Raw genomic sequence first — 144179 nt, forward strand, 5'->3', positions numbered from 1 at the left:
TTTCAGGAACGTCGCAAAGAAGGAGAGAAAGGTGGAGAGGTTTAGGGAGGGAATTCCAGAGCTTAGGGCCCAGAGAGCTGAAGGCACGACCACCAGTGGTGCAGTGATTCAACTCAGGGATATGCAAAAGGCCAGAACGGGACATCAGGGACACTAAGAGCAATTTGAGTCAAGCACAGTTAGAATGAGCGAGCAGCCTGCGTTGTGCTGTTTGTTGTACCAGGTATTTCCTGACCTGTGGAACAAGAGGTCAGTAACACCAACTCCCAGTCACCCTGCAGCCTTTCCAGAGCAGTCTCCCACACCAAGGTCCATTCATTTCTAGAACAGAATTAAAACAGCAACAGCTTGAATTTATATGCTGCCTCTGAAATGATGAAACATTTCAAGACACTTGAGGGGAATATTACAGCATAACAAGCTGGCTTCAAGCCACATTGTGATACATCAGGGCAGATGTCCAATGAATTTAGTCAACGGGGTAGGTTTTAAGCAGGGTCTTCATGGGATCCAGAGAGGTGGAGAGGTTCAGGGAGGGAATTCGGGGCCCAGGCAGCTGCCTGTGGTGGAGTGGTTAAATTCGGGAGGAGCTCAGAGGCCTACAAAAGTTATAGGGTCATAAGAGATTTGTGGGGGTTGGCCAAGTCTATTGGAAACTTGGAAATAAGAAACCGACGTATATATATTTTTTTGTTTAAGTTGTGGAACCTTCACAATACCACACGATGGATAAGGAGGAAAGGGCATCTTGTTAACTTTGGGAATTAAGTCAGGTCGCTGTGTCCGACATACCAGTACATTGTATTGCAAACAGCGTGACAGATTGTTGGAAGTGTTATTGAAAATTCCCAATTGTTTCCAGGCCCGACAGCATGCAAATTCTCTGCAGATTTCACAGAGAGCTAAAATGTTCCATGCCTAGGGCACGCTGCACCAGAAAAAAAAACCTGCTAATGATTATTTTCGCCCTCTTCTCCTATCAACGCTGGCCCGTATCAGGATTGCTGTTTGGTGCTAGCATGGCCGAGCCATGATTCTGCCTTCCTGTGAGCTGCGACCAACCATTTGGCTGCAGGAATTGACGCCCTCGTCCTCCCCACTAACAGCGCTGGTCACTGTATAATGAGCAAAAAATGCTGGCTGGCTGTTCTACCCCTGAACTTACCTCTCAAGTCAGGGCAGGCAAGTGTTGGGATCCTGCCGTGCGTGGCTCAACTCTGCAGCTGAATGAAGCGTCAAGTGAGCACAAACCAGGGACAGAATTCGGGCTGTTGGTGGGATGGGGGGGGTGATGTTCATTGCCAGACGTGATCAAAGCGAGGGCGCAATGCCCCCAGTAACCAACAAGCACTTGAAGGAGACACGGGAGACTGCAGACGCTGGAATCTGGAGCAACACATAAACCGCCAGAGGGACTCAACGGGTCAGGCAGCATCTGTGGAGGGAAATGGACAGTCGACGTTTCAGGTCGAGACCCTTCATCTGCCCTTTAAGGATACCTACGTACACACGTATGTGCATAACGTGTGTCTGACGCGCCTCTTGTTCTGTAGATGCTGTCTGACCTGCTGAGCACTTTCCCTTCAAATGCCAGTCATTGAATCACCTGGGAAAGACAGCAAATAAATCAGGTAGAAGAGGAGATCTGGGCCAAATCCAGGCAAGATTTTTGGGGAATTCCCCGCCGAGCATCTCCCGTCCCCTCGCCGACCTTCTCCCATCCCCTCGCTGACCATCTCCCGTCCCCTCGCCGACCTTCTCCCATCCCCTCGCTGACCATCTCCCATCCCCTCGCCGACCTTCTCCCATCCCCTCGCCGACCTTCTCCCATCCCCTCGCCGACCTTCTCCCATCCCCTCGCCGAGCATCTCCCATCCCCTCGCCGAGCATCTCCCGTCCCCTCGCTGACCATCTCCCATCCCCTCGCCGACCTTCTCCCATCCCCTCGCCGACCTTCTCCCATCCCCTCGCCGAGCATCTCCCATCCCCTCGCCGAGCATCTCCCGTCCCCTCGCCGACCTTCTCCCATCCCCTCGCCTTAATCATCCACTTCAAATGTGATCTGAAGAGTTCTGGAGACGGCAGCAACCAAGAGGAGCCAAACCCAACATTTCACCCACTTGATTACCCTCAGCCAGGAACTCAGACCTTTCCCTCTTGAACACTGAGGGGAACTTGCCCATTCAGGGCCTGAGAGAATTTGACCCTCCTGACTACGTTCTCTGAGCAGGCAGTGAGTGGAGTCAAGGAAGGGAGAGGAATCATCCTCCCTGTTTGAGAGATAAAATATTACAAATGGGATAATGGAAGCACACAGTTTTGATGCATGTGTAAGAGGAACGAGAAGGCAGGCGTAAGTTTCTTTATCGCTTTTCACAGCCCCAGGTCGTTCCAGAGCAGCCTGTAGCCAGTGAAAAGCTTCCAAAAATGTCCTCACTGTTATAATGTAGCAAGCCAATTGTCACAACTGCCAGAAACAGCAAAGTGTTAACAATCAGATAATCTGCAGAAAAGTTGGAGACCTCTTCTCTCATTCAAATAGTGAGATCTTTCCCACTCACCTGAGAGGTCTGATGCTCCCTCAGTTTAATGTCTCATCTGAATCACTGCTGACCATACAGTTCTCCACTGGAGTCAGCTTATACTTGGAGAGGGTACAGGAGAGGTTTGCCAGGATGCTGCCTGGATTTGAGGCTATGAGCTGTAAAGAGAGGTTGGGCAAATTTGGATTGTTTTCTCTGGAGTGTCGGAGATTGAGGGGGAGACCTGATAGAAGTTTATGAAATTATGAGAGACATAGATAGGATCGACAGTCAGAGTCATTTTCTCAGGGTAGAAATGTCAAATACTGGAGGACATGCATTTAAGGTGAGAGGGGGAAAGTTTAAAGGAGATGTGTGGGGCAGGTTTTTTACACGGAGAGTGGTGGGTCCCTGGAATGTGCTGCCAGGGGTGGTGGTGGAGGCAGATACGATCGAGGGGTTTAAGAAGCTGTGCAGGCAGAAGGGATTTAGTTTAATTTGGCATCGTGCTCGGCACAGACATAGTGGGCTGAAGGGCCTGTTCCTGTGCTGCACTGTTCTATGTTCTATACTATCGCACTCCGGTGTCTGAAGTGGGTCTTGAACCCACAATCCTCTGAGTCAGAGGCATGAGTCCCACCGAGGCCCAGCCGACACATTAATCAAGCCCCGTGATTTCCCGGACAAGTTTTGATTGCAAAGGGCGTTGGGGGTTACTGGAGAAGAGGGGGCTGGCAGTGGTGGGGAAGGACCGGTGATAAGACAACTGAACGGTTCCCTGAAACGATGAGATGGACTCTTGACCTCACGATCTGCCTCATTGTGACCTTGCACCTTATTGCACTGCACTTTCTCTGTAGCTGTGACACTTTACTCTGTACTGTTACTGTTTTTACCTGTACTACATCAATGCACTCTGTACTAACTCAATGTAACTGCACTGTGTAATGAATTGACCTGTACGATCGGTTTGCAAGACAAGTTTTTCACTGTACCTCGGTACAAGTGACAATAATAAACCAATACCAATACCAATCTTTCAGATTAATTTCCCGAATTGACCTGGGCTTCTCCCAGAAGATTCCACATTTCCGGGTAGGGTTGGACACTTGGGAAAGATCCCAGCAAGCTCTCAGTTCCCCCTGGAGCTGTACCCCAGCTGAAGTCAGTGTGTTGAAAAGGGAAAAGAAAAGCAGGCTCAAGAAAAAGCTGCCAACGCTGTTTCACAATTCTAAGCTCGTGCTTTCAAACCGCAGATCATCTCCATTACTCACCAAAAATGCTTAGAAAGAAACATTTGCTGTGTTTTCTAACATGCCGTTACTGACTGTTTGGGGAGTTGCTGCCAGTGTTACATAGTGATACAATGTCACTTGCTAGTTTCTGAATCGCTGTATTGTGTTCGAACCACTTGCACTGTTGCAGTGTACTGAACAGTCTGTGTTCGTGGTCTTGACCTCTCTTCATTTGTCAGAGCTCAGAGTATGAAACCAGAGTTTAAAATAGGGGTGGCCCTTTAAACTCTTGATCATTCCAAGTGCCTTTGTACTTTGTATGGTCAAATGTCACAGTCTCTGTAGATTGGGGTTAACCAGAACTCTCCTGCCCGTGTCCAAGTTTGTACTGTTTACCATCATTGGCTCCTGGCTGAACCATACATAACATCATAGAATTGTTGCAGCCATTTGGCCCATTGAGTCTGTGCTAGCTTCTTACAGAACAATTAACTCAGTCCTGTCTCTCTATTTCCTCGGCCCAGCTCTGCTGATTATTTTCGCTCTAGGGCTTATCCCATTCCCATTTGAAAGCCTCTGAGTCCAGATCATCACCACCTTCTTCATAAAAACAGAAAATCCTTAACACCTCCCCTATATCTACCGCTCTTCACTTTAAATCTATCTCTGGTCCTTGAATCGTATGCTAATGGGAAAAGCTGTCCTCTATTTCCCCAATTAACAACCTTCTCCCCGCCGCTATCAAGTCTCCCCTCAAAAGCAAAAAACTGCAGCTGGAAATCTGTAGTACAAACTGAAAATCTTCAGCAAGTCAGGTAGCTTTTGTGGAGGTAGAATGATCAACCTGAGACGTTACCTCTGTTTCTCTGTCTACAGATGCTGTCTAAAGTGCAGTGACCAGAACTGGAAGCAAAATTCCAGTGGTAACCCAGCCAGTGTTGTGCACAGGTTCAACGCAACATCCCTGCTTTTGTGCTCTATACCCCTTGTTACAAATCCCAGGATCTCATCTGCTTTACGAACCCCTCTCTCAACATGTCCCATCACTTTCAATGATTTTAACTTCAGTTTTAAGTCTTCATTTTCAAAGCCGTCCATGGCCCTACCCTTACCTACCTCTGCAACCTCTCCCGGTGCCACAATCTTTTGCGATTTCTGCCCTCCTCCATTTCTGGCCTTAGCTCATCCTGAATTCATTCATGAGACCATGAGATATAGGAGCAGAATTAGGCCATTTTGCCCATCGAGTCTGCTCCACCATTCAGTCATGGCTGATTTTTTTCAAACCTATTCTCCCACTTTCTCCCCGTAACCCTTAACCCCCCCCTACCAATCAAGAACCCATCAATCGCTGCCTTAAATACACCCAATGACTTGGCCTCCACAGCCGTCGACGAATTCCATAGATTCACCACCCTCTGGCTGAAGAAATTCCTCCTCATCTCAATTCTAAAGGGATGTCCCTTTATTCTGAGGCTGTGCCCCCAGATCCTGGCCTCTCCCACTGATGGAAACAGCCTCTCCACGTCCACTCTATCCAGGCCTTTCAGTATGCAGCAGGTTTCAATGAGATCCCCCCTCATCCTTCTAAACTCCATCGAGTACAGGCCCAGAAACATCAAACGTTCCTCATACATTAACCCTTTCATTCCTGGGATCATTCTTGTGAACCTCCTCTGGACCCTCTCCAGGGCCAGCACATCTTTCCTCAGATATGGGGCCCAAAATTGCTCACAATATTCCAAATTGACTCTATGGCATCTATAACCTAAGCCCTGGAAATCTCTCCCTAAACCTCTCTTCCCCACGTTATGACATTTCTTAAAACCTCCCTCACTGACTGATCTAATATGGGGCCCTGAGTCAAATTTAGTTTGATAATGTCCTGTGAAGCATCTGGGGACATTTTGCTTTATTAAAGGTGCAATGCGAATAACAAGCCGTTACTTTCAAAAACAGGGCACCCCTCATATTGTGACTCAAAGCTGAGAAACCCAGTGGAGACACAAAACACTGCAGATGCTGGAATCTGAGGCAGGGTCTCGACCCGAGACGTCGACAATTCCTTTCCCCCCCACAGATGCTGCTCGACCCACTGAGTTTGTAGCTGAGAAACTTGTGCCTTTCCCACAGTTGTCATCACAGAAGCTTGTGAGGATTCCTCTGGCATCTGCAAACCTCGGGACAGAATGGGCAAATGCAGAGAAAACAGGAGAGTGGGAATAAGCTGGTCATTTTTAGGTTGGGGGACTATGATTAGTGGGCTGGAGCAGGGACAGATGGCTGGGGCCCCAGCCGTTCACAATCTAACAACCATGACATGAACGAGGAACTAAGTGTGAGATATCCAAGTTTTCTGGTGATACAAAGCTGGGCGGCAGGGTGGGCTGTGAGGAGGATGCAGGGAGACTTTAGTGTGATATGGACAGGCTAAGTGAATGGGCAAGGCCCTGGCAGATGGAATATAACATGGAAAAATGTGAGGTCATCCACTTTGCTGGAAAAAAAGGCAAAATTTTGAATGTTTTGAACGGTGTTGATTGATTGGTGGACTGCAAGATCCCACACTGAGATAAAGTGAGAGTAGTCTGTAAAGAGTTTGTACGTTCTCCCCGTGTCTGCATGGGTTTCCTCCGGGTGCTCCGGTTTCCTCCTACATTCCAAAGACGTACGGGTTAGGAAGTTGTGGGCGTGCTATGTTGGCGCCGGAAGCGTGGCGACGCTTGCGGGCTGTCTCCAGAACACTCTACGCAAAAGAATGCATTTCACTGTGTGTTTTGTTGTACACGTGACTAATAAAGATATCTTATCTTAGTTGAGGCAGGTCCAATGACAACATTTAAAAGGAACTTGGACAGGGACACGGATAGGAGAGGTTTAGAGGGATATGGGCCAAACGCGGGCAAATGGGACTGGTTTAGATGGGAATCTTGGTTGGCATGGACCAGTTGGGCCGAAGGGCCTGTTTCCATGCTGTGTGACTTGATGACTCTTTCCTTAACCTTATTTCACTATTGGAATCTTCTTCTAATTAGCCTAATTGTTTGCTCCATTCTAGCCTTCTACATTATCATCCAGACATTTGTTTCTTGGTTTATTTTTCGGAATTGGGGGCATGGTTGGGTTTAGCCAGCATTTATTGCCCATCCTTAATTGCCCCTTGAGAAGGTGGGGGTGAGCTGCCTTCTTGAACCCCTGCAGCCCTTCTGGTGAAGGTGCTCCCACAGTGCTGTCGGGGAGGGAGTTCCAGGGTTTCGACCCAGTGATGGTGAAGGAACAGAGATATATTTCCAAGTCAGGATAGTGTGTGAGTGGGTGGGGAACCTGCAGGTGGCGGTGATCCCTTGTGCCTGCTGCCTTTATCCTTCTTGGTGGTAGAGGTTGTAGGTTTGGGAGGAGCTGTCGGAGTAGCCTGGGTGAGTAACTGCAGTGCACGTTGTAGACGGTGCACACTGCAGCCACTGTGCGCCAGTGGTGGAGGGAGGGAGTGTTTGGGGTGGTGGATGGGGTGTCACGTAAGCAGGCTGCTTTGTCCTGGATGGTGTTGGAGCTGCACACACCCAGGCACGTGGAGGGTGCCCCATCACACTCCTGACTTGTGCCTTATGGATTTTGGGGTGTCAGGAGGTGAGTCACTCACTGCAGTATTGCCAGCTTCTGACCTGCTCTTGTAGCCGCTGTGTTTCTGTAGTTGATCCAGTTAAGTTTCTGGTCAATGGGTCAATGGTGACCCCCCCCTCCCCAGAATATTAATGGTGGAGAACTTGCCATTAAATGTCAGTGGTGGGCAGTCAGACTCTCTCCTGCTGGAGGTGGTCATTGCTTGAAACTTTTGTGGAACAAATGTTACTTGTTATTCCTCTGCCCATGTCTGAACGTTGTACAACTTCTACTGCACGCAGGTGTGGGCAATTCATTTGCTGAGGAGGCGTGAATGGAATTGGACATTGTGCAGCCGTTAATGAACAACCCCGCTTCTGAACTTCTGACGGAATGAAGGTCACTGATGTGTGTGTGTGAGTGTGTGTGTGTGTGTGTGTGTGTGTGTGAGTGAGTGTGTTGTGTGTGTGAGTGTGGGTGTGTGTGAGTGTGTGTGACTGTGCCGTGTGTGTAAGCATGCAGTGTGTGTGTGTGTATGAGTGTGCCGTGTGTGTGTGTGTGCATGCTGTGTGTGTGTGTGTGTGTATGCCGTGTGTGTGTGTGCATGCTGTGTGTGTGTGTGCCGTGTGTGTGTGCATGCCGTGTGTGTGTGTGTGCGCGTGCTGTGTGTGTGCTCTGTGTGTGTGTGTGCGTGTGTGTGTGCTGTGTGCACACATGCCGTGTGTGTGTGCGCACAAGCCGTGTGTGTGTGTGCGTGTGTGTGCTGTGTGTGTGTGTATGTGTGCTGTGTGCGCACATGCCGTGTGTGTGTGTGTGTGTGCGTGCGTGCTGTGTGTGTGTATGTGCTGTGTGTGTGCGTGCGTGCGTGCTGTGTATGTGTGTGCGTGCGTGCTGTGTGTGTGTGTGCGCATGCCATGTGTGTGAGCACATCTGGCCTTTCAAAAATATGTTGCAAAAAACATGAGGGATCTTTGAAACGAGCCCACTGTGGGGCTGTGCCAGACACAAGATGTGCCACTATCGTGTGGTGTTTTATTTCAACAGACTCTGAAACCCACAGAATGATTGGATTTGTGACCTCATTCTGCTGCACAACTGGTTCCGGCAGAAGTGGTGACTTCAACAAAAGTATCCGTAAACTGTCTGACATTCTGGCGCAGTACTTAGATTTCTGTAGCACCTTCAACATAGCAGAAACCTCTGCAGGTACGAAGCGGAGTGATCATCACACAGAGACAATTGACGCTGAGCCACATGAAGAGTTATTAGGACAGGTTGAATGAACGAGGTTTTAAGGTGCATTTTAAAGGAGGAGGGAGAGGTGGAGAGGTTTAGGGAGGGAACTGCAGAGCCCACAGTGCAGGCAGCTTATGGTATGGACAGCAATGGTGGAACGATGGAAAATGGGATGTGCAAGAGGCCAGAGCGGGAGGAATGCAGGGAACTGAAGGGATCGGGAGGTAAGAGGCTAGAGAGGGATTTGAAAACCAGGAGGGCCGCACTTCTCAACTGTGAGCCAGCTAGCACAGAGGTGGTGGGTGAAGGAGTCTCAGTCTGAGATAGGCCACGAACAGATGACGTCAAGTTTACAGAGAGTAGAACAATGAAGGGGTTTGTTCGGACAGTTGTGTCTAGAAGCGTGGATCAGGGGTTCAGCACCAGATGGACAAAGGTAATGTTACGGAGGTGGAAATGGGACTTATCCCTAAACCAGCATCACTGAAACAAATTCATCCCAGCCTCAGGACATCACTGCAGGAGTGCCTCAGCTCAGTGCCCTGGGCCCAACCACCTTCAGCTGCTCCATCAGTGACTCTCCTTCCATCAGTGGGGATGTTCGCTGATGATTCAATTCCATTCATAACTCCTCGACGTGAAGCAAGACCGAGGCAACGTTCAGGTGTGGGTTGATAAGTGGTAAATAACATTCGGGTCATGAAAGTGCCCGGCCAACTAAGAGAGAGTCTAACCACTGATCCTACATATTCAATAGAATTACCATCGCTGAGTCCCCCACCATCTATATCCTGGGAGGTCACCATTGACCAGAAACTCAGCTGTGGTCACTCCACATAAACACCAGGGCTACGAGAGCAGGTCAGAGGCTGGGTATCCTGTGGCGAGTGACTCACCTCAATACACCCCAAAGCGATTCCGCTCTCTACAGGACAGAAGTCAGGGGTGCGGTGGAACACTCTCCACGTGCCTGGATGAGCGCAGCTTCAACAACTCTCAAGAAGCTCGACGCCATTCAGGACAAAGCAGCCCACTTGATCGACACTCCCTCCACCACTGGCACACGGTGCACTATAGTTACTCGCTCGGGCTACTCCGACAGCTCCTCCCAAACGTGAGACCTCTACCTCCAAGAAGGACAAGGGCGGCAGGTGCAGGTGAACGCCACCACTTGCTGGTTCCCCTCCAAGTCGTACACCATACAGACTTGGAAATATATCACCTCCCCTCCACTGTTGCTGGGTCCAAACCCTGGAACTCCCTCCCCAACAGCACCGTGGGAGCACCTTCACCAGAAGGACTGCAGTGATTCAAGAGGGTGGCTCACCCCCACCTTCTCAAGGGCAGTTAGGGACAGGCAATAAATGCTGGCCTCGCCAGTGATGCCCAGATCCCGAACAATGAATAAATAAAGCAAAATGATCTATTCAGTTATTTGTGGGAGCTTGCTGTGCAGACACTGGCCATCATATTTCCTACCTTCCAGTGACTATAGAAGTTGTGAGGCACTTTGGGACACCCTGTGGTTGGAAAGCCATTCTTGCTCTCATGTGGATCTGATTAACCAGCAACTAACCTCGGCTATGTTTTGAGTGGATAAAGTCTGGTTTTCCAAAGAAATGGTCCAAGAACAAATGGCTAGGGAGAGCTGCAGATTACTTTGAACACCAAAGCACAAGCTTTTCCGTCAAACTGACCTCCATGTGTCAGGACCACCACTTCTGATTAAGGGATTTGCCTTCTTTTGGGATAGGGAAGAACTGACTTTCAGCTCCGCAGTATCATTCAATCTGTTTCTTTAAACTCAGTTGGATTTACCTCAGTGACCATCCTCTACAGCTGGAGATAGGTGGGGGAAGTGTTGGATTTGGCTGGTTTGAGATCTTCATTTCTGACCACTCACCTACGCTCTGCAACATGCAAACTCTTATTATTTTAACCTGAGTGAATGAAAGGTTTGTTATGTAGATTTACATCTAAGCTACAGCACAGAAACAGGCCATTCAGCCCATCTGATCAGTGCATGTGTGTATGTACCACTGGAGGTCCCATCCACCTCTCCCTATCCTTCCATTCCTTTCTTCTCATGGTCATTGACTGAAATGAGTCTCTGTTATTTGAGTCAACTACTCCCTGTGGGAGTGTGTTCCACATTCTTACCACTCGCTGGGGGAGTTTCTCCCAAATTCCTCAATGGATTTATCAGTCGCAGTCGTACACTGATGCCTAATAGTTCCAATCTCCCTGACGTCATCCCCATGTCTACTCTGCTGAACCTCTTCATTATTTTAAAGACCTCAGTCAGGTCATACCTCAGCCTTGATACTCATTCTCTCTTCTGCATGAGATCCCATCTATTCTCCCAGTTGGAAGTACGAAATTCCATGGCACTTCCCGTTGTCCTTGTTAATATTTCTTCTTCAATCGCCAAAGCAGATTATCTGGCCTTTGACACATTGCGCTTTGTGGGATCTTGCTGTGTGCAAATTGACTGCTGATTTTCCTACATTACATCAGTGAGCACACTTCAAAATTAGATACAGAGGGTGTAGGGACATCCTGAGAGGGACGTAAAAGGTGCTCTAAAAATGCAAGTCTGTCTTCCTTTTGGAGAAGATTTTTGCCGCAGCTTAAAGCTTCTGCAGAACCGAATCGCTGGTAAATTTGTCTTACGCCTCCCTTGCCCTGGAAGCACTGGAGTTCATAGAATCTGATGGGATTTGGGGGGAGGGGATCAAACGAGTTGGTCCAACAGTAGGCGGACGGGGAAAGGAGAGATATTAAGGAGCTGTGTGGGCAGTTAGGGTGGGAGGGAGGAGGGGTTGAAATGTGAACAAGTATTTAACCTAATGCGGGTGAATGGACAGAAAAAGGTATCATGGATGTGACGGGCTGAAGGCCCTGTTTCTGTGCTGTGCTCAGGCGAAGGGCTCAGCCATCTAGGAGGAGGTGAAATGTCATTAGACGGCTGTGGGTGCTTGGATAAAAGGGGAATCAGAGGATACAGGAAAGTGCTCTCTCAAACTATATCATGTTTAAACTTGGAAAAAATTAGGAGTGGTACTGTTGATCCTTCGCTTAAATTAGAAGATATTTGGAGTCCATTTATCCAATATTTTCACATGATATAGATCCCCTTTCAATAACTTTCCAACTTAGAGGAACGGAGTTGATGACATAATATTGCTCTGTTTCTACTGAGAAATTTCAGTCCGGTCTTTTTTTTCTTTTTTTTTGGAAGTTTTCTGTTTAGTTTAGTCTGGTTTGATATATTGTTTATAATTTTTCTTATTGATTTGGGGATTTTTTTCTTTTCTTTTATATATATAATAAATCTTTTTCTTTCCTTTCTTTTATATTATATTCATTTACTAAGAGATCATGGGATCTACAGATTTTTTTTTATATTTTATTGTTCTTTAAGATTACCTATGCCATGATTTTTCTCTTGGTCTCTTTGTATTACATGTACAATCATTGATGTTATATATTAATCTGTATTAATTTGAAAACTAATAAAAAGATTGGAAAAAAAGAGGATACAGGAAAGTGAATCTTTTCACTTGAGAAAAGAAGGTTGAGGGGAGACCTTACAGAGATCCTTAAAACTGGAATTGGTTTATTATTGTCACATGTACCGAGGTACAGTGAAAAACTTGTCCTGCATAACATTCATACAGATCAATTCACTACATCAGTGCATTAAGGTAGTACAGGGTAAAACAATAACAGAATGCAGAATAAAGTGTTACAGTTACAGAGAAAGTGCAGTGCAGGCAGGCAATAAGGTGCAAGGCCATAACGAGGTAGATTGTGAGGTCAAGAGTCCATTTTATCGTACTAGGGGACCGTTCAATAGTCTTATAACAGTGGGATAGAAGCTGTCCGTGAGCCTGGTGGTTCGTGCTTTCAGGCTTTTGTATCTTCTGCCCGATGGGAGGGGGGAGAAGAGAGAATGTCTGGGTTGGGTGGGGTCTTTGATTATGAGGCAGCAAGAAGTGTAGACAGAGTCCATGGAGGGGAGGCTGGTGTCTGTGATGTGCTGAGCTGTGTCCACTAAAGGATGAAAGGTTTTGATGGAGTGGATATGGGGAGAATGTGTCCACTTGTGGGGAAGAGCAGAACCAGAGGTCGCCAATATCCGACAGTCACCAAGAAATCCAACGGGGAATTCAGGACAATTCCCTCATTACCCAAATCATGGTGGGAATGTGGAACTTGTGGTTGAAGTGAACTGTACAGAGGTATTGAAGGAGACGCTGGACAAGCATGAGGGAGAAGGGAATAGAGGGGAATGCTGATGGATTTAGATGAGGAAAGACAGGAGGACGCTCCAGTGGAGTATAAACGCAGTGAACAGTTGGGCCGAATTGCTGTACAACCCATTTATGGGATCAGCTCCAAAACCCCCTTTGAAAATAAAAACCAAAAATGCTGGAAACACTCAGCAGGCCAGGCAGCATCTGAGGCTGGAGAAATAGAATTAACATTTCAGGTCGAAGGAGCTTTGTCAGAACTGGGAAAGAGAAAGACTACTGAAGGGTTTCAGATCTGAAATGTCAACTCTGCTTCTCTCTCCATGGATGCTGCCTGACCTGCTGAGTGTTTCCAGCATTTCCACCTTTATTACCCCGTCAGACTTCCAGCGTCTGCAGTTTTTTGATGCCTATTCCCCTTTTAAAATTGTTTAACTCTTCCATTACACTAGCCAATGCGATAAGCACTCTCCTGTAATTACTGGTGAGCAAGGGTGTGCACCGAACTGCTTTTGGAGGGACACTTCAAATACTGCTATAACATACATATACACAGACACAGACACAGACACAGACACACACACACAGAGATATACACACGTAGATACACACACACAGATATACACACACACAGATACAGACAGACACATACACACACACACAAACACACACATAAACACAGAAACACACACAGATACACACACACATGCGCACACACACACTCACAGACACACACACACAGACACAGACACACACACTCACAGACACACACACACACACACACACAGATATACACACGTAGATACACACACACAGATATACACACACACAGATACAGACAGACACATACACACACACACACAAACACACACACAAACACAGACACACACACAGATACACACACACATGCACACACACACTCACAGACACACAGACACAGACACACACACACACACACACACACACACGTACACAAAACGTGCTTTAGGACGTGGGGCTCCTGCCAGCCCTGCTCTGTGTTGGCTCCTGTTGCTCTGTTGGCAGGTTGGTTCTGGGCTGAGTTGGGGTCTGTCTGTGATGTCCTCCCCCACGGCCCTTGAAAATGATCAAACATCACCTGGTGAGGCAGCGCCACAAAAATGTCGCAGGTGACAGCGGGCAAGGGGAGTAATCATACAGATCATAGAGTTGTACAGCACGGAAACAGGCCCTTCAGCCCACTGGGTCCGTGCCGACCATCAGCCACCCATTTACACCAATCCTACACTCCTCCCATTTTATTCTCCCCACATTCCCATCAACTCCCCCCAGATTCTACCCCTCAGCTACACACTGGGGGCAATTTACAGCGGCCAATTAATCTCCCCACCCCATCTGTCGTTGGAATGTGGGAGGAAAGCCATACGGCCACAGGGAGAACGTGCAAACTCCACACAGACAGCGCTGGAGTCTGTGATTCGAATATCGAACATAGAACAGCACAGGAACAGGCCCTTCAGCCCACAACATCTGTGCCGAACATGATGCCAAATTAAACTAAATGTCTGCACGTGATCCACATCCCTCCGTTCCCTGCACATTCATGCTCCTGTCTAACAGCCTCTTAAACCCCTCTATCGTATCTGCCTCCACCGCCACCCCTGGCAGCGCATTCCAGGCACCCACCGCTCTCTGTGTGTAAAAAGAACTTGCCCCGCGTATCTCCTTTAAACTCTCCCCCTCTCACCTTAAATGAATGTCTTCTAGTCCTTGACTGGTGACGGAGGATCAAACCCGGGTCACTGGAGCTGTGAGGCAGCGGATCTACTAGCTGCACCCCAGTGCCACCTAGGGAAGGACATGAGGAAAGATAGCTTTAAATAAAATAGGAATCAATTAGTGGGACAGATGAGCACGTTGATCATATCGCTATAATGGATCATGTTGTCTGGGAGCAATATGAATACGAGACAGGGAAGTGTGGAGCCACAGCAGTTGATAAAAGTACTCAGTACGTGAATAAATTGACATATTGCCTCAGGAAAAGTGCTCTGCGAGTGAAAGTGTAACCAACATGAAATCCAAGTGACATCGACGTCATATCAGAGGCCCCCTGCTCTTCAATATATTAGCAAACCAACTGAAGTCGTCCACTAAACAGGCAGCGTTATTCTCCCAGTCCCACTGGAGGGCAGGGAGAAGGGCTTAAACCCAACACTGAAACCCAGCAACCCAATAACCGGCAGAATAACTCCAACTTTCTTTTTCCCAGGGAAACTAGAGGGCACAGGTATAAGGTGAGAGGGGAAAGATTTAAAAGGCAACTTCTTCACACAGAGGGTGATTCGTATAGAGAACGAGCTGCTAGAGGAAGTGGTTGAGGCTGATACAATAACAACATCTAAAAGGCACTTGGACAGGTACATGGATAGGAAAGGTTTGGAGGGATATGGGCCAAACGCAGGCAAATGGGATTAACTTAGATCAGCATTGTGGCCAGCATGGATGAGTTGGGCCGAAGGGCCTTGTTTCCATGCTGTATTACTATGGGTCTGACAGCAGAGCGGTGGCCCAGAGGCCTGACCCTGAGTCTCCAGTAGTAGGTGGTGGCTGTGTGTGGGTGAGAGAGAGGGCAGGTAAAAGATCCAGTGCCTCTGTGTATTGACCCCAGGCCAGCCCCATCAGCGTCAGTCAGAGAGCATGAGAAACAGAAGCCAGACTCTGCAGTGCCCTCTGAACACCTTCGACCCATCCATCGCCTTCCCTTAACCCCTCGCCTTCTCTCCCTTCCTTTGAGACCCTCCTTAAACCCTACATTGAAGAGAAGACGGGGAGAATAAAATGGGATAGTGTGGTGTTAGTGCAAATGGGTGCTGGATGGTTGGCACAGACTTAGTGGGCCAAAGGCCTGTTGCCTTGCCATGAGAGGAACTTGAGAGAAATAATTTGCAGGGCTTTGGAAAAAGTGTTGGGAGCAGTGGGCTGCGATTGACTGGATTGCTCTCTGGGAGCTGGGGGTGACTCGATGGGCTGAATAGCCCTCTTCCGTGCCATAACAATTCAACAATTCAATGAATCACAGCTGTGATGCACATTGGGATATTTTATTGCATTAAAAATCTGCTCCTGAGTTTGAAAATTCAATTCAAAACTTGTGTCTTAAATCTTAACAAAGCGAATGTACGAGAGGAAGTCGGCTGTGTTGATTGGGAGAACACAATGAAAGTTACCGCAGTGGATGGGGAATGGATAGCATTTAAAGAAATAAGGCATAGTTTGCCTTTAAGGCACAAAACCCCAACAGGAAAAGTGGTCCATCCATGGCTGACAGGGGAAATTAAAGATAGTATTAAATCCAAGGAAGCTTGTAAAGACGCCAGAATTACCAGCAGACCTGAGGATTGGGAGCATTTTAGAACTCAGCAGAGGAGGACTAGGAAATTGATAAAGAAAGGCAAGAAAGGATATGAGACTAAATTGGCAAGAAACATAAAACAGGGCAAATGTGGTTCCCCTGCAGACGGAGACAGGAAAATTTATAATGGGAATAAGGAAATGGAAATAGCAGAGGAATTAAGCAAATACTTTGAGTCTGTCTTCATGGAAGAAGACACAAAAAAACCCACCAGAAATACAAGAGTTCCAAGAGTCTAGCAAGAATGATTAACTGAGGAAAGAAATATTAGTTTATAAAAAAAGTATTCGAGAAGTTGTTGGAGTGCAGTATACTGAGGGGTGACCTTATAGAGGTGTATAACATCATGAGGGGCATTGATAGGGTGAATGCGCACACTCTTTTCCCCAGGGTTGGGGAATCAAGAACTAGAGGGTAGAGGTTTAGGGTGAGGGGGGGGAGAGATCTAATAGGAACCTGAGGGGCAACTTTTTCCACCCAGAGGGCGGTCAGTATACGGGACGAGCTGCCAGAGGAAGTGGGTGAGGCAGGTAGAATAACAACATTTAAAAGACACTTGGACAGGTACATGGATAGGAAAGGTTTAGAGGGATGTGGGCCAATGGGACCAGCTTAGTTGGGAATCTCGGTCGGCATGGGCCAGATAGGCTGAAGGCCCTGTTTCCATGCTGTGCGACACTATGACTATGACTATAAGTTGGTGAGACCGTAAGCTGATATATCCCTGCTACCCTATGATCTACATCCTAGGGTTCTGAAAGGCTATAGAGGTAGGGAGCACTCTGTTTGTTATCTTCCAAAGTGCGATAGATTCTGGAATTTTTCCTTGGCACTGGAGGGGAGCAAATGTGATCCCACAATTTAACAAAGGAGAGAGAGAGATAATGAGGAACTAGCAAGCTGTTAGTCTAACGTCAGTGCTGCAGTCTGCAATGAAGGATACAAAGACAGAACACCTTGAGAAGTAGAACAGGATTGAACAGAGTCAGCATGGACTTATGAAAGGAAAATCACATTTGACTGATCTATTAACAGTTCCTTGTGTTGTGACCAGTCGAATAGACAAGAGGGAACCAATGGATGTGGCGTATTTAGATTTTCTTTCGATAAGGTCCTTTGGTAAACAAGGACAGTGTACATGGAGTGGGGGATAATAGACTGACGTGGACTGAGAATTGGTGACTGGACAGGAAACAAAGAGAGGAAATAAGCAGGTCTCGGTGAGGTTGGCAGGTTGTGATGAGTGGGGTACAGCAGGGATCAGCGCCTGGGGTCCCAGCCCTCCACGAACTACGGCTGAGGGAACCAAGTGTCCTATTTCCAAGTTTGCTGATGATTCAAAACTAGGTGGTATTCTGAGTAGGGAGGAGGATGTAAAGAGGCTTCAGGGGGATACAGTCTAGCCGAGAGTGGGCAAGATCTTGGCAGATGCCATATAATGTGGAAAGATGTGAAGTGATTAACATTGGTGCACAAAACAGAAAAGCAGAGTATTTTATTTTAAATGGTGAGCGATTGGAAAATGATGACGATTCCGCGCTCTTGTGCACAAGTCACTTAAGGCCAACTTGCAGGTGCAACAAACATTCAGGAAGGCAGATTATTGGCCTTTATTACAAGAGGATTTGAGGACCAGAGTAAAGCTGTCTTACTGCTACTATACAGAGCCTTGGTGAGACTGCAGCAGGAGCGTTGTGTACAGTTCTGGTCTCCTTGTCTAAAAAAGATGTACTTGCCATAGAGGGAGTGCAGTGAAGATTCATGAGGTTTGTTCCAGGGATGGTGGGTTTGCCATATGAGGAGACACTGAGTGCACTCATCCTGTATTCTCTGGAGCTTAGAAGAATGAGAGGAAACATTAAATTCGTACAGGACTCGACAGGCTGGATGTTTCCCCAGGCTTAGGAGTCTAGAACCAGGGGTCACAGTTGTATTCAGGACTGGAATGACGAAGAAAATCCTTTACCCAAGAGACCTGTGGAGGATCAGCTACTGAGTGTTTTCAAGATAAGAGACCAGCAGGTTCTTGGATATTAAGGGGATCGAGGGAGATGAAGGGCCACCAACCCTAATCACTGTACTTTGCACTACAATGGACTTTGTTTTTTTTGTTCTAATTGTGTTCTTTCTTGTAAAAATTGTGTATAATTTATGATTAATTTATATTTTTCTTGTGAATGCTGCTTATCTCATGCTCTGTGCCTGTGATGCTGCTGCAAGGAAGTTTTTCATTTCACCTGTGCACACATGGACTTGTGCAGATGACAATAAACTTGACTTTGACTTTATGCTTTAAATGCAAGTCAGAGTCATTACGTGGGGATTGTGGTGGCAGAGGGAATACTCTTGCACAACTTATATGGTTTGAAAATTGATGGACACTACTCAAGCTTTTTATTCCCCTGATGTGTTTAAGTAAATCAGCATGGGAACAGGGGGAGTTCATTCAGTCCCCGTTCTGCCGAATCAGTAAACCCTGACAGCTTTGTCAGTGGGAAAGCACAGGATCCAAGTGCAACTCCCATTCCCAGCAAGTGCTGACTCCCGGCTCAGGAGGGAGTCTGAGATGTTGCGGGCTGCCGATCCAGGTCCCGGAGGGGATGAGGAAGGGTTGATAGCAGATGGATCTGTCTGAATTCCATCAAACTTACAACATGGAAACAGGCCATTCAGCCCTGTTAGTGTGTACTTACTCCAGGCTCGTCCCCTTCCTCCTGTCTCCATCTGATCCTATCACCATGTCTTTCACGTCAAGTCAAGTTTATTGCCATGTGCACAAGTGCGGTGAGGTACAGGTACAGTGAAAAACTTGCTTGCAGCAGCGTCAAAAAAAAATTAGTGCAAAAAAAACACAATCAGAGACCAGTCCAGGGCAGTGCAAGAGGTGGTCCGTAGTGCTCCGTTGCTGAGGTAGGGTTAGGGTTGTGCAGGTCGGTTCAAGAACCTGATGGTTGAAGGGAAGTAGCTGTTCCTGAACCTGGCGGTGTGGGACTTCAGGCTTCTGTACCTCCTGCCCGACGGTAGCAGCGAGAAGATGGCACGGCCCGGATGGTGGGGATCCTTGATGATAGATGCCGCCTTCTTGAGGCAGCACCTCCTGTAGATGCTGTCGGTGGTGGGGAGGGCTGTGCCTGTGATGGACCGGGCTGTGTCCACTACTCTCTGCAGCCAGAGAGCTGGGACCAGGACAGGTCATCCGAGATGTTAACGCCCAGGAATTTGAAGCTGCTGACTCTCTCCACCGCTGACCCACCAATGAGAACTGGGTTTATACTGGTTCCTCTTCAATGCAATAACTGGTGCTTGTCTCAACCGTTCCCTGCCAATGGTGGGTTCTACATTTCCAGAGCCAACGTGACAATTGGAGATGGATTGCATCTTATCTGAGGTGACACATCAGCTAGTGTTTTTTGTTTAAAATTAAATGAGCCAGTCTCTGGGCAAAGGTTCAAGTCCCACACAAGAGATGTGTACACATAGAACCAAACCCGACTGTTCAGTGCAGTGCCCAGGGAGTGCCGCACTGTGGGAGATGCCATTTTCCCAGTGGGACGTTACACTGGGGGGAAAATTAAAAAAAAACTGCAGATGCTGGAAATCTGAAATCAAGCAGAAGATGCTGGAAACACTCAGCAGGTGAGGCAGCGTCTGTGGATGGAGAAGCAGTTAACATTTTAGGTCTGGGACCCTTCATCAGTACTGGGGCTCCGTCTACTCTCTCAAAGGGACGTAAAAGGTGCAAATGACACTGTTTTAAAGTGCACGGCTTTCTCACCGGGACTTGGACACAACATAGATCCCCTAACCGAATATCCGCTCATTATCATATTTGTTTGTGGGATCTTGCTGTGCACAAATGGGCTGCCGCGTCTCCTACATTGCAACAACGCTTCCCCTTCAAAACGACTTCATTGACTGTAAAAACACTTGGAAGGCGTTATACAAATGGATGTCCGATATCCCATCCAGAGCGTTTTGATTAAAGTGTTTGTGCAGTGGGAGAACTTTTTACCGACGAACCATTAACTTCTTCTGGAGTTTTGGTACATCAAACCACTGCCGCAAAACACAGGATTGCCTCTGTAAAACCGCTTAACCCGAAGTCTTTAAACGTATCAGACACAGAGGAACGGCGACACATATTAGTGCAATAATGCTTTGCAATTAGAATGCAGCCCAGTTTATCAGCGTTAAACGGGACCTCGAAAAGCAGTTGATGCATAAACAATGTTATCTGATCAGTGTAAAAATATTCAGACTTGCAAGATTGTGTTGCAGAAATTTCCCATTGCAATGTTAATGTTAAAACGGACAGTATTTGCATTGAGAATTGAACATAAATTAAACTCGTCGTTACTTCCCTTCACTGGGGCGTTGCATTGGTAGAGTCTGGGAGTGAGGTCATTCTGAGCTGGGGTTGGAGAAGGAGAGAAAAAAATTAAATTCAATTTGAAGGAACAGTTAGTGAGGGGCAGGTAGTTGGTGAAAGTGTGACAGGCAGGCAGTGTGTGGTGAAGCTGGCGGTAGGACGTTTATAAGGTAGTAAAACTGAGGGAGTGCAGACGTCCAGGGGGAGAGGAGAGCAGTGGTGCTGACGTTCAGATTTTATGGGAGAGGGAATGATTAATGGAGTTTATTTCCTTGCCCATCTCCCCGCGTGTGTGTAGAAGTTTCAGTGACCTCCCATAGTACTGGTGTCTGCTTCACGGGAACAGTGTGCGAGTCGTCTGCTGTTGCTCAACGGACGGCTGGACTTTGCTGTAACCCTCGCACTCCAAAACGAAACGGGCTTCAACACACGAGTGGCCCGGAGGCTGCCGGATTCGAGGGGTGAGTAGCGTGCGGTGTCTGGTATCCTGGCTTTTGTTTGCAGAGATGACAAATGGATCTGTTCAGCGTTTGCTGTTTCCCTTCCGTAGCCCCAAGCTCTTGGCTTCGTTCGGGGTCCACTCGCTGCGTTTGACGGGGCCCTGCTTCAGGCGAGGGGGAGCTTCTGGAAGCGACCCGCTGCTCGGTAAGTGTGGCCAATGCGAGGTAAGACTATTATCTTTTATGCACAGTGACTTTGGTGATTGAGTCGATCATTCGCCAGAGGATAAAAAGATCCGGAATTCCTAATCTGTCCCGCCAATGAAGTTTATCTGGATCTGGTATTTAGTCCTTGGATTGTTGTTTTCCAGGAAATAGCGTGCACTTTTTTTTTAAAAAAAAAGCGGTTGCTGTAAACGTTGAATTTGCCTGGCGAGCTATATGCTGTTGAAAGGCTCGCCTTTGAGTAGATAAACGAAAGGGTTAATTCTGGTGGGGTTTGAGATCAAGTTCACAAGGGGAGGGACAGGTGGGAGGGGGGCGTTTGGGTCACCAGTTCCATTTTTTTTTGTAACCTCCTCAGTGATAGTTAACTGGTTTGTTTTACCTCCATCGTCCCCTGGGATTCTGTCCCGTCGCCCAGGGTTACTGATGGGCCTGGTCCTGTCCACTGGCATCTCAAGTCAGGGCGAGTTTCTTGTCCTGTGCACAAGTGCGGTGAGGTACAGGTACGGTGAAAAACTTGCTTGCAGCAGCATCACGCACATGTAGGTACAGACAACACAGAATATAAGTTTTGTACAAGAAGAAAAGACTTTTTGCAGTGTGGGACTTCAGGCTTCTGTACCTCCTGCCCAACAGTAGCAGTGAGAAGAGGGCATGACCTGGATGGTGGGGATCTTTGGTGATAGGTGCCACTGCCTTGACGCAGCACCCCCCCCCCCCCCCCCCCCCCCGTCGTTTCAATTTCTCTCTCTTGACGTGTGTGAGTGGCTAAACCTGAAATGGTATTCAGGATTAATCTCTGGTGATGAGGGCAGGATCAGTGTTGGCATCGGTCGTGTTGGTGGTTCTGATTGGTCATGATGGTGGCAGCCATGTTGGTAGTCGTGATGGTATTGGTGGTCACGTTGGCAGTAATGGCAGTGTTGCTTGTGTTGGCATTGCCTTTGGTGATGGTGGTGATATTGCCCCAGTAGTGGTTATATTGGCACAGTAGTTCTGGTGGCTGTGTTGGTCATGTTGATATTAATGGCTCCAGTCTGTGGTGTTATCAGTAGTGGTGATGACTGGCAATGGTGCATTTGGAGAAGGAGCTGTTGGCAATGCAATTGAGCTTGGCCTGTGAAGAGAGGTGTCTTTTTTTTAAATGGTCTCGTAGCCAAGGACGCAATTGAAATTGCAGTTTGCAGATGGTCCCAATGAACAGTTTGTTCTGTCAATTTCACGTGAAGGTTTTGTTTGGTCAGTGAGCTCTGTCTGATATTGACTGTTGGGGAACTGAACTAACATTAACAGCTGTTCAGTCAGGGACCAGAATCCGATAGACACAGTGACTCTTGCTTGCTGTGTCAATGTACGTGTTCATTGCCTAAAGCAAGTTTTGCAAGCATAATTGGATGGAAAGCAAAAAGATGTTAACTGGAATTCATTGCTGCTTTGATTTCTCAAAGTCTTTAAGACGTCAAGTACTTTTCTAAGACAAAGGAACAGCATTAACCACAACTTGGTTGGATACTGAAGTAACTCAAAAGCCTCTCTGAAGCGGTCGTAATCATGGTGACTGCTGATTGGTTTACACGGAAACTCTATCCCTGGAAGGTGTTCACTGCATTTGGGCAACGTGGCCAGATTAGAAGCAGTTCATGGTTGATGAACGTTTTCAATCATTCTTTATTAAGTGGTGACTGCTGAGGACTCTTTAAACTGTCTGCCTCTTTCCTCCTTTTAAGACACTCCTTAACATCTACCTCTGACTGAACACCTGTCATAATATGTGGCTCTGTTGAATTCCATTTGATAATGCTCCTGTGAAGCAACTTGGGATCTTTTGCACTGTTAAAGGAGCTGTGTTAATACACACTTTTGCTGTACGAAAGCAGAGGCAAAGTAATTGATGGAGAAAAACTAATTATCCAAGATATTGAGAAACGAAGAACAGTGGTCCAGATGAGGAAATCGTGATAAAGTAAAGAGAACGAGTGTATTCAGCTTGCTGGGTAAGGTGGTGTGAAGACAAGTTTACAAAGTTCAATTGTCCCCAGTTTTGATCCTCTCCACTTGCATCGATGAGTGCATCTTCAACAACTCTTAAGAAGCCAGGACAAAGCAGCCCGTTAGATTGGCACCCTATCCATCTCCCGACATGCTTGTTTCCTCCAGCATTGGTGCACAGTGACTGCAGTGTGTACTGTCTACACAATGCACTGCAGTTACTCACCCAGCCTACCCTGACAGCACCTCCCGAAACTAGTGACCTCTACTGCCAAGGGGGACCAGGGCAGCAGGTGCTGTGAAACACCACCGCCTACAGGTTCCCCTCCAAATCCTACACTATCCTCACATGGAAGTGCATCACTGGTCTTTCATCATTGTTGGGTCTAAACACCTGGAACCTGTGCTCCTACAGCTTGCCCCCATCTTATCAAGGGCAGATATGAGCGGACAATAAATGCTGGCCTTGTCAACGATGGCCGGATTCTGGAAAATCAATAAATGGAAAATGTATTGGAGTCTGTGCCTGAGTCTTGGGCTCTGGTGTCCCCTGCTTAAATCTCTTCATCTCTCTTCCCCCTCCTGAGACTCTCTTAGACCAAGCTTGATGTCTCCTGCCCTAATATCTGTGTGAGGCTTGGTGTTGTTCAGTGTGATAATGCTCTCATAAAGTGTTTTGGATCAGTTACCACCTGAAAGCTGCCATGTTCATTGCTGGCTTTCATGACCTGTCTTTGGTTCTATATATTCGAGTTGCCTGTACTTCAATACTGTGACTGTCCTCTGCCTAAGGTGTCAGGGGTGGATGTGGGTTGGGATTATGATACTATCAGTATCTTGGCCAAGTCTGCACCTCGTGTAAGCTATTCAGCAAGGAAGGGAATCATGACCCTGACCTTGACCCTCCAACACAAGACTGTTGGGTAGTGATCAGGAGAGAGAACCTTGGATGATCTTTATATTCCTTTGCTAAGCAGGGCAGCACTGAGACCAAGAGATGTGATCCGTTACCTCCACACAGGCTGGGGACCTGTTCACGTCGGGTCAGAGTGTATGAAGGTAAAACTGATCCGCTTTAGTGCGGGATGGTGGGAAATGTGCAGGATGCATGTTGGTTTTTTAACTTTGGGTGTTCCAAGGGCAAGTATTTTAACTATTAATGCGGAACAATGCATCAAAAGAAGCACGAGAGGAATTTCCGATGAAAATTGAGAATGGTCAAGTGTTGACGTAGTCCATCTCGTTGTATATTGAACGGTTCCTTTATACAATGAGATGGACTATGACCTCGCGATCTACCTTGTTGTGACCTTGCACCTTATTGTACTGCACTTCCCTGTAGCTGTGACACTTTACTCTGTACTGTTATTGTTTTTACCTGTACTACATCAATGCACTCTGTACTAACCCAATGTAACTGCACTGTGTAATGAATTGACCTGTATGATCGGTTTGTAAGACAAGCTTTTCACTGTACCTTGGTACAAGTGACAATAATAAACCCATACCAATACCAAGAGCAATCTGATGGCAAGGTTTTAAATAACACCAAGACCCTGGCAGTACGGACCTGGAGGTCTGTGCTGGATTCACCCCCTGTATAGGGCGGGGTTACCGCCTGGCGTTTGCTCTCGTTTGCCAGCTACAGCTGTTGCTGATTTTCTGTGTCATTAATCTGTGATGTTTACACTGCAGGGATGGGATTTGTGGTGAAGCAACACTGTCACTGCAGACTTAGTCTGGGGCACCGCCTTCCCCTCGCCACCTTACCCACATGCTCATTCTTGGCAGGTGAGCAGGGCAGAGGGCGGTGAGCCACAGTTTGATACCTACCCCCGCCTCCCCATCCAATCCCCCATTGGCTGAGCCACCCCAGGGCTGCGCCCTCTGATTAAACACTGGGGAGACCGCAGCCATTGTCTTTGCTTCCCGCCACCTATCCTGTCCCCTCGCTGGCAACCCTGACGCTGAACCAAACTGCCTGTAATCTTGGTGCCATGTAGGCACAGAGGTGAGCTGTCACAGAGGCAGCAACAATAACGTTTAAAAGATTTGGATAAGTACAGGGTAGGAAAGTTTAGAAGGACAAGCTTAAGTGGGCACCTTGGTCAGAATGGATGAGTTGGGCCGAAGAGCCTGTTTCCGTGCTGTATGACACTATATCGCGTTGCTGATTTCCTTCTCTGTCTGATGTGGAAACTCTCATTCAGGCCGCCTTGCCTCCCAGACTTGGACCCCCTCGTTTAAACCCTTCCAACAACGTTAGAAACAACAACCAGCAGAGCGAGAGACAAAACGTTTTGCTTTTTTTTTTGTGTGGTTCTCAACCTCTTTCCCCCAAGATTCACATCACAAGCTCAAGAAAAACCTTTTTGCTGAGTGTGTGAGGAGCATCATTCAAAAACTGCAATGAAAATCAATTCTGGTTTGAGCCTTTGACTTAAATTTACATTTCTTTTCCCCACTCCCCTGTTCTGCTCTCTGTAATGGAGACTGCAGATGCTGGGGTCTGGAGCAACACACAATCTGCTGGAGGAACTCAGTGGGTCAGGCAGCATCTGTGGGGGGGGGCAGGGGTGGTTAAATCTGGATGATACAGAGGTCACATTAATTAGAATCAGGGTTATTATCACTGATTTGTATGTCATGAAATTTGTCATTTTGCACCAGCAGTACAGAGCAACGACATAAAAATTACTATAAAGTGCACAATAGTTTGGATTGTTTTACAATTGTATAGAGTCATGAAGTTGTGCATGGTGCTGGTACATCAGAACTTGTGCAGGTTTCGACCCAAAACGTCGATGATTCCTCCCCCCCCGCCCCTCTCACAGATGCTGCTCAAACCACTGAGTTCCTCCAGCAGATTTTGTTGCTACTCTGTTGAGGTTATCCAAATTTCTGCAGCCTGCATTCTAGCCTATCTTACACCCCTTCACCCCTTGTGTTTACTCATTGGTTCCCAGGTAAGCAAAGCCTTGGTCATAAAATCCTCTTTCTCGAGTTCGAAGCAGGATATGGATCAGCTGGAGAAATGGCAGGTGGAGTTTAATCCGGATAAGTGTGATGTTTTGCACTTTGGGAGGTCAAATGTAAGAGGAAAGTACACAGTAAATGGCAGGACCTTTTGGCAATGATGTACAGTGGGATCTTGGGATGCAAGTCCATAGTTCCCTGAAAGTGGCAACACAAGTGGATAGGGTGATAAAGGAGGTGTACGGCATGCTTGCCTTCATGGGCATTGAGTATAAGAGTCAGGAAGTCATGTTGCAGCTGTATAAAACATTGGTTAGGCCACATTTGGAGTACTGTGTGCAGTTCTGGTCACCACACTATAGGAAGAATGCGGAGGCTTTGAAGAGGGTCCAGAAGAGGTTCACCAGGATGTTGCCTGGATTGATTAACTATAAGGAGAGGTTGGACAAACTTGGATTGTTTTCTTTGGAGCGTCGGAGGCTGAGGGGAGACCTGATAGTTTATAACAATTATGAGAGGCGTAGATAGGTTAGACAGTCAGTCTTTTTCCCAGGGTGGAAATGTCAAATACTAGAGGGCATAGGTTTAAGGTGAGAGGGGGAAAGTTTAAGGGAGATGTGTGGGGCAAGTTTTTTTTTACACAGAGAGCAGTGGGTGCTTGGAACGGGTTGCCAGGGGAGGTGGTGGAGGCAGATCTGACAGCAATGTTTAAGAGGCATTTAGACAGTCACATGAACAGGCAGGGAATGGAGGGATGTGGACTATGTGCAGGCAGATGGGATTGGTTTAATTTGGCATCGTGTTCAGCACAGACACTGTGGGCCGAAGGGCCTGTTCCTGTGCTGTACTGTTCTGTAAATCCCTCCATGGTCTTGCCTCTTCCTGTTCTATGCCATCTCCTCCAGTCCGATAGCCCTTAGCATCTCTACACACTTCTAGTTCTGATTGTCCCCGAGTTTAATCGCTCCACTCTGGAATTCCCTCCCTGAACCTCTCCACCTCTCTCTCCTCCTGTACAATGCTGCTTAAAACCTTTTGGCTCTGATCAAGGGTTCAGTCACCAACTTTAATCTGAGGCTTGCTGTTGAATTTTGTTTGATAATACTGCTGCGAAGCATCTTGCAACTGTTCTCTGTTAAAGGCACTACATGAATGCAGTCCCTTGTTGTGCAAGTTGCTTTACTATAAATGAGTAACTTTTTTTTGTGATCTGCTTCCTTTTCAATGGTGCCCCAGTTTTACTATGAATAGTGTAATTTGTGAATGTCTCAAGATTTCAGTTCTGGACAGAATGAAAATTAGGCACAGGGGGAGAGAGATGCTGTGCTTTTTAATTGATTTCAGGTGAAGTGGTTGTGTTATGTTTGCTGTCATGGACACTTGTTTAAACCCTTGCAACGATGATGGAAACAATTACCTGCCAAGCCATTAAGTAGAAACCTTGCACTGAGATGTCAGCAGACAAAACATTTTGCTGCTTTTTCTGGTTCTTAACCTTTATTTTTTTTTCCTCACCTCCAAGTCCAGCATCACAGGCTCACAAAAAAATGTTTTTGTTGAGCATCGTTCAAAAACTGTAACAAAAATCGATTCTGGTTTGAGCCTTTGACTTAAGTTTACAGTTTTCAGGAAGGTGGTTGTGTTCATATTTTCTTTCCCGCAGACCCCGGCTTTCTGTTTCTCCCTTCCCCTAGGTCAAGAGGCAAAATCCCGAGGGGACCTCTGGTCAACACTTCTAAAGTACTAATGAGTCTAGTCAGTCCAACCCATCCTTGTTAGACAACCTGACCACTCTCTACAGGGTTGATGTGCTGGGATGAAGGAGTTGACGTATGAAGAAAGGCTGGGTCTAAGCGCATTGCAGTTTAGAACAATGAGATTCTAAGGGGGACTGACAGGGTGGGTACTGAGGGGATGTTTCCTGTAGTGGGGGGTATCTAGCACCAGGAGGCGGTTGCAGAATAAGGGGTTGCCCATTTAAGATGGAGATGAGGAGAAATTTCTTCCCTTGGAGGGTTGTGACTCTTTGGAATTCTTTGGCCCCCCCTCCCGCCCCCACCCCCACCCAGAGAGCTGTTTGGGGGGGGGGGGGTGGTCAGTGAATATATGTGGAGCAACACACAAACTGCTGCAGGAACTCAGCGGGTCGGGCAGCATCTGTGGAGGGAAATGGACAGTCGACGTTTCGGGTCGAGACACTTCACCTGGACTGAGAGTAGAGGGGAGATAGTCAGTGTGAGGGGAAGGGGTGGCAGGTGATGGGTGGATCCAGGTGAGGAGGGGGGGATAGACAGATGGAGGAGGGGAGGGTAGGGACAGCCACAGAGGCTGGGAGGTGAGAGGTGGAGGTGACAGAGGGCTGCAGGTGGTGGGATCTGACAGGAGAGGAAGGTGGAGCATGGAACCAAATAAGGGAGGTGGGGAGGGCAGGTGGGAACAGTGGGGGGAGGGGGGACCCGGGGGGAGGGGGGACCCAGTGGGAGGGGTGTGTGGGTGGTGGGTAGATGAAGTGGGTGGAGGAGGGGAAAGAAACAGGGTGGTGGGGGCTGGGGTGGGTGTAGGAGAAGGAAAAGGGACAGAGGGGGAGCAGGTTGCCTGAAGTTGGAGAATTCACTGTTCAGACCGTCGGGGTGTAGACTCCCCAGGGGGAGTATGAGGGGCTGTTCCTCTGGTTTGTGTTTAGCCTCACCCTGGCAGTGGGGGAGGCCGAGGAGTTTTCAAAGTGGAGACTGTCTGGAGTCGAGTGGTCTTCGGGAGAGTGAGGAAGTGGTGCTGAGGCCAAGAGCAGATCAGCCATGACCTTACTGAATGGCAGAGCCTCCTCGAGCGGCGGTTCGGCCTACTCCTGGTTCTTGTGTTCCTGTTCTATTTGTGGCCGTAAGGTGCACTGGGACACGCTGAAAGGGACGCCAAGGGTGCTATAGAAACGCAAGCCCATCCTTTGCTGAAGCGCCAGTGATACCTGTCTTTCTGCACACACTTCCCAGGGCCTGACCCTCGCTGCAGCTGTTAACTCCTCCTAACCCAGTGTTGCTTTGCTGCTCCACACTAGGGAAGCCAGTTGCAGCCTGACTGACGTGCAGGACACCTTCATTCCGCGGGACCCCAAGCTTCCAGTCGCTTTAATTCTCTGCCCCACTCCCATTCTGACCTCTCGAGCTGTTCCAACGTGACCCATCGCAAGCTCAAGGGACAGCGCCTGAGCTTTCAACCCGGGGCTTCCACCGGCTGCCCCGGTGTTGTGTTTAACGACTTCGGACCTTAATTGTTTCTCCTGCTTTCTCTCGATCGGTAGTTGCTGATGATCCTGGCTGGATGCACCGGTGATTCTGCGAGTGAGGAAGGTTATGAGCAGGTTGTTGAGTGGGGAATCTGCCAATGCATTAAACCCAGGAAACGCTGGACCCACTCAGCAGGTCGGGCAGCATCTGTGCTGTGGAGGGAGACGGACAGTCAACGTTTCAGGTCGAGACCCTTCACCTGGGTTGAAGGGTCTCTACCCAGAATGTCAACTGTCCATCTCCCTCCACAGATGCTGCCCGACCTGCTGAGTTCATCCAGTGCTTTGTGTGTGTGTGTGTGTGTGTGTTTGTGTGTTGCTCCAGATTTCCAGCATCTGTAGTCTCTTGTGTCTCCATCTGTGGAAGGAGGAATGGTCATCACTTCAGGTCAAAGACCCTTCATTGGAACCAAGAAAGAAAGAGTTGGTCTCAGTAGCAGGGAAGGTAGTGGATGGAACAAAGGGAATTTCTGTGGTGGGGTGAAGTACTGTGGTCCAACAAACATGATGCTGCAGGAGCTCAGCAGGTCAGGCAGCATCTGTGGAGGGAAATGGACAGTCAATGTCTCTGGTCAAGACCCTTCATCTGGACTTGTAGAGTCTACGAGTTCCATGAGCATCTTGTGTGTTGCTCCATATTCCTGCATCCTGCAGCCTCTTGTGTCTCCTCGGAAGTAATGTGGCGGTTAAGGGGCAGTTCAGCTCCTTTGTGTAATGTGTTGCTAATGTTGTGAAGACTGGGTAATGTTGTTCAGACTATTGGTGCAGCTTGACCAAGGGGTCAAAGCTGCACCCTGGGGTCTCCCTACCCTCTTCATCCACTGCAGTGTCGGGACATAGGAGCCAACGTTTCCCCCCCCCCCCCCCCCCCCGTCTGCCTTTCTTGTTGTTGACCTCCCCCTCTGCGATAACCATTCCTAGCCCCTTCCTTTTTGTTTAACTGCCCTCTATTCTCACCTTCCTTTGTCTGCACTGCCACCATGTGTTAACTGATCATCTCTCTGTTCCCCACCTAATCAAAGGCCACTCCCCTCCTCCCTTTCCTTATCTGAGGTCCTGCTCTCATGACGGAATGTCGGCCGTACTCTTGCCACGGAATCACCAGATTACCACCTCCTTGACGCTGCCTTTACAGATGGGTTTCAATGTTCCCCTTCCAGAAAGTGTTGTGCATGAGAATGTATGAAGTAGTCTATCAGCCCTGCTGTTTAATGGTTGATCTCACCTTGGCTTTGGCTCCAGTTTCCTGTCTGGTCCCCACAGACCAGTAACCTGTCCATCTCCAATCTGTTGGAGGAACTCATTGGGTCGAGCCTCATCTGTGGGTGTGGGAACACAGAATTGTCAATATGTTGGGTCAAAACCGATGCTGCTCGACCTGCAGAGTCCCTCCAGCAGATCCATCCATCCAGATTTCAGCATCTGCAGTCTCTTGTGTCTCCATCTTGAATAGATCCACAGCTCTCTGGGGGAGAGGATTCCAACCATTCGCAACCCTCTGAGAAGACATTCCTTCTCGTCTCCCTCTGAAATGGGGGTCCCTGGTTCTAGATACCCCCACCCAGGGGAAACATCCCCTCAGCACCCACCCTGTTAACCCCCTTCAGAATCTTGCGTTTCATTCAGATCCCCTTTCGTTCTTCTCAGCTTCAGTACTAAACTCGAATACTGAAAGGCCTGGGTAGGGTGGATGTGGAGAGGGAGAGTCCAGGATCCGAGGGCATAGCCTTGGAAAAAGGGACGTCCCTTTAGAACTGAGAAGAGGAGGAATTTCTTTAGCCAGAGGGCGGTGAATCTGTGGAATTCATTGCCACAGAGGGCTGTGGCGGCCAAGTCATTGGGTGTATTTAAGGCAGAGATTGATGGGTTCTTGATTGGTAAGAGGGTTATGGGGAGAATGGGGTTGGGGGGAGAGAAGAAATCAGCCATGATCGAATGGTGGAGTAGACTCAATGGGCCGAATGGCCTAATTCTGCTCGTATGTCTTGTGGTCAATGAGTATCAGCCCAACCTGGTCACCCCTTCTTCGTGCATGAACTCCTTCATCCTATGAATCAACTTGGTGAATCTTATGTGAACTACTCCCAGTGCAAGTACTTTGCCACCTTGTTACTGAGCTGGTCATCTCCTGCAAGATCTCCTGAGATTGCTCCCCAGTGTTTCACTCCCTCTGGGTTCCTGATGGGCGAGGGACATTTCAAGTCTGTCCGTGTGGCTTCTGAAGGAGTTTCAGGAAGGGTTCAGGGGAAAGATAACTCCAGTGGAGCCTGCCTCCTCTCTTGTCAAATGTCTCCAAGACTCCGCAAGATAGGTCTTCCCAGTCAGTGCCCCGTTGCCCACCTGAGTCCTCCCAACCAACAGGAGGCACAGAGGGTCCAGGGTGCCTGGATGTCCTATAATAAGCAGCCGTGAGGAGACTCTTGGCTCCTCTTCCAGAGAAACACCAAGACTGTTTCGATGAGACTGAACAGGAGATGGCGGAGTGAACTAACAGCAAACGCACAGCATACTCAGACTGGAAAACCCACTGTTCCCTCGGGGAGGGTGGGGGTGGGGTGGGGTGGTGAAAGAAACAGCTCTATGGGCACCTGAAGGCTGAGGTCCAACATAAAACTGTGATCGAAGGAACAGACGGATGGCTGAAGAGATTCTTTGCCGCTGTCGAGACCACCTACAGTCAAAACACCCCAGGATCCATCCCACTGAGAGCCAAGAATGGCAGGGCTTATCGAGGGTGGGGAAGCAGTCAGAGGCTTCTGGGGGAACACCTAATGAAGAATTCCCTGTCTCTGACCGTGACTCCCTCCCATGGCACACCACCGTAGCCTGACGAGGTTGAAAAGCCCGTTTGACAGCCGAGAAACAAGGAGTCTCCGGGAGCGGACGAAATCCGTGCAGGAATTCCAAAACTTCGTCCACAAATTCACAGCCTCGTCTCCCACATCTGGGGTGAGAAGGATGTGCCACTTGGATTGGGTTGGTTTATTGTCACAGGTACCGAGATACAGTGAAAAGCTTTTGTTTGTGTGTCATCCAGACAGATCGTTCCGTACATAAGTACGTCGAGGTAGTAAAAAGGAAAATGGAATGCAAAATATAGTGTTACAGAGCAAGTGCAGTGCGGGCAGAGGGTAGATTGGGAGATCAAGAGTTCATCTTTTAGCGTTCGAGAGGTCAGTTCAAGAGTCTGATAACATCCGGATGGAAGCTGGTAGTACGTGTTCTCAAGTTTTTGTATCTTCTGCCCAAAACGAGAGGGGAGAAGAGAGAATGACCGGAGTGGGAGGTGTCATTGATTATGTTGGCTGATTTCCCGAGGCAGCGAAGTATTGGAATTGGTTTATTGTTGTCACTTGTACTGAGGTACAGTGGAAAACTCGTCTTGCAAACCGATCATACAGGTCAATTCATTACACAGTGCATTGAGGTAGTACAGGGTAAAAACAATAACAGAATACAGAGTAAAGTGTCACAACTACAGGGGAGGGGAAGTGCAATGCAGGTAGATGATAAGTTGCAAGGTCACAACAAGGTAGATTGTGAGGTCAAGAGTCCATCTCATCATATAAAGGAACCACTCAATAGTCTTGTCACCGTGGGGTAGAAGCTGTCCTTGAGCCTGATGGTATGTGCCCTCTGGTCAATGGAGGGGAGGCTGGTTTGTGTGATCAACTGGGCTGTGTTCACATCTCTGCAAATTCTTGGGCAGTAATCACGATTATCTTCGCACAAAGGAGATATCCATTTGCACTAACTAGTGGGGTGGTGTGGATCTCCCAGCTACCTGTCACAGGGAAAGTCATCATGGAGGTCTTCCTCGACTGCCTCCCAGGGGTCAGAGATGCTCCCTGAATCTTGGTGTGGACCCTGGCACAGTGAAACGATCTTCACCGTGCAACAGCTTCAAGTTAACTGCAGGGAGCAGCCAACAACCACTGCCCCGACCTCTCTGCAACCTTGGCTTCGGAAAGCCGAGGGGGATTACGGAGGACCAACCTCCGTCGCTGAGCCACAGTCCTCGGGCGGAGCTGGCGTCTTGTGCGCACGCTGCGGCTGAGCTCTGAGTAGTCATCGACTCCTTCCCTAAGGGTGGGCCTTGCGCTAATGATCCAAAGGTCCTCCGTAAACAACCCCCTCACCTGCACGACACTGCACCCCACAGTGAGACTCCGGAAAATGTGAGTGGCTTTCCACAGCTGAGGAACCACCTCACGGCCAAAGCAGGCATCAATGATGGAAGTTCACCACTGCCTTCAATTCACCAGCACGACCTTTGGTAAAAGAGTTGGAAGATCAAGGCTTCAAACCCAGCATGGTCCACTAGGCAGTGGTGGTCCCTGTCCTCCTGTACGCCTTGGAGACATAAACTACCTACAGGGAGGACCTCAAAGTATTGGAGATGTCATCACCACCAGTGTCAGGATAAGGAAACCAGTGTCCTCTCTCAGCACAACACCCCTCAAGTTATACTGTGTTAGGCACTAGACTCCCAAAGCAGACACTCATAGGTGTCAAATTTTGCCCAGGTGCCCCTGTGAGGCACCTTGATGCTTTTCTATTTTACTAGAGCTGCTACATAAATGTACGCCGTTGTTGGTGCTGCGGAGAAGGTTTGTGGAGGTAAAGTGAGGAGCTACCTGTTGGGTTTCACCCTATCCTTGCAGAACCCAGACTTTGGTGAGGGCTGGTGTGCAACTTTTTTGTTCTGTTTGCGAAGCTTATTCAGGGCATACGTTGGTAATTGGCTCACCGTTCGAGGAAGCGCAGATCAGTTCCTGTCTCAGGAATAGGCCCAACCTGTTGGGCCGAATGGCCTCCTCGTACTGTAACAATTCACTAACTCATTTTTGCCCCGAGGGGCCGCGTTTGAACTGAGTGAATCCGGCGGCTGGATAACTGATCACAAGCGCAAGCAATGACCCGTGTATCGGCGTGTTCCTGACTGACAAAACACTTGAACTTGCCCATTCCCCAAACACCCTGCCAATCTCAAATTCTGTACAATGTTAAGAAAGTTTATGGGCTGTGACAAATTAAATCCTCAGGCTGTAAACATGCTGGAAAGTAGTATTGCCAGCACTAGGGGGGAAAAGATTATTATTTCTCCTTCAGGACTTTTTCCCATTTCTGTTTGCTGCAGATTTGGAAGCCTTGTACCCGAAGGTTAACCAACAATAGTGATGTGAATTGAGAGGCATTTTCCCTCCTTTTCTGTAGATACCACGGTACTTTTCAAGAAAACAAAGCAACACCTTCCTTGCCATTGCATCCACTCAGTTTTTGGAGGATAACTTGAATTGATAAGTTCTGATGCAGGTTTTGGTGTCTGGAAATCAGTGGATTTTTCACCACCGATCCCTAACCCCTCCCCCCCCCCCCCCCCCCCCCAAACGTCACTGCATCACCACTTCTCCTCAAGATTTGTCTAAAGGCTCACCTTTTTTTGACCAAGACTTTAGAAACAGGCCCTTCAGCCCAACTGGTCCATGCCAACCAAGATGCCTATCTAAGCTAGTCCCATTTGGCCCATATCCCTCTAAACCTTTCTTATCCACATACCTGTCCAAGTGTCTTTGAAGTATTGTTAATGTACCTGCCTCAACTGCTTCTTCTGGCAGCTCATCCCAAATATGGACCACCCTCTTTGTGGAAAAAGTTGCCCCTCAGGTACCCATTAAATCTTTTCCCCCTTTCACCTTAAACCTGTGCCTCCAGTTCTTAATTCCCCAACCCTGGGGAAACGGACTGTGGCCCAGTGTCAATTTTTGTTTGATACTTGTCCCTGTGAAGCACCTTTTAATGAGGTGTTGGCTAACTTCTCTTGAGTATAGGTGACACATTATTTGAAATGATTTATGACGATAATTGGAGTTTACAAAGTAAATAAAAAGAGGGAACATGAGAAATTGGAGTATCAGCCACTCATTCAGTGATCGGGGCTGACTTTTTACTTCGCATCATGTTCCAGCACTAACCCCATGTCCCTTGATTCCCTTAATATTTGCTTGATCAATGGCATTCCCATCATGGAAGTTCCCCACCATCGACATTCAGGAGTGAGGTCAGGAAGAAAGTCTTCACACAATGGCTGACGGGAATCTGGAACTCCCTCCTCTAAGAAGTTGTTGAGGCTGGGTGTCCATTGGAAATGGGGCGAAAAAAACAGTGATTCCAGAAGTGGGGTGGGGCACGGGAGCTGGGGCACAGTCCCTTCGGCCCACAGAGTCTGTGCTGACTATCAAGTCCCTACTTGCGCCAATCCCATTTTCTTATCCCCCTCCAGATTCTACCACCCACCTACAGACCAGGGGCCACTTACAGCAGCCAATTAACCCACCGACCTGCACGTCTTTGGGATGTGAGGGGAAATCGGAGCACCCGGGGGAAGTCCACACGGTCACAGGGAGAACGTGCAAACTCTGTGCGCACACACACAGACAGCGCCTGAGGTGAGGATCGAACCTGGGTCTCTGGAGCTGTGAGGTGGTGGCTCTACTGGCTGCATCACTGTGCCACAAGTCAAATCTCGGCCCTCTGGCGCTTGATAAATCAGTCCAGGCTTCAGACGTTCACAAAGCCGTGTTCACCTGGAACTCGGGGACCAAGTCCAAGCCCTGCTGCACTTGTTATCTCTACATTCAAGTTGTTCTGTGTTCCCAGAAAACGATACATATCAAATATGTCGGGCATCTGTGCTGGGATCGGCCATCTCCCTGGCCATCTGTTCACTCCTTAATGTGGAAAGTATCTTACGGCTGCTTCACGCGTTCCTCGATTTGTAATTCAAACTGTTTCTCAATGGAATTTTGGGATTCCCTACTAGTGAACGAGCAATGATAAATCTGCCATTGTCTGATACACGTGGGATCGTGGGGGGCGGGGGTACTTTTGTGGTGTCATCTCTGCCCTGTCCCAGTTGTGAGGGCTGAGGTCTCGGTGGAGTTCCCCACACGGGGCCCAAAGCCCTCAGTGGCCTGACCCTTCCCTGTCCCTGTGATGTCCTCCTGCTCCTCAACCTTCAGATTTCTGGCTCCCTCTGATTTCTGGCCTCTCGACCATCCCTGGATTAACTGTTGGCAGCTCCCTCCAGAAACTTCTCTCCCTTTCTAAAGCCAACTTTTGGTTCAAGCTTTTAGCCAACTTTTAGTTGAAGCTTTTAGCCAACTGCAATAATATCTCCTCGGTGCCAAAGTTTGTCTTTGGTGTTACTGTAAAGGCCCTCGGGGCGTCCTGTTGCATTGAAGATGCTGTGTAAATGTGTGTAGTTGCAGCCGAAGGGGTGGGTTGCTGGGATCCGGACCAAGTGCAGGAAAGTGGCACTGAGGCGAACGGTCACCCGTGAGCCTGCTTCTGGAGGGGTCGTCATGTGACCCCCCTACTGCAATCTCTCTTCCCCTCCTCCTCACCCCCCCCCCCCCAACAATGCCTCCCAATCATTCCCACCTCATGCAATGCCCTACCCCAACCCTGCTGCAATTCCCACAGACTCCTATGTCACAGGGACAGGCCCTTCAGCCCATCAAGGCTGTGCCGACCAGCAACCACCCATCTACACCAACCCCATTTTATTCTCCCTACATTCCCATAAAAATATTCTTTCTCCCCTCCCCACCCATACACACTAGGGACAATTTACAATTTATTCTGCCTGGGGCTTTAGGCTCTGGTTGCAGACCAGCCAGTTGTTGGCATTGACAACACTGCTGGTGTCCTTTTTGTGGTGCAGTGTGAGATTACCAACTCTCCAGCAATTAAAGATTGATGTTGCGGGCACTTTGAGCTTAAAATTGTGTGTGGCGCAGCTGGTAGGGCTGCTGTTTTGCGGCTTCAGTGACCCAGGTTCAATCCTGACCTCCGAAGCAGTGTCGGGTTAGCGTAAATGGCTGTTTGGTCAGCATGGACCCGATGGGCCTGTTTCCGTGCTGTGGGACTCCACAAGAATAATGCCCTCAGGAATTTATGACCCAAGCGTTTCAATGAAATGATCAGTCCTGGAGGTATTGGAGGCGGAGGTTGTATAGTCGGGGCTGGGGTGAGGTCTTGTGGCCGTTACTCTGACCAGTGCCAGCATCCCGTGGTGTCCCAGCACCCCCAGTCCAATTGCCCTGTGCCTCCTGTTGGGGCAGAACCATGCTAGTTCTGCAGCAGCAATGGTTAACTTGTCTCTCTTCCCGGCCATCTGCTGCCGAAGTTTGATGGAATGGTATTTGACTGGAAATGGCTGTTGGAACCGAAGCCATCTGGTGTAATTATGGTGGAGAAACACGCCAACCATGTAATCAGGGGGTGGGGGTGCAGTTGTAATAAATCCTCTCCCACTCCTCAGTAAGTTCCGCCAGCTTCCTCTTCCCACGTGTGAACGTTAGTATGGAGCTGCCTGCCTTTGTTGCTGGGAATCTGTCTGAAGGTTTGGTCAGCATCGATGTGGTAGGCCAAAGGGCCTGCTTCTGTGCTGTCGGTCCCGGTTTGCTCTTGGGGTGTAAACGTTACCACCAGGCTAGTATTTTCTTGCTGCCCAGGCTCCTAGCTGAGGATGTGGTGGTACGAGAGGGAGCAAGCTGGAGATTTGCAATGCATTTGGCAAAACTGGATTGCCCTTGGTTTTGAGGAAAGATGAGCTGGGCTGGACTGGTTTTCTTAATACAGGAGGCTGAGGGCAGTTGTGATTGAGGCGTATGCAATTATTAGAACAACCTTGGACCCATTAATTGAGAGAAGTATCGGAGAGGATTGAGAGAAGTTTGTTTTCACTCAAAGAGTGACGGGGTGGAGGGGTTTGGAACTCTCTCCATTAAAGGGTGTCGGGTACAGGAGCCCACATCACCACCTCTTGAAAAGTACCTGTAAGAGAAGCCGAGGAGCTTGGAGGGCGATGGAGCAGAGGTGGGATTAGTCTGATGGCTCTTTTTCAGCTGCTGTGGAAGTTGTGCAGCGAGTGGCCTCCTCCTGTACTGTAAACTTCTAAAAGTCTTTACCTGTGATACTAAGTGCGGTGCTGTCACCACTGACTAGGTGCAGTGGAACCTGCACAAGTGCCAGTGTGCGCCACTTTCTGTCACCCAGTTAAGATCGGGTGACCCAGTGGTTACTGGGGCATTGTTGCCCAGCTTCTGATTTTAATTTTCATTCCTATCGCTGCTTAAAGTCACTGCTTCATCATGCATCTGTTAAAGGGGAATGATTTTTTTAAAAAAAGTATATAAAATAAAATGGGATTAGCTTAAATAGGTGTTGGTCAGCATGGATCTGGTGGGCTGATGGGCCTGTTTCCCTGCTGCAGCTCTCTGATTACATGGTCATTTCCTTAATACTGCTCTGGATCCAAAGTCTCATGAAGCTGAGCTGGAGTTGGCTTCGTAATGATCCGCTCTCCAAAGTTGGCGTGATTGCTTGTCTCCCCGCTGTGGCTCTGCGTCAGAAGGTTGTGGGTTCAAGTCCTACTCTGGGCTGACCCAGCAGTGCAGTACTGAGGGAGTGCAGCATTGTCAGTGGTTCAAGTTCATTGCCATGGGCACACACATCCAGGGTATAAGTGCCATGAAAATTAGCTTTTTGCAGCACAGTACAGTACAAACATAAATTGCATGTATGTGTAATATGTTAAATTTAAATTTATGACACAATAAACAAACGACATTGGAGCCAGTTGAGGGAAATACAGCCCAATGTAGTGTTGGGGTTTCTTCAGGTCAGTTCCAGACCCTGACGGCAGTGGGGAAGAAGCTGCTGTTGAACCTTGAGGTTGTGGGTCTTCAGGCTCCTGTACCTCCTGCCCGATGGCAGCATCGATAAGAGGGCACGGCCCGGACAGTAGGGGCCCCTGATGATGGATGTAGTCTTCCTGAGACATCGCCTCCTGTAGATGTCCCTCGATGGTGGGGAGAGCTGTACCCGTGATGGAACCGGCTGAGTCCCACCGCTCTCTGTAGCCTCTTGCGTTCCTGTGCACTAGAGTTCCCATCCCAGGCTGTGATGCAACCAGTCAGACTGCTTTCCACTGTATATCCGTGGAAGTCTGTCAGTTTTTGATGACATGCTGAATCTCCTTAAACTTCCAAGGAAGTGGAGATGCTAGCGTGCCTTCTTCATGGTTGTATCGATGTGCTGGGCCCAGGATAGATCCTTGGACATTGACATCTAGGATGAGAAGGAAAGATCCCATGGAACGTTTTCAGAGAAGAGTCAGGTCCTTCTCCCTGGTGTTCTGTCCAATCTTTATCCCTTAGTCAATATCTCCAAAAGCAGCTTGTTACAACATCGCTCTTTGTGGGAGCTTGCTGTGCACAGTCTGTCTGCCACATTTCCAACTTGAAGGTTTACTTCAATAGTACCTCATTGGGGTAGCGAAGAGGGTTTTATTGATGCAACTCTTCAGACCAGGGCTGAAACTGCTTGCAGACCCTGAAAGAAGAACAAAGTTTACTGACGAATATCCTGCAGCAGACAGCAGGTAAAAATCAAAGAAAAGTTCCACGAGGAAATACCAGCTTTCAGCTCTGCAACGCAGTGAAATTCCTACAGAATCAGCCTGGGATTGATTCCAGAACCTGCTGTCTCACTGGATTGAAATGTTGGCAGAGCGAGCAGCTGTTCTGTGAACTTCCCTCCACAGTGAGCTCTGTGTTTCATTGAGGTGACAACCATTTGGCCCATCTGGTCCATGGCAGTGTTTGTGCCCACCACCGAGGCACCTTTCACCCCTCCCATCTTGGCCAATAGGTGACTCCGTCCAAAGGACTGGGTTTGGTGTTCAAAATGCATTGCCTTGTACGGGGGTCCCTACTGAGGAGAGACCCCCACACTGGGGGAGCCCCATTGTCTTGAGGAGGCTACTGTGTAGGTTGGTAATTGGTTTATTATTGTCGAGTGTACTGAGATACAGTGAAAAGCATCAAAGGGGCCAGAATCAGCATTTTGAAAACATTCTGTTCCAAACAAATATAGCCATGCCGTTCTTTCGGCTTTTAAAAGGCTCTAAAAGGACGCAAAATTTGTTAGTGCCAGTTTGAAAACTGCGCTGGTGGTTCCCTTGTGCATGATGCTGTCTATTGTAGGAGTCGTAGATGTTTGGGGGTGAATTTCCCATGTTAGCAGCACTGTTCCTCAGAGTTCTGACCTCTGGATGTAACCTTTAAAGGGTCACACTACAATGCAATCGGTACTCTTCCAGCTACTGGGGAGTGTTGCCAGGGGATAAGTCTATGGTGTGGTGATGGTTGGAGGAACCCTCCCAGGAAGGGTAGGGGTGCAAAGGAACCTTTGGGCCGAAGAACAGTGTGCAGAAGGTGGCCTCCTTGTGCAAAGGGCCCTCGTGGCAGGGCATTGCCATGGAAATGTGTTCAAGGGTATGGGTGCCTTCTGAATGCCTGCACTTTTGTGAACCAACTGCCCCTTCCAGGGGTGAATGTGAAAGACCTGCAAGAGTTCCCCCTGTTTGAGCAGCTTTGAACTCTTGCAGTGGGCAGTGAAATAGCAGAGTGTCCTACATGGCACGCTTCAGCAGAGACGGCCTGTGAGAATCCTGAGGCAAGGTTTCTGAGAGTGAGGGGGACCCCCCGCCTTTGACTGAGAGCAGTGTGGGCACTTGTGCAGTGAAATCTGGGGAAGGGGATTTCGACCGACTTACAACTGCCTACGTTTGGAAGCAAATTAATTATTTGGAGCGGACAAAATGGGCCACATTTGTACAGTGAAAGGAGCTGTGTGTGAAGGACTGGGTTTGGTATTCAAAATGCACTGCCTTGTACGGGGGTCCCTACTGAGGAGAGACCTCCACACTGGGGGAGTCCCATTGTCTCGGAGGCTGCTGTGTAGATTGGTTTATTATTGTCGCATGTACAGAGATACAGTGAAAAGCATTAGTTTGCATTGCCATCCAGACAGATCATTCCATACACAAGTACATTGTGATAGTAAAAAGAAAACAGAATGCAGAGTATAGTGTTACAGAGTGCAGTGCACAAATAAAGTGCAAGGGCCACAACCAGGTAGATCTGATAGAGTTCATCTGTTAACGTATGAAAGGCGTTCGATTCCCGTCGCTGCCTGTAAGGAGTTTGTCCGTCCTCCCCGTGTCCGCATGGGTTTCCTCCGGGTGCTCCGGTTTCCTCCCACATTCCAAAGACGTACGGGTAGGTTAATTTGGGTTTAAAAAAAAATGGGCGGCGCGGACTCGTTGGGCCGGAAGGGCCTGTTACCGCGCTGTAAATAAAAAATCAAAAATCAAAGAAAACAGTGGGATAGAAACTGTCCTTGAGCCTGATGACTGGTCCCTGTTCACGTTGGCACTTCCAGGCAATGCCTGTCTCTTAACTATTGATCTTTTTTAATATATATATCCGCATTAGTTCAGTGTAGCATATTCAGAGTAAATATCAGCTCCTCACACAGTAGATTATAACTCGTAACAGTCAATCTCATGCTGCAGATGTCTGTGTGTGTGTATTTACACAAGCTATATATCACTCCAATCACTGGCCTCCTGGCGCTAATGTAGGGACTCTGTCCTGCCATCTTTGACAAATTATTTTTAACTTCCAGGAGTCCTTTTAAGCCTCCTTGGCTTAATTTGATAGCAGCAGCCTGTCATTTTGAAATCCTGGTGCCAACGTGTCTCTGTCCCTTTTTTACTGTTTCTTTGAGAAGGTACTGGGGGGAAAGAATTCCTGATTTAAAGCAACACTAAAGGACTACATTGAGCTTATTGCTCTTTCCCATGGCCTCTCTACTCTTTCCCCGTTTCAAGTGGAGATGCAGCAAGCCTGAGTGTGGCTCTTGGGCCAACCTGAGCTACCAAAGTCCCCGGTTCAATCCCCAGCCTGCCCTGAGTTAACCAGGCTCGATCACTGAGCTGCTCGGTTATATTTCTTCACTATCCTCGGTACCTGTTGGGCTGTGGTCAAAGGGGTAAAATGTCAGCCCGGTCCAGTGGGTCTGTGTTTTGGGCAGTTTGACTTGGTAGGCAGTCGCTAGTGCTAACAGACACAGTCGTTGTCCCCCTCTTGATATTTGGGCCGAGAGTTTTAAAAGGTCTGTGTTTAGGTCAACAAGGGATGGTGAAAAGGCCACATCTCGGTCATAAGCTCTGCATTGCAGATTGTTCGCTGTGTCCCGCCAAGAAAAACTTGCATTTCTATCGTACCTCTTGCGTCCCTTTTGGGATGCTCCAAAACACTTCACAATGTGATGTAGGAAACAAAAGCAGTGCACTTATTGCACAGCAAGCTCCCACAAACAGCACCAGGATGATGACCAGATAATATGTGTGAGGTGGAGGACAGAAGGGGTGGGGGAGCTGAACAGTGGGAGAGGGAGATGGGGGGGGAGTTGGAGGGAGGTCGGGGGGGGGGGGGGGTAGCTGGTTACGGTATAAATACAAACATTCCAGGTAGAAATGTTACTTTTATTTTTAAAAAAAAGTGTCCTCGATGTAAATAAAGCCTCTGCACTGGTGATGTCGACGCCACCTTCTTCGCGAGGTGGGTCGACCTCTGAAGTTCAGAATCTTGTCTGAATTCCTGCAATGAATCTCAGATGTGCCGGATGGAGCTGCAGGGAAGCTTGGTGCAGCTGAAGGCAAAGTTTTTTTTTCTCCCAGCCCCTCAGCCTGCCAACCTAAGCCAGCCATGAAGGGGAGCCTTGGCTGCAGATTTCTCCCAAATCAGTCCGGCTCTCTGCCTCAGGATAGATCTTATTTTCCAAAATCCTTTTTTTTTAAGCCCCACCACCCCCCCTTCCCGGAATAGTTCCGCAGAGATCTGCACAAACTTCCTGTTGTCTGCACTGGCTCCCATTGTGTCATTGACCTGCAGCTCAAAGTAGCATTTCTCTCCTTGATTTGGGAAGGGGGGTCAAGGGTCGGAGTTCCCACTCGCAACTGATTCCAGGTGCAGTTCATAAATCTCTGCAGCCCTGTTCACGAGCATAGTTATTTGGGGGAGGAATGAAAGCCAGCATAGGGCTAAACAGGATGTGGCTGCTCGTTGCAGATAATGGTATCTGCTGCCAAAAGTCTTCCCACTGGATCTTTTAACCCTTTGGATTCTTTAATGTTACAGCGAGCCAAGCGTGGAGAACAGACACCAAGGTAGCTCATGATTCTGATTTGTTATCCAGTGACGGGCACTTGCCTGTAGGGTCTTCCCATGGCTGTGATGCTCCGCTGGGTAAATAGCTCACCAAACCTGTCGTGGAGGCCCGTGTAATGGTTGCCTGTTTCCTCATTGGTTGGGTAATTGGTTTATTATTGCCACATGCACTGAAATACAGTGAAAAGCTTTTGTTAGCGTGCCATTCAGACAGATCATTCCATACACAAGTACATTGATGAAAATCACTGTGATGCTGGAGGAACTCGGCAGGCCAGGCAGCATCCGTGGAGAAAAGCAGGTGGTCAACATTTCAGGAATCCGAAACGTTGATCGCCTGCTTTTCTCCATGGACGCTGCCTGGCCTGCCGAGTCCCTCCAGCGCCGTCGTGCTTTTCATCCGGATTCCAGCATCTGCAGTCCTTTGTTTCTCCGGGAAGAAGCTGTTGTTGAAACGTGAGGTGTGGGGTCTTCAGGCTCCTGTACCTCCTGTCCGATGGCAGCATCGAGAAGAGGGCACGGCCCGGACGGTGGGGGTGCCTGATGATGGATGTCGCCTTCCTGAGACATCGCCTCCTGTAGATGTCCTTGGTGGGGAGAGCTGTACCCGTGATGGAACCGGCTGAGTCCCACTGCTCTCTGTAGCCTCTTGTGTTCCTGTGCACTGGAGTTCCCATCCCAGGCCGTGATGTAACCAGTTTCAGAAGCATACGGGAGGGCAGAGATCACTGCTGCATAGTAGACCATGAACTTTGTGTCCTGTCTGAGGTCTTTCCTCAGTCAACCACAGGCAGTGCTGGTACACCAGAGGTGGTGGTGAATTTCAGTGTGGAGTTTTAGGATTTCCTCACTGGCAGCACCACGCTTGATGTTGGTCTGCACTGCAATTGGCTCTGTCGAGAACTCATTGGTAAGGCTCAGGGTATGTACTGCCTTCACGTAAGGTAGAGACGAATTTCTGTGGGCAACGAATTTGCGGGGGGTCCACGGTACCTCCTGATCGATGGAGTTGAAGGCTTTAACAAGGTTGGTAAAGGCCAGATACTGGGGCTGTCGCTGCATTTTCCTTGAAGTCAATATACTCTTTTATTTGCATAGAGAGAGATACTGTATAATATATTGTGAATGGCAAAGTCTTTGGGAAATCTCTAAAATTCCAAGGAGGTTAGTCATAGGTTTTTAAGCAATATATTTTGTGGGAGCCTTGGGCAAATATGCAAGGCTGCTCCCCAAGCAGGGGGTACGTAAATGGCCATTTTTAAAAAATATATATAAATGTTTATTAACTAAAATCACTGCAAAAGGACAACCAGTGTCAATACACTACAACTAATACAGATAGAGAAGAAAACAAACTAAGCATCTACCTAACTACAGCAAAATAACGTTGACTAAACATCTGCCAAACGCTCACGCAACACGGCAGAGAAAAACACCCGCTAAACGCACATGTAACACTTCAGAGAAGAATCTTATTCTCACCGTCCACGACATGCGATCCCTAAGGGGCCCACCGAGCATAGAACTCAACCAGGGGACCCGCAGATACTGCGTGCTCCCTCGCGTGAATGGCCATTGTGGAGTTTGACATGTTGGGCTCTGGACACCATTTTAACAGTGGGGACGGAGGTCATGTGGGAGATGTAAATGAATAATGTAGCACCACCACAAAATATAAATCAATCATAGGAGACATTTTTCAGTCCAATCTGCCAGCAACCCCTCCATCACGTCACCCAACTGCGCCCATTGACTGCAAGGCTTGAGGATTGTAAAGTCCCATCAGGAATCAAAACAGCGCATGGGAAGTCCTGTTCCTGGCCAGTAATTCCGTCCTCCTGGAAAGACTCCCAACTCCCAGGGTTGCCTGGAGTCCTCAAATGGTATTACAAGTCCTCCATGCCATATAAAGGAGGCCAGTTGTGTCCGTTTGCATCCAATTTGGAACCAGGAGCAGGAGATTTATCCAAGGGCTGGATTGGACGTTGCTGTGCCAACACTAAATTGACTACAACTGACTGAGACTTCTGCTCGACTTTTATATTCACACTGGGACAGTGGGAGGTTAATGCCGTAGTGGAGCCTTGTGGTCTGGAGCTCACCACCCTTCCTTAATACTGGCACACTGCTATCGGATTCCTTTGGCAGCCCAATAGGAATTGTGGTTCTGTACCTCCACCAAGTTTAATTGCAGCCTGACGAATTTCTGCAGGCAGTTTCCATTCTACATGTGGAATTTGCAGTGTTTGCAAAGGATTGGATAGGGTTGACCCAGAGAGTTTTGTTTTTACTGGTGAGGGGAGGCTGGTGGGGGAGGGGTCACCTTAAAATCACCCTGAACAATTCTGGGGCGATGCAAGGGCAGCCCTTCTTCATGCTGAAACCCTTTCACACAGCCCCCTCCTCCAAATAAAGTTGTGGATGCTGGGGGTGAAGAGGAGCTGTGAGAACTTGGGACCAATAATTGTCAGACATGTGGAGGGAGCGTGGGTTAAAGTGCAGATCAGCAGTGACCTCATTAAATAACAGAACAGGTTTGCATAGCTGAATGACTCCTGCTGTTCCTATAAGGACCAAATCTGGATATCCTGGTCATTATCCAATGCTGCTTCAGTTTGTGTGCCGTGTTAGTGTGGGAAGTACTTAAGGGGGTAAACTGTGGTGTGTGTGCACTGAGCAACTTGATACATAGTGTAAAATAATGATTCCTTCTTAATTATTCAGCTCAATTACTTGCTTTTTGACCAGGGTTTAACAAAACAAGTCAAATTGGAAGTTTTTTTAAATATATATAAGGCATGGTTTCAATTTATTTTTTACAGTTGTTTTTAACCCCTTGTCACACTATCCCATCATGTTCCAATTAGGTCACAAATGTAACACGTTGATGTAATATTCCTGCTGCCTGTAAATCAAAGGGTTAACATGTTCCCTTCTTTCCTGGCTCAGACTCTTTTTTGGTCTACTTCCATGGTTCAGTTTTCCCAGTGAGCTTTTTGGCAGGCTGGTTTGTTGAGGATAGCACACACCAGGGGTAAGTAGAGAGCTGATGGTGCCCTTAACTGGCTTGACACAGGATTAAATGGGATTTGCAACAGAAACAGGCCATTCAGTCCATGCCGGCGTTCATGCCTCATTCTAACCTCACCCACCTTCCCTCGTCTAATCTATCAGTGTAGCCACCTTCTCCCTTACTTGGAGCCATTCCATCCATCATCTCGGCCAGCTCCTGCTGGGGCAATCCCATTTCCCCTTACTCCCCTCTCTTACACGTTCCCATCAACTCCCCCCAGATTCTACCCCTCGCCCGCACACCAGGGGCGATTTACAGCAGCCAATTAACCCACCGACCTGCACGTTGTTGGGATGTGCAAGGAAACAGGAGCATCCGGGGGAAAACCCACGAGGTGACAGGGAGAACGTGCAAACTCCACACGCGCACACACAGCATCGGAGGTCGGGATCGAACCCAGGTCACTGGAGCTGTGAGGCAGCAGCTCTACCCACTGTACCACCCCTAGTTCTGTACTGAACTGAATGAGGCTTCAGTTTTTCAGGATTATTTGAAGAAATTGGTAGTAAATGAGCCAGAAGGGTGGTGATGAGAGTTTGCATCGATGCATCAGGTCGGTGACGTCTGTAAGTTGCTGCCTCAGAACGGTGGAAGCAGATTCAACGGGGGCTGTACGACGGTGAATGGAGTCAGCGGAGGGGGAGTGTGACCAATCGGGAGTATTTGAGTTGGATCGTGCTGCGTGTTTGCCGTTGCATCGCGCCTGTTTTCAGCGAGAGCAGAGCAAATGGCTGTAAGGTGGAATGTTATGTTTGGGAGAAGGAGTTGGATGAAAAAGAGACAACTGGAGTTTGACGCTGGAAACGATGCCCAGAAGATACCAGAGAGGCAAAATGGGTTCCACATGTTCAACAAAAGCAATTGGGTAGACTCGTGAGCATCTGCTCTGCATTTGATTGTGGATCGTAAATTTAATTTTGACTCCAGATGTCCATTTGGCACACTCTGAACATTCTGAGATCGTTGAGAACGGCGACCTCCCAGATGGGACAGTGCAGTTTATTTGCAATGGGTAATATCCAGAGACCCCATCATTCTCCCTTTGGTGCCTCAAACCAGTTGATACCATCGATTGAGCCAGATCTCTGGCCTCTTCAGGCTTGCTGCACCCTGGCCTTCATAACTTCTTGACGAACTTTAAGTTTTGCCTGAGCAGTTTTAGGACTGTTTCACACATTAAGAATTGCCTTCGTTCATTGACAATGAGTTGAACTCCCGGACAATATTGTGGGAGCTCTGCGATCTCCACACTGTGCCTGCTGTGTGGGCAACTCTAAATCCAGCACCTCTCCCACGGAGAAGGACGTGGGTACCAGGCACAGGGGAACACCACCACCTGCGGGTTCCCCTCCACATCGCACACCATCCTGACTTAAAAATCTATTTATTATTGCTGCTGCTTCATGGTCACTGGGTCTACACCCTGGAACTCCCTCCCCAACAGCACTGCGGGAGCACCTTCACCAGAAAGGCTGCAGTGGCTCAAAGAGGTGGCTCACCACTGCCACCTCAGAGGCAGTTAGGGATAGTCAATAAATGCTGACCTTTGGACAACAGTTTGTATTTCTTCCTAAAGATTTCATCCATCATTAAGGCAAAATGTCCTGTGGGTGAAATTTTAGTCAATGCACGCAATTAATGTGGCCTCACGCTCCATGGGAAAGCGCCTCACTGAGCGGAGCTACACCAGAAACGGACCGTGGACTTCCAAACTCTCCGGCAGACAGACGTCAGATGGACGGATGGATCGTGCCCACTTGCGCACCCAGGGAATGAGATTCCTCCTGGCTGTGGGGGTTTAAAAAGACTTGCAGTTCTTTTGAAGTCTTAGGATGTCCCAAATTGCTTTAGAACCATAGAGTCACATAGCAAGGAAACAGGCCCTTCAGCCCAACTGGTCCATACCAGCCCATACCGACCAAGGTGCCCCATCCAAGTCTGCCCTCTAGTTTTTGATTCCCCAACCCTGGGAAAAAGACCGAGTGCAGTCATGAAATAGTTTTGAAGTATAGTCACTGCTGTAGGAAACAGATCAGCCAGTTTGTTGCAGAGCAAGATCTCATGAGCAGCAATTTAAGAATGACCAGATGACTTGTTTTTAAGTCCCATTGGTCTCGGGATAAATATTGATCAAGGGTTCACCAACTCCTCTTCAGAGTAATGATGCACGCCCACCTAATAGAGCAGAACTTGGTGTAAGGTCCCATCCAGAAGATGGTACCTTGACACTGCAGCACTCCCTCTGGAGAGATGATGCCTTCAATCCTAGAGCTCGGCATGGAATCAAAGCCTTGTATGAGAGAGAACACACGGGGAAGGAAAGGGTGGAAAAAATATTCTTTGAGAGCAGTGCGTATGAGTCTTGAGTGAAGTGCTGCTTTGGCGCAGTGTGAGTGACCCACTTGGAATTGGCTCCGATTTCTGGCCCACTCACTTTCTCCCTGATTTAGAGCATCTTTTGTCCTTCTCACAGTGTTCCCTTGTGTGTATGCAAATGAGAAGGATTTGAGGTCAGTGGAAAGCAAAGTTAGTGATCCACCAATGCAAAAGACAAAAGTGTTAGGGATTTTTTTTTTCGAGCGCGGTCTAGCCTTTGGTATCGTCACGACTTGCTGAGGTCCCTGATTCTGCTGGTGCTGACAGGAGATTGAACGAGTTGGCCTGCCAAGCCTTGTTGCCCTGATTACTTTGTGAAGCACTCCAGGCACTTGTATTTGCTGATTTCCCAAGGCTTTGCAAGGAGCCCCAAGAATAAAAACCTCCTTCGGATTCCTCTTAAAAGTTGCGGAAACCCATCCAATAGGGCTCACCTGCCTACCCTTTGGTTGTCTGTATTTGGATCTGGGTCCCAATTTCTGCAACCAGCAGTAACCTGTATCAGTAATCCAGTAACTGGGGATCCCGAGCACTGGGCAAACTGACCTTAAGCAAAAAAAAAACAAGCTGCTGGAGGAACTCAGCGGGTCAGGCAGCATCTGTGGAGGGAGATGGACTGTCAGCGTTTCGGGTCGAGACTGTAAGAGTAGAGGGGAGAGAGCCAGTGTAAAGAGGTGAGGGGAAGGGATGGGGCAAGAGCTGGGAGGTGATGGGTGGATCCAGGTGAGGAGGTGGGGGGGGGGGGGTGGGAACAGCGACAGGGAGGTGAGAGGTGGAGGTGACAGAGGGCCGCAGATGGTGGGACCTGACAGGAGAGGAGGGTGGACCATGGGACCAAATAAGGGAGGTGGGGAGGGCAGGTGGGAACAGTGGGGGGGGAGGGGACCCAGTGGGAGGGGGGTGCGGGTGGTGGGTGGAAGAGGGGAAAGAAACAGGGTGATGATGGGGGGGGGGGGGAAGGAGGGTTGGTTCTGGAGGAGAGAGAAAAGGGACGAAGGAGGAACAGGTTACCTTAATGTCAGGCTGTGCTCAAGCCAAGGACCAGTATGTTACTATGATTTAGCTAAATTGTGCACAATCTGGTCTCAGCGTCTGCAGGCCAAATGGGGGTACTGCACTTCGAAATATTAATTTTCTAATAAATATTAATGGGTAAACTTCAAATGCAACCTTATTTCAGGCAGAATGCATTAGGCTAAACAGAATGTTTCAGTAAAGACGGCTTCATTTGAAGAGAATCTTTCAAAGACTATAAGACGAAATTTGTAAAGGTCTTCAGAACTGAGTATTTAACTCAGTCACTTCAGATTGGAGCCAGCTCTGACAAAGGGAATACAGTTCCTTCAACAAAGGCTTCACATACTGTCCATAGTCAGAGTGTGGTTGGGATGACGGGCTGTATTGGGGGAGGGGGACTCAACAACAGCCCTCTCTCTTCCAGCCCCACAGAGAAACAAGACTTGGCGGTCGGGTTAGTGTGGGCGATGGATCAGCCTTTTGATCCAAGCACATTTCCTGAAGTCGAAAGCACTTGGAATCATCGTGCAGAAGGGAGACCATTTCGTCCATTGTGCGTGTGCTGGCTCCCGTTGGCCCCTGCTCCCTCCCTCTAGCTTAGCAAGTTTCTTTCATTTTTAAGCAGCAGTCCAAATTCCTTTTTGTAAGTTCCTGTTGAATTGGTTTCTGTCCGTTTATCGAGTGTTGTGTTCCAGATCACCACGACTCATTGTACACCTGCCCCTAGAGGTAACCAAAACGTACAGAACCACAGCTGTTGGAAATTTGAACTTAAAAATAGAGAATGCAGGCCGCATCTGTGGCAAGAGAAACATCTTAATGCTTCAGATCGATGACCTTTCTTCAGAACCTTGGCTAAATTAGAAACTAAATGTGTTGGAAGTTGCAGGGAGTGGGGTGGGGGGAATGTCTGTGGTCTCCTTGATGTTAGAGGAGCCACGTGCATGTTGGTTGACCACCTTTAGAAACATTCTGTTCAGTCAGCAGGGGTGACCCTGAACTTCCCGTTGCCTGTCACTGTAACTCTTCATCCCATGACCTCTCTGCCTTTGGCCTCTTGCACTGTTCCAGCAAAGCCCGATGTGAACTCGAAGAGCAGTACCTCGTCTTTCGACCAAGCACATCACAGCTCTCGGGATTCGGTGGTGAATTCAACAATTTCAGATAGCCAGCCTTTCCAGTTTGTGTCAGGACAGGTCAGTTCTGATGAAAGGTCATTGACCTGAAACGTTAACTCTGTTCCTCTCCCCACAGATACTGCCTGACCTGTCGAGTGTTTCCAGCATTTTCTATTTTTGTTATCTCTCCCCAGGATATTGGGCTTGATGCCTCCATTTCCTGTACTTGGAATTTTTCCACATTTTCCGATCTTTTCCAGGTTTTAGGGGCTTGCAGGAGTGCCATGAAGCTTCAAAACGCTGCAGCACTGGGATCTGAACCCTCTCTCCATTTTGCTGCCATCTCACTGCTGCTATTTATGCTTTTCCATCCATTGGCTCTGGGTAGGTTTACTGTGGTCCCTGCAAGCAAAGGGTTTGAGGCCTTCCCGTTAGAAACAGTGACAGTGAATCTCTGGAGGTGAGGAAACCTTGGCCAGCTCGGAAGTGCCAAGGAGCCTTGTTTTATGGTTGGGCCTTGTAGCGTTACTCACTCAGAACTGAGGTGTGGTGTAAGATCAGGAGTATTTTCCTGGGCGAGAGTCGAGGTGAGGACCTCCAGTAAGCTAACATAACTAACCACTTTATTATCAGAAGTTCAGGAGAGCTGAGCTTCTGTTGGTGGAGTGCTCACCAGACCCGGAAAGTAAGTTCTTTGTGAGGTTCCTGGAAGCACTGCCCTCATTTGTTACCCCCTTTACAAAGTGGCATCTAATCATTCATAGGATGTGGACACACACAGAGACGGACATCAACTGCTGCTGGAAGGTCATCAACTCGGTGAAAGACGCCCTTTGGTCCGCCCGAAACTCGTTGGTCTCCCAGCACTGCGAGATGTCCGTAGGGGAATGCTACCGACTGGCACATTCCAGGCTGTGGGGGTACGTGCTGAGGGACGCACTGAGGCTGGGCGCAGCCAGCGCGAGGGCTTGGTGGGGAAGGACGACAGTTTAGGGCTCCTCTGCTGCTGGAGAGGGAGGGGCGGGGGTCAACCCCTTAAATATTGTAAATACGGGACTGGGTAGCCCCCAGGGAGCCACACGAGTGGCATCGGTGCTGTTTTTTTTTATATATAAAAAGGTAATACTAATGATTGATCTGTACAAGAATGTAAAGGCTTGCACTGTTTTATTATTGTATGTAGTTTGTCTTTTATTGTGAATAAAGTTTATTTTGGAATAAAAAAAGGACGTGAACACCATAGTTTGCATTGTCCGCGAACTGAAATGGTTCTGTGGGACATGCAGTTAAGAGCTAACCACGTCAGTAAGCACTACGTTAGAGGGTCAGCCTAAATTTGGAGTTGGAGTGGGGCTTGAACCCCCAACCTTCTGGCTCGGAGGTAAGAGTGCTATGCACTGAGCCACATCAGATCCTGAGTACTTCAAAGTGCTCGCATCAGACCATTGTGAGACCAGAAGTAGTATCGTTTCTGTAGTCCTGATGAGTTTTGCTTTGAATTAACTGCACTGTGGAAATTCTGTTTTGTATGGTTAGCTTCAGTGTTCATGAGCTATTTGTTAATAGTTTTTTTTAATCACCGTGCTGTCTGCTGTGGTGGTATTGAGCTTATTATAGATTGCTGATGTCATTTGCAGTTCAGTAGCAACTGGGATACTGATTATAGACTGAGCCCAATGCCTCTTAATCCCTAGTGTTTCATTCCATTTGTCTGGAATCTGCGACAGAATTGGCCCTAATATTTTGGAATGTCCGTTTTCATCGACTGGTTCCCAACCAGTCACTCCTGGGTAGCTCCAGCCACTGGCACTTAACACACAGACAAATTGTCTGTAGCCAGTTAATACAGTGAGGGTAATCGTAAAGCAATAAACTGCTGGAAATCTGAAGTAAAAAATAATGCTGGAAGCACTCTGTAGATCAGGCTCAAAGACAGCTTCTATCCCGCTGTAATAAGACTATTGATCGGACCTCTTGTGCAATAAGATGGACTCTTGACCTTGGTATTGGTTTATTATTGTCACTTGTACCGAGGTACAGTGAAAAGCTTGTCTTACAAACTGATCGTACAGGTCAATTCATTACACAGTGCAGTTACGTTGAGTTAGTACAGAGTGCATTGATGTAGTACAGGTAAAAACAGTAACAGTACAGAGTAAAGTGTCACAGCTACAGAGAAAGTGCGGTGCAATAAGGTGCGAGGTCACAACAAGGTAGATCGTGAGGTCATAGTCCATCTCATTGTAAAAGGGAACTGTTCAATAGTCTTATTACAGCGGGATAGAAGCTGTCCTTAAGTCTGGTGGTACATGCCATCAGGCACCTGTATCTTCTACCTGATGTAAGAGGAGAGAAGAGAGAATGTCCTGGGTGGGTGGGGTCTTTGATTATGCTGGCTGCTTCACCAAGGCAGTGAGAGGTAAAGACAGAGTCCAAGGAGGGGAGGCTGGTGTCTGTGATGCGCTGGGCTGTGTCCACAACTCTCTGCAGCTTCTTGTGGTCCTGGGCAGAGCAGTTGCTGTACCAAGCCGTGATGCATCCAGATAGGATGCTTTCTATGGTGCATCGATAAAAGTTGGTGAGAGTCAGAGGGGACAAACTAAATTTCTTTAGCCTCCTGAGGAAGTAGAGGCACTGGTGAGCTTTCTTGGCCGTGGCATCTACATGATTTGACCAGGACAGGCTGTTGGTGATGTTCACTCTCAGGAATTTGAAGCTGTCAACCCTCTTGACCTCAGCACCATTGATGTAGACAGGTGCATGTACACCGCCCCCTTTCCTGGTCAATGACCAGCTCTTTTGCTTTGTTGACATTGAGGGAAAGGTTGTTGTCATGACACCATTCCACTAAACTCTCTATCTCCTTCCTGTACTCTGACTCGTCGCTGTTTGAGATACGGCCTACAACGGTGGTATCATCTGCAAACTTGTAGATGGAGTTAGAGCAGAATCTGGCCACACAGTCATGAGTGTATAGGGAGTAGAGTCGTGGGCTGAGGACTCAGCTTTGTGGGGCACCAGTGTTGAGAATAATTGTGCCGGAGGTATTGCTGCCTATCTCTGAACATAGGGCCAGGGAGATGGCATCCGCTGTAGACCTGTTTCGCCGATAGGCGAATTGCAGTGGGTCCAGATTGTCTGATAGGCTGGAGTTGATGAGTGCCATGACCAGCCTCTCAAAGCACTTCATGATGGTGGATGTCAGAGCCACTGGTCGGTAGTCATTGAGGCATCTTACCTTGTTTTTCTTTGGTACCGGGATGATAGTGGTCTTCTTAAAACGGGAGGGAACCTGAGGTTGAAGCAGGGAGAGGTTGAATATGTCCTCAAATACTTCTGCCAGCTGATCAGCACAAGATCTGAGCACGCGGCTCGGGACACCGTCTGGGCCAGGTGCTTTCCTCGTGTTCACTCTCCGGAAGACCGATCTTACGTCCTCCACTGTGATCACAGGTTCAGCTGCGTTGGTGGCTGTCAGGGTGGGTGGTGACAATCCACTTCCCTTCTGTTCAAAACGCACATAGAATGCGTTAAGTTCATCAGGAAGGGATGTGCTGTTGTTAGCTATGCAGCCTGACTTCGTCTCGTAGCCTGTTATGGCATGTCAGCCCTGCCATAACTGGCGGCTGGTCAGGGACTCTATTTTGAGTTGGTATTGCGTCTTGGCATCCCTGATAGCTTTTCGAAGGTCATACCTCGATTTCTTGTACAGATTGGGATCACCAGATTTGTGTGCAGCAGTCCTCTCCTTCAGTAGGGAGTGGATCTCCCGGTTCATCCATGGTTTCCTGTTTGGGAACATCTGTATTGTCGTCTTTGGTACACAGTCCTCCACACGCTTGCTGATAAAGTCTGTGATGGTGGTGGCATACTCATCAAGGCTGGCAGCTGAGTCTTTGAACATGGACCAGTCCACTGTCTCAAAGCAGTCGCTTAGGAGCTCATCTGCTTCCTCAGACCAGCACTGCACGACTCTCCGTACCGGATCCTCCCGTTTCAGTTTCTGTTTGTAACCTCACAATCTACTTTATCATGACCCTTGCACCTTATTGTCTGCCTGCACTGCACTTCCTCTGTAACTTTATTCTGCATTCTGTTATTGGTTCCCCTTGTACTACCTCAATGCACTGATGTAATGAAATAATCTGTATGGATGGCATGCAAAGCAAAGTTTTTCATTGTATCTTGGTATATGTGATGATCATTAACCAATTAGACCAGGCAGCTACTGTGGAGAGAGAAACAGGGTTGATACCTTTGGTCAGTGACCTATTGTCAGAGTGGTAGGTTATGCTGTGACTGTTGACGTTGCAGTTTATGATGGTAAATGTTGGTACAAAAGTGAGAATAAAAACAATCCCAACGGAAACTATGGTTACTGGAGCAGAGGTACATGCCAGAGACACTTTTATTTATGATACATAGATGTGGTCATTAGAAAAGAACTCTCTGAGGAAAAGTAAAACAAGACCTGCAGATGTCGGGATATGTGGGGTCGTTAGGTGGAATTGGGCGGGATGCCCCCCCACCCCCCCCCCCGGGGCAACGAGAGGGTGTGCTCCTGGATCGCCACACTGGGAGGTTCCGACTCCAGCTTAAGGAGCAGACGTGTCCTTTTTAAGAAGGGGACTGGGGTGAGAGAGAGGTGGTGAATGTAGCTGCTGCAAGGACACTGAGAACTTGTTTTGTGTGCCAGCGACCGGGACACTTGGCGAGGGAATGCCACACTAGACGTAGATGGGGAAAGGAGATGTGTTTATAGATGTGGCCTCCTGGGCCATAGTTGGAGACGGTGTCCTAATAAGGGAGGTAGATGTGAGAGTAACCCATCAAAACAGGCGGGAACTACTCTGTCCGCTCTGACTGCTGACCAGATCATCTATTGAATATGAATGAATAGCAAGCAAGTTTGAATTAATTCATAGCCCAGCGCGAGGGCATAACCTGTGATTTAGTGGGACTCAGTGATGGCCTGACATCGCTTAATGGGCCCGTGTGAAATATGCGGGCCTCAATGTATGCCTTATGGGAATAGACACAGACATAGTCTATTGACAAATGCCAAGATTTTTTCAACAAACAGAATCCCATGTTCAGGAAGAATTGCAATGTCCATTTATCCTTTCTAATTATTCCCGAGCTTTGCCCTGGCTTGACTTTTGAGGAATTCTTGATGCATTAAATGGGAAATTCTTGCTGGTCTGGTGGGACACTGTCTCCTTTTGTACTGGCTGAATTCATCCAGGCTAATGCAATGCGCTATGTTAAACTCTCTATTGTTAAGACAATGAGAGTTGAACAAATTAACATTGAAGCTAATATGCTGCATATTTACTCAGGAGAACTTGACCAGGGCAGGGTGAAAGTGATGTTGAAATGTCCAAAGTTTAGAAAGTGCAATCTGTGGAAGAAGGAAACAATCTTGTAGGCAGGTGTAAGCAGTGCTCAACTCTTAAATAATAAAACAGTGTTTTCAGAAGGGTGCGCATGGCCCTCATTATATCTCAAGTGTTCAGGCACATTGCAGTAAGTAGGCCCAGCCATGGGCTGTGCAGGCTTGCTTGGCCTCTCCCCACTTTGCTGTACTTTGATTTGCTCCTGTGAAGCACCCGGGAGGATCCATTCTATTAAAGGCACTACGTTAATGTGTTGTTGTAGTGCTCTGTTGTAAAATGGCCGCTTCCCTGCTTCCAAGCCATTTGCTACTTGCCTTCCCCCCCCCCCCCCCCCCACCCCCACTGAGCTGGGGCTCCTCAGAGTGAGATGTTCTGTCCCACAGCACGAGGGGTGGGGGGAACTTACTGCCCATTGCCAATCTTTATTTTGAACTGAGTGGTTGCTGGGCACTGTGTAGCTGTGGGTCCGGAGTTGCATACAGAGCTGGGCTGGATAAAGATGGAAGATTTCCATCTGTAAAAGGGCATCAGTGAACTCGGAGGGTAGTTACAACAATTGAGTAATCTCATGGTTACCTGTACTAGTTCTATCACCTTACCTGCTGATCAGTAAAGACTGATTGGGCGGTAATTAGCAGGACTAGATTTGCTCTGCTGTTTGTGAACAGAACGTACCTGAGCATTTTCCACACTGTCGGGTAGATGCCAGTGTTGTGACTGCACTGAAACAGCTAGTTCAGGAGCTCAGGTCTTCAGTACTACAGTTGGGATGGAGTCTGGACCAAGAACTGTTGCTGTATCTGGTGCTCTCGGCTGCTTCGGCACGGTAGTGTAGCGGTTAGCGTGATGCTATTACAGTGCCGGTGACCCGGGTTCAATTCCGGCCACTGTCTGTAAGGAGTTTGTATGTTCTCCCTGTGTCTGCGTGGGTTTCCTCCGGGTGCTCTGGTTTCATCCCACATTCCAAAGACATATGGGTTAGGAAGCTGTGGGCATGCTATGTTGGTGCCGGATGCGTGGCGACACTTGTGGGCTGCCCCCAGAACACTCTACGCAAAAGATGTATTTCAGTGTGTGTTTCGATGTACATCTGACTAATAAAGATATCTTAATCTTTAAAAAAAAGTTGGAAACACTCAGCAGGTCAGGCAGCATCTGTGGTGAGGAAAAAAGGTTTTAATGTTGCAGTTCATCAGAAGCTTCTGGGATGGAATCTGCCCTCCCTGGGGGGAGGGTTGGGCCTGGAGTTGTATGTGGCTCTGGGTTGCCGACGTGTTTGAGATCAGGGCTTGCATTCAGATCGCACTTTCCCCTCACACAGAAGGCCAGATTTTTGACCCTTGGATACCTGTCGTTGGGTTCTGGGGATTTATCTGCAGTTAGTTCCATTACTTGCTCCAGTGCTCGTTTGTTTTACTAATTTGAATCTTTGAGTTCCTCATTCACTCTACACCTGATGTGTTGATCAGAAAGCCCACAGGGGGTGGTGTTGTACTGGAACACAGCAGGGGGTGTAAGGGTAGTCGGTCATTGACGGGCAGAACTTGGGCTTGAATGCTCCGCTTGAAGGTGTGATTTGGATCCTTGTCCTGCGGGCTCCGCGGACAACATCCTCTGCCTGACCGCCTCTGTGCGTCCATCCCACCCACACTCGTAACACCGTCCTGACGTTTTGGCGAGAGGTGAGTTCTGATGTGCCACCTGGGCGAACCAGCTCTTGGGCATGTTGCCGTGGTACCATGAGATTACCCAATCGTTGCAACTACCCACCAAGTTCACCAGCGCCCTTTCACAGATGGAAATCTTCCATCTTTACAAACACAGACGTGAAAGTGGAACATTGTTGGTAATGAGAATCCTCCATCCATTTCCAGTTGAACTGGCTGGGTGTTGAAGAAATAGTTTGAGGGAGCTGGATCCGAGTGGAGGCACTTAATCTCCTCAAAGAATGAGGCTTCAACAACTTGAGGGCCTCGAGATGAGACTGGAGGAGTTTCCCTGGGCGGTGACAGACATTTTGAACCGAGTCACTGTGCCCAGAGCAGTTGTCAATTCTCCAGAAGAAGAAACGTATCCATTTTCCAGGGGAAATTTTTCTTGCTACAAAGCCCTACTTAGTGGATGAGATGGGGCATAAATGAGTTCAGTCACAAGGTACAGAAAATGGTGACTGGTGAGCATTTTCTTTAGTGCAAAGTCTCTCTGTCATTCCTTGTGTTTCAGAGTTGGCCCTGCTCCTGTGGTGTGGTCAATTCTTAAGCCAGAAAGTTCTTGGGGGCGGGGTGGGGGGAATGAGATTGAAAGGACCACAGTATCTCGACATGTTGAACTGTCATTAGATTTCCAAGATGTCTTGCAGCAACGTCAGGCTGGGAGAAAGATTAGGGAAAGGGCCATGTAGGAGTGAACCATCATGAAGCTATGTAAGGGTTGGGATTCAGTGTGTTGGAGCAGTCCTGTTGGAATTCTCTTCTCCACCCCCTCCGTGACACCACGAGCTTTGAATGGAAAAAGAAAGCAGATGGCCTGTGGTGCGATCTACTGGGAAACTGCTCGTCCCCCACATGGTGTGTGGACGGATGCCAGACTTTCCAGCCTGATTTCCCCCCGTCTGGATACTGCTGCAGCTCCCAGGCCCTGAAGCAGATGTGGAGGGGAGAATGTTTCTGCAGTGACTCACTTGGCAAGCCACGGCGATCCTGCAGCCATGTGAGACGTCCCGCACTGACTCTGCGAGGTAAACCAGCACGGCTGCCAAAGGAAACCTCCTTTAGTTCAGTCCGGAAGCGACGGATTTGTTTGTCCTGACACGGAAAGTCACGTGATCTCCAAGGGACATTGGCAAGGCAGGAAAACCCTCCTTAATCCTTGCAGGAGGTGGGGAGTATAGGTCACGGCTGTTGCTGAGCTGAGATGCGTTTGCTGGGGCTGTCTCAGATGCGACTCTGTTCTTGCAGGGTTCATTTTAAAGCTGCAGCTTCCTACCTCCCTTTCAGGAATCTCAAAGCATCCTCAAGCCAACCGATCACCTGTGAGCTGTGGTCATTGGCTGCTGTGTTCCTTGCATTAAAACAATCTGTGCACAGCAAGCTCCCACAAGCAGTAAAGTGGTAATGGACAGAAAATGGACATCAGTAATGTTGCTTGAGGGATAAGTACCAGGCAGGGCACGGGAGAGCCAGCCAGCTCTCCTTCAGAGTAGGAGTATGGAGTCTTTAGCATCTGCCTGAACAAATAGAGTTCAACATCTCATCCAAAACTTGGCACCGTGTGGGACTGCCTTGGTGCTTCACTGGAGGGTCAGGCTAGATTTTTGTGCTCAAGTGTCAGGGGTGGGACTTGAACCCATGAACTTGAATGCTCCTAATTGACCTTTCAAGTCGTTTTGCATCGAAACAGGCCCTTTGACCCACTGCATCCTTGCCAACCATCAATTCCACCTACACTAACCCCATTTTACTTTCCTCTACCATTTGCATCAACAGCTCCCTCCAACTCTGCTCAAATCTGCCTACACACGGGGTGGGGAATTTACAGCGGCTGATTAACCCAGCAACACGCACGTCGTTGGGATGTGGGAGGAAACCGGAGCACCCCGGGGAAACCCACGCGGTCACAGGGAGAACGTGCAAACCGCACACAGACGGCGCCGGAGGTCTCTGGAGCGGTGAGGCAGCAGCACTACCTGTGGTGCTGCCTTGCATTAGTTACAACAGGCAGCTCTCTGAAGCCTGTTCAAAAAGGAGCACAGATTGAGTGTTTGGGGGATTTTCACTGTTCCCCAACCTCTGAGGTAGTTCTTTGCATCCATATCGGAAGCACCTTTTGCATCTTCTGTCCTTTGGGTCGTTCTGATGCAACCTTCTGTCTTAACCAACAATTAAAACAAAACGACAATTTATCAGGAAAAATCTTCATGGCAAACTGTAAGGTTCTTTTTTGAAGTATTGACGTTGAATTTTGTTTTCAAGTTCCCTTTTACAAGTTGAAACTTTCAGCAAGGTTTTAAATTCTTTCTAAAAACAAATGTTGAAAGCTTGGGTTTAAACCTTTAACCCCTGAAGGCGTGGTTTGGTATTGGGATTATGTTGAGCAGGTGCCAGGTACACTGTCAATCAATTCTTCATGCTGGGTCTGGTTACTATCCAACATCCACGTATGCACACGTGTGCTTTCCAGCAGGAAGCCCTGGATTAAATCAGGGTCCAGGAAATGGTTCAGTACAAGGGCCAGAAAAGCAGCTCTACTTTGAGGCTGTTTGCCCAGATGGATCAGAAGTTGCTCACTCTTTGCTTGTGGTAGGGGGCCAGAGTGTGGGCTGGCTACTTGCCTCCACCTTATGTCCAAGTGCACCTGATCCAGATGTAGACAGCCGATCTTGCTGGCCTGAGGTGTCCCCGACCTCAGTCCTGCCACCAACATTCCTCTTGAAACCTTTGTCTGTTTGCAAAGCAGTGCCCTCCCCCCCCCCCCCACCCAACACACAGCTTTTTCAGCTGTCGATGTAAGGAGCTTTAAATGTCTCTGAAATGAAATAAATAATTAAAGCTTTAAATCCTTAAAATGCTTGAAGACAGATATGTAATTAAAAATAGTAACTAAAACTGAAATAACTGTGAATAAAACTAGTTTCCCCTTTTGTACAAGCCTTGCTGAAGTGGATCGGAGGACGGGTGATGTGCTCTGTCCTGATATAAATGCTGGCAAATCTCAGCAAGAGCAAGATCAAGCTCTGCTCTGGACTCCACGGGGAATGTAGGGGCAGGAAATCCAGTACTGTTCAGGAACTCTGTATTCTCTGTGTTTGATAGTGCTTGAGTGCTTGTCCATGCCAACTATCAAGTCCCCATCTATACCAATCCCAATTCTCAATCTGTAGCCTTCTATGCTTTGGAGATTTACATATTCTTAAATGTTGTGGGAGTCTCTGCCTCCACCACCCCCTCGGGCAGTGCGTTCCAGAGTCCAGCCCCCCCCCCCCACCCTCTGGAGGAGAAATTCTTCCTCAAGTCCCCTCTAAATCTCTTCCCCTTTTCCCTAAACCCATGCCCTCTAGTGTTAGACACCTCTGCTATCGAGAAACGTTTCCCTCTATCTATGCCCCTCAGCATGTTGTTTACTCGTGAATGTTTAACGTTCTCCTTGGCCAACCACCCCCCTCGCTCCTCCCACAAAGTCGAACAAAACTTACTATGTGTATGTGTGTATGTGTGTGTGTGCAGGAGGGAAGGGAAGTGCAGGAAATTGAGATCGATCTTGCCCTCCTGATGGTCACGGGATCATCAGAAACGTGGGAAAGCCCTGAAACCTCACCTCAATAATCAGGTAGTCTTAATCAACTGAAGACTTGTCCATTAATACTCATACCAACCAACCAACCTGCACATGGGCGATGAGCTAAGTTAAAGTGTGCATTTCATTGCGGATTGAGGCAATGGAAATACGTAACAGTGTATGCACCACTCGGGGTGACTACAGCCTTATCAAGTTGTACAGCACAGACTCGAGGCCCATTGAGTCCTCACCAACCATCAACCACCCATTTACACCAATCCTACACTAATCCCATTTTATTCCCATCAACTCCCTTCCCAGATTCTACCCTTCACCTACACACTGGGGTAATTTACAGCGGCCAATTAACCCTAGGCAACTCCGACGGCACCCCCACCCAAACCCGCGGCTTCTCCCATCAAGAAGGACGGGGGCGGGGGGGGGGGGGGTGGGTGGTTGGTGGAGTCAACACCACCTGCAGGTTCCCCTCTGAGCCACGCACCATCCTGATTTGGAAATATATCACCAGTCGTCCACTGGGTCTAAACCCTGGAACTCCCTCCCCAACAGCACCGTGGGAGCACCTTCACCAGAAGGACTGCAGCGGTTCCAGGGGGTAGCTCAGCCCCACCTCCTCAAGGGGCAGTTAGGGATGGGCAATAAATGGTGCTCTTGCCAGTGGTGCCCAGAATCCCAGAAATAAATGCAATGTTTGGCATTTTCTTGATGAGATAAAATCTTTTTAATTTTTTTTTGGCTCTTTGGTTTTTTTTGCTAATTAACCCATTTAGAAGTGGATGGCCCTCTGGCATCAGATTTAATTGCTTGTTGATGAAACGGAAAATTTAACAGCCGTGGAATTTGAGATCCCTTGCTGTGGAATTTGGGTTAGTCAGCTGACTTCTTGTGTTGGAGGTGGAGCCACTGGAAGGGCTTTGGGAACAGTGCAAGGAACAATCTTTGTGGGAATATTTCACTGGAATACAACCAACCAGCCCTGTTGTCGATCTGTCTGAAACTGTGGAAGGATTTGGTTGGTTGCTGGGTCAGTGTAATGTGGGCTTTATACAAAATAATCGGAGAAAACTAATGCAAACTTTGCATTAAATGACACAGTGGGTGCATCTATTAAAATGCATGCAAATAGGTGAAGACTTGTAGGCTTGACTCCGATGCCCCCCAGTGGCTTTATACAGGATTAGAATTTGAATTATAGAGACATGCAGCCAACAAACAGGCCCTTTGGCCCACTGAGTCTGTGGTGACCATCACCCACCCAATTACACTGACCCCATTTTATTCTCCCCATGCTCCCATCAACTCCCCCCAGATTCGACCCCTCGCCTACACACCGGGGGGCGATTTACAGCGGCCGATTAACCCACCAACTGCGTTTGCAATGCCTCAAGCCTGTGGTAGGGTCAAACAACTCAAGGACACTGCGGTCTAACGTCCCTCACCACCTTGGCTGAAGGCAAGTCATGAATTGGGAATCAGAAATGAACTCTTCTGGTTGCAAAGCTGAAGGTGTAGCCATAGAAATATTGCATAACATAATAGAACATAGAACATTACAGCACAGTACAGGCCCCTTCGGCCCACAATGTTGTGCTGACATTTTATCCTGCTCTAAGATCTATGTAACCCTTCCCTCCCACATAGCCCCCTATTTTTCTATCATTCATGTGTCTGTCTAAGAGTCTCGTAAATGTCCCTAATGTATCTGCCCCCACAACCTCTGCCAGCAGTGCGTTCCACACACCCACCACTCTGTGTAAAAAATCTTACCTCTGACATCCCCCCTATACCTTCCTCCAATCACCTTAAAATTATGTCCCCTCGTGTTAGCCATTGTCGCCTTGGGAAAAGTCTCTGACTGTCCACTCGATCTATGCCTCTTATCATCTTGTACACCTCTATCAAGTCACCTCTCATCCTCCTCCTCTCCAAAGAGCAAAGCCCCAACTCGCTCAACCTATCTTTTGGATATTCCATTGACTGGTCAATAATCCTGTTACTAGTGATAGAACCTGGAGGATTCACCAGGGAAACCCAACCCGTTCCATGGGTTGTTCTTTCCACTGTTTGTTGGGTCATTGCTTCAAGCTCAGACAGTGAAGGAGGTTCTGAGGAGGTCGTGCTGTCGAACTGCTTGCTTCTGCTGTCCTGGCGGGCTTTGGTAATTTATTGTGCTTCTGAATGGAAATATATGGTCCGCCTTGCTCCAATTATATAGTGAGACGGCACCTGGAATATCGTGCACAGGTCTGGTCTCCCTATCAATAGAAAGATAGACTTGCAATCGAAAGAGTGCAGTGAAGGTTTGTCAGTTCGATTCCTGGGAAGGGGGGGTTATGTATCAGAGATTAAGCGGACTATGTCTACATTCTCTCGAGTTTCAAACAATGAGCGGTTGTTTCATTGAAACATGGAAAATACTTTTGGGGCTTGATAGGGTAGACACAGTTTTTATGTCTCCCCTGGCTAGGGTGTCTAGAACCGGGGGTCACAGTCTCAAAAGAAGGGGTCAGCCATTTGGGACAGGGCTAGGGAGAAATTTCTTACCTAGAAGGTGGTAAATCTTTAGATTTTTCCAGTGCAGAGAGCACTTTTCCTTCTGTGGATATTAGAAGGTTTGCAAGTCACTGTTTAAAAATAAGCCCATTTAAGGCAAAATATTTTCTCACAGAGGATTGAGAGTCTTTGGAGCGGTCTTCCTCAAAGGGCAGTGGGAGCAACGTCTTTGAATGTTTCTAGGGCAGAGGTAGATTTTTAAAGCGAGGGGGATGGGTTAGGTGGGATTAAGATACGATATTTTTATTAGTCACATGTACATCGAAACGCACAGTGAAATGCATCTTTTACATAGTGTTCTAGGGGCAGCCCGCAAGTGTCGCCACGCTTCCGGCGCCAACATAGCGTGCCCAGAACTTCCTAACCCGTACGTCTTTGGAATGTTGGAGGAAACCGGAGCACCCAGAGGAAACCCACGCAGACACGGGGAGAACGTACAAACTCCTTACAGACAGCGGCCGGAATTGAACCCGGGTTGCTGGTGCTGTAAAGTGTTACGCTAACCACTACACTACAGAGTCAAGGTTACAATCAGATCTGATCAAATGGCAGAGCAGGCTGGAGAGGAGTGGTTTACTCCTGCTCATAACACACACCTTCACGTGTCTCTGAGAGGGCTGTCGAGGCTCAAGCACTGAGCATCTTCAAGAATGAGACTGAGAGATGTTTAGATCTTAAGGTAATGTGGTTAGAACAGGAAAGTGACACTGAGCTGAAAGAATGGCAGAGCAAACACGAGGGGCTGAATCACCTATTCCTGCTTCTATTCCAAAATCAAAAAGATGGAAGACACTGGAACTCTGAAATAAAAACAGAAAACGTTGGAAACACTCAGCAGGGTGGGCGGCAACTGTGGAGAGAGAAACCTGAAACTTTACCACTGATTCTCTCTCCGCAGATGCTGCCTGACCTCCCGAGTGTTTCCAGCATTTTCTGTTTTAATTCCTTCTGGTGTTTTTCTGCCGTGTTGTTGTAAGTGTCAATTCAATTTGCGTTAGAACGGTGCTCTAATTGCCATCCCTGCTTTGCACGATTCCCCGGTCTGGACAGAAGTTTAAAACCGCTGTGTATCTGCACTGCATCAAAGCTACCCCACGTCGCGGCATTTGCTCTCAGCTCAATGTGAGCAAGTTAAAGGGGAGGAGGCGATCCCAGCCAGGAAATCAGAACTTGCTTTTAGTCCCTCACCACTTGCGTCTCTGAAACTTCTCCCAATCCTGTTAATTAATTATTACGTTCCCATAATTCTGTTGGCAAATGCTTTATCTGAGCAGCAATGGTCTGAATAAATATTTCCTCTGGAGGGTTTATTGGTGTTGGTATCTTGGATTTTCCTCAAATAGTTCTGGGGCATGTCAGCCCAGAGTTTTGAGTCCATTCTCGTGGAGTGGAGGCTGAAGCCACAGCCTTTGACATTCAGTGATGAGAGTGCCACCAAGTAAACCACACTGACACATCAGCAATGCTGAACAAGGTGATTCAACTGAGAAACAAATTTGCTTTGGCCACAAGCAGTAAGATGAAATGGCGCGCCGAGCACACCAGACAGATGAATGGAGTGATTGTTTAGCAGGAAAACAGGAGAAGGTGCGATTTCTGTCAGTGTCCCGAGAGCTATGTGCCACAGGTATTCAATGAACATTAACAACCTGCAGATGCTGGAAATCTGAAATAAACCAGAAAATGCTGGAAACACTCAGCAGGTCAGGTAGTGTCTGCAGTTTGAGAAACAAAGTTAATGTTTAGGGTCAAAGACCCTTCGTCAGAACTGGAAAGAGAGAAACCAAGTTAGTTTAAGTTCCAGAGAGGGTGGGGGAGAGATGGATAGGACAAAGGGACTGTCCCCAATAGGGTGAGGCGAGGTTACTATTGGGATTAGGTATTAGTCACTCACTGTGCTGACCTATTTCTGAGACTGTCAATATGTGTGTTGTTCAACAAACTATTAAAGTTCTTAATCCCATCTCTAATATTGGGAATTAAAGCTTTGAACATGGGTTGTTAATTGTGGAATTAGATTTATTTGTCAGATCATGCCACAATCTTCCTTTCCAATACTCACATCTTCAGCAATCTTTTTCTCTTCACATATTTATAGAACTTACCCTTTTGTTCCACAAACCAACTACAAAAAACTTCAGCTCCTTTGCCTCATATATTTGTGCAATTCTCTACACTTGCACCTGATCTCCTCTGTTGCCTTTTTTGCTTTTGTCAAACTTCTCGCCACTTTGGTACCAAGTAGGCGATATTTTAGGAAGCAGGCGGTTTATTTCTGTGCTGTTCCAAACATCCTAAACTTTAGAAATTCTTAAGACACGTGCTGCTGTGCAGGAGGTAGTTTTACATTACTGCAAGCGTGGCTTGAACCGCCAGCAAGGAAAGCATTTTGCCACGGGCTATCTATTTGCTGACGGATATTTTTTACATGTACTGGTTCATTTGTAAAGGGCCAGTGTAGCCAAACCAGGATTTGGCTGAGCTTGTGTAGGCAGTTCATCAGCTTGAGCTCATTCAACTGGAATCTCCTTGGATTTGCTCTGAGATGAGATATACTCCAGAAGCTGTGAAGTCCTACACCTAAAACAAAAGAAATGTGCTGAGGGGAATTCGAGTGGGCCTGCCCTGACTTTCCATGGCCACTGGTTTAGTGAAAGTTAATATATTTCGGATTTCCAGCATCCATAGCAATTTCTTGACCTAATTCTGTTTGTTTTGTATCTTTCTCTTGCAGAGTTTGTGGTGTTCTACTTGAATGGACAGACTCCCCTAGCTTTCTTGCTCCTTCTCCTGTGGGCTTTGGACAGTCATGGCGTCTACACTGTTTGACGTTAGCCTCATGGACACTGGCCAGGAGGCCGTTGATGCAAACCACTGTGACCTGGAGGTGGAAAGGAAATATCAACTCATTCCATCCATTATTTGTGCCATGTGCTGCCTGTTTGGGATCATCTACTGCTTCTTCGGTGAGTGAAGTATTCACAGAGCAACAGACGATCTGCTGGAGGAACTCAGCGAGTCAAGCAGCGTCTGCGGTGGGGGGGGGGGGGGAGGGAAAAGGAATAGTCGACGTTTCGGATCGAGACCCTCACCAGGACTGAGAGTGGATGGCCGGTATAAAGAGGGGAAGCAGGGGGTGGGCGGGGGGAGAGACAGGAGTCTGAGGTGATTGGTGGACTGAGGAGGGGTGAAGGATGACGGGCACATCGAGCCAGGTAGTGGGGAGTCGGGAGACAGAGGCGGGTGAATGATAGATGGAGGCAGAGCGAAAGAGAGAGAGGGGAAAATAAAACAGATGGGGGGAGGGGAGGGTGAAGGTCGGAGGGACACAAAGAGACCGGGAGGTGAGAATGGGAACCGTTAGGGGAGGGGTAAATAATTTCTCCCAATTCCTCTGTCTCCGCCGCATCTGCTCTCAAACTGAGGCTTTCTGTTCCTGGACATCAGAAATGTCCTCCTTTTTCCGGAAGGGTGGCATCCCTTCTGCTGGTGGTTGACGCAGCCCGCTCTCGCATCTCCTCGGTTTCTGCTCCCACCCTCCCTCCCTCCCTCCACTTTGGAAAAAAGTATTCACAGACTTGAGTGGGACATGTGAAGGGTGCTACGTTGTGAAGGGCAGCGTGTTTTAAACCTGATCTGTCTTGGCAGTGCACGATGAGGGAAATCACAAACGTACTGCTACCATTCAATTGGCACAAGTTAGTTTAAATGCACGTCCCCTTTCCCTTGTTCTGTTATGTTTCTTGAATTAGATGCAATTTTCTTTTTCTGAGTTAAAGTAATCCTTGCAGGCTGAAGCTGTCATTTCTCCCAGGAAAAGGAAGTGGCAACCTTGTGGGGATGTATAGAGGGGCCTGGGGATTGAACTGAATGTGTAGAGGGCATGGTTTGTTAGACAGATTGAGGCAGCACCTGTAAATGGATGAAGAGTAAGATGGAGAACCACATCCCTGAGGAAGAGAAGTTTCCCAGGTGGCACGGTGGCACAGTGGGTAGGGCTGCTGCCTCACAGCTCTAGAGACACAGGTTCGATCCTGACCTCGGGCACACGAGTTTGTACGTTCTCCCTGTGACTGTGGGAGTTTCCCCCGGGTGCCCCGGTTTCCTCACACATTCTAAAGACGTGCAGGTTGGTAGGTTAACTGGCTGCTTACGAATTGTCCCTAGCGTGTGGGTGAATCTGGGGGCAGTTGATGGGAATGTGGGGAGAATAAAATGGGATCAGTGTAGGATTGGTGTAAATGGGTGGCTGATGGTCGGCACGGACTCGATGGGCCGAAGGGCCTATTTCTGTGCTGTACCTCTCTTTCAGTCACTTTTGTCAAACAAAGCTCACAGAACGTAAGTTGAAGGGCAGTCCCATTAGCAGGGTCTGGAGGTGAGCAGAAGACGTTGTATGGACAATGAATCTCTCACTGACCAGCCCCAAGCTCATTACCAACTGCGCATGTTTTCCCATTTTGCTTACTTACCATTTTAGTGGAAGGAGATTTGTGTCTAATCTCACTGACCCAATTATCTTGTTTTTAGCATTAAGTCTGTTTCATCCAGCTAAGTCTTATGAAAGATACATTAAGCTAAGGCCTTGACAGAAAACCAAATAACTGCAGAATGTTGGAAACCTGAAATAAAAAAAAGAAGCTACTGTAAACACTCAGCAGGTCAGGCAGTGTCTGCGGAAAGAGAAACAGAGTTAATGTTTCAGATCAAAGACCCTTTGTAAGAACTGGAGAAATGAGAAAACAAGTCTATTTAAGTTGCAGAGAGGGGGATAGAACAGTGGAGATGGAGTTAACGCAGTGCCATCTAGTTAACAGATGAATGAGGGCAGCTCCAGAAAGAGAAAAGGTGGAACTGTGAGATGCAGAACACAGGGCAGCACAGTGGCACAGCGAGTAAAGCCACTTCCTCACAGCTCCAGAGACCCCAGTTCGATCCTGACCTCGGGCGCTGTCTGTGTGGAGTTTGCACGTTCTCCCTGTGACTGCGTGGGTTTCCCCGCCGGGTGCTTCGGTTTCCTCCCACATCCCAAAGACGTGCGGGGTCAGTGAGTTAATTGGCTGCTGTAAATTGTCCCTGGTGTGTGGGTGAGGGGTAGAATCTGGGGGGAGTGGATGGGAATGTGGGGAGAATAAAATGGGATTAGTGTCAGATTAATGTAAATGGCTGGCTGATGGTCGCTGCCGTCATTGGAGACCAAAACTAAAAAAGAATACTGGAAATACAGATCAGCCAGCAGCTGTGGAGTGGGGAAAACTGAGATAGTGTTATAGATTGCACTGCATTTCCTTCATTGCAACAGAGACCACACCTCAAACTGGGGCGTAAGGTGCTTTGGAACATTTTGAAAAGGATGTGAAAGGTGCCTGGGGAATTGTAAGTCTGTCTGTCTTATCTTTTACAGCAATTGTGAGGTGAATTCTGCCCCTTCTTGTGTTTTCCCTCCTGTGTTGTTCTGTCAGCACTTGGTTAATGGTTCTTAGAACAAGGAACTTCTTCGAACATCCAGCTCCTTGAGCCTGCTGCACCATTCAGCAACATCGTGGCTCACTCCAGACCTCACACTTTGCTTTTCCATCCAACCCCCTTGGTGTTTGCCTCCAATGTACGCAATGAGCAAGGACCTACTTGCCTCTGTGATGGAGATTTACAGACCTTCGAGTGAAATAGTTTCCCCTTGCCTCAGTTCTTATTATGTGAGCCAGGCCCCAAGTTCTCCACTCTCTAAGCGTCACTTGCAGGCGGTGAAGGCCAGGATGGGTTTCTGTGACCGGCTGGAGGCACACAGGTGTAACTATGAAGTCTTGCTCCTTCCTGTATGTAAAACCAATTCAGTGGCTTCTTTCCTTTGTATCACTTGGTGTAGTAACCATAAACCTCTTCCTGTGACACTGATGTTAATAATCTCCACCGCTCTCAGTGGAAACACTGTCAGTGACCAAACCTTCACCAGCCAATAATTTGTAGACCACTTAACTTCCAGGGGATAATACTGAGCTCTCTGTTTACAAGATTATCAGAACCTTGCACTCTGACCTCACTGTGTATGACTGCCATCCCTTTTCCTCTATCAAGGGATATAATTGCAGTTTACAATTAGGATTTTATTGAATTACATTCCACTCGTTTGTTATTTTAAAATATGAATGTTTACATAGTCATTTTTATCTTTGTCTTTTTATTTAATTTGCAGCACCATGGAACCAAAAACACTTTAATAATTTTTGCAGACTTTTGTTTTACTGGTTTTCTCACTCAGTCCTCTACTTGTTCTCTGTCAGTGCTACGTCCTAGTTTTGAAGTTTAACTTTCTGCTGCTTCAGAGCCTGATGCTGACACTCCAAGTCTGAAGCACTTATAGACAGCAAATTTATATGAATGGCGTTTGTCAGTTAGACATGACTGCCAGTTTAACAGACGTACCGTCTGCGGATTGTGTTAACAACCCAGTGCCAACAATTGTTGGGTTCACCAATAGCAGCTTCTACAAGGGCATTCTACATACTGACTCGCTAAACACTGGCAACCACAAGAGTCCTAATCTCCGCAGTTCTAAGTATGCTAAACCCTGCCGATCATAGGAGCACTAAACTGAGGGGATCATAAAACGCTGGTGATCCCAGCAGCGCTAACATCTAAAACTTCGGCAGAATGTTAAATTTGGGTGATGCTGAGAGAACCAAACTCTAATGATCATCAAATACTGGCAATCCAATGAGCACTAAACTCTGGTTGTAAAACACTGGCAAACTCAGGTGATCCTAAGTGCATGGAACACTGGAGTCACGATACGAACGGTACAAAAACTTCTTCCTGAGATAATATGCTGCCTGTTTTGGGTGCAGCTTTTCCGAGTGATTTCTTTAAATCCAACATTTTAAAAAAACCCATTTATTTGCTTGCCACTCATGTTGGTAAGTACAATTGTGTCTGCCCTAAGTAAAAGGAATACATATGATGCTCTGTGTGGGAACTTTGTAGTTGCTGTTGATATAAATGTACAGTGGGTACTCTGGGGCAATGCAAGTGACTGTCATTTTAAGCCATCGGTCTTCACTGAGGGAAATTTGGTCTGTTGGATGTGCAGTCTGTCAGGTGAGTTGTTAAACTGAGGTTGTCTCAGATGAACACAAGTGATCCCAGGGCACAAATTTGGAGGAGAGAAGGAATTTCCACGGTGATATTCATTCCTCATGCTACAAACAAATTATCTGTTCATTATCCTATTGCTCTTTGTGGGATCTTGCTGTGTTCAAATTAGCCACTGTGTTGCTGACATTATTGCAGTTATTACACTCCATTGACTGTAAAGTGCTTTGGGATGACCCAAGGCTGCTATAGAAATGCGAGTCTGTCTTTACTTGTGCCTTACTCTGCACCTGCTTCAGAGTGTGGGAGAGGCCACCTCTGTAATCCAGTCCGAGTGCTACTCTCCTATCTGTCCTTTCCTTACCTCGTGTTATTCTCTGTAAGCCTGGAACACATTGACTGGGAAGTTTTCTGAGCATGAGTAAGGGCTGACTTTTTGGTCAATTGCTTGCAGATTTCTTCAGTTGAAAAATCACAGGGATCTTGTGTATGAATTCTTGAGAATTACCTGTAACAACAATGGTTAATGTACATTGTAATAACAATGTAACGACAATGATGATAGTGCTATCAGTGGAGCAGAACATCCCAAGGCTCTGCACTTCATTAGGAATGGTTGTATTGCTTAGTTACATTTAGTGTGCTATAGTTTATCATCAGTTTAACTCACCATATGCCAATAAATGAGGGCTAACCACTGACTCGTAAGCATTTGAACAGCCTAATAGCAGTTTCCTCGATCACTCTGTAAGAATTATTAACAGAATCATTGGTAGTTTTAAAGCCTCCAATTTGAAAGCTATGGTTGTACAAAATGGCTGGTCTGGTCAAACAAACAAAAGGTTTGTTGCTCCAATTCATTGAAATGACCGAGATGGGAAAGGATTAAGTGTTCCCATTACTTTATGGAATTCAGCAAGAAATGGGCCAGTGTTAAGTTTATTCCCATCCAACTGGATCCTTGACTGAGCTCTAAACTCCACAGCTTTCTGTGCCCCTGTGTCTGATGCATCCAGTTCTGAATCAAGTCTGCTGGGTTGTAACAGGTGCAGTTATGCCAATTAATGTGAACACTGTAGAAAGGAAGAGGAAAAAATGTGGAACTTTAATAGGGATAGTGTTTAACATGCACAGCTGCAGAGAAACCTGATGTGCCAGAATTATCTGCAAGCAGAAATTGGAAACTTGTTCCCATCTCTTAATGGATGCCATGCATTTTATCCTTGGCCCCTTTCCACAGCCTCTCCTGAAATGCCGGTCACTGCACTGGGTCGGTGCTGGATGTGTCATGGTATTGGGAATGACAGTGGTTATTTTACCTAAACAGCAAAGTGCAGTGATTGGAGAATGGTGTGTTGTCAAAGTGATTTGTGTCAGCTTTTAAGTCAAGTCAAGCGAAAATCAGTGAAATGTTCATAACATACCACTACGTTTGAACAGTGCCGATGTGGAAATGAACTAAGTGAGGTCGGAGCTATGTTATGTGACATGCGAGTTGCTGCCCAAGTTATTATGGTGAGGTCGCTCATGATAAATGTTCAAAGGTGGTGCAATCAATTGGTCATGACCAAATACCATATTCTAGCTGTAAATACCACATCCACAGCACCTAATAAAAGGAGGTGAGAAGGTTAGAAAGATGACAAGGCAGTTTACAGCTCAGTGAGATAAAGTTTTGCAGTGTGATCTTTTCAATGTCTTTTTTTACAGTCAGCCCATCAATATGGTTAGTTAGCCTCTGCCAAGGCACACCGGCTCCCTCTGGTGGTATTGTGGGTTTGTGACTGAGCTGTGAATCTTTGGAATTCCCTGTTCTGGTGCGCTGCGGATGGTGAGTTATTGAGTGCGATCAGTAGTTTATTTGGAGTTGAGGAGAATGGACATCAGGCGGTAAGTGGGGTTGAGGAAGAATGGCCAAGATCTTATTGAACAGCAGAGCTGGCTTGAGGGACCATTAGATTCCTATTTCTTATGTTCTTGTTACCACAGCCAATTTAGGTAGACTGTTTATTACCAGCACCATTGTGGGGAGAGAACCTTATTCTTTAGGATAAAGATGTGATTGTGAAATTTGAGATTGCTTTTAAATATGTCTTCAATAAAATGTTATTCTTTATCTTGAATGCATGTCAGTAGGGCAGCTGAGGTGTTGAAAGGGGGTAGCTGGGTCATGTTTGGATGCCGAGGCTGTGATTTATGTTGCTAAAATGAAAGCAAATAACAGACACTGGCAATGTATGAAGCAGTCACTGCTGTGAGAATGAGGAAACTGACTAAAGTCAAAGCGGAGCTGGCTGGCCTGGGTGTGACTCTGTGGCAGTACCTTTGTCTCTGAGCCAGCAGGTCCTGGGTTCAAGTCTCACTGCACAGAGCGGAACACAGCATTCGAGCTGACACTCCACTGCAGCACTGAGGGAACACCCCACTGTCAGAGGTGCTGTTTTTGAGATGAGACGTTAAACTAAGGACCCGTCTGTGCTCTTGGGTGGATGTAAAAGATCCCGGGGCACTATTCTGGAGAAGTGTAACAGAGTTCTCCTCTATTTATCTCTTATTCAGTGTCACTGGCCCAGAATTTTTAGTCAGTGACCACCAAAGTACCGTCTTCTGGAGGTGAAGTCAAAGTGAGGCCCGATCTGCTCCCTCGGGTAGACGTAGACAATCTCATTTGAAGAACAGCAAGAGCTAACGTGCAAAACGCTGGAGGAACTCAACGGGTCAGGCAGCATCTGCGACGGGAAATGGACAGTCGACGTTTCGGGTCGAGACCCTTCGTCAGGACTGGCCAGACCAGATGAAGAGTCTCGAGCCGAAACGTCGACTGTCCATTTCCCTCCACAGACGCTGCCCGACCCGCTGAGTTCCTCCAGTATTTAGTGTGTTGCTCCAGATTCCAGCACCTGCAGTCTCTAGTGTCTCCAACAGCAGAGTTTCTGGGTCAATATTCAGCACTCAGCCAGTAACACGAGGAAAGCTGGGTGATCTGTTCCTGTGTCTTTGCAAGGTACCAGAGGGCGGTTTGCTTCCACTTGGGAGGGCAAATGGGGTGTCGGTCTGACACGTCATCCAAAAGGTGGCGCTGCACTCCCTCAGGACCAGACAGGGCTGTCAGTGTGTGGAGTGCAGCTCAGACCCACAGTATTCTGATTCATAAAAGGCGGGATCCCTTTACTGTTTGTGGCATCTTCCTGTGCACCTGCTGCATCTGGTACATCACATCAGCACCCCCACTTCAACTCTCTGACCATGTTACTCTCCTGATAAAATAAGATAAGATTTCTTTATTAGTCACATGTACATTGAAACACACAGTGAAATGCACCTTTTGCGTAGAGTGTTCTGGGGGCAGCCCGCAGGTGTCGCCACGCTTCTGGTGCCAACATAGCACGCCCACAGCTTCTTAACCTGTACGTCTTTGGAATGTGGGAGGAAACCAGAGCACCCGGAGGAAACCCACGCAGACACGGGGAGAACGTACAAATTCCTTACAGACAGCGGCCGGAATTGAACCCAGGTCGCTGGCGCTGTAATAGCGTCACGCTAACCGCTACACTACCGTGCCTGCCTTTTTACAAACACCTGTGCACAAAGTGTCCCAAGCTGGGTTTTGAGTTAAAGGCTGTATACAAGTCTAAGTTGCTGCAAGTTGTTTCTCCTTCAACCTGAAAAGATTCCAAACAAGTAAAAGAATGTTTCGGCTGGATCTTGGATTGAGACACTCTGGATCAGAGGCGCTGGGCTGAGCCAAACAGAACTATGATTGGCCTACATTTGTTGGAAGTAAATTCTGTGACCAACATATTGATGTGCTTTATTTTTAATCTGTTGCCAAACTTGCCTCATTGTAATGATTAAATAATAATAAACCCAATCTCCACTATTGTACAGTTTATAGAATTGGTGTAGAACAAAAAACGTGTTTGCATGTTTGCCCCACAACTTTAAGATATTATTGTTGGTAGAAATGGCAAATTAATTTGTTGCGGTCGTTCCATTCTCCCCTGTTGTAATGGTGGAGCTAGTGTGCCTGGTCACACTGTAATGTAACGTAACTGCTTCTGAAATCTTTGTTGCAGGTTATCGCTGTTTCAAGGCTGTCATGTTCCTCTGTGGGCTGATGTTTGGCTCCATCATCATTTTCCTGTTGTGTTACAAGGAGCGTGTTCTGGACATTCAGCTGAGCGTGGAGGCCAGTGCAGGCATTGGTCTAGGCATCGGAATCCTGTGCGGACTGGTCACCATGCTTGTCCGCAGCGTTGGCCTCTTCATGATTGGCCTGGTGCTTGGCCTTCTGGTAGCAATTGCCACCCTCATCGTGATGGAACAGTTCTACCACCCACACACCATCTGGGTTCCAGTGGGGCTTCTCATTGGCGTTGGAATGCTGTTTGCTGTCTTAACTTTACAATGGCAAAAGCTTTTCACTATTATCTCCACTGCAGTCTTTGGTGGTGCCATCATTACGCTGACTGTGGACTATTTCATTGAGCTGTTTCTGTTGGCGCAGTACGTCTACGAGAGGCTCAAGATTGCTCCCTCGCTGCCCGTTTGTTGGTACAGTTGGGTGATCCTTGGCATCTGGCCCTTGATGAGCGTTCTGGGAATCCTGGTCCAGTGGAAACTAACAGCGGAGGGCTACTCGCACACTGAAGGTAAGGTCGCTTCAAGGGTGTGTCTCTACTCCGTGAAGGGGGAGTGGCTGGGAGACGTCTCTTTTTAACATGAAAGACATTTGGAAAGCTTCTGTGAAAGGGAGACCACCTTCCCGAAAGATCCCAGGCAGTGAGTGTCACCCAGCTGAGCCAAGTCTTTCCTGTGCACATGTGTAAGGGTCACTGGATTGAGATCAGGAGCACTGACGGCTGTGTCCCCACTTTCAGTGACCCCAGTGCTCCTAAAGATTGAATGGAGCATGGACCAACTCTCAGACCTGGCATGTTGCCAGCTGGTATGACCAGGAATGCACTGGGTAATAAGTTTGACCACTACGCCATTTGAATGAAAAAGCAGCCTGTACTTTGGAGGATTTGAGGGGCTCATTAGATCGCTCTATGTAGACAGCAGGAGTACGAGTACATGGTTCCCTGAAAGTGGCGTCACAGGTAGACAGGGTGGCCCACTGGCCTCCCATCAGTCAGGGCATGAGTACAGGAGCTGGGAAACAGTTGCAGTTCAATCTTTAGGAGCACTGGGGTCACTGAAAGTGGGGACACAGCCGTCAGTGCTCCTGATCTCAGTCCAGTGACCCTTACACATGGGCACGGGAAAGACTTGGCTCAGCTGGGTGACACTCACTGCCTGGGATTTTTCAGGAAGGTGGTCTCCCTTTCACAGAAGCTTTCCAAATGTCTTTAATGTTAAAAAGATGTTGGTGAGGCCGCATTTGGAAGATTGTGTTCAGTTGTGATCACCCTGCCATACGAAAGATGTCATTAAGCTGGAGAGAGTGCAGAGGAGATTTACGAGGATGTTGCCGGGACTCGAGGGACTGAGTTATGGAGAGAGGTTGAGCAGGTTTTGGACGTTTTTTCATTGAAGCGTAGGAGAATGAGGGGTGATATTATAGAGGTGTATAAAATCATGAGGGGCATAGACAGGGTGAATGCACACAGTCTGTTTCCCAGGAATCAAGAACTAGAGGGCACAGGTTTAAGGTGAGTGGGGAGAGATTTAATAGGAACCTGAGGGGCAACTTTTTCACCCAGAGGGTGGTCTGTACGTGGAATGAGCTGCCAGAGGAAGTGGTTGAGGCAGGTACACTAACTACATTTAAAAGACACTTGGACAGGGACATGGATGGGAAAGGTTTAGAGAGATATGGGTCAAATGCGACTATCTTGGTCAGCATGGATGAGTTGGGCTGAAGGGCCTGTTCCTGTGTTGTGTTACTCCATGAGTCGATGCACTTTGTTTTTCCGTTAGTTATCATCAGCAAACGACAAAGGCGAGTGCAGTTGATGAGAATACGACAGAAAGAAGCAAAGAAGCGCCGCCGGGCCTCTCAGGCGGAGGGCACATATCGCAGGAAGCCGTATCCAGTCAAGCGCTACGCCGGAGACATCCTTTCACCGGTAACGCACAAGTAGTCTAACGCTTGTCCCCTGTAGCATGAGTAGAATCATCAGAGCACCTCGGTTTCCGCCTTGGCATTCATCAGCGCGCCACTGGATCCCCTCGTTTGCAGTCGGGATGGGCAATTCAGCTTCACGTGTCTACGCTGCTGTTTCTGTCCGAGCCGACCCCTGCCCTTCCGTTCTCCCGTGTTCATCCTGATTCCCCTCAGATGCACTTCAGCAACTCCCACGAGTGACAGAAGTCGTCAGATGATGAATTTTAAATAAATCCCCAGTTGTGTGAATCAATGGGAGGGAATTAAAGGAAAGGAATTTGATTACCACCGGAGTGCTGACTGCTCAGCCGGTCTTCTGATCCCAGTGTTTGCCCCTTGTGTAGGTGGATGCCTGGATTGCAGGCCTTTCTTGTGCCCTTTGTTATGAGAGCACGAGTGAGGGGAAATATTTGGTGCGACACTTTGTGCTGAGCATTCAGGAGGTCACGTTGTAGGTTTCCTGTCGTCTTTGCGAGGGCTAGAAAAACTAGGGCTTCTCTCTTTGGAGAGGAGGAGAATGAGAGGTGACTTGATAGAGGTGTACAAGATGATAAGAGGCATAGATTGAATAGACAGTCAGAGACTTTTTCCCAGGGCAACAATGGCTAACACAAGGGGACATAATTTTAAGGTGATTGGAGGAAGGTGTAAGGGGGATGTCAGGGGCAAGTTTTTTTTTCAACAGAGAGTGGTGGGTGCGTGGAACGCACTGCCGGCAGAGGTTGTGGGGGCAGATACATTAGGGACATTTAAGAGACTCTTAGATAGACACATAAATGATAGAAAAATAGGAGGCGAGATGGGAGGGAAGGGTTAGATAGATCTTAGAGCAGGATAAAATGTTGGCACAACATTGTGGGCCGAAGGGCCTGTATTGTGCTGTAGTGTTCTATGGAGCATCCCAGAAGTTGTGTGGGGGATGGGAGGGTGGAGGATAGAGCTGTGGGGATCGAATTGAATTAATACTTGGATGGGGAGAATCTGCAGGGCACTGGGGAAAGACCAAGTGTGACTGGTCTGAAAGGGCTAGCACAGGCCGGACAGACCAAATGGCCTGCTTCTGCTGCAGGATTCCACTGAAATCCATTTTTCTCATGTTCTCCTCCAGAGCTACATCCAGAGTATCCGGGATCGGCAGACAGGAACATCCATGAGCAGTCTGAACACAAATATCCACACCATCGTGGATCTGGATTATGACTGTGGATCCACAGTGCCACTCACAGCCACAACCCCCGTCGTCACGGCGTGAGACAGGCACAGTCACACAGCAAGTACTGCTCAAGGGTATTAGTGAACAACCAGTTTATGTAGATCCCAGCAGGTGACCAGTAGATAAAATGTGGCACTCTAGTCTGAAGTCTCCACACACCATGATCTGTTTGCATGTCTCCCCTCTCTGAATCACGATTGCAGCAACTATGAAGCAGTGCATCTCTCTCTCTCTCTCTCTTTCTCTCTCAAGTCTTCTCATTTGTTGCCTGCCTGAATAGGACTTCAGCAGCTTGACCGAGGAGGACTTGCAGGCCAGAAGAAATGATGCCCCTGGTCGGCAAACAGGCACAGGACGTGATGCAAACCGTTCCTCCACCTCAACCCCCGCCAGGTGACTTGTCAGGGGAAGTGAGCCCACACACAGGAAGAATAACTGAGATGCGTGTACAACTTGTTTGTGGAATGACGAACTTTCTCCCTTGAACTCTACCCTCTTTCGGGGTCCGTGCGCTTGGCGTGTTTTCTGATTGGCTTGTCACTTCTCATAACTGTAGCTGTCATCCACAAGCCACCAGTGTGTGGCTTTTTACGGAGCCAAAGCTCATCTGTGGCTGATTCCTGTGAATGTGTCATTTCATGTATAATCGATTCAACTGTTTGCTTTTAAACCCAGAAGGACTAAATTCCCTTCTAAGCCTATATACCAGTTTAAATCTGTTGTTGTTCAGTCCAATATACCTTAAAGTATAAAATTGTCTCCCTTTAATTCCGTGCAACTAAACCTGCCCCTTTAAATATAATCCAGCAAAGTAAACGGCCAAATGTTCTCTATTAAAAAAATGCTCCCTTCACTCTTGTTCTTTGCCTTTCTTCTGTAGCTCAGGGTCTGCTGATGGCTACGGGCCTCTTGTTTGTGATGAGGACTCTCCAGTTCTTGTTTCTTGACCTTTCCAAAGCTTGCACAGATTCCAGATCTCTGCCAGTCACTAGACATGGGACGGAAGATACCCCGCAGAAGGGCAGGTCCTGCTCTTGATGCTTCAAGCTGCGTAAATGTCTTCAGCACCCCTTAACTGCTCAGGTGGACTGCAGCTGGCTGCAGCTCACTGGCACTCAATGATTAGGGCAAAGGACTCCGCTGCTCCTCTTGTCCCGGAGTAAGACCTACGCAGGAATCTGATGCAGGTTGTTGTTCATGTCAGCGCAGATCAGTACACAAAGGATGTGCCAGTTATAAGGTAAATGCAGGCTGAAAACATTAGTCTCCACAGTGAAATGAAGATGTAGAACCTCCGATCTCTTTGACAGTCCAGTATGGGCAAGAAGAGTTGTCATTCTGTGCTGTTGTGACTGTAGCTAGCCTGCTGAGGGTGGAGGTGCTCACACACTGATCTCTTCTGTGATAAGTAGCTGAGAACTGTGTGGATTACGAGGTAAGGAAAATTGTTTGTCTGGGCATTTTCTATACTCTACGCACTACAGAGAGCACAGCAGGGCTCTGTCCGGGCCCGATCCACTCTCTGTGCAGCATTACAAGGTGCCATTCATGCAACTTCTTGAACGCTGATAGGGTAAAGCTCACAAACAGAGAGCCAGACACACACACGCACATGCACAATACACATTGGACACACGACAGGACACACACACATTCTCTCTATGTTGATGCCCTTTTAGTTTATTATTACAAGGCTCTATCCACAGAGGCAGTATGTCCACAATCATCCTTTGTATCAAGGCTCTATCCATGCTGACCACGTGTACTTCACAATAATACAGGGATCCATCCATGTAGAATCCACATATTCACTGTACAGTAAGTATCCATCCACAGAGACTCTATGGCACCAATCCAGGTTCACTATGTTGAGATCCATCCATGTAGAGTCTGTCACCTGTCCATGTTCTGTACATTATTGTGTATGTGTGTATGAACACGACCCTCTCCCGTGTGTGTGTGTGTGTAGACACGACCCTCTCCCATGTGCGTGGACACGGCCCTCTCCCGTGTGTGTGGCCACGGCCCTCTCCCGTGTGTGTGTGTGTGGACACGACCGTCTCCTGTGTGTGTGGACACAATGCTCTTCTGTGTGTGTGTGGACACGGCGCTCTCCTGTGTGTGTGTGGACACGGCCCTCTCCTGTGTGTGTGTTTGGGCACGGTGCTCTCCTGTGTGTGTGGACACGGCCCTCTCCTGTGTGCGTGTGGACACGGCTCTCTCCTGTGTGCGTGTGGACACGGCCCTCTCCTGTGTGCATTTGGGCACGGCCCTCTCCTGTGTGCGTGTGGACACGACCCTCTCCTGTGCGTGTGGACACGACCCTCTCCTGTGCGTGTGGACACGGTGCTCTCCTGTGTGTGTGGACACCCTCCATGGGATGGTCTGACCTGACTGACTCCCCACACCACTGAGGTGAGCTCTACTCAGGGTCCAGGGGCCACAACCTGCAGCTCAGGTGACCCATACAAAGAGGTGGGGAAGAGTGAGGGACCTCCAGAGAATCATTCTCCATGATGCTGACCCTCGCACACCGAGGCTGGCAGGTGCTGTGTGCAGGAGATTGGTGTCACAGTGCTGACCCTTTCATTGTCTTGTTCCTGATCCCCGTGCGGCATCTCCTGGTATTTCTGTGAGAGAACGGAGAGGTCACCGATGGAAGCTGGAGGAAATATGTAATGCATTATTGATGGTAGGGGAGTCAGCTGTGCTGCAGGGAATCCAAGGTGGACCAATCTTCCGATGGGGTGCAATGATTGCTGGCACGAACTTCCCCGGGTAAAGCTGCCTTTATGTGGGATTTTCCACAGGCCTTGAAATTGCACCACTCATTGGATGGATTCCTGGAATTATAATCGCATGATATCCAAGCCCCAATTTCTTTCTATAATTAATGCACAGAAGTGTCCAAAACACACCATTTTGCTTTAATGCTCCTATATTTTTTACTCTTAAGTTTCTTTGAAGCATTGTCCAGGAGAGTAATTTTTGATTCCTGGAAACTACAGGACAACGTTTACTGTGTTGGGAACCTTGAGAGAGGTTTCTAATTTGAAAATAGACTTTTGATTTAATTCTTAGACTGGACATGGCATTGTTGGCAAGGCTGATATTTACTTTCTTTGCCAAACTGACCAGAAGGTGTTGAGCCCCCTCCTTAAACTGATGCAGCATATGTGGGGAACGTACAGCCAAAATGGTACCACTGGAACAGGAATAGGCCATTAACACACATCACTTCATCAGGTCTGGTTGTGTCTGTGATTTGTCTCCATATACCTGCAGTTTTCCAATATTCTTTACTTCGTTAACAAATTTAAAAATAACAATTGGCTTGGCATCAACTGCTGTTTGCAGAAGATGAGTTCCCAATACCTGCTGCACTTTGCATGTGTAGGACTGTTTTCTAACTTCACTTCTGAAAGGCCAGACTCTTCAAAGTTTGATTCTGCTCCCTGGTCCTCGACTCAGCAACCAGCAGAACGTTTTCTCCCTATCTAGGTTTGGAAGTCTGAAACCAGGAGGCGGAGTCTAAAAGCTTGTGCACGTCAATAAAATGGCAATTCAATCAAATGGCACTTAATATTCTAAATTCAGGGGAATGTTACATGATCTTTCCTTGTAATTTTAACCCTTGGAGTCTAGGTACGGTACTCTCTCTCCCCCTCCCCTAAGGTGTAGTACCCAGAATGCTATCTGTACTGGTAAGCTTGGGTACCTGCCTTTCCAACCCATTATTTAAGTGATTGATAAATTACTTAGATAAATAGTTGTAGCCCCAACACAAATACCTATGGGAGACCATAAGTCACATTCTGCCAATCTGATTACCTGCCCAATAGCCCTAATGACTTTTGCCACTTAACCACTTTCCTAACCAGGTCAGTAATTGTTTTCAATAGCATGAACTTCAACCTTCGCTAACAGTTGCTAATGAGAGACTGTACCAAATGCCTTCTGGAAATCCATGTTAATAACCTGCATGGACATCCCTGTGTCCACTACTTTAGTCAGCTTTTCAAGACCTTCCTCAGGCATGACCTATTGTTCACAGATCCAGGCAGGCCCTCTGATCAACTGGAAACTTTCAAGGTATCCAGTCAAAATATCCTTAATTGTAGACTATTATTATTAATTTTTCTGACAACAGTTGTTAGAATGAACTGGCCAATATTTGCTCATTTCCCTCTCCCAACTTTTTTAATTAGTGGAGTTAGCATGCAAAATTTTCCAATCGAAAGGAATGGTTGCTGAAATGAATATTTTGTAGTTAGAGCAGCTGCAATAATTAAATCCCTGGGGTGCAAATCATCTGCTCCTGGGCTTTTGCCACTCTTTAGTGCTTTATGATGTTCATTATGTTAATTTTGGCAAGTCCCTGTATCGATTTAACGTGAGTTTCCTTGGGATGCTCGACAGGTCTTTGACTGTTGTAAAACCAATGTAAAGAAATGATTCAACGTGCCTGTTGTGTCCTTATTTCTGTTTAGTGTTGCCGTTATCCACTTTTGAGGGGCTGCGTTGCTCCTCACTCTTTCCAAATATAATTATAAATGTTCCTTCGTTGATTGGAAACACTGTGCAGTTTTCTTTTCATGCATTCTTTTTGTAACTCTCGTTGCTCTTTCTATTTTCTTTTTCTGTGCCTTTTCTCCAACCTTATGCCATCATTTACCTCCTTAATTGGCCATTATGCTGTTTTCTTTTGACAAGTAAAACTCTTTCCCCTTAGGGGTATAAACTGGTTTGGTATTACATTAAATTCTTTCTTGAAAACGTTCCACTGCTCTATTGTTTGCTGCTTTACCTATTAACTGATTTGCTCAGTGTAGCACGGATGGTCTTTGAATCACATGGAAGTCAGCCTCAGGTAAATCTAGCAGCTTAGAAGGTGTCTTGCATTTCTTCTTTTTGAACACAGCAATGAACATAATCATATTGTGATTGTTAGTGAACAAATGCTCAGACACATTGTGCTGCTAAAGTTAGCTCACAACTCATCACCAAACATAGTATAGCTGCCCACTTGTTAGTTCTGGGATGTCATTGCTGCAGAACACATAAGAAATACACTACCTATCAGACACGAGTTAGTCGGTTTATAAGGACGTTTAAATGCTCCGGTAAGGCACTTGGGGTTTCCGGCATCTGCAGTTGTTTTATTTCTAATCCCTGGTCAGTTCTGATGCTGCCAGACCCCCTGAGCTTTCCCAGCGTTCCCCATCATTTCAGATTTCCAGCAAGTGATATGTTCTGTATCTCAGTTCCAGCTTTGCTTTCTCTCTCCTCTCTCTATTTGCACCTCACCCGGACAGATCAGCTGCCATTAACAAACCTCTCTCAGCCAGCACCCACTGTCTTCTCCAGGTCTCCACACTGGCACAGACATTCCCTTTGTTCTCTCCATCCTTTCTCCCACCCCCCCCCCCCACCCCTTCTCTGCAAGTTTAAACTGTTTTCTAAATTGTCCCAGTTTGAATAAAAGTCATCGACCTGAAACATTAACTCTATACGCAGGAGAAATAGGTGCAGGAGTAGGCCACTTGAGGTTGCTCTGTCACTTAAATGAGATTTCAGCTAATTTAATATTAGCCTCAATAGCACTGTCCCACTTGCTCCCCATATCTCGTGACTCCCTTACATCTGTCACCTCTGTCTTGAGTATATTCACTGAGCCCGCCTCCACAGCTCTCTGGGGCAGAGAATGCCAAAGGGTCTCCACCGTCCGAGAGAAAAAACTCCTCCTCATCTCCATCTGAAATGGACGACGCCTTATTCTGAAACTGTGCCCTAAGTTCTAGATACCCCCACCAGGGAAAACATCCTCCCTGCACCCACCCTGTCAGGGCCCCTTAGACCCTTGTCTATTTCAAACAAGATCACCTCTCATTCTTCTAAACTCCAATGAGTATAGGCCCAACCCTTCTTCATGTGTCAAACCCTTCATCCAAGGAATAACACAGTGAACCTTACCTGCCTCCAATGCAAGTGCACCGTTGCTTAAAACTGGAGAATCAAGTTGTCCTCAGTACTCCTGGTGCGGTCTCAACATCACCCTGTAAAATTGCATCAAAACCTCCCTACTGATCTACTCCATATAAAGGCCAACAGTCCATGGCCCCCCCCCCCTAATTACTTGATGTACCTGCATGGTAATGTGTTGTGTTTGATATACTAGGACCCCCAGATTCCTTTGTGCCACAACATTCTGTCGTCTCACTAGTTAAAGATTTACTTTTCCAGTCTTGTTTCTAATGTGGACAACCTCACATTTCCCCACATTGTACTCTATCAGCTAACCTCTTGCTCACTTTGATCTATCCACATCCTGTTGTAGTCGTTGTGTGTCCTCTTAACAACCCATCCATCTTCACACCTTCAGTCAATTTGGCTCCAGTATTCTCAGTCCCATCATCCGAGTCGTCAGTATAGATTACAAGTAGTCAAGGGCCCAGCTCTAATCCTTGTGGCTCCTCGCTAGTTCCTGGTTGCCAATCTGAAAATGACCCATTTATCCCCTCTCTGTTTAGCCACTCTCTTCCCTACACCCACCACCATGTGCTCTTATCCTGTGCAGTTACCTTTATGTGGCACCTTATCAAATGTGTTCCGGAAATCCAAATATACTACATCTACTGGCTCTCCTTTATCCACCCTGTTTGTTACACCCTCAAGAGATACTAACAACTTTTGTCAGGTGGGATTTGCCCCTCATATCGACTCTACTTGTCTTATGGTTTTCTAAATGCCTTGCCATTACCTCCTAGACTAACTGGTCTATAATGTCCTGGTTTCTGTCTCCCTTCTTGAATAGTGTTGCATTGGTGGCTTTCCAGTCATTGGGACCTCTCCAGAACCCAGAAAAATTTTGGTAGATTATCATCAATAATTCCACTATCTTTGCGGCCACTACATGACTAGAGCACGCAGGCTGTTAGGTCCAGAGGACTTGTTGGCCTTTAGCCCCGTTAGTTGGCCTTGTACATTTTGCTAATAATAGATTGTTTCAACGTCCTCCCTCCCATAGCCCTTGATTATCTCTTACTATTGAGATGTTCTTGGTGTTTTCTACTGTATTGACCAACACAAAATTTATTTAGGCTCAATGCCATTTTTCTCTTTCCATCATTAATTCACCAGTCACATCCTCTAAGGGACCAGCATTTACTTTAGCTATTCACTTCCCTGTTATATCCCTGTAGAAGCTCTTATAGTCTATTGAATATTACTTGCTGGTTTACTCTCCTCTATCTTCTCCCTCTTTATAGTTTTTTTTCATCATTGGTTTCCAAACATTTCCAGTCTTCTGGCTTTTTTTTAGGTTTGGTATTTGCTCCCTGGCCAGCATTTTCTTTTTTTTTGGTCAGATTTCTAGCATCTGCTGGCTTTTTACTTTTTGACTTCTGCATTTATGCATTCTGACACCTTATATCTGCTACCTGGAGGCCTCACACAGTTCCTGATACAATCTTAAATCCTTTTCTATTTTTTAATTCTATCCATTAAGTCTCCACTGCCTGCTTACCTCTTGTTAGATCCTCTCTCGTCACTGAAGTGACTACATCTTTAATCACTGCATCCCCTCCTCCACCACCATTCTCTGTATCATTCCTGTAGATCTTGTAAACTAGTATATTTGCTTTGCAGTTTCAGCCACATCTCAGTAATAACTACCATACTAGACCATCCAAGTTCAAGTTGTGCCTTATATTCCATGTGTTCTATAAAGAACATCTATTAGCTTTACTTTTTCAAGGCGGCTTTGAGGATACCCTTGAATTATTTCTTCTATTCGCTTTGTGGGGATTCCTGGGTCAAGAACTCAAAATGGAGAAGGATGGTACAAAGAATCTTGTCCATTCTTCTTGTACACATGGAATGATGTCACGTCACAGAGTCCCTATCTGCCCCGCCATCGAGTATCCCCTGCCCCATCTGTAGCAGAGCCTCATCGGTCATAGTTATGTAGCATCGTCCCGACTCATTCATGTTGACCAAGTAAGTCGTCTATCTGAGCGAGTCCCATTTGCCTGAGTTTGGCCTATACCCCTCTAAACCTTTCCTACCCATGTACCTGTCCAAGTGTCTTTTAAACGTTGTAACTGTACCCGCCTCTACCACTTCCTCTGGCAGCTCTTTCCATGTACCCACCACCCTCTGTGTGAAAAACTTGCCCCTCAGGTCCCCTTTAAATCTTTCCCCTCTCACCTTAAACCTGTGCCCTCTAGTTTTAGACTCCCCTGTCCTGGGAGAAAGACTGATCATTCACCTTATCCGTGCCCCTCATGATCTTGTAAACCTCTATAGGGTCACCCCCCCCCCCAACCCCCTACACTCCAGGGAAAAAGGTCTCAGCCTATCCAGCCTCTCCTTATAACTGAAGCCCTCCAGTCCCAGCAACATCCTCGTGAATCTTCTCTGCAGCCTCTCCAGCTTAACAGCATCCTTCCTATAGCAGGGTGACCAGAACTGCACACAGTGCTCCAAGTGTGGTCTCACCAATGACTTGTACAGTTGCAACTTTACGCCCCAACTCGTGTATTTGATGAACTGACTGACGAAGGCAAGCATGCTAAATGCCTTCTTCACCACCCTGTCTACCTGTGTCTCCACTTTCAGGGAACTATATACCTGTACCCCGAGGTCTCTGTTCCACAATACTCTCTAGGGCCCTGCCATTTTCTGGGTTAGTTCTTACCTAGTTTAGCTAACCAAAGTGCAACACCTTGTACCTGTCCGAGTTAAATTCCATCTGCCGTTCCTTGGCTCACCTCTTCAGTTGATTTAGATCCCATTGTAATCTTAAATAACTGTCTTCACTGTCCACCATACCATCAATTTTGGTGTCATCTGAAAACTTACTAACCCTCCCAACTACATTCTTGTACTAATCATTAATATAAATGACAACCCACAGCGGACCCAGCTCTGATCCCTGCGGCTCAACACTAGTCATGAGCCTCCAATCTGAATAACAACTCTCCACTGCCACTCCCTGACTCCTACCACCAAGCTAACTTTGTATCCAATTGGGCTAGCTCACCCTGGATCCCACGTGATCTCACCTTCTGCACCAGCCTACCTGGCAGGACCTTGTCAAAAACCTTGCTGAAGTCCATGTAGATAACATCTACCACCCTGCCCTTGTCAATCCTCTTTGACACCTCTTCAAAAATGAAGAGGTCACTCAAGAGATAAGGGCAAATGTGGAGATGTTTTGGAGAACATTTGTATTACCGGCGAGGAGATATTTTAAGCGTTTCGGTGCTTTAAGGTGGATAAATCCCCAGTGCCTGACCGAGTGCATCCTAGGACTTTGTGGGAGGCTAGAGAAGAAATTGTGGAGGCCCTTGCAGAGATTTGTGCTTCATTATTAGCTGCTGGTGAAGTTCCCGAAGACTGGAAGGTGGCTAATGTTGTTCCGTTGTTTAAGCAAGGACAAGGTAGGGAACTACAGGCCGGTCAGCCTGACATCAGTGGTGGGGAATTTACTGGAGGGAATTCTGAGGGACTGGATCTATCAGCATTTGAGAAACAAAGGACTGCAGATGCTGGAATCTAGATGAAAAAAACAACAAGATGCTGGAGGAACTCAGCAGGCCAGGCAGCATCCGTGGAGAAAAGCAGGTGGTCAACGTTTTGGGTCAGGATTCTTCCTCAGGACTGAAGGTAGGAAAAGGGGGAGCCCTATATACAGGGGGGAAAAACAGAGCAGTGATAGGTGGACGAAAGAGGGGAGGCAGGGTGGGCACAAGGTAGATTCAGGTAAGAGCTAGTGATGGGCAGGTGTGGGGGAGGAGGGGAGAGCAGACCCACCGGGGGATGGGTCAAAGGTAAGGAGACAGGTGGCATAGGGGGAGGGGAGGAAAGGAAAAGGAGCGAGAAAAAATGGCGAGGAGAAAAGAGAGAGAAAGGGAAGAACAGGCAAGGTGGGGGGGGGGGGGTTGGTTTACTTAAAGTGGGAGAATTCAATGTTCATGCCATTAGGCTGCAAGGTCCCAAGACAGAAAATAAGGTGCTTTTTTATTAAATTTTATTTACAGCATGGTAACAGGCCCTTCCGGCCCAATGAGTCTGCACCACCCATTTTAAACCCAAATTAACCTACCCGTATGTCTTTGCAATGTGGGAGGAAACCGGAGCACCCGGAGGAAACCCACGCAGACACGGGAGAAGATACAAACTCCTTGCAGACAGTGACAGGAATTGAACCCCGATCGCTGGCGCTGTAATAGCGTCGTGCTAACTGCTACGCTACCGTGCCGCCCTGGTGCTGTTCCTCCAGTTTGCGTTTGGACTTCTCCCAGCAGTGGAGGAGGCCGAGGACTGAGAAATCTGTGACAGTGTGGGAGGGGGAGTTGAAGTGACCGACAATGGGGAGATGCAGATCATGGCTACAGATGGAGCGCAGGTGTTCTGTGAAATGATCACCTGGTCTGCATTGGCAAGACCTATTCTCCCCCCCCCCCCCATATACTGGGCTTCCCCTTTTCCCATCTGCAGTCCTGAAGAAGGGTCCTGACCCGACGCGTCGACTGTTTTTCTCTGTGGATGCTGCCTGACCTGCTGAGTTCCTCCAGCATCTTGTTGTTTCTTCAGGTTGCCATCATAATCTGTCTTTAATGTGTCACAAACATTTCCAAAGTTTGACACTGAGCCTAAAGCAGTGGAATTAGGGCTCAAGTGTGATCAAAGTAGTGAGCTTAGGAGCTTCTTAAGAGGTCCAAGCACAGACTAGGGACCTTGCAGCCGAACGACATGAGCATCGAATTCTCCCACTTTAAGTAAACCAACCCCCCCCCACCTTTTCTTCCCTTTCCTCTTTTTTCTTCGCTGTTTTTTCTCTCTCCTTTTCCTCCCCTCCCCTCCCATGCCACCTGCCTCCTCACCTTTGACCCATCCCCCGATGGATCTGCTCTCCCCTCCTCCCCCACACCTGCCTATCACTATCTCTTACCTGCATCTACCTATCACCACCCTGTGCCCACCCCGCCTCCCCTCTGTTGTCCACCTATCACTGCTCTGCTTTTCCCTCCTATATATCGGGCTTCCCCTTTTCCTACCTTCAGTCTTGAAGAAGGGTCCTGACCCGAAACATTTTCTGCCTGCTCTCCTGCACGGATGCTGCCTGGCCTGCTGAGTTCCTCCAGCATCTTGTTGTTCTACTAGCATTTGGATAGCAGCTTCCAATTAGGAGTCAGCATGGCTTTGTGCGTGGGAAGTGATGCTTGACGAACCTTTTAGAGTTTTTTGAAGAGGTAACCATAAAGGTAGATGAGTGTAGGGCAGTGGATGTTGTCCATTTGGACTTTAGCAAGGCCTTCGACAAGGTCCCGCATGGTAGGCTGGTCTGGAAGGTTAGGTCCCATGGAATCTAGTTAAGTGGATGCAAAATTGGCTTAGAGGCAGGAAGCAGTATGTGGTGGTTGAATGTTGTGGAGGCCAGTGACTAGTGGTTTACTGCAGGGGTCTGTATTAGGACCCTTGTCATTCATTAATTAGATTTGGATGCGAATGCAGAAGGCTTGATCAATATGTTTGCAGATGATACGAAATTAGGAGATGTTGTTGGTAGCGAAGAAGGTTATCGTAGATTACAGGGGGATCTTGATCAGTTAGGGAAGTGGGCTGAGGAGTGGCAAATGGATTTCAGTACAGATGAGGTGATGCATTTTGGAAAGGCAAACCAGCGTAGGACTTGTACTTTGAACGGTAGGGCACCAGGGGGTGTAATGGAACAGAGGGACCGAGGAGTACAAGTGCATAGTTTGTTGAAAGCAGCCTCACAGATAGACAGGGTGGTGATAGAGGCATTTAGCACGCATCAGTCAGGGCACTGAGTACAGGAGTTGGGACATTATGTTGCAGTTGTATAAGTCGTTGGTGAGGCCGCACTGGAGCACTGTGTACAGTTTTGGTCACCCTGTTATAGAAAAGACGTGGTTAAACTGGAAGGAGTGCAGAAAAAATTTACGAGGATGTTGCCAGGACTGGAGGGCCTGAGTTATAGAGAGAGGTTGCCCAGGCTGGGTCTTTATTCCTTGGAACATAGGAGAATGAGGGGCGACCTTATAGAAGTGTTTAAAATTATGAGAGGCATAGATAAGGTGGATAATAACAGTCTTTTCCCCAGGGTAGGGGAGTCCAAAACTAGGGGGCATAGGTTTAGGGTGAGAGGGGAAAGGTTTAAAAGGGACCTGAGGGGCAACTTTTCACACAGAGGGTGGTGGGTATATGGAACGAGCTGCCAGAGGAAGTGGTTGAGGCAGGTACAATAGTATCATTTAAGAAGCACTTGGATAGGTACATGGAGGGGCGGGGCTTAGAGGGATATGGGCCGAATGCAGGAAATTGGGACAAGATGGGTGGGCACCGTGGTTAGCATGGACTGGTTGGGCCAAAGGGCCTGTATCCGTGCTGTATTGCTCTATGACTCTGTGACTCTAAAAATGTCAATACCATTTGTGAGACCTAATTTCCCACACACAAAGCCATGCTGACCATCCCTAATCAGTCCTTGTCTATCCAAATGCTGGTAGATCCTGTCCCTCAGAATCCCCTCTGGTAACTTGCCCACCACTAATGTTAGACTCACCGGCCCGTAGTTCTCTGGCTTGTCCTTGCAGCTCTTCTTAAATTACAGCACATTAGCCATCCTCCAGTCTTCAGGTACCTCTCCCCCTGGCTAAAGATGATGCAAATCTCTCTGTCAGGGCCTAGCAGTTTCTTCCCCAGCTTTTCACAATGTCCTACGATACTCATAGTCAGGCCCTGGGGACTTATCCACCTTAATATGCTTTAAGACTGCCAGCACCTTCTCTTTTGTAGTGTGGATACGTTCCAAGTCATCACAATTCATTTTCCCTTAATTCCTTACCTTCCATGAACTCCTTCACAGTAAACACAGATGAGAAACATCCATTTAAGACCTCACCCATCTCCTGTGGCTCCACACATAGATGACCACATTGATCCTTAAGTGGATCTATCTTCTCCCTAATTACCCTTTTGCTCTTAATATACTTGGTAGAATCTTTTTGGATTCTCCTTGATGTTATCTGCCAGAGCTATCTTATGTCCTCTTTTTGCCCTCCCAATTTCCCTCTTAAGTACAATTCTAAAACTCATCAGGTGTTTCACTTGATCCCAGCTAACTGTACCTGACCCATGCCAGCTTTATCCTGACCAGAGCCTCAATATCCCTCGTCAGCCAGGTTCCCTAATCCTGCCATTCTTGCCCTTCAGTATAACAGGTACATGCTGTCCCTGAACTCTCCCTCTCTCTTTTAAAAGCTTCCCACTTGCCAGACATCCCTTTACTTGCCAACTGCCTCTCCCAATCAACCATTGCAAGTTCCTGTCTAATGACATCAAAATTTGCCTTACCCCAATTTAGCAATTTAACCTGTGGACCAGTCCTAGCTTTTTCCATAACTAATTTAAAACTAATAGAATTATGGTCACTGGTCCCAAAGTGCTCCCTCAATGACACTTCAATCACTTGCCCAGCCTCATTTCCCAGTAGGAGGTCCAGTGTTGCCCTGTCTCTGGTAGGACCATCTACATATTATTTGGGAAAACTTTCCTGGACACATTTAACAAATTCCACCCCATCCAAGCCCTTTGCACTATGGCAGTCTCCATCAATACAAGGGAAGTTGAAGTCACCTAATATTACAATCCGATTACTCTTACAGCTATCTGCGACTGCCCTAAATATTTGCTCCTTTAATTTCTGTGGACTATTGGGGGGCCTATAATACATTGCCATCAAAGTGACCACTCCCTTCTTGTTTCTCAGTTCCACCCATATAGCCTCACTGGACGATCCCCCAAGAATATCCTCTCTCAGTACTGCCGTGATGTTCTTCCTGATCAATATCACAACTCTCCCTCTTCTCTTACCTCTATCATGCCTGTAGAATCTGTGACCTGGAACATTGAACTGCTGGTCCTGCCCCTCCCTCAACTGTGTTTCTATTATCTGAGAACCCACAAAACTTGAGTGAAAGCAAGTCATCTCAGCCCCATGGTTCTACCTGAGAAGAGATTTAATCCCCACACCCACCAATGTTTTATTCACATATTTTATGGCCCAGAATGTGCGGCTGGTGGCTAACCTTCAAAGATAGTTTGGACTTACCTGGTACATTCTGCAGCTCCTCCATTGAGCAGCTTCTGGGACAAGCTGATGCTGAGGCCCTCGGTATTGACAAGGCATTTCCTGATAGGAGTGGTTGCAAGGGTAGTGGGGTTGGGAGCAGGGTGGAAATGGATGCCAGAACAATCCCAACCCACAAAAAAGCTGAGAAAAATATTGACAGACAGCTCAGCTCTTCCCCCTTTGTTTGGCTGGCTACCAAAGGTGTCAAAACATTTTGCCCTGGAAATTGTGACCTGTAACATGGTGTGTTGTGATCTATGTGATGCAATTTCCATGAAATAATTCAGCGAAAATCGGCGGTCTTGCTCCATGGATCACGAAGTCCGAAGGTTTCCTTTCGTGCTATCCATCTGTCTGACAAGTTGATGTGTGGAGGAGGCTGCACGTGCAGAACGGGATCCAACGTCTGGCTGCCACTTCCATGCTTTTGGTCCATACTCGCACAGCACCAACCAAGTGTGCACAAGCCGGTCTTCACAGCATATATGGACTGCTTCACACGATCTCCCTCACCAGGTCCCAGCCTGTGGAGTCTGGGCTGTAAGTTGCATATTCACCCCACCTCAGGTCTTCCCCAACCATCCCCCTTGTAATCACCACCCACACAGGCCCGACCCCCAGCATTCCCAAGCAGGTGATGACCGCTGATACCCCCAATCCTCCTCCCGGCTCCTGCTGCCCATGACCTGGACTGTGACTACCTATTAGGCAGGAACTTGGGAGTGTAAATTGGGAACAGATGTTCTTGGGGAAGTGCACAACGGAAATATGGAGGTTGTTTAAGGAATACTTGCATGGGGTTCTGGATAGGTTTGTCCCACTGAGGCAGGGTAAGAATGGGAGAGTGAAGGAACCGTGGTTGACACGAGATATAGAATATCTTGCCAAGAGGAAGATAGAAGCTTACCTGAGGTTTAGAAAGCAAGGATCAGACAGGGCTCTGGAGAGTTACAAAGTAGCCAGGAGGGAGCTTAAGAATGGACTTAGGAGAGTTAGAAGGGGGCATGAGAAGTCCTTGGTGAGTAGGATCAAGGAAGACCCCTATGCGTTCTACACGTATGTGAAGAATAAGAGGATGACTAGAGTGAGGGTAGGACCGATCAGGGATAAAAGAGGAAACATGTGCCTGGAGTCGGATGAGGGAAGGGAGGTCCTTAATGAATACTTTGCTTCTGTATTCACCAGAGAGGGAGACATTGACGTTTGTGAGGATAGCGTACGACAGGCTGATGTGCTAGGGCATGTCGACGTGAGGAAAGAGGATGTGCTGGAACTATTGAAAAACATTAGGATAGACAAGTCACCAGGCCCAGACGGGATATATCCAATGTTATTACGGGAAGCTAGGGAAGAGATTGCTGTGCCTTTGGCGACAATCTTTGTGTCCTCACTGGCCACAGGAGTAGTGCCAGATGATTGGAGGGTGGCAAATGTTGTTCCTTTGTTTAAGAAAGGAACTAGGAATAACCCTGGGAATTACAGACCAGTGAGTCTTACTTCAGTGGTGGGCAAATTACTGGAGAAGATTCTTAGAGACAGGATTTATGGGCATTTAGAGAAGCATAGGCTGATTAGGGACAGTCAGCACGGTTTTGTGAGGGGCAGGTCATGCCTCATGAGCCTGATTGAATTCTTTGAGGATATAACAAAGCATATTGATAGAGCAGTGGATGTGGCGTACATGGATTTTAATAAGGCGTTTGATAAGGTTCCTCATGGAAGGCTTATTCAGAAAGTCAGGAGGCATGGGATCCAGGGAAACTTGGCTGCGTGGATTCAGAATTGGCTCGCCCATAGGAGACAGAGGGTGGTGGTAGATGGAGCGTATTCTGCCTGGAGGTCTGTGACCAGTGGTGTTCTGCAGGAACCTGTTCTGGGACCCCTGCTCTTTGTGATTTTTATAAATGACTTAGATTAGGATGTGGAAGGGTGGGTTAGTAAGTTTGCTGATGATACATAGGTTGGTGGTGTTGTGGATAGCGTAGAAGGTTGCTGTAGATTACAACAGGATATTGATAGAATGCAGAGCTGGGCTGAGAAGTGGCAGACGGAGTTCAACCCGGATAAGTGTGAAGTGATATACTTCAGGAGATCGATTTTGAAGGCAGAATACAAGGTTAATGGCAGGACTCTTAGCAGTGTGGAGGAACAGAGGGATCTTGGGGTCCACGTCCATAGATCCCTCAAGGTTGCTGCGCAGGTCGATAGGGTTGTTAAGGCGGCGTATGGAGTGTTGGCCTTCATTAGTCGGGGCACTGAGTTCAAGAGCCGCGAGGTGATGTTGCAGCTCTATAGAACTTTGGTCAGACCACACTTGGAGTATTGTGTTCAGTTCTGGTCACCTCATTATAGGAGGGATGTGGAAGCTTTAGAGAAGGTGCAAAAGAGATTTACCAGGATGTTGCCTGGATTGGAGAGCATGTCTTATGAGGCTAGGATGAGCGAGTTGGGGCTTTTTCTCTTTGGAGAGAAGGAGGATGAGAGGTGACTTGATAGAGGTGTACAAGATGATAAGAGGCATTTATCGAGTGGACAGTCAGAGACTTTTTCCCAGGGCAACATTGAGGGGACATAATTTTAAGGTGATTGGAGGAAGGTATAAGGGGGATGTCAGGGGTAAGTTTTTTTACATAGAGAGTGGTGGGTGTGTGGAACGCACTGCTGGCAGAGGTTGTGAGGGCAGATACATTAGGGACATTTAAGAGACTCTTAGATAGACACATGAATGATAGAAAATTAGGGGGCTATGTGGGAGGGAAGGGTTAGATAGATCTTAGAGCAGGATAAAATGTCGGCACAACATTGTGGGCCGAAGGGCCTGTACTGTGCTGTAGTGTTCTATGTTCTATTTTCCTCCGTGTGCTCTGGAATGGCAGTGAGCACCATGCAAAGGTCTTTCACCGCATTCATTACAAAAGAATCTTCCATAACTTCTGCACCGTCACAGTAAACATTTCTTGAGATTCTGCGCCATCAGTCTAATGTGCTTTTCCAGGCTGTGGAGTACTTCTACGCCTCTGAACATTTCTACAAACTAAAACATTTCTATTTTCAAAATTGATTAAGCGTGTTAAAACCTATTTAAATAACAAAAAGCACCTAAAACATTAAAATAAACTCAAACAATTTGGTAAACAAATTAACTGACACTTACCAAATTCCCTCAGAGCCGGTCCTCTCCACTGGAAGCAAGATGTTAAGTGGATTCCTCATCGTAAGACGGAGGGAATTTCCATAACTTTGTTCTCTCTCCAGCATTCAGAGTAACAACTGCCAGCAGCTGACCCCAAACTTGGGGACTTGTGTGATTGCACGGGAATCCTGAGGTTGCTGACAGTTCCTGGGTCAGTGTTGGCCATTACGAAGGTAAATCCTAACATTTCCTTGCAAAATTGGGGCCCATTTTTCTCTCCGGGTTTAATTACTTTAGATCCTAACTTGCCATGCCAACAGCACAACTGCTGACATGCACTCGACTCTCTTTCTATTAATTTGCATTAGAACTATTATCAACACTATCTTTTTCCCCAAGCTGCCCCATCCACCCTGCCATTTACCAGTTTAACATCCAACTTATCCATTCTGTCAGGATCCTGGTCCTAATCCAGTTCAGGTGGAGCTTGCCCAAATATAGTTTCCAACAGTGCCATGTCTGATTCGGGTAATAATCCTAATCTGATTCGGGTAATAATCCAGAACATTTAATCTTTAAAGTTCAACTCTTTAATTCAGCTCCGAGCTCCAGGAACTCCAAACAGGATGTCTTCTTCTCTTTCTGATATTGCTGGTCCTAACATGGGCCAAATGACCGGATCCACCCTCTCCCTCTCTAATCTTCTTTCAGGTGGTTTGAGATGCCCCTCACCTGAGAGGCAATATCCCCTTACGAAGGATGCCATCTGTCCTTCTAATTATGGAATACCCTCACAACTCCCCCTCCCTTTGCTAGACAGCCTCCTGCTTCAAGGTGCCATGCTCTGGTTTTCATTATCATTCTCTTAGATATCAAGTATGTCTGGGTGCTAGACAGGATCAGTTTCTGTGGGTCCTCATTTTTCATCCCATTTACATTCCCAATACTCCCTGCACTTTTAGTTACCAATCCTGATCGAATCCTGCACCTCTCTAAAATGTGACCAAAGTATGGAGCAAACCGTCCAGGTACTCCGCCTACTCTGGAGTGTCTCCAACACACCCCAGCGCAATTTCAGTGAGCCAGAGAGATTCAAGAGAGGGCTATCTATCGTAAATGTCTTTGCTTGGAACAACCTCATTGCCCGCAAACTCCCACATCTTGCAGTGTAGACACACAACCTCTTTGTCATAATATTTATATTTTACTTTTTAATCTATGTTGTTGTAATTAATCAAACTAACTTGCACTAAGCATTAAAACAATGGACAAAACTTTTGACTACCTATGATCTCAAGCATACATTAACCACCAAAAGGATTGGAGACCAGTGGCAGGACTTCTTTCTCCCTCGGCATTGAATCCCCCTCTGACTACATTTTCAAAGTAAAATTCTGTTTAAGAAATGACTGTCAAGAAATTGGATTATTTATCATCTTGTTATGCCCAATCTCACACAGAAGTGACTTTATTAATTGCTTGAGAGGCAGGCATCACTGGCAAGGCCAATATTTATTGTCCGTTCCAAGTGGCCTTTAAGAAGAAGGTGAACCACTTGAACCATTGCCGTCCTTCTGGAGAAGCTGTTGGGGAGGAAGTGCCAGGATTTAGACCCAGCAATGATGAAAGGCCGGTGATATACTTCCAAGTGAGGATTGTATTCGACTTGGAGGGGAACCTGCAGGTGGTGGCATTCTCATGCACCTACTTCCCTTGCCCTTCTTGATGTTGGAGATCATGGGTTTGGGAGGTGCTGTTGGAGTAGCCTGGGCCCTGCAGTGTAGTTTGCCGTTGCTGTAGATTTTGGAATTGCGGCCACTGTGCACCGATGGTGGAGGGAATGGGTGTTTAGGGAGGTGGATGGGGGTGCCAATCGAGCAGGCTGCTTTGTCCTGGATGGTGTTGAGCTTCCCGAGAGCTGTTGGAACTGCACTCAGCCAGGCAAGTAGAGAGTGTTCCACCACACTCCTGACTTTATCCCTTGTAGTTGGTGGAAAGGCCTTGTGGTGTCAGGAGATGAGTCACTTGCTGCAGGATACCCAGCCTCTGACCTGCCCTTGCAGCCATGGTATGTATGCGGCTAATGGTGAACCTCAGGATATCAAAGTTGGGTGAACTCTGTGCTGGTAATACCACTGAATATCAAGGGTTAGACTCTCTCTTGTTGGAGATGATCATTGCTGGCACATTATGGCACAATTATTATTTGCCAAGGCAGACGTTAGGCAGACAACTATAAGACAGTCAAGTCCCTGGGAACTGATGGTTTGCACCCAAGAGTTTTATTGGAGTTAGCCGCAGAGATAGTGGACCCGTTGTGTTAAGTTTTTCAAAACTTACTAAATTCCAGGAGGTACCAGTGGATTGGACAACAGCAAATGTGACTCCCTTTTTCAAAAAGAGAGGAAGAGAAACGGTGGGAAACTCGAGTCCAGTTAATTTAACACCTACTGTTGGCAAGATGCTAGAGTCAATGATCAAATAAGAAATCAATAATTGTTTAGGAAAGCTTAATGGTTGCATGAGAGGTAAATCATGTTTGACAAATTTGCATGAGTTCCTTGAAGCTGTAACAAGCAGGGTCAATAGAGGGGAGCTCGTAGATGTAGTGTACTTGGACTTCCAAAAGGCATCTGACAAGGTGCAACCTAAGAGGCTGCTGCACAAGTTCATGGTATTGGAGGAAGTGTGTTTGCATAGATTGAAAACTGGTTAACGCATAGTAAGCAGGTCTTTTCCAGGCTGAAGGATGTAACTAGTGGAGGATTAGTTCTTGGGGCATCAATTATATACGATTTACATTGATGACCTGGAGGAGGGAGCAGAATGTAAAGTGTTGAAGTTTGCTGATGACATGAAAATAGGTGGAAGGAGATGTGATGAAGATATTGTGGCTTTGCAATGGGACATAGATAGATTGAGTGACTGGGCAAAAACTTAGCAAATGGAGTTTAATGTGGGAAAGTGTGAGGTCATGCACTGCAGTAAGAGGAATCAAAAGGCAGATTATTATCTACATGGAAAGAGACTGCAAATGAGTGAAGTATGGAAGGATGTAATAGCTTTGCAGACAATCCAAAGAAGATTCTCCAGGCTAATTGCTGAGGTGAGAGAACTGTCCTATGAAGGGAGGTTAAACAGGAGTTTAGAAGAATGAGGGGCAACACATTAAGATCCTAAAGGAGCATGACAGGGTAGATATCAAAATGTTTTCATTAGTGGGAGAGTCTTGAATGAGGGGACACAGTTTCAAGATAAGGAGAAAGTCATTTAAGACCCTTCTTGCAGAAGGTGGCGAATCTCTGGAATTCTTTACTCCAGAGAGTTTTGGAGGCTGGATCATTGGAAGAATGTAAAGTGGTGGTGAACGATTGGGGAATTAAGGGCTATGGGGAACTGGCAGAAGAGAAGTTGAGGCCAGCATAGATCAGTCATGATCATGTTGAATGGTGGGGTAGGTGGCCTACAGGTTACAGCGCCAGCGACCTGGGTTCAAATTCCTGCCGCTGTCTGTAAGGAGTTTTTACGTTCTCCCCGTATCTGTGTGGGTTTCCTCCGGATGCTCCAGTTTCCTCCCACATTCCAAAGACGTACGGGTTAGGAAGTTGTGGGCATGCTACGTTGGTGCCAGAAGCGTGGCAACACTTGTGGGCAGCTCCCAGAACACTCTACGCAAAAAAGATGTGCAGGTTAGGAAGTTGTGGGCATGCTATGTTGGCGCTGGAAGTGTGGCGACACTTAAGGGCTGCCCCCAGAACACTCTACGCAAAAAGATGCATTTCACTGTGTTTCGATGTACATGTGACTAATAAAGATATCTAAAGATATCTACTCCTGCTCCTATTTCCTTGCGTTCTTATGCCACTTATCAGCCCATGCATACATTCTTTTCTTGATGAGTTGCAAATGGAATTAAACATAGTGCAATCACCAGCACACCTCCTGCCATACTCTCGTGCCTGGGCTGCTCCATGAAGGTCAAAGTTGCGTTGACTTTCAACTTCCTCACCACAAGATCTTTCCAAGGGGCTGCAACTGCTCTCTGCCACGTCGCCCAATGTGTTTCCACACAGGCACGGAAAGATGATTTCAGGTGGTGCCACTGACAATGGGATTTGCCATGAGTGCAGGCAGCCAGTGACTGCACTTCTGTGCCCACAAGTGTTCACTTTAATTACCTGGGCCTTTTCAAAAACAGAAAAGGTTTCCACTTGCTGAACGTTCAGGTGGCTGTGGATCACCATTAAAACTTCTTGATGGTCAATGCCACATTTCTAGGAAGCACATACGATGACTTCATCCTCATGGAGACTGAACTGCCAGACAATTTCCATGACCAACAGTGCCCAAAGGGATGGACTGTCAGGACGCCACCCTCTGCTTTCCTGACAGTCCTACCGCTACAGCTGAGTGCTGCTGCAATGAGACGCACCCAAGTACCAGAATCAGCTTGGAAGCTGCCGACTGTTTCCTGCAAAAGCGATTCTGGTGCCTGCGGCCGTCCAGGAGCACCCTGCAGTACATGTCAAGCAGGCGTGAGGGCTGCCTCACTGGTTGCTGTCTGCGACACAACCCAGCCAATCACAGGCTGTAGCCGGTGCCAGAGGAAGAACAGCGTGCAGACGGGAGCCTGAGGAACAGGAGGCAGAGGCTGAAGAAGAGCAGGAGCAGGATGAAAGTGCCAGCAGAACATCATCAGCGTCGTCTCACAGCAGAGCAGAGAAGGGACTCACTGGCAGAGAGGTGCTTTTCAATAAGGAGCCTGCCAAATCTTTGTTCTAATGCTGTGACAGTGACTCACTCTGTGGCACCAGCGTAGTTCACCAGTAACCAGCTGAGAGAGCCCAGATTCCTTGCACTGTCCTTTGCAAGATCACCTGCACTGATCATAATGAATCCCTGATCCATTTATAGAAAGGGTCCACCACAACTGCTTTCAATGGTAAAGGCACGCAAGTTATTTCTACATTGGTGGAATGAGCAGGGAATTCCCACAGCTGTAGGAGACAGCTGGAGAAGCCTCCTGCAAAGTTCTTCCGACTGTGGCTCTGAGGTGGTAGTGGGGTGTCCTGTCCCTCCTCCCAGAACACAGGACTCCCTCATTATATCTGTCTCACTGCTGAGAATGCCAGTTCTCTTGCACTCAAGCTTGAGGCTCTCTCCTTCTCTCGTGCAGCCTCTGTCGCCTCTCTGGCAGATATAATGTGTGTTGCTTGTGTTTGGCTGCCCTGGGCAGTGTACCTTGAAGGGCTCATGTTTTTCTCAGAAAGGTGCACAGCAAAAAGCATGTGAAGTGATACAAAATGAGGTGCAGGCGGGAACCACACAATTTCTGTTTTAGCGCGTGATAAACCATTGAACAGCTGCTTCCAATATAACTTTGGCTAATGTCATGGTTTTTTTGCAGGGCTTCTGATTGGGCTTTGGTGTTAAAAGCAGCATATGTTTGCGTACCATAAAAAGGATGAAATCCAGTTTCTAGGTGAATATGTTTAAAAGCACATCGTGCATCTGCAGAAACTCGTATAAAAACCCTTTTAAGCCATACCCAAGTTACAGATGAGGATTCAATTCTCCGCTCACAATAATTGCTCCCAATTCAGATGATCACTGCTGATTAACTGTTAACTGCCGTCAACAGGCAATTTCTGTTAACAGTTAATGGACTTGCACTTCTTTTAACAGTTTGAAGTTCTTGGTTAAATATTATATGTTTAACTAAATTTCAGTTTAAATTTGTTCACCCACAACTTACCAGAGAATTACCAAACCTCTCGCCAAATTCTCAAGCTTCAGAACGCTCCATCCGGTAGGCTGTTCCAGCATCTCGTCAAAACGATGATGAAGGAATGGTGATATATTTCCAAGTTGACATGGAGTGTGGCTTGCAGAGTTACCTGCAGGTGGTGCTGTTTCCATATTCCTGCTGCTCTTCAGCTGTGCTGGAGGTCACAGATTTGACAGAATGATAAGGATAAGGGGAATTACAAAGGAATAGAATTTGCTGAAGTGAACTGGGCAAACACTATCAGGTAAGAAAACAGACAAGTTATGACAGACATTTAAGGAAATAATTCATGACACCCAGCAAAAATATTGCCCAAAGAGAAGGAGAGGTTCTAAAAGGGGGGCAGAAGAGATTGAATGGTTCACTGTATTAAGTTGAAAGAGAAAACAGGTAAGGTGGTAAAAGTTAGTAGTAGGCCTGAAGACTGCGATAAATTCAGAATCCAGGAAAGGAGGACTTCAAAAATAATCAAGAAGGAGAAAATAAACTATGAGGGCAAACCAGTGAGAAATCTGAACACTGAAAATGAGCTTCTTGAAATATACCAAAGAGAAGAAAGAGGTCCCTTAGAGAAAGAGACAGGGGAATTAGTTATGAGAAACAAGGAAATTGCAGAAGAGTGAAGCAGATATTTGCACCAGTCTCTATGGTAGTAGATACTACAAACATCCCATTAACGTGAGGGACTTTCTGAGAAGAAGAATGCTAACAAATAAAGGGAAGGAATTAAATACCATCACTAGGGAATTGGTATTAGGCTAAAGAATGGCAAGTCCTCTGCATCCTAGGATTCTAAAAGAAGTGGCTACGAAGATAGTGGATGCACTGGTTGTAATGTTCCAAAAATCCTTAGATTTTGGAGAGGTACTGAAGGATTGGAAAACTGCCAATGTGATACCGTTATTCAAAAGGAGTGGGAGGCAAAAAGCAGGTTGGTTAGTCTAACATCTCTTTTTGGAAAAAAGATATTAGAATCAATTATTGAGGTAGTTGTAGAACATTTGGAAAGTCGTAATCTGATCCAGCAGAGTCAGCATGGCTTCATGAAAGGGAAATTGAGTCTGACAGATTTATTAGAGTTCTTTGAAGATGTAGCAGCCAAAGTGGATAGAGGGGTTTGGAGTACAAAAGGAGTGAAGTCTTTCTGTAACTGAACAGGGCATTTAGAGTGCAGTATACAGTTTTGGTTCCCTTATTTAAGGAAAGATATATTATTATTGGAAGCAGTCAGAGGTTCACTAGGATGATCCCACATACAAAAAGAGGGAAGGTTGAACAAGTTGGAACTCTGCTGAATGGAGTTTAGAAGAATCAGAGGTAATCTGACTGAAACATAAGATTCTTAGGAGGTTTGACAGGGTAAATGTTAGGAGGATGTTTCCCTTCATAGGAGAGTCTAGGACCAGAGGGTATGGTCTCTGAATTAAGGGGGTGTCCATTTAAGTTATGAGTTCATGAAATTCCTTGCCCAGAACCTTTGAATATAGGTTTATGAGATAGATTTTTAGTAAGGGAATCAAGAGGTATGGGGAGAGGGCAGGAAAGTGAAGTTGAGGATCAGCCATGATTTTATTGAATGGCGGAGCAGACCTAAAGGGCTGAATAGCCTACTCCTGTTCCTATTTGCTGAAAAAGCCTTGGTAAGTTATTGCTGTGTGTTTTGTAGATGGTACATACTGCAGCCACAGTACAGCCAGTGGTAGAGTGAGTGACTGTTTGGAGTGGTGGATGTGGTATCAATCAAGTGGGCTGCAGTGAAAGTGGATGGTGTCGTGCTTCCTGAGAATTTTTGGAACTGCATTCATTCAGGCAAATGGAGAGTATTCCATTGCACTCCTGATATGTGCCTTGTAATTGTGGAATGGCTTTGGGGTGTCAGGAGGTGAGTCACTCACTGCAGGATACCCAGCTCCTAGCCACATTATTTGCGTGGCTAATGCAATTAAGTTCCTGGTCAATGGTGGTCCATTAACCTCACAACCCATTCACTCAAAGGACATTGTGTAAGTCACGTATTGCAAAGAAGCAATCTGAGTTTGAAGAAAAATTACAGATGAGGAAGGCCAATTGCTCCATCCCAGTCCATCCATCCAGAAAGATGCCACAGTCCCCTCGTTACACTAGCTAATTATTTCTTACATATGTCCTGGGTTCTTACCTCCACTGCTCCATTTTGCAGTCTGTCCCAGTGTCGATCACTCGCTGTGTGCAGAAAAGCTTCCTGGTATCAATCATAAAGTTTCCTTTTTCTGCTTTAAGACTGTGAACTGGCTTGCCTCATGTACTCAGTTTAATGTAACTTCTTTGGATTCACTTTTCCCACATTGTTTACAGTCCCACACACCTCTGTTACAATACCTTAGACCAACCAGGCCCAGCCCTGGTCAATGGGGTTGCCAAGGGGTTCACCATAGCCCCATGACACATCTCTTTGAGGCCTGATGTAGATAGTGGTGTGGGGCCCAAGTGAATCAGAAAGTCGGTCAAAACTATGAAGAGGAAAAATTGGACAGGAAGGATCAGGTCAGAGGCAACAATGGGGAGGGAATGGCAGAAAATTCCTGCAGAGGCTCCCTCCGCCAAAAAAACATACATGCAGAAAGCCTGCAGAACGAGTCCAAGCAGGAACTGATCTGAGATTACCTGGAGCAGGGGAAGAGTCTGTCGAAGCTCAAAGGCCCAGATGTTACAGGATAGTGAAAAAGAAGCCAGGGATGGCAAGGGACTTGGAATGAAAGTTTGAAAGATTGAGAGATGTGAAAATGAACTGTATAAACTGCTTGAAAAATTTGACTGAAATGTCAATGAGATAATTCTAGTCTGTATAGATTCTAGATCTGTTTTGGATTGCTAAGAAATTGTGTTGTACACTTGAGATTATCTAATAATAAAAAAAGGAAAAGAAATGCAAATAAAAAGAAACAGTGCTGAGGTGCCACTCAGCTCAGGTCCTCTGTCTCCAGCGCTCCATGCATGAACTACCCATCTGGTCATTCTCCACACTCAGAATCCTGCAAGAAAAATCGGACTTATGCAGATTAGAATTCTATTCCCAACACAACGAACAGTTGCCAAAGGCAATCAGTGCAAAACTATAACATTCGATGCAGCTAATTTTCCTTAATGGCAGGAAATAGAGCATGGAATGGAGATTCTAACAGAAATCAGCAAGATTTAAAAAAATCAATGGTTTCTCACCCACATGTTTCACCTTATCTGCTCCTCCAAAATATTGCATCATCAGTTGGAGAAAAGGCACCTATCTTGTCACAATTCGATGGCACCACTTGAAGTCAATAAATGTGATGAGTTCCCTGAAAGGCAAGAGTAAGCATTAACTCCCCAAGACATATAATTGCTTATTGCCAAAATGATATCTACAGTCTAGCTTAAAGTATTGTTACGTACCAGCAACAATAGAAACACACCAAGTCATGTATAAGTGTTGGAAACTATTTTATTAATAACTACTTATGATAATAAGAAAAGTAAAAATGTTAGATATCAAATATAATCCCCAAAACTAAACTCAAAGTGTGTGTGTGGCAAATTCCCAAACTCCGAGTCCAGGAATAGTTCTCAAAAGTTCAGTTCAGCAATTCATAAGGTGAAACATGAGCAAAGGCTTTTGCAAAGCCACCGTTGACTGAAGAGAAAATGTAGAAAGAATATAGAGAGAGAAATTACGAAATCCAAATGTTCCACAATGGAACCCATACGACACCTCAGTCACTGATGATCTCCATTGCTGTGTTCCGAAGTATCTGCCACCCCGAAAGGCATTCGAGATGTGGCTGTCCACACAAATACCTGTTTCCCTCTGCAGGTTAACGACAAAGTGGATTCCACTTGATTGCGTGGATTGTAGTGACAGACACAGTTATTGTTCTTCATCCATTGTTACAGAGACCATCAGTGTCTCTCTCTCTCTCTCTCATTCACTGACTCACTGAGCAAAAATGTCAGCACGTTGTAATCTTCTTGCTGTCGTGATAACACCACACACACACACTCACTACTCTACTGTACTATGTCTTAAAGGGACATTCACCAAATAGCAACCTAATCCGTAACAGTATGCTTTTACAAACAGAAATATAAACATATTCCAAAACAATGCAATGGGTCTGGGTGTATTGGGAAGTAATAGTTGTACAGCATGGAAACAGGCCCTTCGGCCCACTGAGTCCATACTGACCATCAACCATCCATTTACGCTAATCCTACACCGATCCCATTTTATTCTCCCCACATCCCTATCAACCCCCCACAGATTCTACCCCTCAGCTACACATTAGGGGCTGTTTGCAGTGGCCAGTTAACCGACCAACCTGCATGTCTTTGGAACATGGGAGGAAACCGGAGCACCCGGAGAAAATCCACATAATCACAGGGAGAACGTGCAAACTCCACACAGACAGCACAGACCGGTCGGGATTGAGCCCAGATCGCTGGAGCTGTGAGGCAGTGATTACCAGCTGCGCCACTGTGCTGCCCCTGACGTGTTTTCTGGAAAGTGAGTAATGTAGTACCTCTCTATCTCTGGATGAATTGGTAAGGTATTCACAAATCCCCTCTCATGGAGAATGGGGAGATTCTCTACCTTGTGGGAGGATGTCGATGTGGCCTCTCCCCATATTTGCCAAGAGCAGAGGAGAAACCTTCTCCCCTTCTCTTGCTTTTTATCTTGTGGAATTGTGTTTTTTTCTCTCTCTTTCTCACTTCAGGATATGTGGAAATGGCCTCTCTCACTCTCTCTCTCTCCTCCCTCTTTCCTTCCAGGACTTTGTGGAAATGGTCGATTTCTCTCTCTACGTGTATTTGCATCTTTCAGTACCCCCATTTTCTCTCTGGGAACATGTCGAAATGGTTGCTTTCTCTCTCTCTCCAGAAGAATGTGGTATTGGTTGCTCTCTCTGCATATCTGCATCCCTCCCATCCCCCTTCTCCCCTCTCTTTGTGTACCTATGTCACTCACTTCCCCCCCACCCGCCTCTCTCTCTCTCCCTCCCTCCCTCTCTCGCTGGCAACATGTCCAAATGGTCACTTTCTCTCTCTTTAGGAATATATGAAAATGGTCTCACTCTTGCTTTTTCTGTCTCTTTCTACTGAAAAATTTGATTGCCTCCTCTGGGAATATATGGAAATGATTACTCTCTCTGGGACTGGGAATATATAGAAATTGCTGCTCTTTCTATCTCTCTGGGGGACAGGGAAGTCCTTTCTCTTTTTCCCCTCTGAGAGAAGGGGAAATTCTCGGGAACATAAGGAAGAGTTGTTCACCCCCCTCCCACTTCTCTCTCCCTCCTTTCTCTCTCACTTCCTTTCTCTGTGAATTTGTAGATACCTTGTTCGCTTTCACCTTCTCTCGGGGAAATAGTGGAAATTTCTGGCAATATGTGGAAATGGTTGCTCTCTCTCTCTGGGAATCTGGGAATATCCGGAAATTTGTGGAAATGTTGTCATTCTCTCTGGGAAATGGTTGCTCTCTCCATGTATCTGCATCTCTCCCCCTTCTTCAACCCTCTTTCACTCTGGGAATGACAAAATGATCACTTTCTCTGTTTCAACCTCTTTTTCTTTCAACCCCTCTCTCCAGGATTACGTGAAGTGCTCTTTCTCTCTCTCTCTGTATCTCCATCTCCCTCCAGCCTTTCTCTCTGGGAACATATCAAAATGGTTGCTTTCTCTCTTTTTCTCCAGTACACAAAATGGTGGCTCTCTCGCTCTCTGCAGTATGTGGAAATGGTTGCACTTTTGTTCTCTTGATCTGTGTCTATCCCTTCCCCCAACCCCCTCTCTCTATCTCTCTCTCTCCCTCCCTCTCAAGAAACATGTTAAAATGTTTGATTTATCTCCCTCTTTCCAGGGCTGTGGAAATGGTCGATCTCTCTCTCTCTCTCTATGTGTACCTGCATCTTTCACTACCCCCACTCTCTCTTTCCAGGAACATGCTGAAAATGTTTGCTTTCTCTCTCTCCAGATGTGAAATAGTCAAACTCTCTCTCAGAGTATGTGAAATGGTTGCTCTCTCTCTCCAGAATTATGTAAAATGGTCGGTCTCGCTCTCTCTCTAGGAGTATGTGAAATGGTCACTCTCTGTCTGTCTGTCTGTCTCTCTCTCTCTCTCCCCAGGAGTACGTGAAATGGTTTCTCTCTCCCCCTCCAGGAGTATGTGAAATGGTCGCTCTCTCTCTCTCCAGGAGTATGTGAAATGGTCGCTCTCTCTCTCTCCAGGAGTATGTGAAATGGTTGCTCTCTCTCACTCTCTCTCCAGGAGTATGTGAAATGGTCACTCTGTCCCTCTCTCTCTCTCCAGGAGTATGTGAAATGGTCGCTCTGTCTCTCTCTCTCTCTCTCTCCAGGAGTACGTGAAATGGTTTCTCTCTCCCCCTCCAGGAGTATGTGAAATGGTCACTCTCTCTCTCCAGGAGTATGTGAAATGGTCGCTCTCTCTCTCTCCAGGAGTATGTGAAATGGTTGCTCTCTCTCACTCTCCCTCCAGGAGTATGTGAAATGGTTGCTCTGTCTCTCTCTGTCTCTCCAGGAGTATGTGAAATGGTTGCTCTGTCTCTCTCTCTCTCTCTCTCTCTCCAGGAGTATGTGAAATGGTCTCTCTCTCTCTCTCTCTCTCTCTCTCTCCAAGAGTATGTGAAATGGTTGCTCTCTCTCTCCAGGAGTATGTGAAATGGTTGCTCTTGCTCTCTCTCTCTCTGTCTCTCCAGGAGTATGTGAAATGGTCGCTCTCTCTCTCTCTCTCTCTCTCTCTCTCTCCAGGAGTGTGTGAAATGGTCGCTCTCGCTCTCTCTCTCTCTCTCTCTCCCCAGGAGTGTGTGAAATGGTCGCTCTCGCTCTCTCTCTCTCTCCAGGAGTATGTGAAATGGTCGCTCTCTCTCTCTCTCTCCAGGAATATGTGAAATAGTCACTCTCTCTCCCCCCCCCCCCCAGAGTATGTGAAATGGTCGTTCTCTCTCTCTCCAGGAATACGTGAAATAGTCGCTCTCTCTCTCTCCAGGAGTATGTGAAATAGTCTCTTGCTCTCTCTTTCCAGCAGTATGTAAAATGGTCGCTTCCTCTCTCTCTCTCTCTTTCCAGGAGTGTGTGAAATAGTCACTCTCTCTCTCTCGGAGTACGTGAAAATGTTCACTCTCTTGCTTTCTTTGTGTATCTGTGTCTCTCCCATCCCATCCCATCCCCCCCCCCCTCCCTCTCGGGAAAAATGCTCGATTCCTCTCTCTTTCCAGGACTGTGGAAATGGCTGATCTCTCTCTCTATGTGTATCTGCATCTTTCACTATCCCTACTCCTCTTTTTGGGAACATGCTGAAAATGTTTGCTTTCTCTCTCTCTCTCTAGGAATATGTGGAAATGCTCTCTCTCTGCATCTGTTACTCACACTCTCACCTCCCCCCTCCTCTCTCTTTCTTTGGGAATATGTTGAAGTGGCTGTTCCTCTCTCTCTCTCTCTCTCTCTCTCTCTCTCTCTCTCTCTGGAAACGTGGAAATAATCTCTTTTTCCTCTCTCTCTCTCTCCGAGAGAAGAGCTACTGTTGGTGAAAGAGGAAATTCGCTAGGAAAAGGGGAAAATCTCCCCACCCCCCACCCTTGCTCTATCTCTCGGAACTTGTTTAAGCAGTTAATCTCTCTTTTGCTTTCTCTCTGTAAATGTGGAACTACTCGCTCAGCCTCCCTCCCTCCCTCTCTCTCCCAGAGTATGTGGAAATGGTCACTCGATATTCCTCTGGGTAAAAGTGGAAACATTGTCTCTCTTTCTCTCTGGAAAAATGTCAAAATGATCTCTCTATTTCTATTTCTCTCTCTCTCCAGGACTATATGGAAATGGTCACTATCCCTTTGGGAAAATAGGAAACAATTTATCTCCTCTGACAGAAGAGGGCACTGATCTCTCCCCCTTTCTCTGTGTGAAAGAAGAAATTCTTTCGAAGAAAGGGAAAATTTCTCTCCCCCTTGCTCTATCTCTCAGAAATTGTTTAAATGGTCTTTCTCTCTCTTCCTCTCTCCATAAATGTGGAAGTGGTTACTCTCTGACTTTCTCTCTTGGTCATTCCATTTCCATCTGGGAAAATATGGAAATACTGGATACCTCTCCCTTTCTCTCTCTCTCTCTGGCAATATGTGGAAATGGTTGCTTTCTTTCTCTCTCTCTTCCTCTTTCTCTCATTCTCCGGGAGCAGGGTAGAATTTGTTGTAGTCATAGCGTTATACACAGGAACAGACCCTTCGGCCCACAATGCCCATGCTGACCATCAAGTACCTATCAATACAAATCCTGTTTTCCAGCACTTGCTCTGTGACTTTCTCTGCCTTGGCAATTCAAGTGCTCATCCACATATTTCTTAAATGCTGTGAGAGTCTCTGCCTCCATCACCCCCTCAGGCAGTGCGTTCCAGATTCCAACCCACTCTGGGAGAAGAAATTCTTCCTCAGATGTCCTCTGAACCTCCTACCCCTTTACCCTAAACCAATGCCCTCTGATTATAGACACTTCTGCTCTGGGGAAAAGCTTGCTAATATCCACCCTATCTTATACCCCTCATAATTTTGAATACCTCTATCAGGCTCTCCTTCAATCTCTTCTGCTCTGAGGAAGACAAGCCCAGCCTAGTCAGTCTCTCCACATAAATATAATGCTCCTAAGCAACATTCTCATAGAGTCACAGAGTTATTGAGCAAGGAAAGAGGCCCTTCGGCCCAACTCATCCATGCTGACCATGTTGCCTAACTGAACTAGTCCCACCTGCCTGTGTTTGGCCCATATCCTCTAAAGCTTTCCTATCCATGTACCAGTCCAAATGCCTTTTAAATGTCATTATTGTACCTGCCTCTACCACTTCCTCTGGCAGCTCGTTCCATAGACCCACCACCCTCTGTGTGAACAAGTTGTCCCTCAGACTCCCTTTTAAATCTTTCCCCTCTCACTTTAAACCTGTGCCCTCTAGTTTTGGACCCCCCTACCCTGGGAAAAAAAGACTGTGACGATCTACCTTATGTATGCCTCTCATGATTTTATAAACCTCGCCCTTCAGCCTCCTTCACTCCAGGGGAAAATCTCCCAGCCTATCCAGCCTCCAGCCTATAGCCCAAGCCCTCCAGTCCCAGTCACATCCTTGTAAATCTTTTTTGCAGCCTCTCCAGTTTGATGACATCCTCGTGAGTCTCCTCTGCACCCTCTCCAATGCAATCATGTCCCTCCTATAGTGTGGTAACAAGAAGTACACAAAATCCTTCAGCTATGGTCTGATCGAAGTTTTACAAAGTTGTGCCATGACCTCCATGCTCATATATTCTATGCCCTACTAATGAAGGCAACTATCCCATATGCTTTCTTCACCGCCTGAGCTGCCACCTTTAGGGACCAAATGGACTTGTACACAAAGGTCCCTCTGTTCCTCATTACTCCTCAGGACCCTACCATTCATGGCATATATCTTACCCTTATTAGACCTCCAAAACGCATGCCGGATTTATCAGGATTAAATTCCATGTGCCTTTGCTCCACACAACTGATCAATATTATTCTGTAGCATAAGACTATCCTTCTCACTATCAACTACGCCACCAATTTTCATATCATCTGCAAACTTACTAATCATACCTCCTACATTCATATCCAATAGCAGCAATCCCTGCGGTACACCACTGGTCCCAGGCTTCCCATCACAAAACCATCCTCCACCATCACCCTCTGCCTCCTATACCAAGCCAACTTTGAATCCAATTTTCCTTGGATCCCATGGGCCCAACCCTTTGGGCCAGCCTTCCATTTGGGACCTTGTCAAAGGCCTTTCTGAAGTCTATGTAAACAATATCAACCGCACTGCCCTCATCAATATATTTTGCTACTTCTTCGAAAAAATCAAATTAGTCAGACAGGATCTCTCACCAACAAAGCCAAGCTGCCTATTCCTATTGAATCCTTGCATTTCCAATTATAGATTAATCCTGTCCCCCAGAATTTTTTCCAATAACTTCCCCACCACTGATGTTAGACTCACTGGCCTGTAATTACCCGGCTTATTCCTGCTTCCCTTCTCGAATAAAGGTACCACATGTGCAGTCCTCCAGTCATCTGGTACCTCACCTGTGGTCAGTGGAGATTTAACAATCTCCATTTGGGCCCCAGCAATCTCCTCCCTTGCTTCCAATAGCAGCCTGGGACACAACTCAACGGGCCCTGAGGATTTATCCAACTCTATGCTCACTATTCCTCCTTTTTAATGCTAACACTCTCCAAACTATCCCCATCCCTCTCCCTGAATTCTATAACAACAATGTCTTTCTCCTTAGTGAAAACAAATGGGAAATATTCATTTAAGACCTCACCCACGTCCATTGGCTCCACGCACAGATTGCCCCATTGGTCCTGAATGGGGGCCCATATCCTATCACTGGTAACCCCCTTGCTCTTAATTTACTGGGATTTTTCTTAATCTTGTCCACAGTGATATTTCATGCCCCCTCTTTATCCTCCTAATTTCTTCTTTAAGCACCTCCTACACGTCCCATACTCCTGAGGGGCTTTGCCTGTTTTCAGCTCTCTATATCTGCCAAATGTTTCTCTTAACTTTATCCAGTCCTCGCTATCCCTTGCTCTCTGTACCTTTCACACTTACAGGAACATGTTGGCCCTGATCCCTCAATGCTACACTTTTAAAAGACCCCTTCTTGTTGGATGTAGATTTACCTGCAAGTAGCTGCTCCCAGTCTACTTTTACCAGGTCCTGTCTTATACTGAAATCAGTCTCCCAATTCAGGACCTTAATTTTCAGACCATCCTTATCCCTTTCCATAACTACCTCGAAACTTGCAGAGTTATGGTCACTATCACCCACAGCTACTTTAACTACTTGCCCAGCTCCCAGCTTCATTCCCGAAGATTAGATTCTGCCCCTTATCTGGTAGGACTATCTATGTACTGGCTCAAAAGACTCTCCTGGATGCATTTTAAAAGTTCCACCCCGCTACACCTTTCACACCAAAGAATTTCCAGTTAATATCGAGGAAGTTAAAATCTCATACTACCATAACCCTAGACTTCTTACATCTCTCTGAGATTTGACGACAAATCTGCTCCTCTATCTGCCATCAGGAGGCCTGTTGTATCCTCTCTGCAAAGTGATTGCCCTAAGTTCTACCCACATGGCCTCATTTGAAGAGTCTTCTTGGATATCATTACTGCAGTAATGGACTCCTTAATCAATACTGCAATGCTCCCTCCCTGTTACTTTTTCCCCTATCATACCTGAAGCTCCTATACCCTGGAACACTGGGTTGCCAATCCAGCTGTTCCTTCAATCATATCTCTACAGTTGCAATAACACCATATTTCCATATTTGTTGCTCTGTTTTCCTCTGGGAAATGGGGAAATATTATCTCTCAGTGCCTTTTTCTCCCTCTCTGAGAATATGTGGAAATGGTTGTTCTCTTTCTCTCTCTCCTTATCTCCCTCCCTTGCTCCCTCTCCGGTAGTATATGGCAATATCTATTTCCCTCTGGGTAAAAGTGGAAACATTATCTTGCTTCTTTTCTTTGGGAAGTAGTGGAAATGGTTAGCTGCTCTCTCTCTCTTTCTCTCTAAATATAAGGATATAAGGAAATGATCACTCTCTCTGTTTCTCTCCATAGGAAAATAGGAATGTTCCCTCTCTCTTTTTCTCTCTCGCTCTCTCTGGGAGAAAGGGAAGTGTTTTTTACCCCTCTCTCTCCCTCCCTGAGAAATTGTGGAGATGATCTTTCTGTCTCACTTTCTCTGGGAAAATGCTCACTCCCTTTGGGAAAATATGGAATCGTTCTTTCACTCCTCCTGGGAATATGTGAAACGTCTGTCTCTCTTTCTACCCCCCCCCCACCTTCTCTTTGAGAAAGTGTGGAAATGGTCATCCTCTCTCTCTTACGCTCTCTTTCTATCTCTGTCTCTCCCCCTTTCTCTCATGGAAAATGTGGAAATGCTTGCACTTTTTCTCTCTCTCTGGGAATATGTGGAAATTCTCTCTTTCTCTGGGAGAAGAGGAAATGATTTCTCTTTCTCTCCCCCTCTCTCATTGGATGAAAGGGGAAATTTCCCTCTTTCAGGCTTTTTAGACCATAAGACATAGGAGCAGAATCAGGCCATTCGGCCCATCGAGTCTGCTCCGCCATTCGATCATGGCTGATTTATTTTGCCCTCTCAACCCCACTCTCCTGCCTTCTCCCCGTAACCTTTGACACCCTTACTAATCAAGAACCTAAACCTCCGCTTTAAATATACCCAATGACTTGGCCTCCACAGCCGTCTGTGGCAATGAATTCCACAGATTCACCACCCCCAGATTCCTCCTCATCCCTGTTCTAAAGGGACATCCTTTTATTCTGAGGCTGTGCCCTCTGGTCCTAGACTCTCCCACTGAAGGAAACATCGTCTCCACGTCCGCTCTATCCAGGCCTCTCTCTCCCTGAGAAAATATGAAATTGTTTGATTGTTACCTCTGGGAATATGTGGAAATGGTCTCTCTCTCTCTCTCTCTCTCTGAAAAATGTGGAAATGTTTGTTCTCTCGCTTGGAAAATGTATAAATGGTCGTCCTCTCACTTTTTCTCTCTCTGGGAATGTGTAGAAAGGTCTTCCTCTCTGTCTCTCCTTCTCTCTCTTCCCTCACCCCTGTCTCCTCTCTTTATCTCTGTTCCTCTCTAAGGGAAAATGTGGAAATGGTCACTCTCTCTTTGTCTCTCTCTCTCTCTGTGAAAATGGCAAATCTGTCTCTCCCTCTCTGGAATCATGGGGAGGTGTTTTCATCTCTCTCTTTACTGGATGAAAAGAGGTGGGGGGGTAGTTTTCTTTCCTTCTCTCTCTCTGGGAGAGGTCAAAATGCTTTTACTCTTTCAGAGAGAATAGGGAAATGTTTTCTCCCTTTCCTTCTATGTAGAAGATACAGAACCATTCTCACTAGGAGACAGTGAAGTGTTTTTTTCTTTCTCTCATTCTCTCTAAGCATATTGGCAACTGTTCTCCCCAGCAGTGGTTGGTTGATATTTTCTCCACAGCTCTCGTGTGCTTTGTACATTCTAAATAAGTGAGTGTTGAGCAGTTGCTTTAGTTGGTGATCAATGTAAAATTGGCTTGCAGCTGAATGCAACTGTTATTGTTCTCACGGCAAAAAGCATCACATTGGCTGAGAATGAGCTGGTTGATTCTCAGTAATGGATGCAGTTCTGGGCTGTGATTGAGGCTGTTTCCATTTACAAATCAATACATCTTGTTTGAACTTCTTCCCATGTCATTCCTTTCACTTACCAGTTCTCTATTTTTAAATGGCCCCACAAAATGATCATTTTACAGATCAAGAGAATCCGGTTTCTTCTCTTTGTTGTCACTGAAGCCTGTTGACTGGGCCTCTTCATGTTGAATTCCGGCACTAAATCCATCCTGGGAACATGTGATCCAAGCTGCTTCCTGGTGCTGGCTGTTAACTTTCAGGGATTGATTGCTTCATCCCTGTCGCCAGTATAAATTTTTGCAATATATGTATCCCAGAAAGGTATCCATCACAAAAATCCAGCAGTGGCCCCTTTCTTTTCCCCCCAGATGATTCACAAATATTCATCATTTTAACCACACTGAAGAAGTAAATCTCACTAATTCTCCCGGGGATCGCAGTGTCGAGGTTTGCAGGTGCCCTGAGGAGCAGGATCCCGATGTTCCTTGGAGAACCGCTGCGGTTCTTCCAGCTGTTTAAACCTCACTGTTGGTGGACGTCAACCTACAGCAAGGCAAAAAGATGGTCATCATTTCCTGTTCTAAGCTGGGTTAGCTGATTAGCGGAAATGTGCACAGCACGATTCCAGAAACTGAAAATTAAAAGAAAACTGTAGATGGTGGAAATCTGAAATAGAAATCGAAAATGCTGGAAATACTCAGCAGGTCAGGAAGCATCTGTGGAGAGAGAAACAGAGTTAACATTTCAGGTCAACGACATTTCATTAGATGAATCTGAGCCTGAAATATTGACTGCTTCTTTCTCCATAGATGCTGCTTAACATAGAACATAGAACAATACAGCACAGTACGGGCCCTTCGGCCCACAATATTGTGCCGACCTACTCCCCGATCAATCTAACCCTTCCCTCCTACACAGCCCATCACCCTCCATTTTTCTTACATCCATGTGCCTATCTAAGATTCTGTTAAATGTCCCTGTTGTATCTGCCTCCACCACCACCCCCAGCAGTGTGTTCCAGGCACCCACCACTCTGTGTAAAAAACCTACCCCTGACATCTCCCCTAAACTTTCCTCTCACCTTAAACAGATGTCCTCTGATATTGGCCATTGCCACCCTGGGGAAAAGGTGCTGGCTGTCCACTCTATGTCCTTCATAATCTTATACACCTCCATCAAGTCGCGTCTCGTCCTGTGCTGCTCCAAAGAGAAAAGCCCTAGCTCACTCAACCTTTCCTCATAAGACATGTTCTCTAATCCAGGCAGCATGCTGGTAAATCTCCTCTGCGCCCTCTCTAACATGATCAGTGTTTCCAGCATTTTCTGTTTTCACTTCAGATTTTTAGCATCTGTAGTTTTTTTGCATTTCGATGCATGTTCAAGTGCTGGGTTTGGTCTTGAATACATGATATCTGACTCAGAAGCAACACTGGAACCAAATAAGCCCAGACTAGCCTGAGTGGTACAACTGTGAATGATTGCAGCACCCTTAACAATCTCAGGATGGTCCAAAGTAGAACGTTACAGTGCTTCAAAATAAGGAGATTGCCATTAAAACCCCTTTTTGCCTTCTACCTCTGTGTCTTTTGTCATTTAATCATTTCTGCCTTCTACTCATTACAGACCTTCCTTTTTGTTCATCCCTTCCCTGTTTCCCTTACCTCTGTATTTCCTAAAATTCTGTTCTAGCTCTCTCTTCAGCTCTGATGAAGAATCATTGACCCAAAACATTAACTCTGCCTAGCCTGCTGAGTTTTCCATCATTTTTTGGTTTTTAGTTCCGATTTCCAACATCTGTGCTCTAATGCACAAGATTGCTCGTCAATCACCCATCTTTCCTGGGCTTCCCATTTTAGATAATGAGCGGCTATTGTTGTTCAAGCACCTCTTTAAGAGCATGCTGCTTCAGTTTTCATACACGTCGTCTGAGTACGAGCAGATTTCCTGTGCTGTTGCTTGTAATGAGGCAGGGCCTATGATGTCTCAGGATTGGTGCAATGTAGGGAATGGTGGACACCTTCAGTGGTTGTGATTAGACTGCACTTCCCCCTCCCTGCACCATGAACACACGATGGAGGGCCTACAGTGAACATCAAAGTAGACCAACCGGCCATTCTGTTTCTCAACAAACAGTCACTGTAGACACAAGAAACTGCAGATGCTGGAATGTGGAGCAAAAAACGAGCCGTGGAGGGAAATGGACAGTCCAGATGAAGGGTCTCGACCTGACACATCGACTGTTCATCTCCCTCCATAGATGCTGCCTGACCCACTGAGTTCCTCCAGCAGTTTGGTTTTTTGCAAATATTCACTATAATTTGTTAGAACCATTTTTAATGTGCATTTTGTTATGATTAAAGTCTGTATGATACATTGGATCCCAGTTTCACAGGTTGACTTCTGGCATCTATAACTCTCTGTGATGGCAGGTGTGGCATTAATCACTCGATGCCAGTGTCCACACTCACCACAGAATCAATGACCTCTCCCACCCCGGTCATTCTCTCTTCTCCCCTCTCCCATTCGGGCACAAGATACAAAAGCTTCAGAACACATACCACCAGGCTCAAGCACAGCTTCTATCCCATTGTTATCAGACTCTTGAATGGACCTCTCATACGTTGAAAACTGAACTCTTGATCTCCCAATCTACATCGTCGTGGCCCTTACACCTTATTGTCTACCTGCACTGCACTTTCTCTGTAACTGTAACACTGTATTCTGCATTCTGTTTTTCCTTTTTACTACCTCATGTATGAAATGATCTGTCTGGATGGCACGCAAACAAAAGCCTTTCACTATATCTTGGTACATGTGACGTGAATAATAAACCAACCAATACGTGGTATGTAATGAAGAAGCAGATCCTGATGATTAGATCAGGACTGCCCAACAAGGATGTGTTCATATCTCAGGATGTAAAGTGAGAAGTGTGAGTGATCCTGACAGTACCCAAGGGTGGTCAGCTCCATTCTCTGCACAGCACACATGGCTAGGGTTGAGGCCGAGGGTGAAGCCTGTTCCAAATTCAGATCAGTGATATCTCAGGTTTCTCACACCATCACTTTTCACACTTACCAGCTTTCTTTATTGTTGTTTCGACAAAAAGATGACTTTACGTTTTGATGAGAAACAAACTGCTTTTCTCCGTTGATGCGGAAGCCTCCTCACGAGTCCCTCCGCCTTGCGGGTGATGGTACCGAACACGTTGTTGGAGTACAGGAACAGAGTTGTCTCCTGCTGCTGGCTGTTAAGATTCAGAGATCGAACGTGTTGCGACAACCTCCGCTGTGGTCTTCTCTGCAGTGTAAAACTATCCACTATACGTATCCCGGAAGGGTATCCAACCCAATAACGATATCCATCAATGGCCCCTTTCTGTTATTCCCCCCAGACGACTGACAGGTCTTTTTAACCAATCAATGTGCATACATAATCCTGTTTCAAACACTGCATCCAAACCGTACGATTTCTCTCTGGAGATGAATTATTTGTTGTCATGCCCATACTTATCATCCACAAACAAATAAATCTTGGGTAGTGAAACAGAAGATGCTGGAAACACTCAGCAGGCCAGGCAGCATCTGTGGAGAGAGGAAACAAAGTTAATGTTTCAGGTCAATGACTTGGCATCAAAAGTAAATCTCACCATTTCTCCATGCAATTGCAGTACTGAAGTTGGAAGGAGCGCTGGTGAACAGATTTGCTGTGTTCCCTGGAGAAGTGTTGCATTTGCTTTGTCCCCACTCTCAAGAGCCATTGGCCTGCAACAAGACAAAGAGACAAGTTCAATATTTTGAGAGGTGACATTAGCTGCTTTCAGCCATGCCGGAGGCAGCAGCCCTACAATTGGGCTCAGTGTCACAGGGCTGGGTTCCTGCACTGTCTTGCTGTGGACTTCGGGTATGGTCAGGAACAGGTGCAGCTGGAAGCGAAGAGACCTGCTCCAGTAACCTCATCTGCGACAGGAGAGCACATTGGATCGAATCACTTTTCATTTCAGTTTTCAGCTACTGCGCTTGCGGAAGATCAAGCAGCTCTGATTGATGGAAGGAGTATCCCACCTGAAGAAAACCATAATAAATAAAGGATATGGTTCCTGCAGAGAAACAAGCTCTTTTTCTTGATTATTGTTAATGCCTCTTGACTGAGCCTCTTCCCTCTGCAGTACCGGCATTGAATCCATCCGAGGAATGTGTTGTCTCCAGGTGTTAGCTGCTATGATTCAGTATTGCAACAACAATCACTGTGGTCTTCTCTGCAGTGTAAAACAATACGTATCCTGGAAAGGTATCCACTCCAATAATGACATCCCTCAGTGGCCCATTTCTACTTCCCCCCCAGATGACTGATTCAACATGCCAACCAATCAAACGGTGCATCCAAACCTTGGGGTTTCTCTCTGGTTTCTGAGATTAATCCATTGTTGACACGCCAGCATTTATCATCATTGAACAAATAAATTTCTCCCAGCAATTGCAGTATTAAGGTTTGATGGAGCTCTGGTGAACAGGTTCCCAGTATTCACTGGAGAAGTGCTGCAGATCCTTCAGCTGCTTTGTCCCATTAGCAATAGCCATCACCCTACAAAAAAACAAAAAAAAAGACAAGTTCACCATTTCAACAGGCGATGTGAGCTGTTTAGTTGTTTCAGAGCCAGGAGACCTATAATTAAACCAATTGCACTAGTTTACTGCTTACTGTACTGGATAGAGCTCATGTGTGGACTTCATGTGAGGTCAAGAACAAGCACAGATTCGAGGGAAGTACTTTAGTAAGCATTGGCAGTAGGAAAGCACATTAGATAGAAACATTCTTCTTTCTCCAATTGCTAATGGGACTTGGATGCCTTTGCAGACCATGGGTTTTCCAGTTTCATTTCCACGAGAACTTTATGATTTTTGCTTAAAATACTTGAAACAGCTGGTTCTTGACATCTGCTTGTGCCTCTGAAATTCAATTCAGCTCTTATTTAAGCACTGATCGGATCTCACATCGCTATCATTTTTTCTACATTCACAAACAAAAACTCTCCCACATCAACTGTGATGTATTCCTGAGTTAGAAAGGAATGGAAAGCCACTTAAGCAATTAATTTGAAACTCAAGCAAAATAGACTCTGCTTATGTGAAGGCAAGTTTTATTCCAGAATGATTACGATATCTGACCTAATGCTTAAAAGTGCTTTTTTTTAAAATAAGGTGTGGGTGGACGGATACATGGCAGACTGGGTGTTGTATTGTCAAGAGGCTCCACAAGTTGTAGGTTGGTGCAAGAGATCGGCAGATAGATTGGGGTGAATGAAGTCAGAATGGAGGGGTGTCACACAACTACAGCAGCTGAAACTGACTGACTCTCTAGTTGGGCTGTTCAGGCACACCAAGCTAAAATTTGTGGAGCTCAAGTATGAAACAAACAATTGTATTGTTAAGGAAAGGTCAAAATTAATTGAGTGTGAACATCTATTTAGCCACCCAGTGGCACTGTGGAAGGTTTGCATCAGTTCCAGGGCACCCTACTCAGGCCAAAGAGGGATGGGCAGCAACTCATGGCCTGGCCTGGCAGCAAATAATTTCCATTAAACTTAAGAACCACTCACTTAGAGAATCACAGAATGGTGACAGCAGGCAAGCAGGCCATTTGGCCCATTCACCTCGTCCCACTCCCCTCCCTCTGCCCACAGCCCTGCAAATTCTTTCCTTTCAGATATTTACCGAGCTCCCTTTTGAACACTATAATTGAATCCCCTTCCACCAATACCCCAGCAGTACATTCAGACCCCAATCATTTGCTGTGTGAAGACATTTTCCCTCATGTCACTTGTGGTTCTTTTACCAATCCCTTTCACCTTATGTGCCCTGGTTCTTGACCCTTCTGAAAATGGGAACAGTTTCTCTTTGTCTACTCTATCTATACCCTTAATGATTTTAACTATCAGATCTCCTTGCAACCTCCTCTGCTCCAAGGAGAACCCCAGCTTTTCTGGTCTCTCCAGGTAATACAGGTACCTCAAACCTGGAATCATTTTGATAAATCTCTTCTGCAACCTCTCTAAAGCCTTCACATCTTTCCTCCTGTGGCGTCTAGAACTGGACACTGTACTCCATGTAAACTCAGTGAGGCACTAAGTAAATCACATACCACAAAGAAGCAATCGGAGTTTGCAGAATAGTTGAGGAAAGGCAATTGCTCCATCCCAGTCCATCCATCCAGAAAGATGTTACGGTCTCCTTGTTACCCCATGTAGCTGTTTCTTGTCTGGGTTCTCACCTCCGCTACTCCATTTGGGAGTTCCATCCAAGTGTCAATAGCTCTCTGCATAAAGAGAAATATCCTGTTACTAGTCCTTCAGTTCCATTTGTTTGACCACCTTGCCCACTTCCTCTTGGTTTAGTTTAACTTCTCTAGATTTACATTGTCCATATTGTTTACAACTTCATACACTTCTGTTAGATCACCTCATTCATGTATGCCCAACACAGTGCTGTGATGTCACTCAGCTCAGGTCTTGTGTGTTCCTCTGTCTCCAGCGCTCCATGTATGAACTACCCGTCTGGTCATTCTCCACACTCAGAACCCTGCAAGAAGAATGGGACTTATGCAGATTAGAATTCTATTCCCAACACAATGAAGAGTTGCCAAAGGCAATCACTGCAAAACTTTAACATTTGATGCAGCTAATTCTCCTTAATGGCAGGAAATAGAGCATGGAATGATGTCACTGAGAGCCACTCACTTCAACCTTTACTTATCCAAATTTCCCGGTCAGGTTCTCCTGAGTTATGCTCCAATGCAGTTCGATGGATACAAGATCCCTTTCCTCATTGTTTCACAATGATTGTTACCATTCGGGTGTGAACCTCCTGCATTGAAAGCACTTACCGGCTATCATTTTTTCCAAAGAAAATACTCCTTTCCTCTGTTAATGTTGAAGCCTTTTTCCTAGGTCCTTTTCCTCCAGAGTACTGGCATGGGAATGTGTGATCAGAGTTGTATCCTGTGGTTGGCTGTTAAGAATCAGAGATCATGTTGCAACCTCCCCTGTGGTGTTCTCCATGGTACATAACTATCCAAGATACGTATTCCTGAAAGGGGTCTGTCCCAATACTGACATCCACCAGTGGCCCCTTTCTCTTTTCCCCCCAGATGACTCACAGGTATTCAACATCTCAACCAAACAACGTGCACATGTCACCCTGTTTCAAACATTGCATCCAAAACTTTGGATTTTACTTTGGAGATCTGGTTTCTAAGATTAACTCAGTTCACATGGCAGTATTTATCACCACGAACAAGTATATGTTGCCATTTTCCAAGCAATTGTGGCATCGAGGTTTCATGGAGCTCCGATGAACAGGTTGCTGATGCTCTTTGGAGAACTCCTTTCAGCTGTTTTCGTCCCACTGTCTGTAATCACCACCCTACAGCAAGACAAAGAGGCAAGTTTAACATTTCAACATATCGTGGGAGCTGCTTTCAACCAGGCCAGGGGCAGGATCCTTATCATTGGACTCAGTTCCAATATATTCAAAACTCATGACTGTACGAGCAGCAGAAAATTTACTGAAGAAACCTCTGACTGATGAAAGCTAAGAGGCACAAAGCAGAATTTGTCAACTAATAATGTGAATAGAAAGACGAAGGTTTCATTTGACTGAATAGTGCTTCAGATCATGTAGTTAAACCTTAGGATAGAAACCCACAAACATTACCCCTGACCTGTTGGAAAGATTATCCTTGAATAACATTAAAGAACTCCCACTGCCATTGTACTGGACTAGACCCTGAGGATGTCCCAAAGTCTTTTGCAGTTCTTTTGAAGTATAGTCACTGTTGTTAAGTTGACAACAGGGGCAGCCGATTTGTGCACAAGGTCTCACTAAATCATTCCTTTTTGCACTTACCAGCTTTCTTTATTAATAGACTAACCTGAAGTTGACTTTACATATCTCCAGATGCCTGCTGATTGGCTCTCTTCCTGCTCGACTGCTGGCACTGAATTCATCCTGGGAATGTGTAAACAAAGCTGACTCTTGCTGGTGGACGTTGACATTCAGTGATCAACTGTGTTGGAAAAGCCTCAGCTGCTTCCTTCTCCAGTATACATATTCCAGAAAAGTATCCATCCCAATAATGACATTCATCAATGGCCTCTTTTTGCTGCCTCCTCAGATGATTGACAGGCATTCAACATTATAACCAATCAATGTGCAGACGTTGTCCTGTTTCAAACACTGAATCCAAACCTTAGGATTTCTCTTTGGAGATTCTCTTTTTGCAATAGAATCATTGTTCACTTGCCAAAATTTATCAGCACTTAACACAAATTGCACCGCTTTTCCTTGTGACTGCAACATTGAGGCTAGCTGGAGCGCCAGTAAAGAGGTTCTCGATGTTCTTCAAAATACTGCTGAAGTTGTTCCACTCCCTGTCGCCATGATCCTAAAACAAGACAAATGTACCTTTCAAGTATATAATTCGCATTTGAAAGTTATTATTGATTCTACTTCCACTAATATTTCAGATCACGTGTTTGAGATCACAACAGGTTGTAGTATATTAAAAAAATTCTCCAGATTTCCCCCCGGCTCTTTTACCAATTATCTTGTGCCCTCTGATTATTGACCTCCGGAAAAGTGTGAAGTGATACACTTTCGGGAGATCGAATTCAAAGGCAGAATACAAGGTTAATGGCAGGACTCTTAGCGGTGTGGAGGAACAGAGGGATCTTGGGGTCCATGTCCATAGATCCCTCAAGGTTGCCACGCAGGTCGATAGGGTTGTTAAGAAGGTGTATGGAGTGTTGGTCTTCATTAGTCGGTGGTATTGAGTTCAAGAGACGCGAGGTGATGTTGCAGCTCTATAGAACTCTGGTCAGACCACACTTGGAGTATTGTGTTCAGTTCTGGTCACCTCATTATAGGAAGGATGTGGAAGCTATAGAGAGGGTACAGAGGAGATTTACCAGGATGCTGCCTGGATTGGAGAGCATGTCTTATGAGGATAGGTTGAGCGAGCTAGGGTTTTTCTCTTTGGACAGGAGGAGGATGAGACGTGATGATAGAGGTGTACAAGATGATAAGAGGCATAGATCGAGTCAAAGACTTTTTCCCAGGGCGACACGAGGGGACATAATTTTAAGGTGATTGGGGGAAGGTATAATGGGGATGACAGAGGTAAGTTTTTTTTTACTTTTTACACAGAGTGGTGGGTGCATGGAATGCACTGCCAGCAGAGGTTGTGGGGGCAGATACATTAGGGATGTTTAAGAGACTCTTAGATAGACACATAAATGATAAAGAAATGGAGGGCTACGTGGGAGGGAAGGGTTAGATAGATCCTAGAGCAGGATAAAATGTCGGCACAACATGTGGGCTGAAGGGCCTGTACTGTGCTGTAGTGTTCTATGTTCTATCAGTGCAGAGTTTCTTTTTAATTACCCTTAACATTGTTCCATGTGATTTTTAAAACTTCTTTTAAATCTACCCGTAACCTTCTCTGTTCCAAGAAGGAGGAACCTAGACTCACCAGTACTTCTAAGTAACCATAGTCCTTCATTCCTGGTACAATTATTGTAGATTTCCTCGACAGACTCTTCAAGACCTTGACATCTGTCTCAGAATGCGGTGCCCAGAATGAGACACAATCCTCCAGCTGAAGTCCAATCATTGACTTATAGAGATACTCCATGTCTCTACTAAAGCTCTGTATTTTTTTTTAAATAGTCTTATCAACTTGTTCTCCCACCTGCAAAGACTTCTGCATGTAAACCTCCAAGTTCCTGCACCCCTTTTAAAACTGTGTCACTTAGTTTATATTGCTTCTCCTCATTCTCTCTTCCAAAATGCATTACTGAAATCAATCTAAAATACACAAAAATTATCACAATACCTGTCCTAATGTAGATAGTGCTTTGTTACTCAGCTGTGGGGTGGTTAGGCAACTGACCGACCAGTATGTCATGTTGGTCTGAGAGCTACCTTGAGCTGCAGATTGGTTAATCACATTGGGAGATTCTGTTGATTTGAATGAGTTTGAACTATTGGCCTCAGAGTCCTTTGTCGCAGCCCTGATATACTGATGTAAATTCCCTAAGGCACTAGTACCTGATCACTAATAAATTGCCTCAGCTGGTACTCTATCTGTGGATATTGTGCAATGACTCATATTGGGCAGCTACACTCACAGCATTTAAGCAGCATCAAGGACTTGAATTGCCAAGGCATAGAAGTCAATGAACAAAGTGCTGATAATAGGGATTAGTATAGATAAGTACTTGTTGGTCAATATAGACATGATGGGCTGAGGGACCTTTACCTGTGCTGTATGACTCTATGACAGTATTGGACTTCCCTTCCTCCACTTGCGTGATTTACCCACTGACACACAAAAGTCTTGACTCATGTGCTCAAAGCCCCCTTGAAGAAGTGCAACATCTCCACTGACTTCTGGCAACCTCTGGCCCATGACCACTCAATGTGAAGAAGGAGTACTCGAGGTGGTATTGAGAACCTTGAGTTCATGGATCAGGAGCACACAGAAGCACTATGTAAAGGGTGGAAGGAGCAGACTCGTAACAAACTACCCATCTGCCTGCCTCGTCACCCACCTCCTGCCCCATCGGTGGAAGAGTCTGTGGGTCCCACACTGGCCTCATCAGTCACCTCAGAACCCACAGGACTGGAGTGGAAGCAAGTCACCCTCGATCTTGAGGGACTGCCTAAGAAGAAGTTGTTATCACGAGGGTGAATACTGGACAGTGTAGGTGGCTTCAGGAGAAAAGGAGCAAGGGCTAATGGAAGAGGAAAATATTGCTGGTAGATTATTCTTGCGTCCATTGAAATTGTTCGCTTTGAAAGCAACACTGAACTGAGTTTATCATAATCCACACATTACAGACAGGATGAATATCAACTGGGTGTTGTTGCAACCAGCTAAACTCAGCAGCACCACCATGGGTCACTTACATGTAGGTACTCCAACCCTGAGCCACAATTTACAGTGTGCAGCTGAATATCTGAGCTGTGACAGTAAAAGAAGAATGCTGTGGGTCAGTATCCACCAGTGGCAAATGAAGGACCTCATTCCATATGTGTGTTGGCTGTGGCTCAGTGGGTCTCATTCCCGAGTCTCAGTTAGAAAGTTGTGGGTTCAAGTCCCACTCCTGAGACTTGACCACGAGAAATTAGGTTCAGACTCCAGAGTGATATGGAGTGAGAAATGAGCTGTCTTTTAGGTGAGACACAAGATCAAAGCCCTGTCTGCTCTCTTGGGTGAGTGCTAAAGATCCCATGGCACTATGATTAAAAAGGTATAACTGATGTTATTGTACACAGTGGCCCCATTGTACATCAGTCATTGTCTGAAAGTTACTGAAGCTGGTGGCCCCAAGGTCTGCTGTGCAGGATCTGGTTCCCTGATGGTTGGTGGCTGTGATGTCATGGCTCACTGTATGAAACTTGTTTATCTGGAGATCCCAAAAGCAAGATGCTCAACAGCTTCAGGAAATTGCTGGTCATTCTCAAGGATGACAGCTTCAATCCTAAAAAGAGTAGAGAAAGCCTCAAGCAGGAAAAAACTTGGCAAAGACCCGGCTTCAATCACTGGAATGTACTGAGAATGATGATCTCGCTTGGGGTTGTTATAGTTTACCCCAGTACCTCCCGGCTACAGATAGAAAAATTGGTCCATGTGGTAGAGGCAAGAGGCTGATACTAATACTTTGAAGCCTGTCATTGGAGTTTGGCCTGAAAGGTGGGTTATACCCTGAGTAGAATGGTGCTGCTATAGGGCACTGTAAATCTTGGAACAGCCCAGTCTAAGGACCTTATGGACTGCAATGCCCCTCAGGTTTTCCCATCAATTTGTTCCTTCAGACAAGGTCTCATCTTCATGAAAATGAATCTGCCCATCGACAGCAGTGAATGCACATAACGAGGGTCTGATCAATGCAAGAAAACGAGAGATACAGTCAGGACTCAAATGTGGTGCATGGTTTCAAGTAAGTGTGCTAGTACTTTAGATGAGAGTTATTAACAGAGAAATGTGAATCTCATCCTGGTGTGTCTGACCTACATATCACTGCGTGCTGCTTTACAAGATGCTCGCAGTAGCTATCAATTATATCCTCTCTTAGTGAACAACATAGCTTATCTTAAAACTGATCGCTGTCATTCTCTTTCAGAGGCTGCATTGCATTTTCAACAGGCTCTGCTCTTTGAGTTCTGGGAACAATGGTTTGCATCATCTCTAATAAATGATTCTAACTTGCACCGAACTAAAGATTTTAGCTCTGTCATCCATCTCTTCTCTAATGGAGGTTTGCACTTTGCACTAAAATGGACTTTGTTTTTTTGTTCTAATTGTGTTCTTTCTTGTAAAAAGTGTATAATTTATGTTTTTCTTGTGAATGCTGCTTATCTGACACTATATGCCTGTGATGCTGTAAGTTTTTCATTGCACCTGTGCACACATGGACTTGTGCATGTGACAATAAACTCAATGTTGACTTTTTTTTGAAAAGGCTGAATTGAGGCAAATTTCCACAGAGCCAAAGAGGCCTCCCAAGGCCCTTTGCACTGGTGATGTAGGTCATTCTGTGTACTCGTTCTTTGCTCAACTAAAATCATTAATCAAAAAGTTCAAATCTAGCCTAACTAGGTCCACTGGTCTTTGGCCCATAATCAGATTTACTCACTTCATAAACCACTCAGGTCTAAACTATCCATGAAACCGGTCTCACTCCTGATTGTTAGCTGCAGGGTCCTTGTATTTCACCCAAATAGCACAGCTAATGGCACAGTATCTCTATAGTTTCCCTGAGAAAAAATTTGATTATAATGTAGGTTGTCCACCAGTAATGGCTTGTGAAATGAGGGTAGTAACATGGCTGCAGCCACTTGACCGGCACATTAATTACTTTTGCAACCTTGCTTTGAGTCACAGCTGGCAAGTACTGCAGGTTAAATGTGTTCTTGACCAGTATCTGGCAGAGAATTGCACTGCTGAAAAGCACCGTGATAGCAAAATGACAGGAAATAGTGACTGAAAAATGAGGAATGCTAGTAGGAAAGGAGCAGACAGAAACAGACAGAAGGACAGAGCAAGAGAGAGGTGACATATAGGAGGGACTGACTGATAATCAAAGAAAATGTGAGCAGAGAAGAGATACTGAAAGTTCAAGAGTCTGCAAGGAAGGGGGCATCGAGCCTTACTGGGTCTGCCTTTCCTTCTTCTGGCAGACCTTTTTACATGCGAGACAAATTATCAATGGCCAGCAACCATTTAATTGCAGAAGGCATCATAATCAACCCTGTGCTGATACTCCCATACAAGTGCACTCTCAATTGGAAAGCCGTCAGAAGAAGATTGTCTGATTTCCCAGCTCCTTAAGAGAGATATTTGCGCATCCACGTACATACAAAAATACTTGCACATTCTGAAGAGAGCAATGGTGAATGTGGTCTTTGGCAGCAAGGCAGAACTGGTAACCCAATTTACTCAATTGTTTAGTAGCTCTTTCTCCATCCCTGACCCTGTCTTTCTGCATGTTTCTGTCGTCATTTGCACTGCATCCTCTGGTCTGTTCATATTTGTCGATTCTGTTCATGAGTCATTGACGACATGTTCTCCAACTTCATACTGATACTGTAAAGTGGATGTGTTTAAGAATTGACATTACCTGAGCAATTTAAGGCTGAGGCCAGCAAGAGTCAGAGGACCACGTCACAGTTACACTTTACATGCGTCAGGTTTTGGCCCATAATTTAAAGAAAGTGAAATTACACATCAATACAATACACTGCAGAACTCTTGCTGCTCAACAAGTTTTGGAATTTCACATTAACCTCATGTGGAAACATTGTTAAGAGGACACAGTGGTAGTTCATGGTTTGATTATCAGTCTACATCAAAACAAATTCTTGTTCATCTCAAGTGGGATACAAGTTTCTCACTGTACCATGTGACAATAATACACCAATTCCAATTCTTACAGCTGTCATTGATACTTTCTTCAGTGGTCATGTTTAATGTGATAGAATGGGTAGAGTGCTAGCAAACTCTCATTGTGGAGGGGTGAGGGCTGTGGTTGGAGGGAGACATTTGAGCTCAGCTTGCTTCTGTCCTCAAATCACACATGCACTCTGCAGCAGCAGCAAGAGTCCTGATTGATTTTGCTTCTTTCTACTCCAAAGGCCATGAGGACAGTCCTTACCTGCTGTCTCAGCACAGAATGCAGATGAAACTTGTGACCTTCTTGGGAAATGATCATTCCCAGTGACTGAAACGATGAAACGTCTGCCAGCAGATGTCTTTTTGCGCAAAAAATGCAGCACCTGAGTAAGCAAACTTGCACACAATCAAGACTGGTGTAGGGGAAAGGAGCAAGGAGGGGAAAGGTGAAAAAACTGCAGAGCGCAAGCTAAAAAGCAAGAAAACATCCTCTTGCTCCTTTCAGTCCTGGAATATGGCAGCAGAAAGAGAGGGCAGGAGTTGAGTGGAAAGTATTCCTGGATTCTCGGACTGAACATCACAAGGTTGCAGATGTAAAGTTTTGGCGCAGTTCAGCAAACCTTCAGAAGCTTTTCATTTGGTTCAGTTCCCTTTTATAAACACTCACCAGGCTGGCAAACAGTGACACTATGTCTGTCTCGGCTTCTTATGTCCCAGAGATATACAAGGGATGATCTCATTTTCAAAACTTTTACCCAACTGCAGAGTCTCACTGCTGTTACCGCCGGTGTCCAGGTTACATCATAATGACAGGTGGAGGTCCAGGCCAGTTCAGTGTGTAACCATACCTTGTCAATGTGATGCTGAGGCACACAGGTCATCTCTCAAGGCTGTGGTGCAATGACAAAATTGGCCGTAGTGTCTCAGATGAGGGAATGGGCCAGGATCCTCATCCGCAAGGCGAATCCTGCCTCGGGAATGCACACGTTGGGTGAAATCAGATCAGTTCTGAGCAATCGATGTCCCTGTTAACACCCACTGCCAAAATCTGCGTTGTTAAGAGTTGAATATAAGGTGAAATATGGGAGGGCTGCAAGTAGCTGGGTAATTGGACCCCACAGGTCAGGGCGTTTAGAGGCAGTTGAGGGAGCCAATGTGAGCATTAAACCCCACCCCATTCCTCCTGTCACCACCAGCGGGGGGAAAAAACCTACTTGTTGGGCTCCTTCCCAGTCTGGCTACCAGTTAAAATCATGGGACCCCATCTGTCTTGGGGCAGGGGAAATAGGTATTCCTGCTGCCTGCTCAGAAGTTGTTCAGATAGAATGCAACAAGTTCTTGCTTGATGAGTCCTAATTCCCTATTTTCCCTGTTTCTATTACAAATTTGGGGTTAAATTTTCCCCTCGACTTACCACGTGAACAGAACCTCCATCAGCCTGCACAATCAACACTCCAACAGACACGTTAAGGCAGAATACATTATAACCCAGTTAGCTTCCACAATGCAATCCTCCATTGACCATGATGTGAATTTTGGAAACTCAGATGCTTTGGGTTTTTAGGGCTTGGATTGAGTGAGTGGCGAAATACTTATCGCACTTACATTTTTCAGTAGCCATTTTAATAGGAAACTCTTCAGCCAATGAAAAACGTTCATTATTGCAACTGGAAGGAGTATGGACACTAAAGAGCAAATCTTTTTATTGCAGGACATCAATTTCTAATACAGGCTGTCAGTGTTATATATTGACCTTGATGCCAATGTTAAACACGTAACATAAATAGCTGTTATCCATATGTTGGTTCCTTCTATTACTGACAAGATGACACCACCCAGGCTCTTAATTACCCATAACTTGTTTCTGAATGAAGTCAGTAATGGCACCGTCATTACTTCATTAATGGTGCTATACAAATGTAATTGGTGCTGTTGTTATAAAGTACTGACACCACTAGGTTTTGAGTTGTAATCCAACTCCACTGTGGACTGAAAGTATCCTATCTTTAGAGCTGTCAAGATATTTTTCACAACACAATTGTAAGTGATCATAATTCACAAGCCTCTACATTATTCACTTGTGCAAGATGTTATTATTCATAACCAGCACTTTTTTTGAATTTTAGCAAGAAGCCTAGAACATGCAGCAAGTTATTACTTCTTCAGCATATCCTATCCTGCCCCATGATCAGCAACAACAAATGTGCAGAAGGGACAAATCCAGCGATTGCAACCAAACCGACTGCTTTGAGTCAACGAGCTGAGTGTTTGAGAGTTCCCCTGTGAGCGAAGGAAGAAGTAAAAGCAGCAGCTGGTTACTGCAAACACGATTTAGGTTGATACTTTAGTACAGCATTGAGGGACTGCTACACTAAGAGGTGGCATCCTTTGGATGAGATGTAACATTGAGATTTCTTCTTTTCTGGTACATGTAAAAGATTCCATAGCATCATTTTGAGCAAGAAGGGAGAGTTCTTCCTGGTATCCTGGCCAACATTTCTCTCTCAAGCAAAACCATCGTTCATTCTCCATAAACTAGAGCTCATTCAAAACCCAGCTGCCCATAACATAACTCACACCCACCACCCTTTTCCATTTCCGTGCTTGCTGACCACCATTAGTTCCCGGCCCAGTTACGCCTTAATCTTGAGTTTCTCTTCTTTGCTTTTAAATCCCTCCATGGCCTCCTCTCTCTCCCCTTCTCGGCAACATCCCACAAACGTGCAGTCCACCAGTTCTAGCCTTTCAGTCATTCCCAATTTCCATTGCTCAACCACTGGTGGCCTGACCTTCAGCTGCCAAGGCCCAAAACTCTAGAATTTTCTCCCTTCAAATCTCTCTCCTCTTTTAAGAGGCACCTTAAATGCCATTTCTTTGACCAGGTTTTTGCCAGCTATCCTAATATCTTTCAATATTGTTCAATGTCAATTTTATTTGTCATGTTTTACTTTGTTTAAATTCAAATTGATATTGGTGCTGTTTCTGGGAACTTATTTGCAAGTTGCCTGTCCAATTTCTTAAATTGCAACTGTGATTTAACTTCAAAAGTACTAAATGAATTGGCATCACTCTAATATAACAAGTCATCTAGTGCAGATGGGATGGTTCTAAGCTGCAAAGATGAGGTGGAGATGGAATAGGATCTGACTACAATCTCTCGATTGTGCTTGGATATGGTAGTACCAGCAGCAGACTGGAGAACCGCAAATGTTAATCCCAGTTTAAAAAAAACCCAGGGGAAAGAGACAAACTAGCTAACAACAGACCAGCGTCAGTTGTGGGAAAGCTAATTGAAAGCATTGTCAAGGACAAAATTACCTCCCACTTGGAGAAGCGTAGGTTAATGAAGAACGACTAGCATGGATTTGCAAAAGGCAAAAAAAAACTTGAAAAACCCAAGATCTTTGATGAAATAGCATTGATGAAAATGCTGCTATCGATGTATATATGTGGACTTGCAAAGGCATTTAATAAACTACCACATAATTTAAATTAAAAGCCGGGGGGGCACTAAGTAATCTGGAATCAGAAATAGTGACCAGAAACTACTGGATTGTTGCATAAACCCATCTTGTTCTCCAATGTTCTTTAGGGAAGGAAGTCAGGCCTATATGAGACTCCAAACCCACAGCAATGATGTTGACTCTTATTACCCCACGAAATGGTCTAACTGCCTGCAGTATCAAACTGCAACAACAACAAAAAAGAGCAACAGAACTCTATGGCCCACCCAACATCATCTTGTGGAGACACGAGACTGCAGCTGCTGAAAATCTGGAGCAACACACAAAGGAGCTGAAGGAACTCAGCAGGTCAGGCAGCATCGGTGGAAGGAAATGGACAGTTGACGTTTCAGGTTGACACGCTTTGGCTGATGAATCAGCCTCCTCTACGTTGTACAACAGAGAAGAAGCATTGTGAATAGCAAGGGCACAGAATGTACTCTGGGTGGGGGCTTTTTCACAAAGTGTAGCTTGGTAGTACTACCAATGTCGAGGCTGTATGAGTCCTGAATGACAGAGCTGCCAGACTGGGTCTGAGGCAGGTAGTGAATGAACCAACACGAGGGTAACAGCCCACAACTCACCTGCTGGAGTTGACTCCCTTCAGGGAAATAGCAGCACCTCTGGACCCTCACCCAAATGACCACTTTTCACAATAGATCCCAATCCTTTTGTCACCCACCGTCCCTATGCACACACAACCAAACACAATACCGGAAAGGATTGCTAGAGCAGGATTCTTAGGTTAATTGTTTTCACTCTGCACCTCAGGGCTGCTAAAGACAACTGAAATAATCTGATGACCATCTGATGAAGGGTCTCGGCCCGAAACATCGACTGTTTCTTTCCCCTCCATGGATGCTGCCTGACCTGCTGAGTTCCTCCAGCACTGTGTGTATTGCTCCAGATTCCAGCATCTGCTAAATTTGTCTCTCTAATCTGACGACTAACTTGGCTGAGATCAATTTACTCAGCACAAACCCAAGAACTGCATCAGAAGTCTTACTTATTAAATAAATAGGCCTGCTGAACCATCAGGAAAGCCTACATTGGTGCTGTAATTCATGTCCACATTATTGTTAAAAGTTATTTGCAACATACAAAGCAGGCCAGAGAGAATAATGGCTGAGACATCATTTGGCAACTACACCTGTTCTTCTGCACAGTTGGTGTGGCTGCAGGGCTACTAAAATAATTTTACACTTTGGTTTTAAACCAGAAAATTGTACTGGGGTGGCAGGATGCAACCAAACAAGTTCTAGAACTGGGATTCTCCAACATCACACTGGAGGACCTACCTGTGAAACTAGCACACTTACATAAATAGCACAGTCCCCATTTTTGTTTCAATGCTTTGCTGTGAATGCCTTAAGGTGTTACGCAAATACAAGTTGCTTGGCCGATAATGGTTCAGGGCAGACAGAAACCTGCAGCAAGAAATGCAGGTAACTCCTGGTGAACCAACATTGACCACTAATTGACCAAAAATTCTATTCAGCATGCCAGAGTACCATGGGACTTGAATCAACTTTTAAGACAAAGCCAGACTTCAAGCTGGAGAATCTACAAGAAGTCTTTCCATTAAAAACGCAACTAAACCAAAAACAGTTCACGTTAACCATTTTCTCCTCAGGAACCACAGTCTGAGTCTCTGGAATAGCTGTGGAGTTAAAGAGCTCAAAATTCTTCTGCATCGGAACAGCTTTTTGGTGAAAATTGATGACAGGATTAATTGGGTTAAGATACTTTGATGTTCAAGGAATAAACTGAAAGGACAATCACAAAGGGAGGGGTTTGAGTCAATCAATTGTCATGGGTGTGATTCTTTACTATTACAAAAAGTGGGGTTTAGGTGAACTGACAACTTGTAAAGAAACTGTGGATGGGTTTGATCACCTGTGCAGACAAACGACAGAGTATTCCTTTGATAGATCACCAGGGTGGGTTGTGTCCAGAATATGACAGTTGAAGTTGCAGTTATAGGTTAAAAACTGTGCAAGATTGGGACAAGTGAAGAATGACTTTGACTCAGAACAACAGTAAAGTGGGTAGAGATATAGAAAAAACAATGAACGAAAAGAACTGATTGGTGTGATTTCCAGCTCCCCTTTCAGCAGCAAAATAACTGGAAAGGGTTGACCAAGAAATAACAAGCGCTTGCAGCAAAGGTAACACAATGATTATGGGGCAGCTTAATCTTCATATAGACTGGCAAATCAAAATGATGAAAGTAGCTGGAGGATGAATTTATAGAATGCATTTGGTATAGCTTTCTGGAGAAATATGGAATGAGAACTAGAGGATGGGCTATCTTACACTTCAGCTTTTGTAATGAAGCAGCATTAATTAGTAATCTCACAGTAAAGGATCCTCAAGGGAAAATTGATTATAATACAAAATGTCGCATGTAGCTTGAGAGAGATACAAATCAGTTGGAAATTAGAGACTTGAACTTAAATAACTAATTCTTTAGGTACGAGGGAGGAGACTTGCAACGGAAGTGTTGCCAAGTTAATATCTGGCACTTTATCCAGGTGGCTATAATTTGCGCGTGACTTTACACGTTGGGGCTGACACATACTGGAGAGCTGCAAGGAGCCATTCTAGACTTACCTGTCAGTAGTTAACATTCAGATGTTCCTTTGGCAGGGGGGATAGACCCATTTTGCCATTCCTGCTAACAATGCAGAGCAAGACAGTTAGCTGCTGAACATTCCTCCTATGCATTTTTTATGCATGGTGACATCAATTATGCAGAGTATCTTAAAATAACTCCTAATAATTCATGCTTTGCCAGTCCACTTGAAGCAGAGCATTCCTGGTTTTACAATTACTTCACTGGGGACAATGAAGGCACAAGAATTGCTTCAAAATCTCGGCCCCTCTAATACATCTCAACAAAGCATCATCATGGCCTAGGACCAAGAACACCAGCAAAATTATCCATCTTGAAGTGGTGGGAAAAGTATTTCTTCTTGGAAAGTGATTTGCTATCATGCAAATTTTATTTGAAAAAGTAAATAATTTGACCTCTAAAGGCAGGGGAAAAAAAAGATGCCAATCTCAATGCTTGAATTTTTGATTCTCTTTGCCACTTTTACTCTCCTCTTTATATCCCAACATGTTGGGCCAGATTGACCACATACATTCAGCTCAAATCACTGGAAGTGACTAGCTCAGGACAGATGTTTCCTCAAAGATTCAGGAAATATTGTGCACGTTTTAATTGCCAACTTATGTGACACTAATTGTTTGATGTTAACTTCATTTCCTACACAACTCCGTTATTTTTCTAAATGTATATCTAAAATATGCAGTAAGTGTTAAAAAGTCAACGATAGGGAAGTCCCAAACAGCATTGGCAGTTTTTATGACTTTCAATCAATTTTTAAATTTTGTCAAAGTATAAAGAAAACTGGGTGTTGATTTTGGTATTCTCATTTGAATGGACAGATTTAACATATGGCAAGTAAACATTAGCCAACACATTTTATTAACTGACATTCTCATTGAATTTAAACTACAAAAGCAACCCTTGACCTTGGCTTACATCATCTAATAAAGTTTTGCGCGGACAGATACATTACCTGCATATATCGTTGGGTAGACATCCACTCCAAAGTGGAGCGACTCCAGCAGTTCGGAGGTCTCCTTTTGCCCATCTCAAAGTGTTGCCATTTGGCAGCAAGACTGTCAATACCACACCAACTTCCATACCCATCTGCAGCCAATATATTGTGTTTGGCATTGACCTTGACATTGTGTTGTGTTGACATTGGGAGCCTTTGTATGGGAACCCAGGCAGCGAATGTCAGAAACCTAGATGACTATGTAATTTTTTTTCCCCCATCTGAACTTAATCCTGTCCTCACACAATGTCCCAGCAAGAATCACTGGATAAGAAACAGGAACTTGACTGCAGTTCTCTTATTCCTAGTCCAGTAACATTGGGATGAAATGCAGAGCAACAGTGCCCCTCTAGCTGGGACAGGTGCTAGCACAATTAAGGTGAAAATGCTATCTGCAAGATTACTGGTCTGCTGAGCTCAGTTCCTCCCACTCTTGAAGGAAGCCCATTGGTGGCCATTCTTCATGAGCCTCATAAGTGAATGTTGACACACCTCATGACCACGAGATGCAAACAGCCAAACCCAATGTCACGAGCAATGACAAACTAGAAAACAATTCTTCCTCTATTCATGGCCTCCCTTTCATTGTTCTACTATTACTTTATTCTATTTTCAGTGTATTAAAATTTGTTCCAATTTATTCCCTCAACTATCAGAACTTAACACCTAGCCAAACACCAGAGTACCTGGTTATTCAAACTCAGCTTGTATCAACCTGCCTTGAAACTGACTGTTCCCTAAAAATCACCAGCAGCAACATGACCAGTAGCAGGACCACACCATTTGGCAGAGAAGATTTGTATTTCTTTAGCACCTTTCACCTTTTATGTCCCATAACAACTTATACCCAATGAAATACACCTTTAAAGTGTAATCAGTGTTATAATGTAGGAAATGCAGCAACAAATTTGTGTGCAGCAAGCTCTGACCAACAGCAATACGATGACAGAAAATGGGTTTTTAAGCAATATTGAATACAGGGATAAATAATGATCAGGATGCAGGAGATACACTCCTGTTCCTCTTCAAAATAATTCTATGCGATCGTTTCCATCTACCAGAGAGAGCAGGTGGGATCAAGCTGTGACATCTCACGTGAAAGACTCCTTCAGTACTGCACTTGAAATAACAGCTTCGACATTGTGCTCAAATATCCGGATCTGAACCCAGAACCTGCTGATCAGAGGATACCCACTGTGCCATGATTAAGGAAGGTACAATGATGTAATTGCGCCAGATAGTATAAACCAATTAACTCCACCAAAAAAAATTCACACAGACCTTACACTTATCTCCACCACTGCAGCTCACTGCAAATAAGCAATCACTGAGTTTTACAGGAGGCCTGTGAAGTGGGATGGTTGAAGGACTATGACATGAGTTAACTGGAGACTTATTGCTAAAATCAGGCAGGGGGCATGCAAACCCACTGTTGCAATTTCTGACCCACTTGAGAACCAGGATTTTGGTTTGTGCGCCAGTTCTATCATTACTGCAGGATTGTCACTAGTGATTGAAATTGTATGCCCAACTTGGGCTGCCAATCTTTGGCACATGATCTTACCATAAAGTTACATGGGGAAAACTAACAGCTCAACTTATCCCACGTTTTTGTGCCAAGAGCAGCAAAGTAAAACAAAAAATTCAGAATCCACCATTTATAACTTTGAAGTTAAGGAGCACTTGATAAATGCAAGCAACTGTGTGGTTATTGTTCCAGCTGCTTGCTGACAATGAACTGATCTTCAAGAACGTGGCAGTATGGCATGATGCAAATTTGCGCACCTCAACTCCAAACAGCTGTCAATATCATTGGCCCAGGATGTCAGGATAGTTTAATCGGAGGGCGAGCAAACAACGGCTGCTATTGGCAAATGGAGAGAAAATGGCTGAAGTTCAATTATCAACTGCTTTTCTAAGAAGGATCACTGCATGAGACAAAGATGCCAAAAAAACTCCTTTAACTGTTTGCACGTTACACTTACATCGGAGCTCCAACAAATGGTTGAGATTCATTTGCTCATTTGAGATTTACGGTTTTTTTTTTGCATATTTAAGAATCATTTTGAGTGAAACTTTTCACATAGACAAATCACATCATGACTCTGATAGTCAACTGCAATAGATCCAGATGGCAGTCAGGCATTATATACACATGCTGCCTTTTCAATAGGCTGAGATACAGATGGTTGCATTTAAAAAGCACAGTTCATGCAAAGGCCATGACATTCCAAAATGACAAGAAGTCTGCTTAAGCAAGGATTTAACAGCATATACATACAGAGTAATCAGACAATACACTTGCAATAGATTTGCTTACGAGTACAAATCTAGAACAGGTATGGTTAAAATGCAAGGAATCTTATAGAATGGGTTCTGCTTGAAGATTCCCCATCAATTTTATGAATATGCTCAACTAGTAACATTCTTACCTGAGTCAGAAGGTTGTGTGGGTTCATTCAACCACTCCAGAGACTTGAGCACAAAATATCTGGGGATACTCCAGAGCAATACTGAGGGGATGATACATAAGAGATGCTGCCTTTAGGATGAGATGCCAAACTAAATCCTCATCTACTCCTTCAGATGAGCATTAAATATGTGATACTATTCTGAAGAGTAGGGGAGTTCTCCCTGGTGTGTGAGACAATATTTACCCCTCAATGTCACTAAAAAAAGTTATCACATTCTCACTTGGTAATTCTTCTTCCAGGCACCAGTTTTCTTAATGATTTACAGTTACATGGATCCTGTTATTCTCTGGTATGTCACCCAAGGTTGAGGCTTTTTGATCCTTGCCTTCACCATCCAGTGGTCCTTTCTATGATAGGACACAGCCCAATTGCATTACCCTGTCTTGTTAGAAACTCAAAAGCTTAACTTCTTATGCTTTATCTACAGCTGCTACCCAACTCTGACTCTTAGATTTTCTGCTTTTATTTCAGATTTCAAGTACTTTGCATCTATACCCTGCATTACTCTTCTGGTGGTGATCAACTTACTCAGAAGTAAAGGATGGGACACAAGATTGTTCTACCTCCTTGACCATTTCCTTGCAGTGAATTGCCTCTTACTTAAAATTGCATATTTGCAGATTCTGTAGTGATCTACAGAGCGATGTTCCCCAAGAAAGCTATGCTGCTCCATAGAACCTTTCACTTCTTCTGAACATCCCTGAGTGCTTTACACACAAAGTACATTTGAAGGCTTGCCATTGTACTATAGGAAGGAGCCAAATTGCACAGAGCAACCTCCCATAAACAGTGATAATAACCAATTAATCTGTTTGAGATGTTGATCAAGGGGTAAATAAATTTTCCCCAACACCAAGAACCTCCCTACTCTTTCAAATAGTGCCATTGGACGATTTATTGCTTTGATGCACAGCACTCAATACTGTGGAGTAGCAGCTGGATTCTGTGCTCAGTGCTAAACAGGGCTTAAACCCACAGACTCAGACCACTGATCCAAAGCTGACACTTATAGTATTAGCTGTTGGTAGCAAAATACGGAAATTGAATTTGATACCAAATCCAGGCACCTAGTGGTCCAAGATTGCTCCTATTGCACCCTTGATTATTTAGACAGGCTATATTTAATAATGCATCAAAACATTGCTCATATTTTTCTACTTAGTGTTCCATTACAAAATCCAACCACTTCCTGAAAAAAAAAAGTTAATTAAAATAAGCAAATCACAAGCTTTGATTGATGTTTCAACTTTTATTCACTAGTTTTGGAAATGTTTTTTTTTACCAGTCACTGATAGTCCACACAATATCACACACAGCAAGCAACACACTTCTGATAGTTACTTACAGTAAAATATTTTATTTCCATTCTTAAGTTAAAATCTTGTTAAAAGTCAAATACTCCAGTGCCAAGAACTGGGATACTGGGAGGTGACTACTATTACTTCCAATTCCCTTGAATCAAATTCAAGAAGTTTTATTATACAATGGGTGGTACAAAGAGACAAACAGTTCTTCTGCTGGAAGCGAAAACCTGATTTTAATCCATGCAGCACTGCAAACACGCCTCTTTGCGTAATGCTAAACCGTACCGACTAGAAAGTATCAGAGTCAATTTTTGGAATGTGCTGAGGTAGCTACTCTCAGCCAAGTCAGCTATAGAGCTACCACAAATGAAGTCAACACCCCCAGCGAGGAAAGAAAAAGGCAGCTTAGGACTCCTCTCCCAATCACTCATTCAAGTAAATGGGAATCAAGAGCATGCTGGGTGTAAAAACAGAAGCAAAACAGCAAACTCTACCTGAAGAGCTACTAAAGGCTTGAGAGGAGAAAGATCACAGATCTAAAACTGTATTTTAGATTTGCTCACCTCATCATGGTACAATTTTCAGAAACATTTAAGGGCTCAGTTTTAGCCACAGCCCCACTTCCCACATCCCTAAAAAATAATTTTTAAGAAAACTGCCAAAAGGATTGGCCTTTTGATCTCAAATATTTACTAGACCTGCTCACATCTAATCACTGATCAGTACACCTTCCAAAAACTAAGTCTCTCAAATAAGAAATGTATTTAATGCAGAATTTACTGAGGTATAACATGAAGGATGTTACCTAGCTTAATGCAACTATTTTTCTGGTTAGAGACTGGGCTGCTGGCAACAGGCTAATCTAGCTTGATCCCAAGGGTCACCCAACAATCACTAATGTGCAATTTCTTTGCACAAGTGGGTTGAACTGTCCTGCACTTTCCCCTCAATTGGCAGCCTGTCCCAAGATAGCTGATCCAGGCAGCCTGGATTGTTAAGTGGCCCTGGTACCCTTGGGTTTGCAAGAGGGATAAACTTTAGCTTGCATTTAGGCTCCTGATTCCTGTTAATTAGCAACTTTGTAATCAGGCTTAGTTTTAAACAATGAGTTAAGAACTAGATTAGAAAGGAAAACCTTCTGCTAGTGCTACTCTGTACACAGAGGTTTTTTTAGGCTGGAAAACTGATTCTTTAGGATTTTTTGTTCTTTCGTGGGATGTGGATGTCACTGGCACTGCTAAGATTTATTGTCCATCCCCAATTGCCTCCGAACTGAGGTGGCAGTTTGGAGTCAACCACATTGGTTGGTTGGAGTTATACAGGCCAGACCAGGTACTAACTGCAGACTTCTTTCCCTGAAGTACATTAGTCAACCAGATGGGCTTTTACAACAATCCAGTATTTTCATGTTTACATTTACCAAGGTTAACTTGTTTTATAAAATAAATTATGGATTTAATTACTTAATATATTTATTTCCCAGCTGTCATGGCGTGATTCAAATTCACATCCAGAACCCTGGGTGCTGGTTGGGTAACTAAACCACGTAGCTACTGTAACATGTACCAGCCATCCTCGGGAGAAAACCAACTTTTCCCATTCACCCTAGCTACATGAGAAATTGTTGGTATGAACTTGCATCACGTCATAATGCAGCAGCACATTGCGCCTTCATCAAGGTTTACCCATTTGTTTGATTTGGTCCCAAGTTTATAGTAGCCAAAGCATCAGAGCTGGTTCTATTGCACAAGCTACTATATGAATTTTCTTACAAAATTTAAGCGATGCCTTGTCCTCCACAAATACCCATTCTGTTGGTTGTGGAGGTGGGCTAATATCAGCAGCCTGAACCACCACAGAACCTGTGGCAGCACCACTGCTCAAGGAACTATAAAATAACCACACTGAATACAGCAAGATGGAATGACAATAGTTCTTGTGCCCGCTGCAGAGACCCTTACAAAAATTATATGAACTAATTCATTGCTCACTCCAAGCCTACATTCAAAACTCCGTAATCTCTTGGTTATTCAAGCAGATCACTTTTGAAAGTGTATCGAAATCTGGGTTATATTTAAAACAGGATTCAAGTTAGAAACAAGACTCCAAGTTAAACAAGTACATTTTCAAGTATATATTGATCACCAGCTGCCATTTTAAGTCACATCCCTTAACAATTGTTCTATGTTAACTCTATTTCCTCCACATAACAAGTTCTGTTCTACATCCAAAATATACAGTACATTTAAAAAGTCAATGACAAGTCCCAAACAGCATTGGCAGTTTTCATAATTTTCAATTTTAAAATGTCAAAATAAATTGCAAGTATAATGAAAACTGGGCATTGATTTTGGTATTTCAATTAGGATGGACAGACTTAACATAAAATATGGCTTTTAAGCATTAGCCAATATATTAAACTGACATTCTCATTGAATTTAGATCACTGAAAAAACCACACTCAATCTTTCCTTGTATTACCTTAATAAAATTGTGCGCGGACAGATACATTACCTGCATATATCATTGGGTAGACATCCACTCCAAAGTGAAGCAACTTCAGCAGTTCGGAGGTCTCTTTTGCCCATCTCAAAGTGTTGCCATTTGGCAGCAAGACTATCAATACCACACCAACTTCCGTACCCATCCGCAGTCAATATGTCTTGATTAGTAATGAATTGAGAAAAATGCAATGTCACCCTCCCTCTTATCTCCATTACCTGGAGAATGTTCAGAGGCCTTACCATCTATGAACACAAGTACTTAATATGCATGTATTATTGGTAGGAAAAGAAACCAGTTTTATGTAATATCAATTATGCCAGTAGAGAAGTTTTCCCACGAGTGCCACTTGGCAGTACTACCCTAACTCCATTCACATCTGCATTCAATACAGACAGGCAGCTTGAGGAGAGATTTGCATTAACTTAGCGCCTTCTCTGAGAAACGTTGCACAGAACTTCACATAAAATGAATTACATTCAAAGTGCAGAGGCTGGAGCGTAGGTAGAGGTTTGATTATTTGGAACTGCTTATGATCCACATTGTGAGAAAACTGCTAACTATGAAATGATACCAATTACACAAACAAAGAAATAGAGCAAATCAAGTAAGAAACAGGCTAACAATAGCACTGGATTCAATTAGTTCAAATCACTAATGCACTGTACCTTTATACCAGTGAATCACAGCTGTCACTTGTATACAAAACTTGTATACAAAAGAAACATTTCTGAGCATGCTCACTCTGTACTTTTAAGGGCACAAAGAAAAGTGATTTTATTAAAACCTTTAGACAGGAGTTCACCACATGGGAGACATACAAATATCAATTTAATTATCCCCAACAATGGGAGCAAGCACAATTCAAAAATAATCGGCAGATATCACTTAGTGCAACAGCAGCCCGAAGAGGGTAATTTCGATTTCAATGTTCCCATTTGATAATACATCTTATTCCCCGTCATTTAATTTGTTTCTCAATCTGAATTCTATTACACAAAAATGAAAGATGAGACACTTGGAGGGAAGGCGAAAACAAAAGTGCTGTAACCACTTCTGGTGAATTTAACACTGGATTCTTATTTTCCCCATTATGCAAAAGCACTTGAGATGATGATCAGGCTTCTCAGCATGGCGAACCCCTGGTTCAGGCCAAACACGCAACGAGAAATGCAGTGGAAAGACAATTTGTAGTCGCGTAGTGTAACAGTGAAGACTCAACGCCGTCTACTAAATAGTACATTAATTCCATATCGCTTTCTTGCATATCAGAAGGAAATTTTAAAAAATAGTTCCATCAGTTCTAATAAAACCAACATGAAGGCCGCATGATTACAAGGGCCAGCATGGGCAATGCTGTCCCATTGTGCGACCCTTGATCTCTTTAGGATGCGTGCCCATTATTGTCTGACAGTTACTTGGCATGGATATGGAATAATGACTCTCCCCGTATCCTTGGAATACACGTTTTTCCTATAAACCCAGTTCCAAATCCTCCAGCTCCTCCATCAGCTGTTTTCGGCGGCTCAGCTTTTCCAGCTGCTCTTTTGTCGCCTGCTTAATCTCGCCAGAGTCTAGCTTTTGCTGTAGTTCATCGATTTGGCGCAGTTTTTTTTTGAGATTTTTTACCTTTTTTGCCTTCTCTGCTCCATCGTGGTCCCCCGGCAG

General features: G+C 46.1%; 2 protein-coding genes across 5 annotated transcripts in view; one reads left to right on the forward strand and one right to left on the reverse strand.

The window, feature by feature from the left end:
- Positions 1 to 20598: 20598 nt before the first annotated feature.
- LOC127566940 (transmembrane protein 198-like) lies at positions 20599 to 87120 on the forward strand. The gene is made up of 6 exons (XM_052009476.1): positions 20599 to 21073; positions 21163 to 21257; positions 67172 to 67403; positions 75603 to 76178; positions 77449 to 77597; positions 78744 to 87120. The coding sequence occupies exons 3-6, from the start codon at positions 67247 to 67249 to the stop codon at positions 78885 to 78887; spliced, it is 1026 nt and encodes a 341-aa protein (XP_051865436.1). The 5' UTR covers positions 20599 to 21073; positions 21163 to 21257; positions 67172 to 67246; the 3' UTR covers positions 78888 to 87120.
- Positions 87121 to 139953: 52833 nt separating this feature from the next.
- Positions 139954 to 144179, reverse strand: part of pym1 (PYM homolog 1, exon junction complex associated factor) — a 13270-nt gene continuing 9044 nt past the window's right edge. For all 4 annotated transcript variants that reach the window (XM_052009478.1, XM_052009479.1, XM_052009477.1 and 1 more), the window contains one exon: positions 139954 to 144179. This exon is cut by the window's right edge and continues 277 nt beyond it. In XM_052009478.1, coding sequence (XP_051865438.1) covers positions 143985 to 144179 — 195 coding nt within the window. In that variant the 3' untranslated portion in view covers positions 139954 to 143984.

This window comes from Pristis pectinata, chromosome X (genome assembly GCF_009764475.1).
Source record: "Pristis pectinata isolate sPriPec2 chromosome X, sPriPec2.1.pri, whole genome shotgun sequence".
Taxonomy (NCBI): domain Eukaryota; kingdom Metazoa; phylum Chordata; class Chondrichthyes; order Rhinopristiformes; family Pristidae; genus Pristis; species Pristis pectinata.

Excerpts from the sequence above, each read along its gene's own strand:
- LOC127566940 (XM_052009476.1), top strand. The coding sequence starts at position 67,247 with ATGGCGTCTACACTGTTTGACGTTAGCCTCATGGACACTGGCCAGGAG. Across the intron at positions 76,179-77,448 it reads GGGCTACTCGCACACTGAAG|TTATCATCAGCAAACGACAA; the intron begins GTAAGGTCGCTT and ends TTTTTCCGTTAG. Across the intron at positions 77,598-78,743 it reads CCGGAGACATCCTTTCACCG|AGCTACATCCAGAGTATCCG; the intron begins GTAACGCACAAG and ends GTTCTCCTCCAG.